We start from the raw sequence: 120,686 nt of genomic DNA, 5'->3' as shown, positions 1-120,686 counted from the left end.
CCTCTGCCACTTCCTCTCCCTCTGCTGTTCCACTAATAGCCTTTGAGACAGCCATAGTAACTACAGTACTTGTAGTTTTACCAAGATAATAGGCTCTCTCAGCTTTCAAGCCTTTATACATGATGTGTCCTTTGCCTCTAATGGCCTTCTCCACTTTGTCTATGCAGTGAGCTCCCTGTCATCCTTTAAGATACAGATGTAAAGTCTTCTTTGAAACCTGCCCTTAAATGCTCTTTGGCAGAATTAGATGCTCTCTCCTCTCTTATTACAAGATACATATCTTGTCACAATATTCCTTGACGGTGCCTGTCACCTCCACTAGCCTGTAAACTCATGCAGCATCAGACTCATGCTTTATCTCTGGGTCCTTACAGCTTGGCGGGGTGCCTGGCACAGAGGGGCTGCTCACTGAAGATCAGCTGACTATTTCAACTTACGACCCATCAGAGTACCCGAGGCCCTCCCTGGAGGCACTCCGTCACTGCCCATCACGCGCACCACTTTTTTTATCCTGCAAACTACCATTACCTTCTTTATGCTCTGAGGTGGAGATCAGCTGCGGGCGCCGTTTCCAGTCAATTAAAATACATTAGTAACACAAATTGTAAAATTTTTCTTTGAAAGGAGCATGAGGGCAGCATCGCAGCCCTAAGGATTGTTAAACGAAGACTTGTGCCTTCATTCCACTTGATATCCGAGGCCTCCCCCTGCCAAAGCTAAGTCATTTTAACCCTTCGCGTACTTCTTGCTTGATGCCCCGGGAACCGCGGACACCTGACCTCGGAGAGGCCGGAAGTGAGGGGCCGGAAGTGAGGAAGCGGAAGTGGGGAAGGGCGTGAGCGCTTGGGCCTGGCTGCAGGAGGCGATCGGCCTCGGAACGAGGGACTTGAATTTGAGCGGGAAAAGGTCCGGACGCCGTGGCTGGACTTTCCCCTCAGGTAGTAGATTCTTGTTTGGGGGTGCAGGCGGGCGTAGAGGGGTTTGCTCCCCGCCTCTTGTCCCAGGCCAGTGACGTCGCTGACTGGGTGCGGGCGAGAGGGGACCGAGGTTACCACGGTCTGCGTGAGGGAAGGTCCCCATTGTGTGCCGCCGTCGTGTCACACTCCCTCCTTCTAGAAGCTTCTGTGTGGCTCAGCCATCCGCTCCAAGTAAACTGCGTGCTTTCCGAGGGGAGTCGGTGGTCGGGCTTATCTGTGTTCCTCCGGGCTTGGCATAGGACCTGCCTTGTACACAGTGGTCGTTCTGAAGAAATGGATGGCAAGGAAAGACCCTGTATACAGGAAGTTGATTCTCTCAGCCTTCACCCTTTCTGTTCAAAATTCTTTGTCAAGCATCTCATTTCTTCCTTTCAGCTGTTTTTTCTATATGGTGATTATTCCTTATGCTGCGAATGAGGGAACTGAGGCACAGTGAAGTTGTTAAACCTTAATTAGGAAATGGCAGAGCAAGACCTCAAGTCCATGCCTTTGGAATACTAATTAAAGTAATGAGATGAGGTAGCTGAATGCCTAGGTGTGAGCACATTGTGAGCATTCAAAAAAGAGTAGTAGCCCTTTATTTCAGAAGATGGGGACTGTGTCTTGTGCACCTGTTTCTCCATTTCCTAGAATGGAGTCTGCCACGTGGTGAACTCTAGAGAACTAATAGTTGAATGCATTAATGAACACACAGGAGTGCTCCAAAAAGTCGATTTCTCAGCCCCTTGCAATAATCTTCCCATCCAAACAGTAACACCTCCTAATGCCATGGTCTTCTCTGTAATCATTCTCCCACAACAATCTTGGCCAGAGCTTATTTTCTCCTGAGTAAACTTAAGTCTATAGGCGGAACCTGTACAAAGAGGAAAGCTGCTCTCTACCCTGAATGCATCTTTCCAGATGCCTCTCACACTCAGCCTCTTAAGATGCCGCTGTTATTATCCTAGTTCTTTGGGTAAAGTCAGTTCAGCTCCTCAATTCCTTATTCTCAGTTCTGATATCCAAAGAATTTTGAAGACCAATATTCCCCCCAACTCTTTTGGCAGCAAGACCTGAATTGAAGCGAGGCATTTGTCTTTACTTACTCCAGATATTTACAAGTTTTTGTTGCAGTCACATTTATGTGTTTGCTTGTTTAGAGCGGCCCCACACCTTACTGTGAGTATCATGTAACATACAGTATAGGCACTGCATTACCCTTCAAAAGTCTGAAAAAAATCTTGAGTTTGAATTCCACAATGTCACTTGATAACTTAAATGATTTCCTGTTATGATTAAGGTAAAGTTGGGGGAAGAAACAGCCTTTGCCAAAGCATTGTGGAAGTGAGTAAGTCTAGAAAGGAAACCAAGAGACCTTTTCTACCTCATCATGTGTTTATTTTGGAATTATTTAAGGGAGAAAGCTCCTTAATCAAACACTGGTTTTTGAATGTCAGAATCATGTTTTATATTTCTTATATCATCCACAAAGCGGTACAAATGGTAGATACTCAAGAAATATTTATTGATTGATTTGAAAATATTTACTCCAAACTCCAGAATTTTACTTGACAGTTACAGGGCTGGTATATAGTTTTAAAATGTCATGTTTATAATCCAAAGCTGTAGAATCATTGCAGGTTTATCCTAGGCAGATTCATTCAGTCATTCGGGCATTGACTCAACACTTGTTTCTTGAGTACGTACTATGTTCTAGGCACTTATTAGGCAATAGGATTATACTGCTTTGTAAATAAGATGGTCATGGTCCCTGCTGTCATGGAGTTTCTGGTCTGGTGGTGAAGAAAGCAAATGACAAATATACAGGTGCAGATCATGGTAAGTGCTGTGAAGGAAATAAATCAGGTGCATAAAGAATATGTTGGGAAGATCTAAGTAGCTAGTGTGCTAGCTAAAGGCCTCTCAGAGGAGGTGACCCAGATTGGTGACATGGAATATCTTAACTTGCCTCCGTTTCTAAATATTCTACAGATTTGGGTAGCCAGAAAACCAAGAGTCAGGTATGAATATTTACACTCTTGGGCACCACTTTTGTCTCAGATGTCACATCACTGTAATTACAATTTCAAGTTTCTGATGATATGAGTAAACTGAACATTTGCATGTAGTCAGGTGTCTAAAACACATAAAACCAACATATAATTTACAACTAACACCAACTGAACTCCTTGTTAATCTGAAAAGAAAACAATAGTAGAATGGTGTTTTACGTATTCTACGGTCATGCCTCAAAGTACTGTGCTTTAGTAAATGGTATTAATTCAATCACCTAGACTCTTTACTTCGTGGTTTTTCTAATGGTTGGGCATGTATTAAATTTCAGTATGATGTTAAACACATCCATTTTAAACTACCCTATTGGATTGAAGCCTATTATTTGATACTTCCCTGGGGCAGAAAATTCATTTAAGAAAACATTTTTAAAATGCAAGATAGAGAATATAGGAAAACCTAGAAATTAGAATTTTGTCTCTCCAAAATAGATAGGTAGCTTGCCAAAAAAGAAAAAAATAGCATTTTGATGACTGTTGTTCAATTCCAGCAGGTTATGATTCTAACAGGTTTTTTTTTTTAATAGACTTGTGAGGAAACAGATCAATATTTGCTGCTCTAAGCCAATGTCACAGTGCATCTCTGCATTGCGTGAGCTTGGTAGAAGGGGAAAGAAGGACAATAGAAAAAGAAAACCCTCATGATTGAAAATTTTAATGGCTTATTGAAACACATTATAAATCTGGTTTTCGCTGCAGGAATGAGTCAGATAAAAATGCCTGTGTTTGAAGTGCAAACAAGAGAGAAAATCAGAAAATTGTAAAGACACACAACTTCACTTTTTCTTCCTAAGGTTGATGATAGTCTCTTTCTGAGAAATGTTAATTAAACTGATACATTTTCCATCTTGCTTATTTGAGGATGTGTTGTACTTCTACAAAAAAAAAAAAAGGTTAATTACCCCTTCTCTTATTTTTTTGAAAAAGAAAGAATAGCTCATTTAGTTTGCTTCTGAAAATTTATGTCATCCTTAAATACACGCACAGAAATTAATCAGACCTGAGCTAGGAGTTGCGAAGGTCAAGGAAGAGAAACAAAACTGAAAACAAGACAAATTTGTTATGGATTTTAATGTCTTTTTTGTGCGTGCAGTTTCTCTAGTAAAATCTGATTATAGATCGTTGAGGCTTCACTGGGTCTGGATGCTTGTCAAGGCTTGAAATCAATTAGTATACTATCTTGGTGGCCATCAGGGTGAATCACCAGGGAAATTGCAAACTAACTGACCCACCTTAATTCAAAGCAATGAAAAAGAAGGAAAGGAACGGTTTCATATGAACTGTGAATTGATCATTCATTCATAAGCATCATTATAGGTTTGGGGGCTGCAGACCTCCTTTAGGTTTTAATGTATTTTGTATCAACCTAAATGGGCCTCTCTTTGTGTGCACTTGTTTTGGGATATGACAGATACATGCTGATCACTCCAGGTTTTAGGGAAATTGTTACCGGGTTTGAATCATACTATTGACATTGTTTACTCCTAAATGCATACTTCCTTCTCTAAGGCCCAGTAAAGAAAGTAATTTCACCTTTTCCTTGAACTTACTAAACTTACCAGGACTAAAATATTGATCGAGGGTACCATGAGTTAGATGTGGGGTCCCCTGTGGTGCAACTACTTGTGTTAATAGTTGACAACCCTCTCTACTTTCAGATTAACAAGAAAGCAGAACATATTTAGATTTGATTCTAGTGACTTGTAGTTCTAAGAAGACTACAACATCTCGATGACTCCAAGATTCAGTTGTTACCATCCTAATTACCTTCAGGACATATTATTTTTATACATGACAACAAATCTTACGCACGAGATCTCAGAGTACAAGTCCCGTTTTCTTCTCCTAACTTGCCCACTGTCTTGTAATGCTTTAAAATTATTTTTTTCCTGGCCAAAGAGGTTGAATGCTATTCTCTGCAGATATTCTTAGGACTAGAAAGACCACCTATATTTGTTTAAGTAATATAGGCCAATCCCTTACGAGAGATTTTCCCATACTTCTGCTAGGAGAATTTAGATAATGCCCTTAATTCTGGCTGATGTAAGTGAGGGGCTGATTTCTAAGTAAACCTAGATTTTTCAGACTGACTTGGTCTTCTACGGACATTTCGAAAAGTATTTAACTTACATATATTTTGTGCTTTGCTTTGCAGGAAATTGATGCCTCATCAAAATGGAGATTAATCATTTGTGTTTGGGAGCAGCAGAACTGGGGACCAATTACCTCTCAAGAGTTTTATAAACCAATTATATTAACTCCTATTCCATTTCTCTCATCCCCATCTCACCTTCAAACTTGTCTTACCTATGGCATTCAGGAGGCAAGTGAAAAACTTTGTGAAAAATTACTCAGATGCTGAAATAAAAGTCAGAGAAGCAACTTCTAATGACCCTTGGGGTCCTTCTAGTTCTCTGATGTTAGATATCAGTGACTTGACTTTCAATACAATTTCTCTGTCAGAGATTATGAATATGCTATGGCAGAGACTCAACGATCATGGGAAGAACTGGCGCCATGTGTATAAATCCCTTACACTAATGGATTATCTCATCAAGAATGGATCAAAGAAAGTTATTCAGCATTGCAGAGAGGGGTTCTGTAACCTTCAGACACTGAAAGATTTTCAACACATAGATGAAGCTGGAAAAGACCAAGGTAAATGAAATGCCTACAATGTGCCAATAAAGATTAGAGGTTTGGGAGGGGGTCATTTTAAACCAGGAGCTGGGGAAAAGTTGTTCTGAAATGTATTAGCCACCTTTCTCCTGGGACAGTTATAGTTTCCCTTTGTGTTGACTCTTGAGGGTCTTCAAGAACAATTTTTTTTCCCCAAAAAGATGTGTAAAACTAACACACCTACATTCCTGATAAAATGATACCTCATAGAAAATGAACAAAGTGAATAAAACAGGAGGCATGGCAGCTTGGTATGATAATGTCACTGTAATTCATAATCATAATTATACTGGAATTCAGTCATAAATGTAAGGAAGTGTTTCCAAAGACTACAGAATCTTCAAAGACTATCTAGATGGAAGTACTTATATGAATACAAAAATTTAGGTCATAAAATAATCTTGTCGGGGGTGGAGGAGGAGGTGAAGTAGGGAAGGGTGTGTGGAATACTGAACTGCGATGATTTGGTAGTGTCTGGGATCTACAGTGCTAAAAGAATCAGCACTTCCTCCTCGTCTAATGTAAAATTATAATTTATAATTTGTGCTTAAAGTGAATAGTCTCATGAATCATAAGAAGAGGATAAAATTCAGTGTAGTCTTTGTGTTAAGTATACATTTTTAGAATAGATTTTTTTAAAGAGCAGTTTTAGGTTATAGAAAAATTACACAGAAAGAACAGAGTTTCCACATACCCTTCCCTGTCCACGCATTGTTTCTCCTGTTAACGTCTTGCATTAGTGTGGTGCATTTGTTACAGCTGACAAACCATTATTAGTACATTAACTAAAGTCCTTTGTTTACCTTAAGTTTCACTCTTTGTGTTCTCCAGTTCTGTGGGTTTTGAAAAATGCTTCTCATGTATGTACCATTCTGGAATGTATCATACAGCATGGTTTCACTGCCTTGAGAACGCCCTGTGCTCCACCGGTTGGTTCTTTCTCCCCTGCCTAGAACCCTTGGCAACCATGGATCTTTTTATTATCCTTATCGTTTTGCCTTTTCTAGAATGTTGTATAATTAGAATCATACAATATGTAGCTTTTTCAGACTCATTTCTTTCCTTGACAGTATGCATTTAAGATTCTCCCATGTCCTTTTATAGCCCCAGAGCTCCTTCCTTTTTTTTTCTTCATGTTTTAAAAATCAGCTTTATTGTGATACAATTCAACATACCATACAGTTTATCCATTTAAAGTATACGATCCTGTGGCTTTAGGTATATTATTAGTTTTTAAAAATTGTGATAAAATGTAAGTAACAAAATTTGTCATTTTAAGTGTGCAGTTCAGTGGCATTGATTCCATTCACAGTGTTGCACAACCATTACCACCATCTGTTTCCAAAACTTTTCATCACCCCAGACAGAAACTCCATAAACATTAAGGAATGACTCTCCTGCTAACCTCTAATCTACTTTCTGTCTCTATACATTTGCCTATCCTGGGTACCTCACGTAAGTGGAATCAGACAGTATTTGCCCTATTCTGTCTGGCTTATTTCACATACCATAATGTCCTCCAGTTCATCTGTATTGTAGGATGTATCAAAACTTCATTCCTTTTATAGCTAAAGAATATTCCATTGTATAAACATACTGCATTTTGTTTATCTGTTCACCAGTTGCTGGAGTCTTGGGTTGTTTTCATCTTTTCGTTATTGTGAATATTGCTGCAATGAACGAAAGCAGCCAAGTGTCAGTTTGAGTCTCTGCTTTCAATTCCTTTGGGTGTATCTTTAAGAGTGGAATTGCTGGATCAAATGGCAATTCTATGTTTAGTTTTTTGAGGAACCAGTAACCTGTTTTCCTTAGTGGCCGCCCCATTTTATATTCTTACTAATGATGTAAGAGGGTTCCTGTTTTTCCACATCCTTGTCAACACTTGTTATTGTCCATCTTTTTGATTACAGCCATTCTACTGAATGTGAAAAATAGTATCTCATTGTGATTTCAGTTCACATTTCCCTAAGGACTAATGATGTTGAGTATCTTTATATGCCCTTGTTGGCCATTTATAGATCTTCTTTGGAGAAATGTCTATAGAAATCCATTGTCCATTTTTAACTGTTTTTTTTTTTTAATTGTTGAGTTTTAAGAGTTCTTTATATATTCTGGGGGGCGCCTGGGTGGCGCAGTCATTAAGCATCTGCCTTCGGCTCAGGGCATGGGTCCTGGGATCGAGCCCCACATCAGGCTCCTCCGCTAGGAGCCTGCCTCTTCCTCTCCCACTCGCCCTGCTTGTGTTCCCTCTCTCGCTGGCTGTCTCTCTCTGCCAAATAAATAGATAAAATCTTAAAAAAAAAAAGAGTTCTTTATATATTCTGGATACAAGACCCCTACCAGATGTGTGATTTGTAAATATCTTCTCCCATTCAGTAAGTTGTCTTTTTACTTTCTTATTAAATTTTGATGAAGTCCAATTTATCAATTTTTCCTTTGGTTCTTATGCTTTAAGTACCATATGTAAGAAATCATTGCCTAATCTAAGGTCATGAAGATCATACCTATTTTTTTTTTCTAAGAGTTATATAGCTTTAGCTCTTCCGTTCAGACCTTGGATCCATTTTGAGTTAATTTTGTGTATGGTGTGAGGTAGAAATCCAGCCTCATTTTTTTGCTTGTGGATATCCAGTTGTCTCACTACTACTTGTTGAAAAGACTATACTTTCCCTCATTGAATTATATTGGCAGCCTTGTGAAAATCAGTCAACCATAGATTGTAAGAGTTTATTTCTGTACTCTCATTTCTGTGCTACTGATCTGTGTCTTTCCTTACACCAGTGCCACACAATTTTGATTACTGTAGCTTTGTAGCAAATTTTGAAATAAAGTTGAGTGCTCCAGCTTTGTTCTTTTTCAATATTGTTGTGGCCTTTCTGGGTCTCATGCATTTCCATATCAGGTTTAGCATTAGGTTGTCAATTTCTGTAAAAAAGGCAACTAGAATTTTGATCAAGATTGCGTTGAATCTGTAGATCAACTTTGAGAATACTGCCATCTTAACATCAGTTCCTCCAGTCCAAGAACACAAGATGTCTTCCCTTTTATTTAGGGTCTCCTGTCTTCTTTTTTCATACATGTTTTGTAGTTTTCAGTGCACAGGTTCATTTCTTTTAGTAAATTTATTTGTAAGTATTTTATTCTCTTCAATGCTGTTGTAAGTGGAATTGTTTTCTTAATTCCATTTTCAGATTATTCATTGCTAATGTATAGAAATACAACTGACCAAGTTATTTTTGTATATTGGTCTTGTGTCCTGCTACTTGCTGAACTAATTTATTAGCTGTAATAGTTTTTTTTTTTTTCAATTCCTTAGGATTTCTTAAACGCAAGGTCATGTCATCTGCATATAGAGATAGTTTTACTTTTCCTTTCCAACCTGGATGCCTTTTAGTTCTATTTTTGCTTAATTTCCCTAGCTAAAACCTCCTGTACAATGTTGAATAGAAGTAGTGAGAGCAGACATCCTTGTCTTGTTCCTGATCTTAAGAAGAAAACTTTCAGTCTTTCACCATTAGGTATGATGTTAGGTGTAGGTTTTCATAGATGATTGTTATCATAAGGTGGTTGTTCTATGCCTAGTTTGTTGAGTGTTTTTATGAGGAAAGGCTGTTGACTTTTGTCAGGTGCTTTTTCTGCATCTATTGAGATGATTATGTGTTTTCTCCCTTCATTATATTAATCTGGTATATTACATTGATTGATTTCCTTATGGGCACCAACCTTGCATCCCTAGCATAAATTTCACTTGGTCATGATATATATCCTCTTTATTTTTGAACTGTTTACTTAAGGTCAGGTTTGAGGTTTAAAGATTTTTAGTTATTTTGTTAGAGAGAGAGTGCGAGAGAGCATGAGCAAGGGGGAGGGGCAGAGGGAGAGGCAGAGAATCACAAGCAGACTCTGCACTGTCCGTGGAGCCTGACATGGGGCTCGATATCATGACCCTGAGATCATGACCGGAGCTGAAATCAAGAGTCAGATGCTTGGGGCGCCTGGGTGGCACAGTGGTTAAGTGTCTGCCTTCAGCTCAGGGTGTGATCCCGGCGTTATGGGATCGAGTCCCACATCAGGCTCCTCCGCTATGAGCCTGCTTCTTTCTCTCCCACTCCCCCTGCTTGTGTTCCCTCTCTCGCTGGCTGCCTCTATCTCTGTCAAATAAATAAATAAAGTCTTAAAAAAAAAAAAAGAGAGATGCTTAACCGACTGAGCCACCCAGGCACCCCAGGTTTGAGGTTTAATGATGAAATTGGAGAATCTTCTTGGGTTTCAATCATGCTGTGCTTCTTAATCTAGAAATTGTAAAGGCATCAACTTCCATGAGGATTAAATTTATTATTAAAAATTAAAATAAAATACTAATTAAGGTTTTGCATTCCCAAGAATTCGGTTTTTTAAAAGGCATAATATTTTAGATGATAGTAAATGGGATATAATCAATTTTTTTACTTTACAGAGCAGCTATTTTATCACTGTACTAAGCACTTTGATGATTTTTTTAAGTGTAAAGAGAGGATCAGCCCCTGCTCTAAAGAGTTTATGAGTTATTTTGAGAGATAATTTCATGTAAGCATGAAATTATAAGCAAACAAGCTTATCTATCTATTTATACCTTTTGTATGTACAAAGTATGGTATATTTGGATATGTTTAAATTCACTATCATAAAGGTCTTTCAGTTTCCTAACAGTTGAGCTTAGGATCCAAGAAGTAAGCACAAGTATACTATCCTGGACTTTGAAAATACTCCTGATGATTTGATAGCACCAATACGGCAAAAATAATATTACTTATTTCGTTTTTATCTTTTACGCATTTATCTTTTAGTGTAACATATTAGAATAGTAGCTCTTGGCGTAGTTTAATTTATTCATAAACAAATGTACATATATTGGGGTGGATGCATGCACAAAAATTTGTTCCTGATCGGGTGTGCAGTCAAAATAATTTGGGAACCACTGGCTTTCAGGATAAAGTCAGGCCCCTTAGCATGTTCCCAATTCACCTTTCTTATGTCCTTAGTCTTCAATCTAATACGTTGCATCTAGCATTACTAATATATTATTTGCTTCCACCTCTCTGTGCTGATGCTTAAGATGTTTCTTCTTCCTTGTAATAGTCATTTCTTGCTATATTTTTGTTGGGTTCCTATTTAGTCATCAAATCCTACCTCAGAGGCCTTTTCCTCTCTTTCTCTAACTATCTCTTCTTTTTCTCACTGGGCAGCATTAATTGCTGCAGCACTTCATTACTAATGAGTGTGGTGCTTTTTACAGTATATCCATTTGACATGTATGTGCATGTATATATGTGTGCATGTGTATGTATACATATACATATATACGTACAGATATATCCCGGACTAGATTCTGAGAGTATATGTCATATGATAATCATCTTTTTACCGTCAGACCTTGGTACATACTAGACATCAGTAAATTTTTATTGAATAGAAGTCATAAAAAAACCAAAAAACTTGAGGTAAGAAATGTGATCATTGAAAAACTAGTTGATAAGAGTGATTTTGTTGGATCAGAAAAAAAAAAAAGAGAGTGAAGTTTATACCGAAAAATTAATGAAAGAGAAATTGCAGTGATCCAGGTAATCTTTAGCTGGATCCTACCTGAGATATAGGTTATCAAGAAGAGACAAAGGAAAAGAAAAAAAAAGGAAGAAGAGACAAAGAAAAAAGATAAAAGCAGAAGAAATTGTAGGAAAAAGACCCGTTTTTGTTTGTTTCCTTGATTGGTTTTTACCCTTTGCCTGGAGTGCTCATCCCCAGATACCTGCACTGCTTTCTCCCACACTTCAGATCTCTGCTGAGCCAGAGATCTGAGCCAGCCCTACCCCTCTCTGCACTGATAAACCCTAGTCATCTTCTGTTTTATTTTCCTTCATAGCTTTTCTTTTCTGACATACGGCATATTTTGTTTTATTATTTATTTGTTTTCTCTCTCTTCCTACTAGAACGTAAGTTTCATGAGGGCAGGGTTATTTTATGTCTGCTTTGTCCATGCCCTATCTCCAACATTACGACAGTGCCTATCACACAGTGCCTGCCCGGTAAATTGATAGAAGCATTACAGTAGTCTCCCTTATCTGTGGTTTCGATTTCCACAGTTTCAGTTACCTGTGGTCAACCCTGGTCCAGAAGCAGATGATCTACCTTCTGACATATTGTTCAGAAGATTGGTAGTAGCCTAGTGCTGTATCACAATGCCTATGCCATTCACTTCATGTCATCACATCACATAGACATCGTATTATCCCACATCATTATGTGAAGAAAAGTGAGTGGCGTACAGTAAGATATTTTGAGAGCGAGATCCCATTCATATAATAACTTTTATTACGGTATATTGTTATAATTGTTCTATTTTATTATTGTTAATCTGTTACTGTACTTAATTCAAAATTAAATTTCATTGTAATTTTGCATGTGTAGAAAAAAACACATATAGGGTTTGATACTATCCACAGTTTCAGGCATCCACTGGGGGTCTTGGAAAGTATTCCCCACGACTAAGGGGAGGCAACTGTACTATAGGGGGGAAAGTTGAGAAAACAATTGGGAAAACTTGGGGAACAGGAGAAACTTGTTTTCAAATAGTTCATTAGTTAACATTTCAAATAAGGTTCTCAGTATGCTTTTCTTCAACCTCCAGGCAGCTTTTCAGATGAAGTAAATTTAAAGCAATGAGTCTAATTATTAAACTGAAAAAATTTATAATAAATACATGATTTTCATTATGTTTCCAGATCTTGGGGACACTCTGTATTGTATTATAGTTTTGGAAAATTTTTTAGGTTGACAGTTGAACGCATTGCTTTCAATTTAGAAGTACCTTACCTGAAACAGTTTCTAGAATCTATAGGAAAACATTGAACATATTAATTTAAAATGTAACCAACATACTGTTTAAAAATAAATTTATTTTGTATTCCCTAACTTTTTGGACCCCCTATATTAGCAAACAAGTTTATAGCATTTAACTACGTGACAAAGACTCTTCTAAACACTTTGCATGTATTACCTCTTTTAATCTTCATAATAACCCTTTGAGACAGGTTGCAGTATTGGCTCCATTTTACTGATGAGGAAAGTAAGGTACAAAGAGGTTGAATAGCTAGTTCACACAGTTAGTTAGTGGCAGAACCACGATTATAATCTAGACGTTTTGACTCTAGAATCCATGTTTTGTTTTTTTTTTTTAAAGATTTTATTTATTTATTTGACAGAGATAGAGACAGCCAGAGAGAGAGGGAACACAAGCAGGGGGAGTGGGAGAGGAAGAAGCAGGCTCACAGCAGAGGAGCCTGATGTGGGGCTCGATCCCATAACGCCGGGATCACGCCCTGAGCCGAAGGCAGACGCCTAACCGCTGTGCCACCCAGGCGCCCCATAGAATCCATGTTCTTAACTACTATATTGTTGAACGAATGATTGAATGAATGAATGATGTTATCCCCATCCTGCTCATGCTGTTAGCTCTTGTACTCCATGCTGTCAACACATGTCACGTCTCCAGACTTGACCAAGCATTTAACTAGTTACATATAGCAGGATGGTTGAACACGTAGGAAGGACCCGAGAACTGAACTAGTTGTGTTCATTAATCTGGGACAGGAACTGAGAAGCTTATCCTTTATTTCATCTGTTTCAGAGTTATTTTAGGCCAAAGATGGTACAAGAAATGTATACCTAACACTCTGTACTTGCAGCAGTCATGACTTAAAATGTCCTTCACTCAAATCTAACTAATTTTATGGCCTTGGACAAATAGCTAGACACAGTTGGCACAGCTGGGCCCGTTTCTTTTATCTCAGTTTTAGGGCCCGTTACAGGTTAGGCTCAAACTCATCAGAAAGGGTGCCATGTTCTTGCAGGTGATTCAGGGTCTCCAACTGATAGTCCTGAATCTCCTTGACATTCTCAGGTGGAGTGTAACATTCTCCCTCTTGTGTGCATAACATCTCTATACCTCTGTCATGCCTCTGCCAGAGCACATTTATATACATGCCTGTATCTCTTGCAAAACCGTGAATTTCTAAAGGGCAAGAACATTATCCCTAGCACTTACTACATTGCCTTGGAGTAGGATCACTCAATAGATATTAGATGAATGGATGACTAATACCTTAATACTTTTATACTTTTAGCGGATTTATAACAATTGATTTTCTTGTAGGAATATAAAAAATATAAATGTCAAAGTTGACTCCTTTAACCATAAAATTTCCATCTCTTTACTATAAATTACTTTTTAAAATAGATTTTTAATGCTAACAGTGCTTTATTGAGATATAATTTATATACTATAAAATGCACAGATCTTAAGTGTACAGTTTGATGAATGTTGGTAAGTATAACCAATCGTCCATATCAAGATAAAGAATATTTCCATCATCCCAGAAATTTCTTTTATCCCCCTTTCCAGTCAATTCTCCCTCTTTCCAAGAGGCAACTGCTATTCTGATTTCTTCTACTGCATAAATTAGTTGTGTTTGTTCTTGAAATTCATACAGATGGAAACATACGTATTCTTTTGCCTCTGGCTCCTTTATCTCCACTAATGATTTTGAGCCTCATGCATGTTGTTACATATGATCAGTAGTATCATGCCTGTTTATTGGTAAGTCCTTTTCCATTATATGAACATCTGACAGTTTGTTTGCCCATCTTCTGTTGATGGGCATTTGGTGTGTATATAGTTCTTGGCTATTATGAATAAAGCTATTATGGACATTCTTATGTAAGTCTTTGTGGCCATACATACTCAGTTCTCTTGGGCATATGCTTAGGAGTGGTATTTCTGGGTCATAAAACAGGTGTATAGTCGACTAAAGTCTTCTAAAGTGGTTTTTACTATGTTGTACTCCGATCAGCAGTGTTTGAAAGTTTGTTGCTCCACATCCTTGTGAGTACCTAAATACTGTTATTCTTTTTTTATTTAACCAGTCTGATGGGTATATAGCATTGTTTCAATCTCCATTTCCCTGAAAAGTTGTTGAGCACCTTTTTGTATGATTTGTGGGCATATGAACATCTTTTGCCTATTCAAGTGTTTTGCCTATTTTCAGTTTTTAATTTTTTTGCTCATTTTTTATTTAATTTGTAGGGCTTCTTTATACATTTTGGATATCAGTCCTTTGTCAGATACATGGATTACAAGTATTTTCTCCAAGTTTGTGGCTTGCTTTTTTACTTTCTTAATGTCTTTTGATGAAGTGCAGTGTATTTTTTCCCTTTATGGCTGATGCCTTTTGTGTCTTGTCTGAGGAACTTGCCTACCCTGAGGCCATGAAGAAATTCTCTTATGTTTTCTTCCAGACATCTTACAGTTTTAGCTAGGTCTGTGATTGATCTGGAATTAACTTTTGTGTATATTGTGAGGTAGAAGTAAAGTTCATTCTTTTCCATGACGTATCTAGTTGTTTGAGTTATTAGATTTTAATAATAGAGCATTTTCATGTATGGTATCTCATTTGAGCCTTACAACATCTTAGAGGTATGAAGAATATGTGTTCTCTCTCTTACAGAGATGAGGAGCTAACACTCAGACAGATTGTTATTTAGGTAAGGTTGCACAGCTAATTAATGACGAACATGATTAAAGCTCATATATCCTAATACTATTTAGTCCTATTCTATTATTATGCTATGCAGCCTCTCCTAATTGAGTTTTTAAAAATATCCTAACGACATTTCACTGAACTACTAGAGTGAACTTAATTAAAATTGTCTGAAAAACACCCAATTGAATGTTTCATACCATCAGATTATTTATTTATACAAACTATGGTATTCTTTTTATAAAACCAATTCAGGTTCTCGGAAATGTGTGTATTATAAATTTATGTACTACTTTATTTTCAATTAGGTAAGTCATGAGATTGCAGTTAATTTTATTTAAATGGGCCATTTTATATGCACATACACTCATTTAAATTAAAGATAGATTTCTTTTAAAAGGTACGTTTTAAAAAGACAAATTTTCAGTGGTGTTAAAAAGTTATGTTGGGGCGCCTGAGTGGCTCAGTTGGTTAAGCATCTGCCTTTGGCTCAGGACATGATCTCAGGGTCCTGGGTTCAAGCCCCACATTGGGCTCCCTGTTCAGTGGGGAGTCTGCTTCTCCCTCCCCCACTCCCCCCTGCTCCTGCTTTCTCTCACTCATACACACTCTCTCTCTCAAGCAAAATAAATAAAATTTGGGGCACCTGGGTGGCTCAGTCGGTTAAGCGTCTGCCTTTGGCTCAGGTCATGATCCCAGGGTTCTGGGATCCAGTCCCGCATCAGGCTCCCTGCTCAGTGGGGAGTCTGCTTCTCTCTCTCCCTCTGCCCCTCCCCTGTGCTCTTCTCTGTCTTAAATAAATAAATACAATTAAAAATAATAATAAATAAAATCTATTTTCAAAAAAAGGTATGTTAAGTAGTTTAAGTAGAAGTAACTTAGTGCGCAGTGGTGACATTACTGCCATTTTAGTTTTCCACCATCATTATCAGTCATGTAATTTGGGTAATTAGGCGCTTCACACTTATACCCATGGCTGATTTTGTGCAGGCTGCCTCTCTGCCTCCAGGATTGGCCCTTACCAATCACCTACCCATTTGCTCACTGACATTTAATGTCTTAGAGTAGGAAGTAAGCCTTGTAAGCCAGAGTTAAGAGATACAAATCAGAATGTAAAAAGCAAGGACGCTGGAAGATGTGGTACATTTATACTTTTACACTAGTTTAGAAGTTATTAAAATCAATTTTTTTTTTTTGAGGAGGAAGAGGTGGTTTTTTGAGTTTAGGTTCTCACAGAAGGGGAGAAAACACCAGGTATTTGGGCCCTGAGAGGGTTTGGAGAAAGAGGGAACGTGGGCAGTAGGAGAAAAAGGAATGGTTGGAATTTCCCTTTCAAGGTGACTAGAATAAATTAAACAGAGCCAAGATATCTGGAAAGAGTGAGTTCAAGAAAAAAGACTTAAAAGTGCAAAAATGTTGCTTTAGATGTTTGTTAGCTGTATTAAGACTCTAAAAGCCGAATAACTGAAATCTGAGGGTATTCCTTCTTTTACAGGAGGGACAGAACATGGAGGGCAGGGTGTGAGGCAGGCAGTTCCCAGACATGTGGGGTAGTGGCTAAGCACTGTGGGAAGAATCTAGCTTCCCAGTGCATTAGGCTTGATTTTCTCTGTATAGCTGTCAGACAGCTGTAGTCGGAATTCTCTAACCATCAAACCCACCTGATGGAAGGTGTTGGGTGGATTCATTAGTGCAAGGTAGACGTGCTCATTTACAGAGAGGTGGATTAATTAACACAAGGCCGCTGAACAAATGTGATTTCCTGTAACAAACATTCTTATAGTTTTGATGAACAAATGAATTTCCTTTAAGCAAACATACAGGCTTTGGGTCATCATAAAGCCTGTTCTGTTACTGTTAACAGTTTTCTGTTATTTTAAGAGTTACTTAAAAGTTATATTACTGTGAGTTCAAACAAAACCTTTGTACCTAAAACAGTTGAGTATTTTTGTTGTTCCTTTGAACAAATATAGTCATTGGTCATCATGACAGCAAGAAACAAACCATGAATCTGTTTAGACTTCAGTGTGCTAGTCCAGGTAGTCTTCCCACGTTGCTCTTTACATATTGTGGCCCGTGGACAGGAGAGCACAGTAAACAAACGGCGAGAATAACCAGTTTAGCACTTCGGTACTGTGTCAACACAATTGTTCTCTTCTCAAGGTTCTCATCAAATAAAAAAGCTTACATTTGTATGCTAAATGCAGTCAAAGAAATTAAAGTCTATATTGTGGTCTTTCTATAGAGCCAGTCTCTACCTTCTAGCTTATTATTAACTTTATGATTTTGGGAAACTTTTTTTACTCCCCCTAAACTTACTTTTCTCATCTGTAAAATGGACTTCATGAGGATTGGAGATAATGTTTGAAAGTCAGGCACCTAATAAGTCATCAGTCAATATTAGTTAATCCTATTAATCCTTGACATATTTTTACTTTTATTACTTCTATTTCCTGCAATGTATGTTCATGTCTAAATAACGTCCGGTGCAACCATTTACTAGGAAGGGCTTTGCCACTGCTCTGTTTCCACAGTTTCTGCCCATCCAATGAACTTTGCCCACACATCTGTTGAAGCATGCTGCTGTTATGACCCAAGTACGTGTCAGTCTCCTTCACTGGACTGTGGGGTTTGGAGGGTATCTCTGTTTTTTCACCCAGTTTGGTGGAGATGCCGAATAAATGTTTGCTAACTGTACAGCTGACTACTGGACTACTGTAGGTCCAAAGAAGGGATTGGTAGCCTTTTTTTTTTTTTTATTTGATTGGTAGCTTTAAAGAGCTTCTCATTATCCTAAATGCTCTTCTGTTTTTTCTACAGTGTTTCTGCATACAGGTTTATTTTTATTTCTCCTTCATTTTTGGAGATCGTTTTTGATGTGAGGATTCATGTCTTTTCTGTAAAATTCCAGCCCCTTTTGCTCTGAATATTGCTTTTTTGTGATTACCATAATTTTCTTCTCTTGAAACTTCTTCTAAGTGAATACCGGGACTTGCAATCTGTCCTTTATGACTTTTAATTACTCTTTTTAATCTTGTTGCCTCTCTGCATTGTATTTTGGAAGAATTCCTTAATACTATTCCTCAGTTACCAACTATTCTTTAATTTTCTATTCAACTGTTAAATTCTGGAGTTTATCTTGGATGAGAGTTTTTTTCTTTTTAATCTCACTGACTATAGTTTTCATTTCTAGGATTTTTAATTGGCTGTTTTCAATCCATTTGTTTTTATTTCATGTCTGCCTATTTTTGTTTTGTTTCATAATCTCATATTTCTTGTTGTGGATATGATTCCTGTATTAATCTCTCTTAATTGCATTTACTTAAAAAATCTTCGTTTAGGGGGCACCTGGGTGGCTCAGACGGTTAAGTGTCTGACTCTTGATTTCAGCTCAGGTCATGATTTCAGGGTCCTGAGATCAAACCCCACATCGGGCTCCCACTGGGCATGGCACCCGCTTGGGTTTTTGTCTTCTCCTTCTCCCTCTGCCCCTCCTCCCCCCGCCCCTGCCCGACGCACGTGTGCTCTTTCTCTCTCTCAAATAAATAATAAATAAATACATAAAAATAAAAATCTTCGTTTATGATTTTGTGTCTTTAACAATATAGAATATTGATTTATAGAAGATCTTACAGAATCCTATAGAACATTGACTTTATTTGGAATGAAGTTGTGTTTTGGTTGCTGCTTTTATCAGCCATCTTTCTTAAGCATTAGATTTTTTAATAAAACTATTTTGAAATTTTAGTTTTATGTCTTATTTTGACTGGAGGATCCTTCCTCCACCATCTGTGTTCACCCCTTTATGTTGGTTTTCAGTTCTTGCCACCCAGGTCCTTAGATCCTCCAATACAGCCCTTATAAAGTCACCTCAGGGCTCCTGCCCTGTGATAGAACCAGAGTGTCTTAGATGCAGTCACTGAGGCGGTGGGTGGCTCGGTGTAGTTCCCAGCCTTTAAGCTGCACGTGTGTCTTCTAGCTTCTAGACCCACAGCTACAAATATGTGACAGCCCAGGAAGCAATTAGCAGGTGGGTTTTTTTCCTTCTTTTTCTTTTCTTCTCAGCCTTTTCTTACAAACTCAGATACCCCCTAACATCACAGAGTGAGACCAGCTGTCATTCCGTAGCAGCTGTGGAGTCGAACTCCTGGCTGCCGGATCAAGAGCCCAGCAGCCGTGGGGCATCAGCCCTGCTCATTGCCTTTTCATTTCTCATATATTTCTGGCTTGTGAAGGTTTTTATCTTGTTTTCGAGACTGGCGATGTCTGTCACTGCTATGTATTTGGAGCAGAGCAGAGGGGTACTTTGAAGCATGAACTTACCGTGCCAGCTTGACTGAAGCTTTTTTTAACATGAACATACTGCTCCCCTCCCTCCCCACCCCACCCTCACTCTCACCTCCGGAGACATTGTAGAGGATAGAGGATAAGGGAGACTGGAGATAAATAAATAATTCAGAACACCACAGACAAAAAATGAGCAGGGTCTCAACTAAGGGAGATGGAGAGGAGAGGATGGATTTAGAAGATACTTAGTTTGTACCATCTAAGTGTGGGGCCGTGAATGTTCATATTTCAGGCTTAGAAAGGAGATAACTGGGGAGCCTGAGTGGCTCAGTCGTTAAGCGTCTGCCTTCGGCTCAGGGCGTGATCCCGGCATTCTGGGTTCGAGCCCCACATCAGGCTCCTCTGTTGGAAGCCTGTTTCTTCCTCTCCCACTCCCCCTGCTTGTGTTCCCTCTCTCTCTGGCTGTCTCTATCTCTGTCAAATAAATAAATAAAATCTTTAAAAAAAAAAAAAAGAAAGGAGATAACATTCATTGAGAAAGAAATATAGGAAGAAGAGTAAATTTTGGTTGGTTAGTGGGTCAGGTACGGAGGGAGGGGTGTTAGGATATTTTATGACCTTAGTTTCAAGCTGAATACATATTTTTCTAGAAGTCTGGTGTGTGTCTTTGCTGCTGGCACATCTCATTGCCCAACATCTTTGAATTTACCATATTTCCAGATCCCTTCACATGATGCTCATTTGTGCATTTACAGAGACTCCTCCCCTGCATTTGGGACATTTTTTTCTCAGCATGTTCCTTCATTTATTTAACAGATATTTCTGAAGTATCTCTTAAGTGAACAAGTATAATTCTGGCCTCCATGGATGTTATACTGTAATGGAGGAAAAAGACACTTATCAAATCAATAAGCAATTACAGCCTGTGGAAGTGCTGTAAGAGACGAGTGCAGGTGCCCACAAGCATGGCAACCAGGCCTGACCATGTGTGTGCAGGGGGAGCTGGGAGGGGCTTGCTATCTCTCAGCGGGAGGCTTCATGAAGATGTGAAGTCCGAGCTCTTCCCTCTGCCTGACCGCTGGCTTTTTCTTGCTGTTCAAGATGTGTAGCGCCTCACTGTTCTTTGTTTCCTTCAGAGCATTTATTTTTTATCTGAGACTATCTTGGTTAGAGGTCTTTTTTTTCCTCACTTGTGGTTCTAGAACAATTCCTAAAACTTAATTGTTCAAGAAATGATCAAATGACTGCCTAAGTGAATAAGTGAGTGTCCTTGGGTATTGGTCTGGCACATAGTTGCTGTAGTGATTTGTAGGTCCTTGTCCTTTGTCTGAGTTTGGAAAGCCTCCTCAAGTTGGCTTTCTGTTCATTCATTTTTCTGTCCTGTTGACTTTCCCCTCACTCTACTGGGCCTTTCTGATGGGGTTGCCAGTGGGAGCATCCCACCCTCTGGCCAAGGGGGTGGGCATGTGACTTTCAAGCTGGGCCAAGCTGAATCATTCTCCTGGATTTTTCCAATTTGCTTGAAGGAAGAGAGAGGCTTCTCAGGTCACAGAGTGTGAGGCGTGAACCTGGAGCTGTCTGTGGCCAGCCCACATTCAGATGGAGGAAGCCAATCTGCAGGAGGAGAAAATGAAGGCATTACACAGGGGGAAGAAGGGCTGGGAGAGGGAAAAGGAGTCCCAGTAGTTCTCTAGTCTCTGCCTCTTTTGTACTTGAGGCCCAGTTGCAACCTCTGGTTTTCCCATGGCCAGTTCAATAGAAGTTTCTGTCACTTATAACCCAAAGATTCCTAATTAAAACAGAAGATAGGTTAATTTTTACTTTACCCTTCACCTCAGTAACAGGCTTTGGGTCTTGATGTATCTTTGGGTATCAATCTGTTTCATAGTTTGATTTCTCATTTCAAAGAATCCATGTTGTTCTCCCTCCCTTTGTGTGTGTGTGTCTCTCTCTCTCCTTCCCACCGTCTTCCCCCCTTTTTCTTTCTGTCTTTCAGATACAAAGCAGTTACTTCCTAACATGTGTTCTATTCCAGTACAATTCCGTTTTAGTGCTATGTCCCTCCTTTCCTTTCAGAAACATGTTCCTTAGCAGTGAGGAGACGCCATCTTGTTAGTACTATTGTTATTATCTAACTCATCCTTGAAGCACGTTTATTGGGTTCTTGGATTTTTTTCACTTTCAGTGGAGCGAGAAGTAAACCACTGTGGCTTGACCTTCCCGATGCTGTCAGCTGCTCCCTCAGGGAGGAGCCCTGATATTTCAGGGAGAAGTGCTTCCTCCTTGTGGTTGGCTTTCTCCTTGATGTACCTGCTGGGACCTTTGAACTTTTGTAGCTGCTTTCAAGTCCCACCAATTCATGCAGACTCCAAGTGAAATAATCCACATCTGTCCCATAATTTCTAGTACTGACCTCTTGTAATTAAGGGTGTTGCAAGAAACTCTTCAGGCCAGGCAACTTTCTCAGGCAGCTACATTATAAATTGGCACTCAGTATCTTTCATCCATCTGGTTCCATTTGTATTGTGTCAAGGAGAAAATGGAGACTTTTTGTAATTTGCTCCTTTATCAATTCATTTACTCAGTAAAGATTATTTCCTATGTGCCAATCATTCTTCCAGACACTGGTGATACTGGGGGAATGAGGCTCTCTGCCTTCATGGAGCTTGTATTGTAGGTAAGGAAACAAACAGTAAACAAGTAAACAAATGTATACATGTACATATTATTATATATTATTATATATACATTATGTATATATATGATTATATAGTCACAAAAATATATATTTATACATATATATACACACACACGTATATATACATAACAATAGCAGGTAGTGATAAAATAGGTAAGGGAATAGAGAGTGATGGGAATGGGGCAATTTTAGAGAGGGTGGGCAGAAGGAAGTCTTCTCTGAGGGGGTGACATTTGAGTAGAGACTTGAATGAATTAGGGACCTAGCCATGCAGAGTCCCTGGCAGAAGCAACAGCTAGCACACAGCTTGCAGGAGACAGAGAGCCTGGTGTTGATTACAGAATAAGGCAGTCGGGATGGCTAGAGTAGAGGGAGAGAGAGGAAGCAGAAGGAGATGAGTTTTTGTAAAGTTAGAAATGGAAAACAAGGGGCGCCTGGGTGGCACAGTGGTTGAGCGTCTGCCTTCAGCTCAGGGCGTGATCCCGGCGTTATGGGATCGAGCCCCACATCAGGCTCTTCTGCTATGAGCCTGCTTCTTCCTCTCCCACTCCCCCTGCTTGTGTTCCCTCTCTCCCTGGCTGTCTCTATCTCTGTCGAATAAATAAAAAAATCTTTAAAAAAAAAAAAAAAAAAGAAATGGAAAACAAGTTTTTCACCCCTTCCCCCAAACCAAGCTATAGCAGTTTTCCAGGGAAAAGTAGTGTCTGGCACTTTGTCCCCAAGGACTGACAGTCACAGCAGGCTTCTATCAGGCAACACCGAGTGGTAACCTAAAACACTGCGGGATTTTTTGTTTATGGACTACAAATTACTCATAGGAAATTAAGGGTGTTGAGAATGATACGGTTCACCGCAGTTATAAAAGAAGTTTGAAAGGAGAAGGTGATTAAGAAATGAAATTAAGAGTAGATAAAATAATCTTGGGAAAGATGGCAACTTGAGCAAAGGTTTCTGTCACTGTCCATAGCAGTCCTTTGTGAAACGACTGGCAGAGAACATGTTGGCCTCTTTTGTCTAAAGGCGCCCTGCATTTGACCATTTCTCATTACACTTCCACTACTAGTAAGTTATAGTTGGATATATTCATGCTTTAATTCTTCATGCTTAAGCCCAAAATGAACATAGTAGTGGATCTTTAGAGACTTTTCATTTTACTTATGGAAAAAGGCTTGGGAAAACATGAGATGTTATAATATGAGTTGGTCCCGAGATGTGGAGAGGGAAGTGGTTTTCCTTTATCATTTTTCGTGGGAGGGGATTGAGAATAGTAATAATAATACTATATATTTGAATGAGTACACTTTTATATCTGTGAATTACACTGAACAGTTTTGCTTCTACTGGTTTTCACATAAAAAACTCAAGCCCAGACAGACCACCTAACATATCAGAATGAGACAGATGGTTAAGGACAGCATCGTCATTAGGATTCTGGTCTTCGATTGTGCTCTGGCTCTCTATTAATGGCATCAAGTTGTTTTGATAAGATTTAGGTCAAAGAAAATCTAATTGTCCTCCCTACTCTTGTCCCACCCCAACTGTACTCCTTTAAGGTAGCCAATATTAATTTTATGGGGACACAGCTGGCCATCTGTCTGCCCATCCATCATCCATCCATCCATCTACCCATGTATTTCTCTATCTACTTCTCTGTCCTGTATACATATATAATGATTGATTTTTCCCTGTGCGTTACTGATTTGAATGATACTATATTATGGTCATATATCTAGATCTAATTTATTCCTCTTCTTTTATGCCTTTATTGTTTGATTTATTGCAGAATATGTATTGCCTTTAAAAGGAAATAGCATATTTAAAGTGAAAAATGTCATGTCAATATGTGATATGATTTCATCATACATTTAGTTACTTCTTAAAGTATAAGAAAAGGTGTACTTATTGACAACTCCAGTGAAACTTAGGTTTCCCTTTAATTTACTACAGATTTTTTCACTTTGTTACATTGCTTACATTTTTTTCCTAATTTTCTTTAGAATAAAAATTGTACCCTCAATGAATATTTTCTTCCTATGCGAATTCAATGTCTTTTTCAGGTTATTATATCCGGGAAAAGTCTAAGCAAGTCATAACATTGCTGATGGATGAACAGTTGCTGCACAGAGAGAGGGAAGTAGCATGTCGGACAAGACGGCGTACCTCCTACTCTATGACATTTCCTAAAAGATTACCTGGTACAGCTAACTCACCGACAGCATGCGCTTCTGCCCACACACCAGAAACTCCTGCTTCAGAGAAGAAACGTAAGCTTCTTAAGGTTGCAAGGCTACGTTATAAAAGTACGTATAATGAACATTGGCCTACAATGTAGTAGGTATCATTTAAGAACAATTAAAAAATAGAAAACATTAGGTTTTGGTACTGAAATATTAATACGATACTAGTCCTCCTGTTACTTTGTTAGGCATTGTATTGTACGAAACAAAGATGAAGAATAATAGCAGAACACTTTGACAGTTTTTGGAATGCAGTTTATCTGGGTTTCAAATAAAATGGGATTTTTGAGCTTAAATGGGATTAAAGTAGTGACTACTTATTTGTCATCATGATTCATTTTAAGATTTTAATCATAAGTGGAATGTGAGACTCAGGGTCTGGGTATCTGTGCGTTTTGTGCTGTTTGATCCTGCCAATCAGGAAATCAACATTTTCATAAATGTGCCTCAGAATTCTGAAAGTCTCTAAAACTCCTACAGGATGACAGTGCCTTGTATTATATAACTCTTTCCTTTGCCTGAAATTTTAAGTATGAATTGAATTTTTTCAAGAAGGGATTTGTTTGTAATGTTATAGAAATCATTAGGAAGATGCAATTATCTTTTCTATTAAATTTGCTAAAATATAAAGGGATGTCATTGTGCTCTGTATTCTCTGGCACAAACCCTGTTGATAAGTTTTGTATAAAGAATGGACAGTTTGAGGAAGCAAAAAACATTAAACAAATGTGACTTGAATCACTGTCTCTTGAAAGGAGCTAAACTTTGTGCTGTAAGTGAGGGACACAGTAGGAGGAACATAGAGTTAAAAGTATTTTCAGAGGTCTGCCTCCTAGCTTTATCATGTAACGCTATTAAGCAAGATCCTGAAAGAGCTGCAGGTATTCAGTGTGAACAGATGTTCCAAATGTCAGTTAAATATGGAAATTAAGAATGTTAATAGTAATACCAACATGGAACAATCCTGCTAAAAATCACGAAAGTACTTCTTTGACTCAGTCAAGAGTTCTCAGATGTTCACTCGGTTTGTGCTTCTGTGGACTAGAGAGATGGAAAGACTGTAAAAGACAGTAAATGCCATCTATATGCTTCTAAACATAGTGGAACCTCTTTCTTTAGGGTTGCCATTTTATTTTGAAATAAATCTCTAGGAGTGATAAGAGACTCATTCCAAAATTTTCTCATGGAAGCCTTCAGTTCAAAGTAATACAGAAAAAGAGTTACAGAGCAAAATCACCAACTATAACTCACCCCAGAGTTTCTTCACTCCTTTTGCTACTTCTCTGTTGGCTTTCTTGTTCTCCCTCCATTGCTTTTCTCTCTTCCTTTCTCTTTCATTATAGACTTATATTTATGAAATTTATTTGAAATTTGGATATTGAGCAGAAATTTGGAGCTATAGCAGTGAGTAAAACATAGTCCCTTGCATCATGGAGCAAATATTCTAGTGACAGAGACAGATACTAACCACACATAAACAAAATAGATATAAAATATTATGTTAACTACAATTCCTGTAAAGAAAAGGAAAGCAGTATTGGGGACAGAGAGTGACAAGGATGGCTTTACTTTAGGTCAGGGAGTGAGGGAAGGCCTTTTGGAGGACATGGAAATTTAAACAGAGACCCAAATGAAGTGAGGGACAATCCATGTATATCTGGGTTGTTCCAGGCAAAGGGAACTCCCAGTGCAACCTGGAGCGAGCTTGGCGTACTTACCTGTAAGCTTAAGAAATGAACCTTGAAATTGCCAAAGAAGTAGCTCAGCTCGGAGCCATCTTTATGATTGATACAAGGAAGTCAGGTTTATTGCTTTATAGTCACTGTTTTTTTAACTCCAAATGATATTCTCTAGCTTTATGACACATCTTATTCACCAAACTGATCTTGGAATGACTTTTGACTGTTTTTAAAGTCAGTCTACCTTCAAATGAAGTTTTGCTACAATTAATTTTTTTTCCTATCACAAACATATATCGAGTACTTACTATATGCCAGACACTGTTCCAGGACTGGTAACCAAATTGGGTGTATTTTTGCTCTCTTGGAAGTTATATCTAGTGACGGCTTTCAGCATGTTTTAAAAAAAATGTTAAAAAAGGAGTTTTGGTGAATGATGGCATCATCAAAATGAATTTATAGTAAAAGTACTATTTAAAAGTGAATAGTGAATGTTTAGATGTAAAAACTTGGTAAATTTGTTAAATTATTTAAAAACTTCATTTGTCCATCGCTGTATATATACATATATACATACTAGATACATAGATGTGTGTGTTTGGGTTCAAAAAAGAGTAATTGTATCAAGCTTAGCAATACTAACCATTTCCACATAGGCATTTGAATCTGAAGTTGTATTTTATTTATTTATTTTGAAAGATTTATGTATTTATTTTAGAGAGAGAGAGTGAGTATGCACACAGGGGGAGGGGCAGAGGAGAGAATCTTCAAGCAGACTCCCTGCTGAGTGTGGAGCCCAATGTGGGTCTGGATCTCACCACCCATGAGATCACGACCTAAGCCGAAACCAAGAGTTGGGTGCTTAGCCAACTAAGCCACCCAGGCACCCCAGAAGCTGTATTTTAAAGGAAGAAGGAAAATTGACAATTTGGTGTGGGGGCGGGGGCTGCTGAGGGAGACAAGAAAATAAATTGGGGGAACATTTTTTGTGGGACAGAAGTAGCAAATGAAAACTCAGAGATAGGTGGATCAATTAGAATTAGGCGTTCCCAGAAGTGATAGAAGAGGCCACAAAAATGTTAACAGCTTAAACATAATATGATTTTTTTCTCTCTTCTAAAAATAATCCAGAACTAGATATTCTAGGACTGATATGGCTCTTCATGATATCAGGGACCCAGGGATCTGTCTGTCTTGTTGCTCCACCAGACTCATCACGTAACTTCCACTTCATGATCCATCACATCTCCCTTCTAGCCAGTAGGAAGGAGGAATGCTTGAAAATGTGAATATTATGGGGACACCTGTGTGGCTCAGTTAACTGTCTGCCTTCAGCTCAGGTCATGATCCTGGGGTCCTGGGATCGAGCCCTGCGTCGGGCTCCCTGCTCAGCGGGGAGTCCGCTTCTCCCTCTGCCTGCTGTTCTCCCTGCTTGTGCTCTCTCTCTCTCTCAAATAAATACATAAAATTGAAAAAAAAAGAAAAGAGAGAGAATAGGAATACTCCTTCCCCTTATTGAAGTTGCTTATAACATTTTGGCTTTCATATTATTGTTTAGCACTTAGTTATGACACTCCTCACCGCAAGAGAGGCTGAAAAATGTAGTCTTTATCGTGGATAGCCATGTGTCCCGATTAAAGTTAGAGGATCCATTGTTAAGGAAGGAGAGAATAAATGTACAGGAGAATAAATAGTCCCTACTGTAGTGGTAAAGAAAAGAAGAAACGAATTAATCATGTTAATACATGGTTGTCAGACTAAATGGAATAAAAAAAAACCATAAATTTGAATATGTCAAAAATGTGGACAGGTCATTGAGAGTTCATAAAGGACATAATGAGCAGTTCTTGGAGATTTCACTTCAGTACCACTAGCAACTAGGAACCACTGTAGGCCTTGGAGAACAGAAGGGATGCTTAGCTTAGTCACAGAACTTAGCTTTCTTATTACTGAAAACAGCTGTTGGTGGAAGATAATTCTTACTGCTCTGTGTAGAAATGAAGGCGATACGAATTGGAGGGAAGCTCTGTAAGAGATGGTTGTTTCAATGCAGCATCCTGCTCTAGGGTTATTGAAATGAGGGAAAGGTAATATGTAGAGATAGAATATAGAGAGGAAATGGGGTAAGTAGATGATGAATTGAAGAAGAAAGAGAAATTGAAAACAACTAACATTTCAGAGAGGCAAGTGATGGTATTACACAGGTGCATTTCCATCAGGAGGTATTTAAAGACATCTCTAAATTACTTAGTTACATTGAAATGTAAAGTTGAATGCATTGCTAGAAATCTGATTCCCAGGCTTTAGGATCTAGAGCTGAAACAGCTGTGCCCAGCTTCTTTGTGGTAAATTAGCAAGGGGAAAAAGTACTTTGGAGAAGGTGTTATACACACATTACTACCTCCAATCCTCTTTTTCTATTCCTAGATGTTTTCCCCAAGTTTTAATTGTGGTAGATGGCTTGGAAAGTTTTTCTTTAGGTGATTTTATTGTTTGAAGTAAGAGATGTACCGAATGATAGTTGTTTGATGTACATGTGCTCTCACTACAAATTCATTTCCATGATGCCATCATTCACCAAAACTCTTTTTGAACATCTTTTTTTTAAAACAGAGTGGAAGCTATCACTAGATATAACCTCTAAGAGAGCAGAAACACACAAAAACTATATGTGCATGGTTACAACTCTGCTTCTCTGAGCTGTAAGTATCAGCATCACATCCTTTCCTTAGAGGTGATAATTACAAAAACTACACCAGAGACATCGCTTACAACCCGACCAGCAAAGCATTACCTCTGTTGTCATCTGATCTTCCATAAAGAGCTCTTTAGCGGTATTATTCTTTGCAATGGCACTTTACTTGTATTAGAGAAGGATTATTCTGGTCTATGTTAAATGTTGTAGCACTCTATGTCATGGAAATATTTCCCTAAAAATCATGTATGTTTCCTGTTGGACCAAAAGTAAAACTTCAGAGTAGTTGTCATGCTTTTATAAGCACAAACACCAGTGTTAATGTTACTTCCTATGGTGAACCTTGTACTAACAGAGTTGATGTGGAGTCATACTTGGTTGCTGTGTCACATACAGTCTAGATGGCAGGGCTTATGGTACAAGTGGTGGTTCCTACTAAAACATCTGCACTGATGAATGTCAAGCAGTGATTTTTTTCAACTTAAACAAATGTACAATAAAGAAGAGAACTGTAGCTTCAATCTCTATCACCCTAAACCAAGTGCCATTAACATCTTAGAATATTCACTTCCAGTCTGGTTCTTTTCCTTCTTTTTTTTTTTTTTTCTTGGATTTTATTTTTAAGTGATCTCTACACCAAATAGGGGGCCCAAACTCACAACCCCAAGATCAAGAGATCAAGAGTTGCATGCTTTATCAACTGAGCCAGCTGAGTGCCCTTAATTTCGTTCTTTTTTTTGTTTCAGAAAAATTGCTCTATTCTTATAAAAACAATACAGGCTCCAAAACAGTAAAGAATCAATCACTTCCAATCTCATCACTCAGAAATAGCCATAATTTATGTCAGATGAGCATAAATTCTAGGCATCTTTCTGTGCATATATACATACAGAAAACGGATAACTAGAGAGAACTTATTTTTATAAAAATGGCATTGCACTAGATGCATTTTTTCCTAAAAGATATTTTCGGTCTACTTCTAGTGATGAGACTTACTAGGGGCTCCAAGAAACTCATTTATTGCATAGTAACCAAAGACTGTAAATGACGAACCATCATGACATTTCTGGCCTTGCTAGGGGTATGGGAAGTCTCCAAAGATCTTGCCTTCCAAAAATTTGAATTAATTAATTAACTTAATTAAATAAACAAAATAAGGGCAGGACATATAAACTAGGGTCAGAGGAACGTGGAGCTGGTGCCTGTAGGACACCGCAGGTGCCTGTTGGGGTTGAATTGTTTAAGGGCACTTGTCAATAGTTAAGAAAGTGGTTTGGGGCCTGACTTGAGCATTGGGAAGGAAAGCCTGGGTTTGCTGTGTTGAACCCAGACACTCAAGGTGGGGCTGAAGTGACTCAAAGTAGTTTTCTCTGCAAGAATAAAGGTCAGTTCACAAGTTAGGCCCATAGGGTTCCCACCAATTAAAATCAGGCAGTGCGCTCACAATCCATATCACCAACCCCGGAAAAAATGAGTAGCCCCCCAAAGACTGTAGGTAGTAGAAAGGTCAGATACGTGATATAGAATAGTCAGGCATTTAAATATCTAAATAAATAAAGGATTAATCATGGTGTTGATGGGGGGAGCTGATGCATGTGCCAGGGAGGGGTATATGGAAAATCTCTGTACTTCCCTCTCAATTTTGTTGTAAACCTAAAATTGCTCTGAAAAATAAAGTCTTAAAAAGACTAACACACAAGCTAAAGCGTCAAAACTGGATTTATCCTTCTCTAAATTAATCCAGTTATTCAAATGTCAGTTATATCTGTCATCGCCTGGCTCCTTGGGCCAAACCAAACTCTACAAGTTAAAACTGTTTTACTTAAAAAGAAAAGAAAAGAAAAGATTATGGGGTGCCTGGGTGGCTCAGTTGGTAAAGTGGCTGCCTTTGACTCAGGTCATGATCCTGGAGTCCTGGGATCAAGCCCCACATTGGGCTACCTGCTAAACGGGGAGTCTGCTTCTCCCTCTGCCTGCTGCTCCCCCTGCTTGTGCTCTCTCTCTCAAATAAAATCTTTTGAAAAAAAGATTATTAGGCATGCATATATGAATTTGAAAAATGGACACTTACAGAAATGAGAAAAACCACAGAAATCAAAAACTTAATTTAGTGAACTAGGGGATCTGTCCAAAGAAAAAGGAAAACACAAAAGTAGTGTTAAGACATAGAGGACACATCTGCAGGGGAATGACAGTTACCCTGCCGGTGACCTCTCTCTTCAGCTACAGCAGAGGCCAGATGACAGTGATACAGCATTTTCAAAGTGCTGAGAGAAAATAACAGCCTGTGATTATGTACCCAGCAAAACTGTCATTCAGAGATAAGGTTGAAATAGTCACTTACAGATAAATAAAAAACCCGAGAGCTTACCACCAAGAGACCTTCGTTAAAGAATATACTTCAAAAAGAAGGAAAACTATTCTGGAAGAATGGTTGGAAATGCAAGAAGCAGTGACTAACGACTAATAAACTTGTATATAAAATAAACACTTTCTGTGTAAAATAGTAATGTCTAACTTTTGAGTGTGAAAAACAGACAACTAAAATCGTGGGTAGCCATGGTATGTACATTGGAAGTGAGTTTACAGAATTCAGTGTTCTAAGATCCTTATATTTTTTGAGAGAAGGGTAAGGATATTATCTGACCCTCAACTTTAATTTTAATTTCTTTAAAGATTTTATTTATTTGTCAGAGAGAGCATGCACACACAGGCAGGGGGAGTGGCAGACAGAGGGAAAGGGAGAAGCAGGCTCACCACTGAGCTGGGAGCCTGGGATCATGACCTGAGCCCAAGGCAGATGCTTAACCGACTAAGCCACCCAGGTGTCCCAACCCTCAACTTTTAAAAGTAAATGTGCATGATAAACTTGAAAGGATTAACACCAAAAGAAGAGAAGTAGAGTGCATAAATTCCAAAGTAGTGAAAAATAGGATGAGAAAATAAAAGTTTATAAAGAGCAAGAAGCATAGGGGCGCCTGGAGAGCTTAGTCTGTTAAGTGTCTGCCTACAGCTCAGGTCATGATCTCAGGGTCCTGGAATCGAGACCCACATTGGGCTCCCCGCACTACAGCGAGGTTGCTTCTCCCTCTCCCTCTGCCTGCCACTCCCCCTGCTTGTGTGCACTCTCTCTCTTTCTTTCAGTCAAATAAATAAATAAAATCTTAAAAAAAAAAAAGCAAGAAGCATAGATAAAGTGGGATAGATGGAAATTAAAAAGGTAAAATGTTAGAAATAAGTCCAAATATATTAATAATCATGATAAATGACAGTGGATTAAGCTCATCTTAAGGCAGGGAATTTCAAATTGGGGAAAAACAGATATATGTGGCACACATAAGTCCACATAAAGGTTAAAAGCAAATGGGTGGAAAAAAACCAGACATATACTAAAGAAAACTGGTGTAGCTATATTAATATCAGATAAAGTAGAATTTAAAGCCAAAAGCATTATTAAGGATAATGATAACAGGCTTAAATCCCCAGGAAGACATAACATCTCTAAATGTGAGTATACTGAATAAAATAACTTCAAAGTATATAGAGCAGAAAATGGTAGAACTATAGGAAGAAATTGAAACATATCCCATTATAGTAATGATTTTAAAATCTCTCTCTTAATTATTGATAGGTCAAGTAAATAAAACATCTTTTTAAAATATGGATTTTATAATTGATTATATTATAAAGTCTTAACATTTCAAAACCTCTATATTACAAAGACTACTTTTTCTAGCAAAAATGTAATTAAGTTTGAATTTTAAAAATGTAAATTTAAATTTTTCAGACACTTAAATGTGGAAGTATTCCTTTTAGAATCAGGTAGAAAAATATGTTCCCATTCTCCTTGCTTCTGTTCAGCTTTATACTGTCCCTAACCAATCACAGTAAAATAAGAGAAATTGAAAGGAAAAGTATAGAAATGGAAGAAAAATGTATTTGCAGATGATAGCATCTACACATAGAATACTTGAAAGGATCTGCAGGCATATTAGAAATAAAGAGAGTTTTAGCAAGATGGCTGGCTATTATATCAAAATATGTAAATGAAATTATATTTTTATGTATCAGCACCAAACAGTAAACATAATTTTTTAAAATACCACTTATAATAGCAAAAAATCATTATCTACTTAAGGATAAATCTTAAAAAAAGATGTACAAGACCTGTACACTGAAAATTATAACACTTAAATACATTAAAGATGACCTATATCAATAGAATGATATTCGTGTTTGTTTATAGAAATACTCAAAAATGTAAATATCAGTTCTCTCCAAATTGCACAAATTTAGTGGAGGTTTTCCTCAAGCTTGGTACTATGGCCATTTTAAGCCAGATAATTCTTTGTTGTGGGGACTGTCCTGTGCAGTGTGGGACATTTAGCATTATCCCTGGCCTCTACCCACCAGATGCTATTAGTACACATCCCTTCCTATTGTGAGAACCCAAACTGTCTGCAGACATTATCGGATGTTCCCTGAGGGCCAAAATTGCCCCCAGTTGAGAACCACTGATTCAGAGCAATTATAATCAAAATCCAAAAAGGATTTTAAAAATTGAATTTGATGGGCTCATTCCCAAATTTATCTGGAAGAATCAAAAGGTCAAGAATATCCAAAACATTCCTGAAGAAGAAAAAGGTGGAGGGCTTGCCTTTCTGGATGACATGACTAAAGCAGGAGTCACCACGACAGTGTGGTATGGATGGAGGAGGGATAGGTGCGTGGGCCAATGGAACAAACTGTAGATCCCAGCAGACAGACCTGCGCAGCGGGGTTATCGTATATGACAGGGGTGGTGTTCCACATTGGTGGGGACAAGATGAGCTACTTCATAAATAATGCTGGGGCAATTATTTATTCATTTTGAAAAAAGTGAAATTGGGTCTCTACCTCATATGCACAAAATCAATTTCTAGAGGAATTCAAGACTTAAAGGAGGAAAAAAAAATCAAAATGTTTAGGAGAAAATAAAGGAGAATATCTTTTTTACATTGGGATAGGGAAGGATTTCTTAAACATAACTGAAAAAGTGCCAAGTATTAAAAAAGCATTTGTAAGTTTAACTCTTGTGGTAGGGAGTATTCTGAGAATAAGCCCCAATGACTTTGTCTTTATGTAATCCCTTCCCCTTTGAGAGGTGGGCATTACAGGTTGTGAATGGGAAGCGTTCTCACTCCCATGATTATGTTACATTATATGTCAAAACAGCCATCAAAAAGAATGAAATCTTGCCATTTGCAACGATGTGGATGGAACTAGAGGGTATTTTGCTAAACGAAATAAGTCAATCAGAGAAGGACAAATATATGATTTCACTCACGTGGAATTTAAGAAACAAAACAGATGAACATAGGGGAAGGGAAGGAAAAATAAAATTAGATAAAATCAGAGAGGAAGACAAACTATAAGAGACAAGTCTTAACTATAACAAACTGAGGGTTGTTGGAGGGAAGATGGGTGGGGGATGGGGTAACTGGGTGATGGGCATTAAGGAGGGCACTTGATGTAACGAGCACTGGTGTTATATGCAACTGATGAATCACTAAATTCTACCTCTGAAACTAATACTACACTATATGTTAATTAATTTTAAATAAATAATAAATATAAAAATAATGGATATTCTTTGTTTACTGGTGTAAAACGCTTAGCATTTTATAGTCATTTTCAATTAAACTTTCTAATAAAGTCACTTAAACATTCAAAAAAAAAAAAGGGGGAATATCCAGATGGACTTAATCCAATCACACATGCCCTTTAAAAGCAGAGTTTTCCCCAGCTGGCGGCAGAAGACGAAGTCACAGATTTCAAGTCTGAGAAGGATTTGATGCACCCTTACTGGCTTGAAAATGGAGTAATAAGGAATGCAAGTGGCTTCTAGAAGCTGAGAGTGAGCCCCGGTTGCCAGCCAGCAAGGAAATGGAGACCTCAGTCCTACAACCACAAGGAAACCAAATTCTGCCAACAGCTTGAATGATCTTGGAAGTGGATTGATCCTCAGAGTCTTCAGAGAAGAGTCCAGCTTGACTGACACCTTGATTTTGGCCTTGTGAGACCCAAAGCAGAGGACCCGGTCAAACCTCCCTGGACTGCCGAGCTATACAACTGTGGCATAATAAATGAGCGTTGTTTTAAGACACTAAGTTTGTTGTAATTTTTGGCAGCAATAGAAAACTTCTAAAACTATATTAAATTGAAGAATTGTCTCTTTGTCAAAAAACACCCTATAAGAAGTGAAGAAGATAGTCCCAAACTAGGAGAAAAATTTCTAACATATGTAAGTGACAAAGGATTATCCAGAATATATAAAGAATTTCTGCAAATCAGTGAGAAAAGGACAGCCCAACGGAAAAAATAGGAAGGAGATATGGAAAGCATTTCCTAAAAAAAGAGGAGGAAACATGTAAGGCCAAGAAACATTTTTTTTTAAAATGCTCAACCTTGTATTGTTATATAGTAGCAACAATTCTAAAATGAAATATATGAAAATACACAATTTACAATACCATCCAGAACCATCTAATGCCATATTGTGAGGAACGTCCTTCTGTTCCTTAAAGTACATCCTCTTGTACATTTGGAGTCTATTGTTTGCATATTCCTCTCTCTCTCTCGCTCTCGCTCTCGCTCTCGCTCTCTCGCTTCCCCCTCCCTTCCTCCTCCTCTTTTCCTCTTTTCCCCCTGGACTGTGATCATGTAGTTGCCCATTCTCTTCCCCTCTTGCTGACGCTTAGGCAGCTCTCTCTCTGAAGGCAGTAAAGAGTAAGGGTTAATCTCTTAGGTCCTCCCACCTTATTGACTGGACTTGAATCCTGACTCAGGCTGTGTGGACTGTGTGCCCTTGGACATGCATGCCTTTGTGCCACAATTTCATCTTCTGTAAAATGGGGAGATATGGTTTCTATCACAGGGTTGTCATAAGAAGTTAAGGAGGTGATGTAGGACGGCACCATCATATTCGGGAGCTACTGGCTCAGATACACTTAGTGATTTCACCATGTCTGAGACCAGTTTGTTTTCTTCAAGTTGCAGTTTGTGTGCTGTTTCTTATTTTATCCATTTTTCGGTAGCCATGAGGAATGGGAGCCTTCGTGAGGCCATATGCGATCTTGTTTGGAATACCTGGACTCTGCTGCGTCCTCTGAGCCTTTTGTATGGGGTCCTGCCCATCCTGTCCAGCTAGGAAATGTGTCGTACTGCCCTGGGGCGGGGAGATGCTCTTGAACTTCAGATCATCCACCCCATTCAGTGTGAAACTGTAGCTTTCCCTTCCATTAAAGCGTCAGCATCTGTATTTACGCACTCTGGTACACCTCTTTTCTCCCCTTTACCAATTTCCACCTTTTCTCAGTCATAAGGAGTAGAAAAGGATTGTCTGCTCAGTTCCCCTTGTTCCAGACATGTGGACAGTGATGAGAAATCTCAGAATCTTATCAACCTCATCGCTATCACATTTGGGGGATAGGGGATGCCTTCCTTGGCCCCCACTCATTTTCCTTTTAAAATTTTTTAGATTTTTAAACTTAGATTTAAAATGTTAGATTGCTGTTGTAAACTTTTTTGGATTAGTTTTGACTTCTTTAAAAATTTCTTTTACATTTTTAAATTTCTTAGATTTTCAGTGATGGAAATGTGTGTTTTGCAGGTAGTAAAAATGTGTTGCAGTTTCAATGTACTGTCTTAACCTAGGAGCCAGCCCCTGAATACTTACTTAATCCTGCCTGCGTAGTGACTGTATGCGCCTCGTCTCCGGCTGAGCACTTAACACAGTCTGTGCGTTTTCCTGTTCCCTGTTATTCTTAAGTCAGAACTACTGGCAGTGTCTCAAATTTCATATGCTATTGTTAGCAAAACACAGAAATAAAATTGCCTCAACTCCCTTTTTAAGATCTACAACAGAAGTCTGTCCTTTCTCACCTTTTCTTATCTATTTAAAATTTAATTTTTAAAGTTGCTTAAACATCTCTGCTTTCTTATTCTTTTTGTTTGTTTGTTTTCGTTGGGGGGGAAAGGCTTTTCTCCACTAATCTCAAAATTCATCTTTCAAAAAAGGTTTACAGGGCTCACACTCTATCTCTAGGCTCTCCACAGCATTTCTCAGAAATAAATAGGAGCGTAAAGATGGTGTCTGTAGTGAACGTTGTGGTGCCCCCCGGACCCCCCCTTCAGGATCAAGGCACTCGTTCCCTTGGCTGCTGGGAGGGTAGGCCAGTGAGGGATCTCAGCTCAGTCCTTGTCTGGGAATTCCGAACAGTTGAAGAGAACCTCTTGGCCCAATGTCACAGCCCCTTCCTGAGGGAAACAACATCCAGTGACCTGTGGTTGTGGATGGGCTGCTCCCTTGCTTCACGGCAGGGCAACTGTGAAGAGCCAGACCAGCTCCACAGCTCCTGGTAGCATCGGTCACAGCCTCTGCTGCAGCCATATTACAGATCAGTTTCTCCCTTGGCCCAGTCCTGCCTTCCACACTCCTCACCAGTCTTGTTCCAGAGAGTACTGCCTAATGGATCTCCCTCATACAAAGATGAACCTTGGGATCGGTTTCCTGGGGAACTCAACCTATGACAGTGGCTTTTCCTCGAGGTTTAAAATATAGAAGTATCATAATATGTGTATGTCCGTGAAGAAAGAGAATTATAAAGCAAATGGAACAAAATATTAACAATTGGTAAACCTGGATAAAGAGTATGGGAGTTCTGTGTACTATTCTTGCAGCAATATTTCCATAAGTTTGAAATTATTACAAAATGGAAGTTTAAAAAATTAGGACAAATTTCAATTACTTGAAGATGCTTAAGTGCATTTATGCTCTAAGACAGTGAAGTTGTTAAGGTTCCAAACTCATGATTCTGCACTAGTTAGATATAAAGATAATCACTATGAGACTTCCATATCTTATCAGTTCATTAGCCCACAGAGTATATTCTTTGGTGGATGCATTTCTTTTTAAAGCAGATTTGGTTAAGTAAATGATTTAATTTATTTACACTACACCTGAAAGGACCCTGTCAATACATAGCAACAGTATCTATTAGATACTGAATAATAAGTGGAGCAATTTGGGAATTTACTCAATTCATGCTGCATTTCATTCCAAAGTGTGCCTTTGCCTTGTTAATGTCTGATGGTTTGAATGTCAGTTTGATATCTCCTCTAAGAAATATCACAGGGTCTGCCAGTTCTGCTCTGCAGTGTTATCTGAGTTGTACAGGCTCAGTGAAATCTACAGCCTCTCTCGATGGTTTCCTCCCGGCACCTCCAGCCTTGGTATCTAACCTCTCATCTTCAAATGACCCGATAGCATCACTGCCTCAGCGCCTTCACTTTTCCCTTTGGGGTTTCACATTTGCACACGAGTCCTTCTGGCTTGGGACTTCACCGTCTCAACTGATAAATAGCTTATGATACCAAAGGGACTTCATTTCCACCAAGAAACTAAACGTGTGCTCTCTCCTTCCATTTGCTTGTGAAAATCCAGAAATAAATCTTGTGTAATCGCCTAATTTAATTAAGGACACCTCACTTCCAGTGTTGTGCTAGTGCTAAAAAAAAAGTCTCAGATGAATTTCCATAGACTCACTTTGTGTTAACTGCCTCCTTCTTGCCCCTAGAAGATTAAATACAGGTTTAGAATATTTAGCTATTCTAGCCTAAAATGTGTCTCTAAATACTCAAGATATTTTTTTCTTTCACAGTTCTTGCTATCCTTCAGTTTTCCTCACACTTTACTTCAAAGTTGACTTCCTGCAATTGTTATTAATCTATCTCTGTGATGTCTAAACCTAAGTCCATATCACTCCAAGGATAATTTTGTTGCTGAATACTCAAAGAGTGATCATAAAGGTAGTTCCTGATGAATCACATGAAAGTACATAGATGATCTAAGCCTCAAACCACTACTGTTTGCCAGTATTCATTATAAAATCTCCAGGCCCCAAAATAAGCTCATTTTAATTATTCATTTTCATGTGACATTAGGAGAAGTTGAAAAGTTAGAGCCATAATTGCGAAGTTCTTATTCTTTCTTCCGTGTCTTTGGCATATATCAGACTCGCTCCTCTTGCCCACGTAGTTCCTTCTACTTGGGATAATTTCTCATTCTACATTTATCAGGATCCTAGCCCTCCTTCAAAGCCTTGTTCGAATTTGACTTCCTATTTGAGGCACTTTCTGATTACTCTGGTGCGCACCGTTTGTTCCCCCCTTAGAATGTTTATTCCTAAAGTAACATAATTTAAGAAAGTTTGGCATGGTCTTGTTTTCCTCTGATTGTTTCCCTTAAGTCTGTATGTCAGTGTTATCTCCCGAGTCAGGCTATAAACTTTCTGAAGGCGAGGACTACCACGTCTTACACCATAGGTTTTCAAGCTATTTTCCTTGCATAGCCCCTAAAATGATTTGAAAAATTACATCCCTCCTGATGCATTTTTAGGTTGACATGTGAAATTGTATCCTAAGTCCCTGCAAAGGACATAATTCAAAATATTGACATTAAGGATAAAAGAAAACAAAATGAAACAGTTCCATGAGACTTTTAAGCACTAAGCACTGTGTCACTGCTACCTGCAGCCATTCATTTGAAAAAACACAGTCTTAACCGTTGGAAGCTTTACATCATGTAATTCCCTTTTCTCCTTGAAGTCATATTTCCACTCCACATCCCTCACAGGATTTCATCGGAATAGAAAGTATTTTGATACCTGTAAGTGTTCTCTACATCAAACATGTATATAAATTGAAATTATTTTTCTACGTTTTCTAGGACCAGAGGCTTTTTTTAAAGTGGTAAAATATTCTTTCTAGATTGATTTATCATTGCAATTACTTTTAGCACACAATTGATCAAAACCAAAACTACATAAGTGTATTATAAATTTTTATAAACACATTAAACATAAAGAATACCATTTTATTGGAAATACATGTTTCTATGAGATACATGGACCTGCTTGTTTACCCACCTATGAATATTACTTATTGCTGGAAATAAGCAGGGTTCAGCATAAATTTTGTTTCTCTTTTACATTTTTATGGATGGAAATGCTGAGAAGACTTGTTCACGTAAAATTGTAGGTGGGAATAGAAGGTGTTTTATTATAGCAGTGTCAGTCAGTTCTATGAATTCCTTTTAAGTAATATTCCAGACTTATATAGTAATTTATTATAAAAATGGTTTCATGTCTTGTCAGCTTTTGACTTGATTAGGTCTGTCTTCAGTGTTGTTGAAAGCGAAGAATTGGAAACAACCCACTTAGAAAAAGATTTGTTGAACAGTCATTAGGAGTAATGGACTTTCTCAGTTTCTGGGAATAATATCAAAAAAACCTTTACTAAAATTTATCAGATGATTATTAATTATTGCCAGTTACATTTTAACCCAATATACTCAAAGTGGGAAAAAGAAAAACATTAATTGCTTTATACCTGTCAGTATAATAATTCTCGAGATAATCATTTCATTGTTTCATATGCTTTAACTATGAACTATGTTGCAGCAACTCTTCAGAACTACAGATTTGGTTCATCCCATTTCTGGAAAATATTGACCATATTTACCTAGTTGGCAAAGCCAGCCCTTGTTGTCAAAACGGTCTGCCAAATCAGATTTCAACTTTCTTTCAGGAAACATCTTTATTCAAATAAGCATCACTGTGGTTGTGCTCACATTCCTAAGGGAGATGGCTAAGGCATGGAGCCTGGTCCTAAGTCTGTTGCATTGAAGAAATAAGGTGCCCTGTCTCCTGTGTGGAGCTTTCCTTCTGTCCTCTCGAGGGACCCCTCCTCAGAAACGATGCGTTCTTAGACTACAGCTGGGAGATGAAAAGCACAGGACATTAAATGAAACTTGTCAACTGTTCTGCTCCTCCATACTGTAGTATATCTGAGTACCAAACATCCCAGTATGGACCAAAATACCCTGTTATTTATGCCATGCTTTGCCATTAAGAGAAATATGTGTAAAACAAGACAAATTTTGGAGCTTCCCTTGGATTTTTCCTGCATTGATTGAAGGAGGCTTCCCTATACCAGTGTTTTCTACTATTGTTTGGCATTTAGAGGTTCTTATGCTCACAGCATAAAGGAAGATGACCGTAATAAGATGGGTAGAGGATGGGTCTTTGCCAAGTGGAGGAAATCGGTTAGGAGAGGGGAAGAGGAAAGAATAAGCCTGATGCTTCCACACAGTCACATTCTCAGGCAGATCAGTTTTTGGAAAGAGTATATATAAAAGCGGCAGATGTCGGCATTGATTCCTTTAAAACTATCTCTGCCCACCTAGCCTTTGGGAAGTCTACCCCAGTGGTGTGCAAACACCAGTTTGAAGATAGCTTTCTTACACTTTTTATTGTACCCAATAATATGCTGAGAGATAGTTAGTGCTAATACTTTGTTTACACAGTAACTCAGGTAGAAAGAAAGGAGGGGTGCCTGGGTGGCTCAGTCGGGTAAGCATCTAACTCTTGATTTCGGCTCAGGTCATGATCTCAGCGTCCTGAGATCAAGCCTCACGATGGGCTCCACACTGGGTGTAGAGCCTGCTCGGGATTCTCTCTCTCCCTCTCCCTTTGCCCCTTCCCGCCCCCCCCGGGAAAGAAAAGGATAGGAAAATGGCAACTACAAAACCATTGAATTCAGTAAAAACATACAAGCAGAAATCTCTGTTTTCACTAGCATATTCTCTTATGTTTAAATTTTTTTAAATTTTGTTTAAAAGTGCTTTCTCATCATACAACCTATACCTCATATATGTGAATACATGAAATCCACACTGCAGTTATAGAGTTCTTTTAAATATTAATTAGAATAATTCTAGTTGTCATTCCTCCTTTGCTAAGGGTAATTTTCAGATGATAATTTTCTACACTGTATTGTGCCTTATTTTTAAAAAGATATTTCAAATAATAAAGCATACAATAAAATTGTTGATGGGAGAAAAGGCTAGAATCAAAGGTGTATTTTTAAATTGGCCTGAATTTGTCAATTATTGTAAAGGGATATATTAAAGTGACCATCAGTGGATGATGTGTATGTTGCAGATAGAATGGATCTTCAGAAGTAATTAACTCAAAAATTGTGATCTAATGTAAACACATTACTATTTTTTGCCTAAGTGAAATCTTAGCTTTATGTTGTTGACAGGAAACGCTTCCAAGGCAGGATCGAAACAAGAGCAGTGCCAAGATACTCAGTTGCTTTGTGGAAATGTGTTGTCCCAGGAAACACCACCAGTCAAGACTAATGCTTGGAAATCCACAGAGGTAAGTCACTTGTGGCAGTTTTCCTGTTGCTGCTGTAACAAGTTACCACCAAGCCAGTGTCTTAAATCTGCACCAATGCGCTATTTTACAGTTCTGTGGGTTACAAGTCCGACACGGGTCTCCTGGGCTAACATCAAGGTGTCTGTCTGCAGCTGCATTCCTTTCCGGAGGCCCTGAGGGGAGAATTTGTTTCCTTGTCCTTCCCAGCTTCAGCTTCGTGTGTTCTAAGGGAAATGGTGCTTGTCTTTGAAATTTGTTTTTGTTGTCTTTTGTTACACAGTTTTAAATAAGCATAAGGTTAGATTATCAAAGTTTTCCTTTATAGCTGATGCTTTTAAAAACATCTTATTTAAGAAATTCTTTTTATCCTAATATAATAAAGATCCCTTATTTTTTCTTCTAAATGAAATTTTTGTGCCCTCTAGAATTTTACTGTATAGTATGAGATAGGGGTTTTATTGGGGTGCCTGGGTGGCTCAGTCATTGGGTGGCTCGGTCATTAGGCGTCTGCCTTTGGCTCAGGTCATGGTCATGGGAAGAAGCCCTGCATCTGTTCCCCGCCACCCCTCGGCTGGAAGCCTGCTTCTCCCTCTCCCCTGCCTGCTGCTTCCCCTACTTGTGCTCTCTCTCTGTGTCAAGTAAATAAATAAAATCTTAAAAAAAAAAAAAGATAGGGGTTTTATTGTCTTTGTACCCCTGTGGATAAACAATATTTAATTTATTGAACAGTCCATCTTTCTCTCCTCCTCTAAAAAAACCTTTTTATTGTGAAATAAAATTATAGACTTGGAGGAAGCTGCAGAAATAGTACGGAGTCCCACGTACCGAGTATCCAGCATCCCCCCTGCTGGCATCTTCTGTGACCGTTAGTACAATATCGAGACAAGGAGATGGCTGTTCGTATGTCACTGCTGACTGACTACAGACCTTGTTCAGTTTCCAAATTTTCAATTCAGTATTCAATTTTTTAACTCCCCTTTGTGTGAGGGGGGGCACTTTCCTATGCAATTTTATTCCAAGTATAGATTCAGGTAACCAGCACCAAAATCAAGATACAGAAATGTTATGTCCACACAAAAGAGGTCTCTCATGCTATCCACCCCGTCTCTTCTCCACCCCCAAACCACCTCATCCCCTGACAACCAGTAATCTTTTCTCCATCTCTATAGTTTTATTATTTCTAGAATGTTATGTAAATGGAGTCAGACAATATGTAGCCTTTTGAGATAGGTTTTTTTTTTTTTCTTCCCACTCAGCATAATACTCTTGAGATCCATTCAGGTTGTGAAGTTTTCGTATCTCTGGGATAAATGTCTAGGGGTGTGATTGCTGGGGAGTGTGGTAAGTACATACTAAATTTGGTAAAAAAAATTGTCAAACTGTGTTCTAGAGTGGCTATAACATTTTGCATTCCCACCAGCAGTGTGGGAGATCCAGTTTCTCTGCACCCTCACCAGCTTTTGCCATTACCGTTTTTATTTTAGCTGTTTGAATAGGTGTGTGGTGATATCTCATTGTGGTTTTAATTTGTGTTTCCCAAGTGGCTAATGATGTCGAGACTTTTTTCATGTGCTCATTTGTACCATCATAACTTCTCTTTGGTAAAATATATGTTCAGATCTTTTGTCCATTTTCTAGATGGACTGCTTATTACCATTGAGTTTTGAGAGTTCTTTGTATGTTCTGGATACCATTATGTTTCTATTCATGCTCTCATCCATGAAGATATTCATCTTGTTTCTGAGCATGACCTGTGTCTTTAACTTTCACATTTGTATTTGGTCTGAAGTTGCTGTGTGTTTGGGGAAGGATGGTATCCCCAAAGTATGGAAATCTGTTCCACTCAAGACTATTTGCAATTATCTCATTCACTCATTTGTTTTTCTGTTTTATGTGTGCTTCTTGTTCTAAGGAAAGCTGCTTGAGCGTAGAGACCATTTTAGTCTTATTCATTACTCAATCTTCATTTGCCAAATATTTGTTAATGAAGAAATGACTGAATACTAGACACTCCATATGAACTTCTTTCTCTCCCTTTCTTGTGAAAGAGGCTCGTTTGGTCTCCTGCTTGGAGAGCTTTTTTAGTGTTCCCTGCCACCGTTCCTATGAGAGTGGCTGGAATTATTTATCGACCTTCTGTTCCCAACCCTTTCCCTGAACCCAGTTAGGTATTGGATTTACCCGATTTTCTAGCAGCTCGGTAAAGTATATAAAATTAAAATTTCATTGTTCCTTAATTGCATAGTAGCCCACAGACTGAAAATATGTAGGTTACGACGTGGGAAAGAAAGGCAGAAGAAAAATTATTTAATTCTTTATTAGTTATAGCCGGTTGACAAGACCTTGAAACAGGCAGTGACATTCCTCTGCCTAGATGTTAATAATTGCCAAGGGCCAAAGGTAATCTTAGCCCAACCTCCAGGACCCTGTCATCTACTTTAACATATAAAAATTCCTTTGGAAACTTCCTTTACCTCTATCCTCCCCCCATACATGTTGGCAATCACCCTCCAAGCATAGGACCCACCGATATACATCTGAAGGGTCTCATGACTGAGGGTTTACTAAACAATAATAAATGACCTTTCCCAACAATAGTTAATCCCCTCCGGATCCTGGAAACCTTGCTTCCAAAATACCTGGGAGGCTTATACTATCCCTAACCCCCTCCCAACTTGAAAGTATATAATCGGGCCACTCCTCACTACCTCAGTGCAGCTCTTTCCGCCCACTGGCGACGTTCCCCATGCTTTAATAAAACCACCTTTTTGCACCAAATACATCTCAAGGTTTCTTTCTTGGCTGTTGGCTTCAAACCCTAACGTCTTTCCTATATCAGATTATTTTAAAAGATATGACATTAAGTCAAAACAATTTTTAAATTTGAGATCAGTTTTATTTGCTGCTGCTGGCTTTTAGGGGAGAAAATAGAGTTGAATAATTTTATATGCTTTGGACCCTAACAAAGGCATAAAATGCCACCCAGCTTTTTGTATCAGTCTTCAAATTCTCATTATTATTATTTTTTCTTACTTGAGAGGAACCCACTGTAATTGATTGACATCATTCAGCATCTTATATCAGTTAGCAAAAAATGGTGCCCTTCTCTCAAAAGAAGTTCAAAGCTGGATTTTCCTTTTTTGGTGCCTTACTACTATATCGTGGCATGATTCCATCATTCTATTGACAAGCATCTCCTCTTATTACTGTCAGGAACATTTGATGCAACCCAGTATGTCCTCTTCAGAAATCTGCTTTTGTGGCAGAAGACAGCACCTACCAAGCTGAACAGTAAAATCTAATTGTTGTTGCCAAATGTGCTACATCGACATTAAAATTCTCATTTTCTTAATAAGAATGAAATAGAAATGATACTGTCGATTGCTTAGGCAGATGAGGGGTGCTTAAAAATATCTTTTCAAAACTTTAAATAGAAACCTCTTTATTCTCTTTCTACAAATGAAAGAATGATCTAAAAGCAGTAAACAAAATTCTTAACAGAATAGGGCTTTCAGAAGCAGAACAGTGCTTGCCTGTGGTACTTCCCAAACTAAGAAAAGCCTGCAAATGTATGACACTTAGACACGGATATGTTTTCTCTGCCTACTGTCCAGAGTCTTTATTATTAAATTTGCTAATTAATAAGGTTATATGTAGCTTTTCACCACCTTGAAAGACCTTCCTCTTTTCCTGTTTGAGGAGATTCAACAATAAGGGTTATGATTTTTTTTTTGTCACAGTTGTTTCTATAGCAACAGATAGGGATGCTACGAATTGGTTCACACAAAATTAAAGCTGACCAAAGCCTTCAGTCTAGTTGTGAGTTGCTAAATTGCTAGTGATGGAAGATAAATGTTTATTTCCTACTGCCTCTGTTTATTATTTTGCTAAATGAAGAGTAAACAGTTTTTATCCTCGGGCTTATTAGCATATCGTTTATTATATTTGCAAAAATCTGAACTCATCAAAGCTGTTAGGGAAATGGAAATTATACCTATTCTAATCACGCTAATCCATCATCCCTTTACTTCTTTTCTGCGTCATTACTTCATGCTTAAAAGTCCTTTTTATTTTCATGTTTGTATTTTTATTCTTTTTAAGTTGGAAGATAATTATGGAGAAAAGTTTAAACAATAAGAAAGGGTAAAGAGTGAAAAACAAAGTTTGTTCTTACTTCTCTATACATCTTCTGTTCCTTTCCTCAGAGGCATCCATTCCTAACTAGGTTCTTAGAGATTTGGGAGGGAAATTTTCTGTGTCCATACATTTCTTTTACCTGAAGGGTAAAAAGTTCAGTATGTACTGCTCTGCAGCGTGGTTTGAACTAAGCAATACATATTGGACATTTTTTTTATGTAATCAGTGCAGTCATTTAATGTATATTGCCCCAAATCTTTTTTCACTAAACTGTAGATTATGGATACCTTTCTCCATCAGTATGTATAACTGCTGTATTCTTGATGCATGAATGAATCTTCATTTATTTCGCCACCCCCTGTTGGTAATCATTTAGGCATATTTTTAGGTTTTTGTCTATTGAAAGCCATATTGTAATAACCGCTCTGATACATATTTTATATGATGCTGTCCCGGAAGTGGAATCACCCAAAGGTTATATTTATTTTTCTTTTGGAAAAGTCCTCCTAAATTGTCCTCCCCAAAGTTGCATCAGTTTACATCCACCAAAAATGTATCCCCTCATCTTCGCAAATCCTGAGGATTATCATCTTGTACATTTTTGTCAGTCTGAAAGGTGGGAGAAGCTTATTTTACTTTCTTCCATGATAATTATAGGTAAGATTAGAACAACTTTTCATGCATTTATTGGGAGTTTGTGTTTCTTTTTTCTTATTAACTCTATTCATGTCCTTTTCTCATTTTTTCTCTTTGGTTTCTCATCTTTTTCTTACCAGGTTCCAAGAGCTATTTGGCTATTAAATGATTAGCCCATTGTCTGCTGCTTTATCTGTCTATTCATTTTCAGTTTTTCATTTGATTTTTTACTTTATTTATGGCTTCTTTTTTTTCTTTTCTTTTTCTTTTTTGGCCTTTGTGAAGGGAAAACACACTGCTCTTCCTTTGTTTCTTTTTTCCTCTCACACTGTGGTCACACTTCACTTCTGACAGCAGAGATGTGGGCTTTCCACACACCAAGCTATTCTCTGCTACACCAGCTGGGTGTCCTGCCATTCAACTCAATTCTGACACTCTCTACCTGAAGATAGCATCAGATTTCACGGGCTGAGTGCTCAGTCCCCCACCTCCCATTTCAGATGCCAATTGCAAGTCCCGGGTTGTCACCTGTACTTCTGACCTACCACTAGAAGTTGGGGTTCCCAGTCATCAGAACTCATGGAAATATTTACTTATAGTTACTGGTTTATTATATAATAAAGGATATGAGAAAAGATGCAGGTGAATTACCAAATGAAGAAATGCACAGGACTAAGCCAAAAAGTTTCCCAAGTGCAAGAGTTTCTGTCCCCATGGATTTGGGCTATGTCACCCTCCTGGCATGTATGTGTATTCACCAACCCAAAAGCTCAGTAAACCCCAAACATTTGAGATTTTTATGGTGGCTTCATCACAGAGGCATGATTGATCATTTACTCCATCTCTAGTATCTCTCCCCTTCCAGGAGGATGGGATGTGGGGCTGAAAGGCCCAGGCTTCTAATCATGGCTTGGTCTTTCTGGTGACCGGTTCCCATCCTGAAGCTATCTAGGAGCCCACCAAGAGTCACCTCATAGAACAAAAGACACTCTCTTCTCCCTGAAAATTCCAACGGATTTAGGAACTTTGTGTCAGGAAAGGGAGTCAAAGACCAAATATTAGAACAAAAGATGCTCCTAGTGCTTTTATCACTTAGGAAATTATAAGAGTTTAGGAGCTCTGTGCCAGGAACCATGGACAAAAACCAAATATATATTTCTTATAAATCGCAATATCACAGCCTTAAAGAAGTCTTCAATTTTTATTAAAAAGTAATTAAATTTGCCTTTCCATTATGGCTTCTAGATTTTAAATCATTCTTAGAAAGACCTTCGGTAATCTAAGATTTTATTAAATATCACCCTGGCTTTTTTTTTTTTTTAAAGATTTATATAAATACATAAAGTGGGGGGGGACACAGAGAAAGAGTGAGAGAGTTCCGAGCAGGCTCTGTGCGTGGCTTGATCTCATGACCCCAAGGTCAGAACCTGAGCCAAAACCAACAGTTGGACACTTAATACCAAGAGTCAGACGCTTAACTGACTGTACCACCCAGGCACCCCACCCTGGTTTTTTATCTTAAAAAGCTATTTTTTAGATCAGTTTTAGACTCACAGCAGAAGAGAGTGGAAAGCAAGAAGCTTTCCCATATACACCATGCGTACCCCCACCTGTTCTGCTCCATATGGCCTCCCCCCCTCCTCCATATGGCCTCCCCCTACCAGCCACACCAGAGTGGTCATTTGTTATAATCAGTGAACCTAAATCAATGCTCATTACCATCCAAAGGCCTCCCCCTACCAGCCACACCAGAGTGGTCATTTGTTATAATCAGTGAACCTAAATCAATGCTCATTACCATCCAAAGACCATAGTTTACATTAGGGTTCACTCTTTGTGTTGTGTATTCTCTGGGTTTTGACAAATGTATAATGTTACATATCTACCATTATAGTACCACAGAGAATAGTTTCATTGTACTAAAAATCCTCTGTGCTCCATCTATTCATTCCTCTTCCTGCTAACCCCTGGCAACCACTGATCCTTTTACTGTCTCCTTAGTTTTGCCTTTTCCAAAGTCATATGGTTGGAACAGTACATAGCCTTTACAGATTGGCTTCTTTCCTTTAGTAATACACAGTTAAGATTCCTGTAGGTCTCGGGGCGCCTGGGTGGCACGGCGGTTAAGCGTCTGCCTTCGGCTCAGGGCGTGATCCCGGCGTTCTGGGATCGAGCCCCACATCAGGCTTCTCCACTGTGAGCCTGCTTCTTCCTCTCCCACTCCCCCTGCTTGTGTTCCCTCTCTCGCTGGCTGTCTCTATCTCTGTTCAAATAAATAAATAAAATCTTAAAAAAAAAAAAAAAAAAGATTCCTGTAGGTCTCTGTATGGCTTGATAGCTCATTTCTTTTTAACACTGAATAATAAGCCAGTGTCTGGATATAAAGATTATTAACCTAATCACCTCCTGAAAGACATCTTGATTGCTCCCAACGTTTGGCAATTATGAATAAAGCTACTGTGAACAATTGTATGTAGGTTTTTGTGTGGACGTAAGTTTTCAACTCCTTTGTGTAAATACCAAGGGGTGCCATTGCTAGGTTGTGTGATAAGCATATGTTTAGTTTTGTAAAAAACTACCCTACTTCTTTCATGCTTTGATTTAAAAAATATATTTAAGTGTTATCCATCAAGAATTTATTTGATGAATGGAGAGTGGTCAAGATCCACCTTTTAAATTGTATTTTTACAAATGATAATCTGTTGTCTCAATGTCATTTGTTGAACAATCCATCTTTTCCCCGTTGACTTGAATTGTGGTTTCTATTACATAATAAATTTCCATTTATGCTTAGGTCCATTCTTGGATTTTCCATTTGTTTATATTAAAGATGTACCATTTTAAAGATCAGCTGTAACATTAAAAATAAAAAGAAGAGGGGGCGCCTGGGTGGCTCAGTCATTAAGCATCTGCCTTCGGCTCAGGGCATGATCCCGGCGTTATGGGATTGAGCCCCACATCAGGCTCCTCCGCTATGAGCCTGCTTCTTCCTCTCCCACTCCCCCTGCTTGTGTTCCCTCTCTCGCTGGCTGTCTCTATCACTGTCAAGTAAATAAATAAAATCTTTTAAAAAAATAAATTAATTTAAAAAAATAAAAAGAAGAGGAGGTTACTCATAAAGGGAAAGAGGGGAACAAGGTGGAGAAGCTAGATTTCTTTGATTATACCATGTTTTTAGATTTGTCATTGGAATCCTGGAAATATTTTTGCATAATTATAAAACAAGATTATACTAAAGAAGGTAATCCTTTAAAATGTAAAATGAAATTAAACAAATATTCCTTGCGTTCAGTTGGTGTTTATATTCTAAGATGTTGTCATTTTTGACCCGAGATTATTGTGAGTATAATGTGAAATGAATCAAATGTGGTACTCTTAATTGTATCATCTTTGGTGTCCTTGAGAACGGGGATTCTCAGCTGGGGGAAAGGAGATATGAACGTAAGATAGAAGAGATTGTCATGACCTAATAGACCTGAATTGGATTAAAAGTGTATCAGTATAGGGGCGCCTGGGTGGCACAGCGGTTAAGCGTCTGCCTTCGGCTCAGGCCGTGATCCCGGCGTTATGGGATCGAGCCCCACATCAGGCTCCTCTGCTATGAGCCTGCTTCTTCCTCTCCCACTCCCCTTGCTTGTGTTCCCTCTCTCGTTGGCTGTCTCTATCTCTGTTTAATAAATAAATAAAATCTTTAAAAAAAAAAGTGTATCAGTATAAACTCATGAAGAATCTACCTGAAATTTTTTGGAAAATAAACAAACTTCTAAATTATTCATAGGTCAAAGGGGAAGTCTCATAGAAAATGTTAAAATGCATGGAACTGAATGAGAAGGGAGCTCCACATATCAAAATATATGAGACACAGGTAAAATAGTGGTGAGAGGGAAATTTATAGCACTAAATGTTTATATTAGAAAAGAGAAAAAGTGTAAAATAATCTAATTTTCTTTAAAAAAACTAAGAAAAGCAAAATAAACCTACATGAAACAGAAGAAAGAAAATAATAAAGAACAGAAATTAGTAAAATTGAAAACAAGAAAACTGTTAACAGAGAAAATGAATGACACAAAAAGCTAGTTCTTTGAAAAATATAAAATTGATAAGCCTCTAGCAAGACTGACAAAGAGAGAAGACCCAAATTACCAATATCAGGATGAAATCAGACAGTCCTGCAGTTCCTGTAGGTATAAAAGGATAATAAAGAATTACTGCCAACAACTTTATGCTCATAAATTTGACAATTTAGAAGAACTAGAACAACTTCTCAGCACAAACTACCAAAAGTCAAAGAAGATGAAAAAGAACCTGCAGAGTTCTATAACCATTTTTTACGTGAATTTGTAATATCAGTCTCCTGAAAAAGAAATCTCCAGGCCCAGATGGTTTTACTAGAGAATTCTATCAAACATTTAAATAAGAATTAGCGCTATTTTTACACAAATGTCTTTCAAAAATAGGAGGGAATACTTCCCAGTTCATTTTATGAGCCAAGTATTATTCTGCTACCAATCCCAGAAAAAGACAGTACAAAAAATCTATATATATAATATAGACTATTATCTCTCATGAAATAAGATGCAAAAATCCTCAAAAAAATTATCCAATTGAATCCAACAATGTATTAAAAAAATTATACACCAGGTCCAAGTGGGATTTAATCCAGGTGTGGTTCAACATTTGAAAGTCAATCAATGCAATTCATCATATCAACAAATTAAAGAAGAAAAATAATAAGATTTTGTTAATTGATGCAGAAAAGTATTAATTAACAAAATTCAACACCCATTTATGATAAAAACTCAGCAACTAGAAATAGGGAATTTCCTTAATTTGTTAAAGATTACCTACACAAAACCTACAAAGCATCATTTTTTTTTTAAAGATTTATTTATTTATTTATTTGACAGAGATAGAGACAGCCAGCGAGAGAGGGAACACAAGCAGGGGGAGTGGGAGAGGAAGAAGCAGGCTCATAGCAGAAGAGCCTGATGTGGGGCTCGATCCCATAACGCCGGGATCACGCCCTGAGCCGAAGGCAGATGCTTAACCGCTGTGCCACCCAGGCACCCCACAAAGCATCATTCTCAACAGTGAATGCTTTCCTTTCAAGATCAGGAATAAGGCCAGGACTTATTCAACATAGCACTGGAAGTTCCAGTCACTGCAATAAGAAAAAAGGTATGTAAAATGTAGAGGAAAAAATAAAATTGTCCTTATTTACAGATTGTCTGCATAGAAAATCTCAAAGAGATGACAAAAACAAACCTCAGGTACCTGGGTGGCTGAGTCGATTTAGCATCTGAATAGTGGTTTCACCTCAGGTCATGATCTTATGGTCATGGGATTGAGCCCAATGTAGGGCTCGGCACTCAGAGCAGGGTCTGCCTCAGATTCTCTCTCCCTCTCCCTCCACCCCTCCCCCCACACGCGTATGCTTTCTCTAAAATATATAAATTTTAAACAACAACAACAACAAAACCCTCATAGAACCAGCAAGTGAATTCAGCAGGGTGGTAGGATACAAGATCAAAATACATAAATGAGTTGCATTTTTATATACTAATAGTGAACATGTGGAAAATGAAATTAAGACACATGCAATTTGCAATTAATGTTCCAAGGTGAAATCCTTAGGTATAATTGTAACAAGACATGCATAGAATCAGTATGCTGAAAATTATAAAATACATAAAATTAATTATAAAGTACTGATGAAGGAACTTAAAGATTGGTCAAACATACTATGTTCATGAACTGAAAGACTTGTCATAGTAAAGATACCCCGAATTACTCTATAAGTTTAATGCAATTCCTATCAAAATTCCAGAGGGTTTTTTTTTTATACAGAGACAATAGGTTATTATAAAATTTATATGGAAAGGCACAGGCCCTAGAATAGCTAAAACCATCTTGAAAAAGAAGAATAAAGTGGAACTAATCACTCTGCCTGATATTAAATCCTACTGCATAGCTACTGTAATCAAGATAGTGTGGTATTAGTGGAGAGATAGATACCTAGGTCAGTGCAACAAGATAGAGAACCGAGAAATAGACTCACACAAATATAGCCAATCAGTTTTTAACAGGGGAACAAAAGTAATTCAATGGAGGAAAGATAACCTTTCAACAAATGATATTGGAACAATTGGACTTTCATAGGCAAAACCATGAACCTCAATTTAAACCTCACAGAAATTCAGTCCAAGTGGATGATGGACTAAAATGTAAAATGTAAAACTATAAAGCTTTTTAAAAATACTGGAGAAAAATCTTTGGGATCTAGGGCTGGCCAAAACATGATCCCTAAAAGAAAAAAAAAAGTTAGACTTCATCACACAAGGGTATAAACACAAGTTACAGCCTGGGAGAAAATATTTACAACCCACGCATCCAAGGACTAATATCTGGAGCATAAAAAAAATATACTTCGGGGTTCCTGACTGGGTCAGTCAGTAAAGCATGTGACTTTTAATCTCAGGGTTGTGAGTTTAAGCCCCACATTGGACGTGGAGCCTACTTTTTAAAAAAAATTAAAAATTGAAAAACCCTCAAACAACAGTTAAAAACCAAACAACCCAATTAGAAAATGGGCAAATGACAAGAACAGTCACTTCAGCAAATACAGATGGCAAATAAGCACATGAAAAGATGTTCAACATCATTACCTATTTGGAATATGTAACTTAAACACATAATGAAATATCAAAATGGCTAAAATAAAAAATGATGACAACACCAAATGCTGGTGGACATGTGGAGAAATTGGATCACTCATATATTACTAGTGGAAATGTAAAATTGTATGGCTACTTTGAAAACAGTTTGGCAATGTCTTATAAAACTAAACATGCATCTACCATACAACCCAGCAATTGCATTCTTAGGCATCTGTCCCAGCGATATGAAAATTTATTTTCATACAAAAACCTGTACACAGTGTTCACAGCAACTTTATTTATAATAGCCAAAATCTGGAAACAATCCAGATTTCCTTTAACAGATTAAACAAACTGTGATACATCTATACCATGGATACTACAGCGTAATAAAAAGGAATGAGTTATTAATACATGAAACAACTTGGATGAATTTCTGGGAATTATGCCAGGTGAAAAAAGCCAATTCCAAAAGGTACATCCTGTATGATTCCATTTATATAACATTCTTTAAATGTCAGAATTATAGAAATAGAGAACAGATTAGTAGTTGTGGGGGGCAGGCTATGGTAATAAAAAAGTATCAGGAAGGATCTTTATGGTGATGGGAATGTTCTCTATTTTGACTGTATCAACGTCAATATCCTGGATAATACTGTACTACAATTTTTAAGATGTTACCTTTAGGGAAAACTGGGTAAAGGATACACAAGATCACTCTGTACTATTTCTTACAACTGAACATGAATCTACAATGACTTTAAAATAAAAGTTGAAAATATAAAAAGTGGCTAATCATTTGGAAAATGGTTTGGTAGTTTCAATGAAGTTAAAAAATTAACTTAGCCTACGACCTACCCATTCTACTCCTGTGTAAATATTCAGGAGTAATGAGTACATTTGTCCATAAAAGGATTTGCATAAGAATGTTCATAGTAGCTTTATTCATAGTAGCTGAAATTTGGAAACAATCCAGATGTCCATATGGAGAAGAATGGATAAACAAATTGTGGTATATTCATACAATGGAATACTTCTTACAAAAAAAAAAGGAACTGATACACACAAAATATGGATGAATTTCACAAACATGTTAAGCAATGGGAATCAGACACAGAAGAGCACATGGTATATGGTTACATTCATAGGAAGCTCAAGAACAGACAAACTCACTGATTATGGTCGAAGGTAGAATACTGTGTACTGGTGGCGGTGGGGTGGATAGAATCAACTGGAAAGGAGCTTGAGGGAACTTTCTGGAATGACAAAAATGTGGCTCCATAGGTATACACATGATGTTAAAACTTACTGAGGTCTTCACTTAAGGTTTATGCATTCTGTGTTAATTATACTTTAAAGTACTGTAGGATAAATCTCTGCTCATGGGGGAAAAAAACATGTCAACTGATCCCACTGTGTAGACTTTATTTGAATCCTCTCTTAGACAAGCTATAGAAAAACCTATTTATGGCACTTAGGAGAAATTGGGAAGATGAGTTTATAATTGATGACGTTAAGGAGTTGTGAAGTTTCTAGGTGTAAAATAATAATTATTATATTAAAGAGTTTTTGTCACTTAGATATACCAAAATAAGTGATGTATCTAGGATTTGCTTCACAATAAAATGGATGAGGAGTGGGAGGTTATAAATGAGACAAGACTGGTCATGCATTGGTTTGTTTAACCTACATGACTGGATTGATTATCATCTATTTTTTTTACTCCATGCTAAAAAGTTAAAGTTTTAAAATATGAATAAAAGATATACACAGGTAGCTTTATTATTACCAGAAAAACAGAAAAATTGGCTTCTGAGCTAGTGTGCTCTAAGGGTGCTCAAGGACTGATAGGGACAGTTAATGCCTCAAACAGAATCATTGCTTGCCAACACCAGCTGGCTTCATCAAGGAGTGAGGACCTCCAAGGGTAGAAGACCACCCTGTACTCAGTGGACACCGACTGTATAGCTAACTTATATTTGAATTCTTTCAATTAAATTGTGTTTATGTTAGCACGTATAGACACATTGTATCTCCATAAATTGTCCATCTGCTTTAACAAATTGAAGCACTGGGATCAATTATTTTTTTTCAACCTTCATGTGCTCTCCTGTTTTCTCTAAGGACCTGATGTTATTTTATGAGGATGATCCAAAGCCACCTTTGCTGACAATTCCTCCTTCCATTATCTCGTCAACTAGATGGTTATCAGAAGGGCCAGCAGACGTTTGTAACCTCTGGGATGCAGGTAAATTGGTTAAAGAATAGAAAGGTTACTCAGAAACATGAATAAGAAACATTGGGCAGGAATTGCTTTTCATCAGATTTTATTTTGTGAAATATGACAGCAGGGTTTTAACTTCAGTAATGAGGGATGGGACCAGCATGGATGAATTCAACCCACACACGATCTTGTAATCTTATTTACCGTTTGTTTCAGTGGGGCTTTTTTGTCTCTATTTTGCTTTTTTTTTTCTTTTTAGTTGTTTCAAAAATTATTAACTGCAAACCTCAAATCTCTTATGAATGGTTTAAAATGCAGAAAAATTAGAGTTCCTTTTTTCATTTGTATTAACTTCTCTTTGATAAAGAGTTTAAATTATGACATTTTCATAAGCAAGCATTAAACCAAAATGTGAAAAGCAAGATGTACGGCATCCCACAAAATGGCTAATCACCTCTTGAATAATTAGCATTAGAGAAGGTACAATATAAAATGATACAAACTGGCCTCTAATAAATTACACTATCCAATTCCAACTGGGCTCTGCTGCTACTCAGGATCTGATTGATTCACGGAGGAGCCACTCCATACTGTCCCTATTCTTCAGAAACTCTCAATTTTTAATACATTCTTCCTCTTGCTTTTCTCAAAAAATAGGACTCAGGACCCTCTGCCAAGATGAGAATGAAACATTCTCATTAGTAGCTTTCATCCCTTCATTTATCTTTGCTTTTATATCCGTCCAGGCATCCTTTCCGTCACTGCAGAGGTGGCTCCTTATGTTCTGAGTTTCATCTTCTCCCTCATCTTTGGGCCTCGCTCTGCGATTTTCTCCTTATATAGATCCCCAATATCCAAAATATAAAAACTGTAGTTGATCAGAATAGATTTATTTTACAGGTTCGCATTTATGTAATTTTCTTACAAAACTGGTCGTGAGAATGATGATGAGGATATTTCAATAAACGTGGAACAAATATCCCACAAGGTTGTGGGTTATGGTGATATTTGTAGTACAAGGATGGCATTACTCACATGGATAATTAGTTATAAGTGGTTACCATTTTTAAGACAGCTTGCTCTGTATTCTTAGAATACACTTTCTGTAAACTGATCCAGATCCAGAAGCTTGAAAGAAGAATGGTAAGGAAAACGTTTTTGTGATCTGATGTCCCCTCATATTCCCCCCCCAACATTTTTTAAATAGACTTCATTTTTAAAGCAGTTTTAGGTTCACAGTAAAATTGAGTGGAAGGTACAGAGATTTCCCCGTATACCCCTGCCCCCAAACAAGCACAACTTTCCCCACTACCAACACCTCACATTTGATGCAGTCAGCGAACCTACATGAATGCTTTATCATCACCCAGAGACCGGTTTACATTAGGGGTCATTCTTGGTGTTGTGTGTTCTGTGGGTTTGGACGTGTTTATAAAAACACTATAGTATCATACAGAGTATTTCACTGCCCTGCAAAACTTCTGTGTTCTGCCTGCCATTCCTCCCTTCCTCCTAACCCCTGGCAACCACTGATATTTTCACTGTCTCCATAGTTTTACCTTTTCCAGAAAGTCATATAGTTGGAATCATACAGGATCTAGCCTTTTCAGACTGACTTCTTTTATTCAGTAGCATGCATTTAAGGTTCCTCCACATCCTTTCATGGCTTGATAGCCCATTTCTTTTTAGTGCTGAATAGGATATTCTAGGATATTTATCCACTCACCTGCTGAAGAACATCTTGGTTGTGTCTAAGTTTGGGCAATTATAAACAAAGCTGCTGTAAATATCCATGCGCATGTTTTTGTGTGGAAATAAGTTTCCTCTGCCAACATTGTAATATAAGTGAAATCGAACGTAAATGAGCTTAAGAGGCAGCCCTTAAGAGGAAAAAAGTCACAGAACATGTCGAGTGAGGGATGATTCCACCATGTTACTTGGTTGGAACTCATCTTAATTGGAGGAGCTTTTCCTATTTTTGAGCCCATTTTTCCTTCACACCAATCTCAGAGATACCTTGCTAAAGTGCAGGTCTAAGCATTTCACTTCCCAGCTTAAAAACTTTCCACAGTTTTCCACTGCCAATGGCATGTCTAATTTTTTTATGCTGTCATACGAGACTTTTCATGGCCCGGTCCCAGCCAAGATTTGTGACCTCATCACCCAATACTGCCAATATTCACAATGCTCTGTGATGTTCTATTACTTGTTCTATTACTTGTAGTTTCTTCTCCTTAGAAAGTCTTCGTTCCAGTTACTTCAGCTGTGTAACACATTGCTCTAAAACTTTGTGGCATAAAATAACCATTTATTCTGCTCATGGATTCTCTGGGTCAGGAATTAGGACAGGGCACAGTGGGGATGACTTATCTCTGCCCCCATGACGTATGTTTGGGCTTCGGCCCGGGAACACAAAGGCTGGGAACAGGAATCATCTGAAGGCTCGTTCACTCATGTGTCTGGTAGTTGGTGCCCACTATCGGCTGGAGGCCTCAGTTTCTCTCCACATGAGCCTCTTCATGTGGTCTCTCCACATTGGCTAGTTTGGGCTTTCTCACAGCATGGTGGCTGCGTTCCAAGGGTGAGCATCCTGTAAAAGAAAAGACAAGGCAGAAGCTGAATAATCTCAAAAATCGTGCTGTGGTACTTCCTTCCCATTCAGTTCATCAAAGCAATCACAAACTCCTGCCCAAGTTCAAGGGGGAGGAAATGTAGATCCCCCACCCCTCTGTGGACAAGTGTCAATGTCATATTGAAAGAAAAGCATACAGGATGGTGTGTGTTAGTACAGTCATCTTTGGAAAATACAAGCTGCCACAGTCCTCCACCAAATTATGGATGCTTGACAAAATTGTATTCAAACAGTGAGGCCCAGCTCAAAAGACACTACTGCTATAAAATCTTATCTACATAACAATATTTCCTTTCACTGTGTTCCCATGGGACTTTGCCTATAACCTTAAATATGAATTTATAGTTGCATATCATTTTGCAAGTTTTATCTATTTTTAATTAGATAAATAATAAGTGAATATACTCTTATTTTTTAGAATTCAAGCAATATAGAGTCAAAATCCTCCTTGACTGTCCCTTTCCTTCCCCAGAGTTAACTGTTACTATCAATTTGTTGGTTACTCTCCAGGTCATTCTCTGTGCATTTGTAGATGTACCTGTACCTTTAAAAGTATGGAGAACTGACTTTATTTTGATTTAGAATGTTCTGCATTTTTCTGGAACTTTTTAAAGCAATATCACTTGGCAGTCCTTCAATGTATGTCAATATTTAGAGATTTACCATATATTTTTTAATTCCTACATTGCCTGGATATTATAGTTTATTTCCCTCCTGATAGATAGTTGGTGTTTTATATTTTTCAGTATTACAAATGATGCTTCAGTGAATAGCTCTGTGCACATAATGTGGGTGTTTCTTTAGGGTGGATTCCTAGAAATGGAATCCCTGGGTCATAATTTATGCCTATTTTCATTTTAGTTAATACTGCCAAATAGCCCCTCAAAATATCAACACCAATTTTTACACTGGCTTGCAGTTTATAAGAGTACTTATTCACTCATACCCTCACCATCACTTGATATTTTTCAAGTCTTATATTTTTATCACTTGGAAAAGGTTGCATTGCGTGGTAGGTGTAATTTGCATATTTCCATGTATTTCCTCTTCTGTGCATTGCCTGCTTATATCCTTAATCTGTTTTTCTTTTAGATTGTGTGTTGTGTTCATTTAAATTAAATGACTTTGTTACATTTTTATATATGTTATTAACCTTAAGAATAAAAACTGCCAGTTATTTTACCAGCAAAAGATGGGGTTATTTGGGAATAAAACAATTTCAATCCAGGACAAACAAGTGGTGGCAAAATATAGGCAAGTCCAAGGAACAAAGGAGAGGTACACTTTCTCAAGTAGAAAAGGGGTAGTTGGGAAAGTTGTTACAAGCTACATGTCCATTGGAGTAAACTGAGAGTTCCAAGTGTAGTGGCTTCTCATTGGCTGAGCTGTTGTTGGGGGCGGGTAGGAAAGCATCTGCGCGGGCAAGGTCAACTCCAACTTTTCCTGTTGCACCTGCAATTGGCTAGAGTGGGAGGGTGTGAGAGCTCCCCTGGGGAAACCTCCAGACTTCGTTTTAGTGAGGGTTCCAGGTTACTAATTTCCACAGTTATTAATCCTTTCTGTTATTTATGTTGCAAATATCATCTTTCAGGCTATGAATTGTCTTTCAGATTTCTTTATAGAAGATTTTTGTTTTGTTGTTTTTGTAGAAGTTTTATGTTTTATGTAGTCATATGTATTATTATTTCCCTCCAGAGCTTTTGTTCTTTGTGTTTTTGTAAATTTATTTTATATTGAAGTGTAATTCACAGTGTTATATAAGTTTCAGATGTACAACATAATGATCCAGCAATTGTGTACACTACTCAGTAGTGCTCACCACCATAAGTATAGTCACCATCTGTCACCAGACAACATTATTACAGTCTTATTGACTATATTTCCTGAGCGGTACTTTTCATCTCCGTGACTTACTTATTTTATAACCTAGAGGTTTGTACCTCTTAATCCCCTTTATCTATTCCATCCCCACACCCACCTCCCCTCTGGCAGCCACCAGTTTGTTCTCTGTGTTTAAGAGTCTGTTTTTTTGTTTGTTTGTTTGTCTCTGTTTCTTTGTTTGTTCCTTCATTTCATTTCTGAGATTCCATATATGAGTTAAATCATATGGTATTTGTCTTTTTTGGTCTAACTTTTCAAAGAAGGCACACAGATGGCCAGCAGACACATGAAAAGATGCTCAACATCAGTAATCATCAGGGAAATGCAAATCAAAACCACAATGAGATATCACTTCACACCTGTCAGATGGCTAGAATAAAAAAGACAAGAAATAACAAGTGTTGGCAAGGATGTGGAGAAAAAGGAATCCGTGTGTACTGCTGGTGGGAATGTAAATTGGTGCAGCCACTGTGGAAAACAATATAGAGGTTCCTCAAAAAATTAAAAATAGAAATACCGTATGATCCAGTAATTCCACTGCTTGTATTTACCCAAAGAAGACAAAAACAGTAATTCAAAAAGACGCTTGAACCCCTATGTTTACTGCAGTATTATTTACAATGTTCAAGATATGGAAGCAACCCAAGGGTGCATTGATAAATGAACAGATAAAGAAGATGTGGTGTGTGTGTGTGTGTGTATGAATAATATTCCTGTGTGTGGCATATTATTCAGCCATAAGAAAGAGATCTTGCCATTTGCAGCAACATGGATGGACCTACAGGGTGTAATGCTAAGTGAAATAAGTAGAGAAAGACAAAGCCCATACTTTGTGTGTGTGTGTGTGTGTGTGTGTTTTGTTTTGTTTTGGCTTTTTTAGAATGAGAGAGAATGCACACGTGCCTGCATGGGGCAGGGAGGGGCAAAGGATGGGAGAGAGACTCCTCGAGCAGACTTCCCGTTGAGCGCGGAGCCCAACATGGGACTGAGTCCCGGGACCCTGAGATCGTGACCCAAGCTGAAATCAAGAGTCGGACTCCCAACCAACCGGGCCACCCAGGTGGCCCCCTTGTGTGTTTTAAAGAAGGCTTCCCCTACACCAAATTCATAGTACATATTCACCCATTTTTTATTTTGTTTTAGTGCTTTAATCTATCTGGATTTAAAGTATTTGTGATTGGTTCTAGATACAATCAGTGGGCAGCCAGTTGTCTCAAGAACATTTATTAACTAATTCATTTTTCTCTACTGTTTTAAAACGACTCTTGAACCTGTATTAAATAGTATCTATTTAACAACTCTATTCTGTTCTGTTGATCCATTCTTCCAGTTCCGGTCCGTTTAATTTTTTCTAACTACTATAATAATATGCCATGGTATGAATGATTCTATTTTACTTAACCAGTATTATGTTAATGGAACTTAGTTATTTCCATATTTTTACTATTATAGTGATGAAATGACATGTTTCTCCCCTCTCAAATAAAGTAGGCTTTTTATTTATTTCATCATTATTTATATTATTATTTTATTTTTTCACAATTTGATACAGAAACTTAAATACATTATTCTGAACCTCTGTTGATAAATTCTGTCCAGTTCACAACTTACGCTGTCGTCAAATGGTTTTACTTTTATGTTATGATTTTGGCGACTTCAGCCCAAAGCAAAAATAAAGGAGGAAAGTCATTCTGTACAACAGCCTCTTCTCCCGTGCCTTCTCCCTGCTTGGGCACATAGTGCTCTGCTGTTCACACGGCCTGCAGCGTGTGGGGTACTGACACCCACACTAGCCCTCCATCTAATAGGGCTCCACTGATCCCGTCCCTTTTTCTCACTCCCTGAGTGGCCACTCTTTTGAATTTTGTGCTCATCATTCTTTGCTTTCTTTATAGTTTTATGATTTAACGTTTATTCTCTAAACCATACTTAGTTTTACAGGCTTTTAAACTTTACCTAGATGGAGTCATTTTGAATTTATTTTTGGTGACTTCCTTTTATCAGTTAATAATATGTTCTTAAGATTCATGTATGCGTGTATATGGTTGTCATTTGTTTTCACAAATGCTGTTCAGTCCTTACTGTATATGCATATATTTGGGTGGATTTATTCTGCTCCACTATCATCGGTACCATTATTAAGAACAGTGCTGTTCGTGAACATACTTTCATGAGACTCCTTCTCATGAACAAGAGTTGCTCTGGGGCACCATTTGGAAGTGAAATTGCTGTGGTTCTTCATAGAGACCTTCAGATTGACTAGATAATGCCCAGGTGTTTTCAAGAGTTCTAGCTGTCCCGTAGCCTCACCCAGCCTTCATATTGTCATTTTTGGAAAAAGAAAAATTGCCAGTCTACTGAGTGAAAATTGGTATAGCATTTGTTCTAAAGCGTGGGTTTTTTTTTTTTTTAATAACGAAATGGAGCATATTTTCATATGTATGTGGTTCATTCATGTTTCCTCAACTGTGAAATGTCTGTTCGTGTCTTGTGGCCATTTTTATATTTGGTTTTTTGTCCTTTTCTTAATTGATTTGTAGGAATTCTGTATCTATTCTGGAAGCCAAACATTTCATTTTGTAAAGTTTTTTCAGTTTGTGACTTGTCTTTTCACCTTGTAAGGAGTCCTTTGAATAATAGAAATTCTCAATTTTATTCTTTATGGATTGTAATTTTTGTATCTTGTTATTTTTTTAAATTCGGTCTTGTTTCAAGAGCATATAGCCTACTTCTTTCGTGGCTAAAATTTTCCTAGTTTTGCTTTCCACAATTAAAATTTAATGCCACTAGAATTGGTTTTTATGGTGGTTGAAGCAGGAGTCCAGTTTTACCGCTAAATGGATAACCAGCTGTCCCAGCATCATTAATTGAAAAGCCTGCTTTTTCTCCACTGATCTGTGATGCTATTTATATCCTAAAGCAAGTTTACCCATATGTATGGATTTGTTTCTGGACTCTATTTTGTTCCAAAGTTATGTGACTATCCCTACACCAACAAATAGTTTTAATAACCCTACCTTTGTAATAATTCTTGATGACTTTTCCCTCATCCGGAGTGTTTTTTGTCTCTTTTTGGTCACTTTGCTTTCCCACATAAAAGCTTGTCAAGTTCTTCGGAAAAAAAACTATTAGTTTTGATTGCCACTGTGAGTCTGTTACCAGACTGGGTTCTGGGACCCAGCAACGGTAGAAATGAGGCTGAACCCCAAATTTAAAGGCACAGGCCAGGCTTAATTGGGGCAACAGCTGCAGCTGAAGGGAAACACAGCCACGACAAAGCAGCCAGACCTGAACAATAGCCAGGGAAAGTTTAAAGGACCTAAGACGGACGAGGAGTGACATCTAATCTTGTAGGGGTGGGACAGTACAGGGAATTGGCCGCGCAGTGACAGAGTAAGCTTCTTCATACATTGTATGTTTCATTTGCATGTTAAGTCTCCATCTCTGGGCGTGATTTTTAGCATTATAATGAGGGGAAAGCCGGTGAAAAGTCAGATTTGGTGGCCACCGTCTTGGACTAGTTTCAACCCGTCTAGGCTCGCTCCCTGGCTGGTGCTTTGCTAAGCAAGATAAGTGACAACATCCAGCAGGGAGTGTCCCAGGTACAGAGGGATTTGTCCCTAAGGTCATCCCTGCTGGCTAGCTCTGATCTTTAAATCAATTTCCAGAAGTAGCATCTTTACAACATCATTCTATTCATTTAAGTCTTCTTTAATATATTTTATAGTTTTTTCCCATACAGGTCTTCTATATCTTTTGTGAGATTTAGTCCTAGGTATTTATGTATTTTTGTTGCTACCATAAATGATATTTTATAAATTACATTTTCTAACTGTTGATGGTGAAAAGGAGTGGAATTAATTTTTGTATATTGATTTTGTAGCCAGCAACCTTGCTTAATTAACTCTCACCAATTTTCCTGATTTACCTGTAGATTCTTCTGGTTTTTTTATGTTGAAAATTATATCATCCGTGAATGATGGCAAAATTGTTTCTTCGTTTATAAACTGCATCCTTCGTATTATTTTCTTACCTCCCCTTGCGAAGTAGAACCATGCAGTGTTGAATCAAAGTGTGATCGTGGGCTTCCTGTACTTGGTCTGTATCTTCAGAGAATTCTTTCAACATTTTGCCATTAAGACGGATTTGCTGTATGTATTTTGCAGATCTCCATTCTTAATTCATTAACAGTTTTCTCATGAGTATATGTTGAATTTTCTCCATTTTTAGCATTTGTATTATTGGTTATAGGTTTTTCTCCTTTGAGCTATCAATTTGTAAAGTAGTTGATTTCCAAATATTAAAACCACCTTGAATTCCTGGAATATACTCAGTTTGGCTGTGCTGTATTATCTTATGGATATGTTGCTGGCTTTGATTTGCTGATGTTTTGTTTGGTTTTGATTCTACATCTAGGAGTGAAGTTAACTGGGATTATCTTTTCTGATATTCTCTTTGTCACGTTTCGGTATTGAGATTTTGCTAGACTCATAAAAAGAGTTGGAAACATTTCCTCTTTTTTGCACACTCCAGCGTGTGTAGAATTGTTTGTGAGATGATGCCAAAATAGATGAGGTCTTGTGTAAGTTCCCTCATGGTGCCACCTGAAGGGCTGCAGGCAGGAAAGGCAAGTCTGCCCCGAGAATATGTGCGTGCCTATGACGGCAAAGCGCTGCTCGCTTTCTAGCGGAGAGGGCCAGTATAACCCAGCCGACACCAGGTGACTGACTGTTTTCCCTGGAAAATGGTACCATGCTAGGGATTTAGCAGTCAGCTCTATCTACTCTTGACAGCTTAGGTATTCAGCAGTTGGGTAGCCAGGTCACCTTGCTCAGGAGGAGTTCATGTCAGGGAGCCCATGCATCGCCTCCATCCCCACCACGTGGTCAAAGCCTATTGGACAGCCACTAGAGTGACAGGGAAAGAGGATGACTGACAGCCAGCAAACAGAGTGTCTTGCCCACCTGCTTTTTGAGAACCTCTTCCACAGGGAATGCCCCATGCCAGGCATTTCTGTGGGACGTGAATGTCTTCACATATTCATCCCAAGAGGTCCATCCACATATTTCTTTGTCACCAGTCTTGTCACCTCTGCATCATCCCTGGGGTCATGTTGAGCCTACAGAAGACAAGCACGACAAAGCTCTTCAGTGACGCAGGTGCCCTGTCACAGTACATTCTGAAGCCTTGGGGAAGCAAGAATCCTCCAGGACAATTAGAAGGTGGCTGAGCATGTCGTACCTAATAGATCCCTCCCAGGAGTCCTGCCTTGTGGAGCCTTCAGGCTTCCTTTCCAGGTGCCAGGGAAGGACCTTTTGTTCTGAAGGCCATTTCTGAGTCCTGTACATGGTGTGTGCTCACTCTCTGGCACGCTCTCTCTCTCTCCCTTTTTTTCCCCATTCTGCTGAAATGTTAGAGTCTTAGAAGGCTTTCCTGAACATTTTATTAAAAACTGACACACCACCACCGGCCCTCCCTGTGCCTTATCCCCACTCTGTCTTCTCAGTAACACTAATCGTCATCTGAAGCATGCATCTATTTGATTTAGGCAGAGATTAGTCTGATCCGGGAGTTCCCCAGACCACCCACAGGTATCATAGTGAATCTGCCGTTAGCAGAGCATTGACTCTGGGCTCTGCTCTTTGCCACTTTTAGGTATATACCATGCTTTTCAAGCAGTTGCATACTGTTTTTGTATGTTGCTCATGAATTGGGTGCATTGTACTGGTGTCTTCCATTTGAGGGCAGTTGCTGTATGCTTTCACATTTTTCGGAAAGAGTCTTTATATCAATCACCAGAGCATTACAAAGCATGCTTTGAATTACAGGGCTATAGAGATTTGAGAAGTTATCAACATAGCAACTGTGTATTATGTGGTTGGTATTAAGAAATCCAATTAAAACCTTTTTTAACTTAATTGTTCCCTCTTTTTTACTTCAAAAATATAAGAAAACATGATTCACATGTGAAGAACAGACATAAATGAAACTATTAAATGCTTCCATTGAAATGAATGAATAGAGCAAAATCACAATCATTTGTAGAAGTCAATTAAATAAAAGGCTGGCAGGATATAACTGCATTTAAAGATGACACCTTTTATTTGTCACACAGTGGCCAAATTTTTTCATCATTTTGATGATTAAAAGAAATATCAAGAGATACTGACTTCTGAATTATTTATGAATTTTAGGTCAAGAAACCATCCAACCTAAATCCTTTTCTCCATTACCAACGAGTGTGTGTATTATAAAAATGTCACATAACCACTCCAACATTCCAAATTAGGAGAACCAAAATTAATCTAAAGTAAGGTGACAGATTCTTCATCAAAATGACCCCTCAGATATGTAAGTCCCAAGTGGACTTTATTTGAATGAAACAAATGACTGTATATCTTTTTCCAAAAATGAGTAAATTATTTGTGCTATAAAAATTTCCCAAACACCTACTATGTGCCAGTCATGGTGCTAACTGCTTTTATTCAGTGATTTACAAGATCCCTGCCTTTCTGTAGCTCCCGGCCCAGGGATCAAGTCTAGTCGGACAAGAGAGGTAAGTGTTAGCATAGGGAGAGGACAGGGAAGCACCCAGGAGGGCACCTATCCCTGACTTCAGGTATTAGGAAAGGCTTTCTGGAGAAAGTGATGTCGAGACTGGAACCTGAAGGATGGGTAAAATGGCCAACACTTATATTGTGTGTGCTGAGTATACTTTCAAGCATTTTAATTCATTTCATCTTCATGCCAATCTTATGAGATAGATGAGAAAAACCCTTACAGAGTTTAAATAACTTGCCCAAGGTCACAGAGCTAGAAGGGGTAGAGTCAGGATTTAGACCAAAATAATCTGACCCCAGAGACTACGCCAATGTGTTTCAAACCTTCTGACTGTGATCAAGTCAAAAATTCCTTTTATGCCATGACCCAGTACACGTGGACTCACACACACCTGCAACAGTAGCTTCACAAAACAATAGTTTTGGCAATGTACTTTAATCGATTCTGTTTTATTCTAGACAGTTTTGGGGTTTTTTTAAAGTAGGTTCCACATCCAGTGTGGAGTCCAATGCAGGGCTGAAACACATGACCCTGAGCTGAGATCCAGAGTCAGATGCTTAACTGACTGAGCCCCACAGTTTTTTGGTTTTTTTGTTTTTTTTTTTTATAAAGATTTTATTTATTTATTTGACAGAGATAGAGACAGCCAGCGAGAGAGGGAACACAAGCAGGGGGAGGGAGAGGAAGAAGCAGGCTCATAGCGGAGGAGCCTGATGTGGGGCTCGATCCCATAATGCCGGGATCACGCCCTGAGCCGAAGGCAGACGCTTAACCACTGTGCCACTCAGGCGCCCCGCCCCCACAGTTTTACTTTTTAAAAAAATGTTGGATGTGACCCACAATTTGATTTCACAATGAACTAATGTTTGAAAAACAGTGTACTACACTATTTTGCCCACTACGCAGAAGGAACCAGACCAAGTGAGGAGAAAAGTAAAGAATATCTTAGGCAGAACGAGCACTGTGTGAGAGCCCAGGGGTGTGGGGTAAGAGGAAGCTCCGCAGGTTTGAACAACAAACAGAAATGTAGCAGGGCCATAGGATTAAGTGGATGACAGGAGAGGCACCAGATGGAGCGAGAAAGGTAAGCAAAGTTGTCGTCGTATTAATAAAAGTGACCATGTAATTTACGGTCCAGACCAGGACACTTTTTTTTTTTAAGATTTTATTTATTTATTAGAGAGAGAGAATGCATGAGTTGGGGGGAGGGGCGAGGGAGACCAAGAAGCAGACTCCCCACTGAGTGGGGAGCCTGACTTGGGGCTCCATCCAAGGACCCTGGGATCATGACCCGAGCAGAAGGCAGACCCTTAACCGACTGAGCTACTCTCCCCAGACCAAGACACTTTTGATGTGGAAGGCAGCACGATGAATAATTATGCCAGGATCATAGATGTAAAGCTGAAGCCCCTAGGCAAAGTGGCATTGCTGGGATCTGGATGTTTGTGCCCCGCTCCCAAAATTCATATGCTAAAAACTTCATGCCGTAGGTGATCGTATTAAGAGATGGGGCCTTTGGGAGGTGATTAGGTCATGAGGATGGAGCCCTTGTGAATGGAATTAGTGATTTATAAGAGACCCCACAGAGCTGCCTAGCCCCTTCCACCATGTCAGTACACAGTGACGGCAGTCTGCTACTGAGAAGACAGGCTTCACCAGAACCTGACTGTGCTGGCACCCTGATCTTGGACTTCAACCTCCAGAACTGTGAGAAATAAATTTTTGTTGTTTATAAGCTGCCCAGTCTGTGGTATTGTGTTATCACAGCCATCACAGACTAAGACCGGCGTGTGTGCCCTGTCTCCTGATGACCGATGTTGAGCGCTATCAGTTGTGTCTGAATAACAATGGGGAGCCTCTGAAGTGTTTCAAGCAAGGACGTGATATAACCTTGCTTTAAGAAGGTGGCCGTGGAGGTAGTCTAAAGAAAGGATTGGAGGAGGCAGGTTAGAAAGAGCAGTCAGGGGGCGCCTGGGTGGCACAGCGGTTAAGCGTCTGCCTTCGGCTCAGGGCGTGATCCCGGCGTTGTGGGATCGAGCCCCACATCAGGCTCTTCTGCTATGAGCCTGCTTCTTCCTCTCCCACTCCCCCTGCTTGTGTTCCCTCTCTCGCTGGCTATCTCTATCTCTGTCGAATAAATAAATAAAATCTTTAAAAAAAAAAAAAAGAGCAGTCAGGTCAAAACAGAGTTAAAAGACTTCAGACATTTCTAAAATGCAACTCTAATCAGGTCACAACTCTGAGAAGCTCCCTTCGGATGAAGTTGTAACACCTTAGCGTGGCAGACAAGCTCCTGGTTTTCTCTCCAGCTTTCCCCATCGCCTCCCTTCTCCCTGCCACATGGGATGATGGTCTAGCTATGGATGCTGAACTACTTGTCTTACACGCCAAGTTGTCTCCAGTGCTCTGCATGTGCCACTTCCTCGGCTGCGAAGCCCCGCCCCTCAGGTGCGAATTCATTGTGTGAATCCTTAAGATTGAGCTAAGATACTGTTTCTCCCTGGAAGCCTTTCCTGACACACCGAAGGCATGGGTTATTGCTCTTCCTCTGGGCTCTCGTGGCACTCTGTGCATACTCCAGATCCAGCGCCGATGCTGCGTTGTAATTGCCTGTTATTTCTCCCCGCTGTCAAACCAACTAGACTGTGATTTTTTAATTTAGATATAATTGATGTATAACATTATATTACTTTCAGGTGTACAGCATAATGATTCAATATTTGTGTAAATTGCGAAATGATCACTACAGTAAGCCTGGTCAACAGCCATCACCGGTACATCGTCACAAACTTCCTTCTTGTGCAGAGAATACAAGATGATCCTCAGGATTTACTCTGTTAGCAACTTCCAAATATACAACACAGGGTTATTGACTAAGCCCCCATGCCATACATTACATCCCTTTGACTGACTTATTTTATAGCCGAGAGTTTGTACTTCTTAACCCCCTTCATCCATCTTGCCCACCCCTTACCCCTACCTCTGGCAACCACAATCTGTCCTCCATATCCATGAGCTTGTTTTGTTTGTTTGTTTGGTTGGCTTTGGTTTGTTTTTTAAATTCTACATAGAAGTGAGATCATATGGAATTTGTCCTTCCCTGTCTGACTTATTTCACTTAGTGTAATGCGCCCAAGTTCTATCCATGTTGCAAATGGCAAGATTTCCTTCTTTTTTATGGCTAAATAATCCTGTGTGCTTGTGTGTGTGTGTGTGTGTGTGTGTGTCCTATTTTCTGTATCCATTCATCCATCAATGGACATTTAGACTAGACTGCTTCCATATCTTAGCTATTGTAAATAATGCTGCAATGAACATGGAGGTGCAGATATCTTTTCGAGTTAGTGTTTTCATTTTCTTCAGATAAATACTTAGACGTGGAATTGCTGGATCATACAGTATTTCTGTTTTTAATTTTTTGAGAAGCCTCCACACTGTTTTCTACAGTGCGATCACCAATTTATATTCCCACCCACAGTGTACAAGATTCCTTTTTCTCCACATCTCCTCCAAAGCTTGTTATTTCCTGTCTTTTGCTTTTGTTGTCTTTGCTTTTAGTGTCAAATTAAAAAAATCCTCACCAAGACTGATGTCACAGAGCTTACCACCTATGTTTCCTTTAGGAGTGTCATGGCTTCAGGTCTTACCTTGAAATCTTTGAGCCATTTTGAGTTGATTTATGTGTATGGTAGAAGATAGCAGTTCAGTTTCATTCTTTTGTATGTGACTGTCCAGTCTTCCCAGCACCATTTACTGAAGAGACTGTCCTTTCCCCATTGTACATTCTTGGTTGCTTTGTAGTAAATTAGTTGACTGTTGTAGGAGTGGGTTTATTTCTGGGCTCTCTATTCTTTTCTGTTGATTTGACTATGTTTTTTTTGAGAGAAGGTCTGTGTCTTGTTCATCACTTTATTCCCTACCTCTAAGCCAGGGCTTAGCACATAGTTAAGTATCCACTAAATACTTGTTGGCTAAATAAGTGTCATTTGAAGTGCCCCTGAATTGAAGACAGTCATCCTCACGGCGCTCTTTCTGTTATTTTTTGCATGTCCTTTAAAAGTGTCTTCAGAGAAGAGTTATCATAGTTTTGTAAAAGGAGAGCAGCACAAGCAGCACATGGGGTACTCCAAGTTCACTGAGGAGTTTCACTACCAGCAGAGTCATCTTTTGAAATTTTGTAGAATTTTCCTCATCCCTGGTTGACACTTGATTGTTATATTAGTCAAAGGAGAATCTGTTTAAAAGGAAGAAGTGCTCAGAACACATACAATTTGAAATCATGTTCAAGGATATAAAGAGGGAATACACATGAACACTGATGTTGGCCCAGCTATTATTTATTTAGCTTTTCCTTTCATAGTGCTTCAAGTCTGGTCTGAAACCGGGATCTGTCTCTGTTGTGGCAGGAGCCCAGAGACACAGCATGGATGATTTCTTATCGGTTTCTCGATGGTGTTACTCAAGGTAGTGGGTTGTAGAGGGAGGAAAGTTGGAGGGCAGAGAGAGAGCTCAGCAGCTCTTTGTGGGGAAGAGGTGGGGAGGCAAGACCAAGGGCTTTCTGGGAGATGGGGGAGCCCCCTCAGAGGCAGAGGTGGGTCTTATTCGTCCTTGAGTCATCGGCATGATATTTTCAAGCTATGATCTCCAGTGCGCCAAAAGGGGTAGCTATATTTTTCTCCAATTCAGGATAGCCTTCGATTTCCTGATGATAGAAAATATAAGCTTATTTTGTTTCCTCAGTCATTTCCGGTTTAAACCCCATTAATTCAGGATTTCCTTTTCTCTTTCCTCCTTTTGAGGACGGCATCCAAGCTCCAGGGACCAGCTTAGCATCATGACTTTGGGGATGGGCATCTCTTCACACTGACTTCTGCTGAGAGGAAATAGCCCACTGTTCTCTAATTGTCTACATCTCTTTCTGCCGGAGTCCACTGGTATCTTAATAGCACTGCTGGTATGAGGTGCTGAGGCTGTACCTTCAGCATCCTCTCTGTCCCACAAGTGAGGCCCTCTCACTTCTGCCACTGACTCTCTCAGCTCTCAGCTGATTCTGCAGCCTTCAGGCCTGCTGGATGCTCTCCCACACCTCTCGCATGTCGTAGGGGCCCCTGAATGACTGCCCGAGATGCCCTCTTCCCAGACCCACCGACCTACATTTCTGTTCGGCTGCTTCCATCCTGTGCCACTAGCTTGAGGGAAAGACAGGTGAAGGGATTCTCAGTGTCACTTTTCCAGGCTCCACCTGGGGGAACAAGCAGAAATCCTCTTCATCCTCAGAATAAAAGCAGCATGAGGGAAAGAATGTTTTTCTGTTCTCTTCCCTGCTGAATGTGCAGGGCCTAGAAGGGCGGCCAGCCAACAGTCAGCGCTAAGAAATACTTGGTGGGTAGAGGGATGACTGGGCTCTCCGTGGTCTCCTCAGCTCCCACGACTGGGCTCTGGAGAGACTCAGGGCACAAGACCTCCTGGCCAGGGTCTAACTCTTGCCGCTTCTGTTTGTCTCCTCCCTCAGAGGCTCTGTAGTCTGAGGTGGATGCTTAGAGGGGTGGGGCAGCGAGACAGGCTGGAGCGATAGTCTCCCCAAACTCCCTCTGTGACAAGTTACTCTGGCTTTTGTTTCTAATCTAAGTCTTTGTCTCTGACTCATCAAGATAGTTCTTCCTGAGCACAGGAGCTTCGTATTTAGGTATCTGCTTGGTGAAGGGCCTTGGGGATTCAGTTTGTGGAGAGGGAGATGCTGCCTGTTGGTACTTCATCCATCATCTTTTTACCTTTGTGGCGCCAGTTCCTAGCATGGTGCCTGGCCCAGAGTGGTTCTCAGTTCATCTCTACTGATGAATTGAATACTTGATGAGTCAGAAATTATTCAGATATTGAAGGGAGAAGAGTGGAAGCTTGGCGGGGGGGGGGTCTTCAGGGTAAAGATGGAATGAGATCTAGAAGAATGCTCAATATCATCAATTCTTTGTTGAAACAGAATTCTGTTCAACAAAGCCACATGATTTGTTCATTTTAATACTAATGAGGAGTGTTGCTATAATTCTTACTGATTGTAATGCCAGGTGTTCCCTAGACCCCAACTTAGTAAACTAACTCTCTAAATTTGAGCCAAACCTAGAGACTGTCCAGCTTTTTATAGGCATGAACTGAAATGACTATCAACAACTAAGTATTGGTTGCTAAACAGGAGTAAAATTCTAGAAGGGAAGATTGAGAAATTTGGTTTTAATACAACAGGTACTTATCGAGTTTCTATCATGTGTCAGGCACTGGTGGTAGGCATGGAGATACGGCCATGAGCAGGGCAGGCCCTATCTGCCTCAAGGAACTTCTGTTCTGGTGAAGGTAACCAGTCATAAACCAATAACATATTACAGAGTGTAACACGTACTATTAAGGAAATGCACAGGAGCTTCAGTGAGGTGATGCAAGCTTGTATGCTTTTGTTAGGGAAGTAAGAGAAAGCCCCTACACAGAGATGGTGTCCTGTAAGATAAGGATGAAGAGGCCTGGAAGGAACATTCCAAGCAGGGGGAACAGCAAGTTCAAAAGCCCAGGGGCAAGAAGAAGACGTTAGCTTGCTCCTAGAATTGCAGGGAAATGAGGGGACGGTGTTATGAGCAGAGATCAGAGAACAGTAGGCAGGAGCCATGTCACACAGGACTGTGCAGTTACAGGGAGGGGTTTCAGAGTGAATTCTGAGCACACTGGGAACACTCAAAGCACAGGAATGCTATCATCTGATTTGTGTTTACCTAAATACAAACTTGGGGAGAAGGCATTATGGGGAGAGACAGAAGCAGAAAGATGAATGAAGAACATGGATAGACCGTCCAAGTGACCATGACTGAGGACGGAGGCAGTGGCTATGGAGAAAGGTGTACAGATTGGAGTTTCGTTTTGGATTTCAGCCGTCAGGACTCCTGATGATTGGTGCTTGGAGTGAGGACGAGAGTGGAAATGAGGATGAGCCCTAGTTTTCTGCCATTGGGAAGTGTGTGTGTGTGATGGCGTTACTGAGAAGGGGAAGGTGGTGGGGAGGGAGCGAGTTTGGGGATTATGTTAAGGGCTGTGGCTTTGATATGTTACGTTTGAGGTGCCTGTGAGACATCCATCTAAATTCCTGTATTCTGGAAATATTGAATGTCAGTACATTAAAGTAACTAAATTGGAACTTAGATGATTGTTTTCCTACTTATTGAATCAGTTTCTCTTTCCGTGAGACACCTAATTTTTAAAAAAAAAAATCCTAACTGTGCTTTCAGGATGCTGGTTGTATGTCTGCTCTGCATTTCAGAGATCTGAGCATTCCATTACTATAAAAAAAAAAAAAAAGGCACCACAAACCTCAAATGTAGGTCATCACTGGACATGCCCAATCCCTTAATACAATTCTGAGAGCAATCTAGCTGTTCGTCTCTTTGCCCTTGTTACTGATTTCAGCCCAGCGTGCTCTACGTGTTCAAACCACGGCTTCATCTTCCCTGAAGTTAGCAGTTTTCACCAAATATAAATAGTGGTTACTTGATTTTTCCTCTTCCTGTTGCTGTCCTCCATACACCAGAGTATGGGTGCTTTAGAGGACTGGGCGAAGTAGACGATGAATGACCTACTTTCTGATGGGTTGATTAGACTCCTGCAAATGTCCTTTTTCCCTTTTGAAAGATTTTATAGTGTGTGTGTGCACGCACGTGTGTGTGCATGCACGTGTGTGCATGTGTGTGTGTGAGAGAGAGAGAGATGGTATACCGCACTACTGCACTACACAGGTATTCTGGAAGTGCTCAGAGTTTGGCTGCAGGTGTTTCCTTTATACTTCGGATCAGCGCACAGTATGGCCTTGCCACAAGATCAGCCAAGGGCTACAGCAGTTCCAAATCTTGATAGCTTCGTGTGGCTCATGCCAAGGTCAAAGACTTGGAATAAATATAGATTAAAAGGGCATTTTGCTTCCTTGAAGGTATTTGATTCATTTAACTTAGAAAAGAAAAACCCAGAAAGGAGTACTTAATGCTTTGCTAATGATAGTTACCAGTCCTTTGCTGCCTACAAACTTGGGAGAAGCTTAATTATTCAGAAATATTCAGTCACTAAATTGTGAGTTCTTTGACAATCATATCTTAACTGTCATCTCTATCCCTACTTTGGGGACTCTTGTCTTCTGTCACCTGCACTATTAAGATGCCTTTGTCAGTGATCTCTGTGCCTGAACCTCGCTCCTATCAGCCACATAATCTCCACAGAGATCTAACACACAAATCTTCAAAACAGCCTCTAATGGCTTTTCATTATCTACAGGATAAAAACTATACTCCTGACATTTTTCAGTAGTGTGGTGGACTAGAGTCTCTGAAGAGCCTCCTGCTATGGGAGGAAAAAAAAAAAAAACCAACAACCTAGATTCTGGATGAAAGATACCTTTTAATACATTGTTGGGTTCATGGGAACTAAAGGAAATCTCGAAGGGCAAAACAGAACAAAGCCGTGCAATGTAAACCTGAGACCTGGAACCTCTTTGGAGCAGGGAGCTGTGAGTGTGAAGGAGTCTGAAGGCAGGTTTCCCTGAAGGCACATGCTGACATCAGCATCATGGAGACGCCTCCCTGAGCCGGTGGGGAGGACGTGGAGCCTTAGACCTGGCCTTCAGGGGAACACCGGAGGGGGCTGCCCTGGCTTCAGGGGTGTCGTCCCAGCTCCTGACAAAAATACAGACCCTTTCTGGAGACCCCACGATTAACAGATTAACCTCAACCAAACATGGTGTCACAATCCATGATTGCCAAAAGCACAGGGACACACACAGCAGATCTAGCCTCCAAGGATTTCAGATATGAACTGTTAGCTACACAATATTAGCTGACTATGAAATGTTTAAAGGAAAAAAAAGGATGGAATCAGTAGGGGACAGATGACTAGACAAATTTGGAAAATAGCCAAATAAAACTTTTGGAAAGAGAAAAGAAAACTGAAAGTAAAAACTCAGTGGATGTGGATGGATTCAACACTAGATTTGATAAAACTGAAGTGAGAATTACTGAATTGGAATGTGAATTGGAATGTGTATCGGAAGAAATTCCCCAGAATGCAGTAAAGAGGCCAAGAAGGTAGAAAATATTTTTTAAAAGCCGAGACAGAAATGATAAATGAGTTTAGTATGGCTGATTGGAAGCAATATTTGATGATATAATAGGAGATCATTTTTCCAGAACTGATGAAAGGCATGCATTCAAAGATACAGGGAGCATAATATATACCAAATAGGATAAATAACTACAAAAATTTGCAAACTCACATGTTATAATGAACATCTAGAACACCCGAGATAGAAAGGCAGATTATCCATTAAAGAATAACAGAGCAGACTTCTCAACAGCAACATTAGAAGCCAAGAAGACAGGGAATATCATCTGCTTTCGCAGGGAAAATATCTGCCAACCTAAAGTGGGTAGTCATTTAAGAACAAGAGTGAAATGAAGATATTTTCCAAGAAAGAGGCTTCTAGTAAACAAAAACTGAGTTTATCACCACAGATTCCCGGTAAAGGAACTCGTAGACCTTTATTTCAGGAAGAAGGAAATATTTGGGAAGGAAGGTCTGAGGTGTGAGAAGGAATAGTGAACAAAGAAATTGGTAGGGGCGCCCGGGTGGCGCAGTCCGTTGAGCATCCAACTCTTGATTTTGCTGCGGGCCATGATCTCAAGGTTGGGAGATCAAGCCCTGCGTTGGGCTCAGCTTTGGGCATGGAGCCCGCTTGGGAGTCTCTCTTTCCCTCTTTCTCTGCCCCTCCCATCCCCCAAAAGAAATTGGTAAATATGTACATAAATCTAAACAAATGTAGTATTTTACAATTAATTATAACATCTAATTTTGGTGTTAGAACTAAAATACTAGGTAACAATGGCGTGCAACTGAGGGAGGGTAGGTTAGAGTTACAGGTTCTAAAAGTCTCCAAATAATAACTCAGGAGTTAGGTTACTGTATTAACTTTGGACTCTGCCAGGCTACATAGAACGTTCAGTGGGACTCTTCTGACTCTCTTTTGCTTCAGGTGATAATAATAAAATAGATGCCAGATATCCAACCATTTTTGGAGATTTTTTAAAAAATGGATGAAGGGGCGCCTGGGTGGCACAGCGGTTGAGCGTCTGCCTTCGGCTCAGGGCGTGATCCCGGCGTTGTGGGNCCACACACACACACAGAAAGATAGAGTTTGGAAGATTTTAAGGGGACAGTGTGGCGGGACAGGAAGAATCTAGTGAGGAGATTTCTGGGGAGGAGGGCTGTTGCCAGGCTTTGAGGCTGCACCCAGACCTTCTTTGGGGATGCAGGGACACTGCTGCTTACACCCAGCCCCAGTGAGAGAGGCTTTGACATACGCTCCCTGGAATTGGAGGACCAGTGCCCGACTCATGCCTGAGATTGTAGTCGGGATCTGACTCTGGCCTGGGAGAGAGACAAGATGACCTGCAGCTTTGGAGGTGAGGTCACAAGGGCCTGGCCTGTGCCCCACAGTTGATCAGGGTTATTGCTGCACTGATGTATGCCATATGGGAAGAAAGCCACGGTGGTCATCTTGGGTCTTGTCCAGTAGGGCTGCCTGGAGGACAGCAAGAGCTCAGCAGGAAGAAGCTGGAGGTCGGTGAGGACGGTGTCATGAACAGGCCGCTGGACAGGGGTGCTCATCCCTGCAAACCTTGGAGTCACCCCCCCAGCTTTCTCTCATAGCAGCTCTGCCTTCAGAACACACCCAGACACGGGGCACCTCCACCTCTGGTCCTGGTCCTGCCTACAGTCATTGCTCACACGGAGCCTTCGGTGGTCTCCTTGCTTGGGACCTCCCCTCTCCCCTGATTCCCCCTTGGCCTTTCTTCAGAAAGAAGACAAAGTGATTTTTTTTTTTTTTTAAAGAAGTCCTACCATTGCTTTGCTTCAAAACCCGCCAGGGACTTTCACCTCGCACAAGAGTAGCTCCGATCTGACTCCCAGCTTCCTTCCTCACTTACTCTCCTGTCCCTTCTCCTTGTTCATTCTGCCACGTCCATCTTAGGCCCCTGGCTGTTCCGGGGACGCCCAGGCGCCCTCGTGCCTCTGGGTCCTGCAGTGACTCTTCCCTCTGACTGGAATGCTGCCCTCCTCTAGTCCACATGCCTTTCTCTCCCATCTTCTTCAGCTTTCTGCTCAGGCACCTTCACAGTGAGACCTCCCGCCCATCCCCCGCTGGCCTGCTCATCCCCTGGCCCTCCCCATGCCCCCGACCACTTCATTGTCCTCCACAGAATTCATCACCGTCTGACATACTGTGTGTGAATCTTTGGTTGTTAACAACGATTCCCCCCTGTAATGCATGTTGTAACTGTGCTCCGGGCAAAGACTTGGTGATTTTGTTCACGGTTTTATTTTTAGTTCCTAGGATGGTGTGTGCCACACTGGCTAATAAATATCTTCTGAATGAGAGTGTATAAAATGAAGGGGTGCAGAGGGAGGAGAGGCTAATGGAGCGTAAATGACACAGAGATGTCCTATGACATAGAACTGAAAAGTGTTCATTGGAATTAGCAATGAAAAGGTCAGTGGTCCTCAGAGAGGACAGCTTCAGTCGAGAAGTAGAAATGGAAGCCAGATTGTAGTGGTCTGAGGAGGCAAACAGGAAAGAAGGAAATGAATTCAGTGGGGGGGGGACATTTGTTTTTCAGTGTGTTTGGGTGAGGGGAGCAAGAGAAACACTAACAGAGAGGCCCAGAGAAGTATTTAAAATAAAAGAGACCAGGCACCTCTGTGAGGTGAGAGGAGAAAGCTAACAAACAAACAAAAAAAAAGGAGCTGAAGATTAAGACTGCAGGTGACTTAGGTGGTGTTTCAGTGACACAGATGGCAGGACAGGTCTGAACAGTCATAGGAAGGGTTTCTGACCCTCAAGACTGAAGGGAAGGGAGGGAGGAGTAGTTGTGGATTGTAGTTCAGTTGGCTAGCAGGAGGATGAGAAGCTGAAACAGATCCGTTGAAAAGCCTCTCTTTTCCTGAGGAATAGGCAAGATCATCTCCTAAAAAACAAGAAAGAAAAGGTGCAGTTGACAAGGGTGCTTGAGGAAGGCAGTGAAGGCTTGGAATTGTCTTTGAGAGAAATGGGAGAGCAAAGGACAAACAAAAGGATTCATGGACAGTCCTGAGTACGCATGGGGCTTGGAGACCTTGAACTTAACAGTTGTGAATTTTCCCCAGGAGCAGTCAGTCGCCTGGTGTTACAGGATTTTTTGTCCCCTTAGTGTCCATGGTTCTTGGTCACGCCGCTTCAAAGAACGAAGAGGTAGACCAGATGAAGAGTGGTGGGCAGCAAGGCGAAGTTTATTGAGCAATAGTATAAATCTCCCAGAGAGGGAGGGGGGCTGGGGAGGGTTGCCCTCAGAGTTCCTAAGTTTAGGGGGTTTTGTGAGCTCTCTTGCAGAACTATCTTAAGCTTTCAGGGTGTGCTGAGTCCTGCCAATCAGGGCTTTGGTCATGTATTTGTCTACCAGTTAGGTTAATGTCTACGCACTGATGGTCTTTTTTGGCTGACGTCTGGGGGCTTATGTCTTAACTCCCCCTTGCCTGTGACGGTGACAAATGCTTTGTGGTCAATTATTTTATTATAGGACGTTTTGTAGAAGTCATTTCTGCAAAGGTTGCAAAGCAGAATGTTAACGCTGTCCTGTCTAAGCTGCAGACAGGACGTCAGTGTTGTTTAGCTGTCCTGACTCCACCTTTTCTTGTTGGGGACCCTGGCCCTGACTCCCTAACTGTCCAACTAGCTCCTAACACTGGGAGAGGAGAGGAAGAAGGGAGTCAAATATGTGCCAGGCCCAAGGTGCTAGATACAAACATTGAAAGTCACTGTGGGGAGGGTACAGTATGGAAATGGTTGGACCAGACCTGGATGCCCCACATTAGGGAATGGTGTTGTGGTTAGGGGCTCCCCAGGGTGCACTGAAGAACTCTCATATTCATTCCACAGGAGAGCCAGCATTTGGGTGCCTGCTGTGGAGAGCCTGTGGATGGCCATATTAGCCAAAGCAGTAGCAGCAACCAAGAGATATTTGACCGGACAGTGGCCAGATGAGGAAGAGATAGACACTTGTCTCTCACTCCTCTGTCTCTGCTCTGACACGGAATAGAGCTGAGCTCAGAGGAGGGAGCTTTGTCCCCTAAGTAGGTCAAAGTCAACCTCCAGATGAGAGAAGGGAAAGAGAAGTAAAAGCAGGCCAGGGAGGGAGAGCAGCCAGCACAAAAGCCCAGAGGTGTGATGGCACCAGGTGTGTGGGGACTCTTTCTAGTGATTTGGAATGGCTGACAAGTGTTGGGTGGGTCTCTAGAGACCGGAAGGAATGTTGCACTCTGACTAGACGTGGTGTTAGTGTGAAAACACTCCATCCGCCATATTGTCTCAACTCAACGCCTGGATTTTCTTTCACTGTGCTATATTTTTAAATATTTCTTTGTACCTATCTTCCAGTTCCCAGTTTTCTTTTTAACTGGAGTTAATCTGCCGTGTAAGTCACCAATTATATTTTTAATTTCAGTTATTTATTTTTCATTTTGAGAAGTTCTACTTGGATTTTCTACTTGGTTTTGTTTTTATAATCTCTTATTCCTCACTCATATTTTCAAGCTTGTATTTCTTTAAACATATTAAGTATACTGATGGCTGTTTTATCCTCTGTGTTTTGTAACTGAAATGAATTACCATGTCGGAAGACCTTGCTGGTATAATTCTGGTGGCTTTTGCACTTTCAGGCACAGTGCATAGTACATGGTCCATCCTTGATATATTTGTTGCATAGATGAGTGAATGAAAATATGTGGAAGGTGCTGGAATAAAGAGAGCAAATGAAACATTATTAGGTAAATTACAGTATAGTGCTGTAAGCCATATTATAAAAATATAAGCAAAGGGCTCTAAGAACGAGGACCATACATGGACTGTGCTTGGGAAGGAGAAATGGTATGTGTCCTCTTAGGTATGCAGGAAGGTATTTTCCACAGGGACATATATTGTACAACGTAGGGAGTTGTAATAGGTGAAGTTTTTTCCTTGGCTTATTGCTGTAAATAGAGCATTCATAGTTCATGAGAAGTAATACTTCATCTGAGTTCACCATTTAAATGATATCTCAGGTTTGTTGCAGTGTTGCAGACTCAGACATGACTTTTATGCCATATTGAAGTCCAGGTTAATCACTGGTCTGTACATCTAATAAGGAAAATGTTTGACAATGATAGGTCTTCATCTCAGCATTATCTTTCCGTAGGACATCAGTTCTCTTGGTCTCAAATACTGCCTACTTAAAGAACAGTAGGCACAGCGGATCACTCATCATGCTTGCCATCTGTGTATCCAGGAGTTTCCAGGGGGAAGGGAGAATACCTGGTGCGGGCCAGTGTCTGCCTGCTTCCAGTCATGGCCATGGCGGGAACTCCTTGGGAGTTCCATCCCCTCCTTTAGACTGCTCTATAAGGACAATACCCAGGACCTATGTCGCGTTTACCATGTGCCAGGTACCACTTCAAGCATTTCCTGTGTTTAATTCATGTCAGAATTGAACCTCTGACCAATTTGTCTTAATTTCTTATTCTCCTGGGGTGCCAGGTAGGCTTTTATTGGTATGCTAAGGTTTGGTCTGATGGTCACAGACGTTCGTGCCATCAGCCACCTGCTCGTCTCCTTCAGCCTGGAGGACGCTCTGTAAAGCAGGAGACCTTCATGTGCCAGAGATCAGTTTCCGTTTCAACCCCAGCCTACACAACAGGAAACATGGTGATAGGTAATGGTCACTACCTTCCCAAAGACATGCTCAGCTTCAGTTTTTATAGTGATAGTCTCTTAAGGGAAATTACAATTTTTATTGTTGATGGAGCCGTAACTATGATATAAAATTTAATAATGAGTATCCGTTATCTATTTTATAATCCATTCACTGTGATCCATTTTCATGGCCTGAAAGTCTTCAACTGCCCTACTTGAAGAGGTTTTTAAAGCACCTTTAAATGTGTCCATATCTCTATTTTCTTATGAGAAGTTAAACGATCGCCTCAAATTTATATTGAAAGAAGTAATAAATATCCTTGCCATATTTCATAACCACATTTTCCAAAATATTTTCTTTTTTTAAAACTTGGATGCAATATATTCTACAGTTAAATGTAATGATATATGATGAAGTGAAATTTTCAAAACCTACAGCTAGGTACACACACATACTTAACACAGATCAGAGGGCGATTATAGCTGTTCTAACTTATTATGATTATTTGGGGTTTTATGCATATACTGTAAGAAAATATATTGAGAATGTCACGTCAAGCATGTTATTCAAGTTTCACATTCAGTATCCATTTTAAATTAGTGGCTTTCTGTCTACTTTAAACCAATATATTAATGAGCAATTCAAATCATCCCTCAATATTAATAATTTATAACTGTGACATCTTAGCAAAATGGACTTCTTATCGTCAGATCCTATTTCCTTTGATTAACATAATTGCAAAATAGAAGCTACTTGGGTTACACATTTTTAAACTACAGAAAGACATATTTTGGCACCCACCTTTTGTCAGGCTTGCCAGCTCTGTGCTTTGTAGCTGTAATTGGATACAATGTATCAGACCAACAGGAGAATTGATCACAGCAATAGCTCTGCTGGAATTAACACCCATTATTAGATTCACCATGTAATGGAATATAAAATAATATGCTATGATTATGGTACCTGAAATAAGGCAGTGGAATTATTGAAAAATGAAAAAGAGTTACCAGTGTAGAATGTTCCTATCTGTAGGCAAAGTCTCTTAACTCAGAATTAAATCTGATGTTCCCTTTCAAAAATTATTTCATCATCGTCTCCAAAGGAGCAAAAACATTTTCAGTACCTTCAACAGCATAGCTCTTCTCTTTTGTCCTTAGGCTCAAAGCATGGAGAGCTGTTGTTTGGGGTTTTTTTGTCCCCCTTACTTCAGGCATTTTAGTCTGTGTTTAAATTTACAGTCTGATGTCTTACACAGGGAATAAGCTTCTTCCTAAAGATAGCTATCAAGAGTAATCAAACCAGCTTTACAATGACCGATGTTTCAAGGTCCTATTTTGCATTAATCAAGTATATTGGCAGGTGTAAAGCACTGTACAATAAAGAAGACTGGGTACAGTCTCATAATTTAATACTGAGCTTCTCATCCAGGAGTCTGCCAGATAGATACTTGAGAACAAAGCTCTTTGACATTCAGGTTTAAATTGAAAGAAAATGAGAAACCAGATAAAGCAAGCCAACCAAATTAATTCACTCTGTAGTCCTCTCTGCTTTTTAGTGGAATTCAGAGAAATTCTCTCCCAGAGAAAGTTGGGAAGCCCTCATGAAGCAATTGCTTTAGTGTTTACCCAGTATACATTTATGTGCTTTGCGTTCAACCATATAGAAATAATATTAGTTGCTGTTTTCCAGCAAATCCTCAGGAGTTCCCATGGGCTTCAGAAAATGGTCCATAAATACTATGCATTCTTTATACGGATCCAAGAAAACATCTACCCCAAAGCCCTTCTGGGAGGAGGCCAATAGGCACAGATACATGGGCCAATTGTGTACTTAACTCAGTCCTCCTCCACATGGTCCTGTATCTCTAAAAGTGGCACCAGGGACAACAGGAGTGACCCCAAGGTGAACTTTAGTCACTTCACAGTTAGGAACCATTAGAAGAATTGTCAGTGAAGAAGTACTCAGTGCGGCTGGTTCTACCACATTTTTCATCTCATCTTCTATGCCCCTAATGAAAAGAGCATTGATTTAGAATTCAAGAATCTGAGCTTCTACCCTGCCCCCCAATCCTGGAAGTCTCAAGTTCTCATGTACATCGCAAAGGGACTGAATTAGGATGTCCCCCATGACTTTTTCCTCGACAGTTGAGTTTATTTTAACGACTAGACCATCCATATAATGATTTGTTGAACAAACATTTATCAAACGACTGTCACATATTCTGCTAGTCACTTATGGGTTGAGCAAGTTGGATAAGATGTGTGCCCTGAAGGAGTTTGCAGTCTACTGGAGGTAACACATCTGTAAACAAGAGATTATAATGAATCATAGACAACAAATTTGTTTACTGCTCTTACAGAGCTTAGAATAGTGCCTGTCACGTCCCTGTACTTAATAAATATTTGTTAAATGAGTGACTAATATTTGAAATAATGATGTAAGTGAAAAATATGAGTATCCACATCGTATTATGCAAAAACAAAGAAAAGATTCATTTTAGCTTGGAGGATAAAGTTTTCACAAAATAGGTAGTATTTCAGTTGAGTTTAGACAAATGAAACCATTTTTGATAGAGGAGAAGGGTAGGGATGAAGGATATTCTAGGCTGAGGGAGCAGTGTGAGCAAAAACAGAGATATGCAAATGTGTGACTATCCAATGGACATCAGCGTGGAAATTGGAAATCAGACATAAAGAGGGAGAAGGGCATTTCAGGCACTTAAACAGCAAGGGTGAAAGTTTGGTACAAAGAGGAAACATGGTAAATTTGAAGAACTGAAAGAAATTAAGCGTAGTAGGATCAGACAGTTTTAGGAAGAATGTGTTACAAAATGAGGCAGCAAAGCAGAGGTGTGGTCTGTGGTGTCCTGTCCCCGGTGTCACAAAGCCAGGAGACAATAGCTTCGTAACCGGCCCAGCTCATCCACTGGCTACTCAGCATCCGGGCAACAAACACATCTCTCGCTGTTTGTCTGAATGCAGATCCTCTCCCCAAAATAACAAGGCAGAAATCCCCAGCCTTCCAAGGTGCCTCACCCTCCCCTTCCTGAAACCTTCTGGAGTTCTGTGGTAGGAATTGATTTTTTTCACATTGGCTTCCCCTCACCAGGTGTCTAGGGGTGTGCTTCCTTACTCCATCAGCTGTTCTTTTTCTAACAGTTTGCTGACATCTCTCATCTTCTGTTGTCCTCGCTTCTCTCCCGTTCTATTTGCCTTTCTAGATTTATACCTCTTTGTTCCATTCCTGTCACTTCAGAGGGTTTTGGGAAAGGAAAGCTGATAAAAGAATATGTCTTGCAGCAACGCTGTGAATGCCCCACCCCATATTCTCTGCCTGCCTCTGCGGACCCCTGCAGTCCCAGCGACTGGTTCCCATACAACCCGAGAGTGCCTTTGTCTCCCTAGTTCTCTACCAGAGTTTCCTCTGGAGCCTGGAGACTTGTTCAGCATAAGCGCAGGACAGCCTAGAAGTGCCACAGATGATTACTCATGGGGCAACACTGAACCAGTGAAGGCAAGAGACTCCTTCCCGTTCCTGAAAGGACAGCTCTGCAGCGCCCAGCAGGATCGGACCTCATTTGCCCACAATGGTCATCTGGCCATTAACACACTCTACTGACTTTATCCCTTTTTTGTTTTACTTTTCCCACTCCTTCACACATGCTCTTGGGATGGCTGGCCAGATCAGCTCTCTGCAGCCAAGTCTATTCCTCAGAGTCTGCTTCCCGAGGAACCCAATCTGAAACATGTTCGATTTACTGTATTATACTGTATTCTTTATGCTCACTCATGGATTGAGAAGCTACAATCTCTTAGACATTATGAAATTGAACTGGTAACTTGTATTATTAGTTATTTCTATCTGTTTATCATACATATACTTGTATGTATATACATATGTATATGCAAGTATGTATATATATTCTACCTATCGACCTATATAAAATCCACACTTGATCTTATGTTCAACAACAGTAGAAACTATGACTTGCACTTATGTATGGCTCCAGAGTTTAATACAGTCCAATGCAAACAGTAGGTGCTAAGCAAGTGTTCCTTGATTAATCATTCTTCCTTTTAGCCTTCACATATAGTGTATATTATTATACACAAAATCAACATATAACATATGTTATATTAGATAATTTACAAATTATTAAATTAAATAAATATTTGCATACCTCCTACATGCAAAAGCATGGTGGAGGCTCTAAAGTCAGAGTGAGGAACTTAGTATGATGTGTTACAGGCTCTACAGAGTACATAATTAGTGAAAAAAAAATGAATTTACCAAAAAATGGATTTACAGAAACTAATATTTACTGTGCAGAGAAGGGAAGGATTAGGTAGACATGATTGGAAATAGTTTCCAGAAATGGTTGAGATGGGCCCTGAGAAGTTGGTAGGGTTGAAATAGACAGAGAAGGGGAGGGTATTCCAGTGTTGGAGTGCAGGGTGAGAATCAGTGGTAGTAAAGATAAAGAACCATGGAGAATGAAGCTAACGGGACCCTAATGAACATGGGATATGTGAGTGAGGAAGAGATGACCTGACCAGAAGTTAGTTTCCTGTTGCGTAGCAATAGAAAATAAGCAATAGTGTAATAATAATGGGAAAAGAAGAAATGGGTGAAGGTGATCAAAAGGTACAAACTTCCAGTTATAAAATAAGTCCTGGGGATGTAATGTACAACATGGTGACTTAGGTTAACGATGCTGTCTGGTGTATTTGAAAGCGTCTAAGAGAGTAGATCTTAAAAGTTTTCATCAAAAGAAAAAAATATGTAACTGTGGTGGATGTCAGTAAGACTTACTGTGGTGATCGTCTTACAGTATACACACATATACCATCCATATGGGTACCCCTGAAACTAATACAGTGTTATCTGTCAATTGTAGCTCGATTTAAAAAAAAGAAGAAACAATAAAAAAGTGAAGTTATTAAAAGTTGGAAGGCAGTAGAGGTTTCTAGATAATGTGTAAATAAGTGGAAATCAAGTTGAAAGGTGTTCAGGATCCTTTGATGAAGAATTAAAGCTGTTACTCAGGGTCGTGCTCTCCAGAAACTGGAAGGATTTGCTGGGAGAACATTTGCAAGATCTTAACTCTCCCACCTCCCACTTTGCATTTAGCGCTAGCCTGACTCTGCGGTATGGCTGACACCCCACACTTGATACCTCCAGACCATGGAGGGCCAGATGCAAGTGGCTCAGAGTTTCTTAACTCAGTAAAGACCTTAGCAGGTATATTAGTTTTCTAGAGTGACAATAATCAAAAAGAAAAGAAAAGGAAAAATGAATTTAAAAAAAAGAATCAACAATGGAGGGCCTTTAAAACCCAAGGAATTTAGACTTTGTCACTGAAACAAGAGGGAGTTTTTGAAGTATTTGTGAATATTAACTACAAATAAAGTAGTGGTTGGACTGCAGAGGGTTCGTTTGGTGTGTCACACAGGAGGGGTGGAGCAGGGAGGTGGCAGGGGCACCCAGCACAGCTCACTCTCTAGACTCTTCAGGCCTCTTCCACCTTCTAGTTTAGTAAACATTTCCCTCTGTCATCTACTCTGCATTTAAAATCATTATTTTGGGGTTGTTGTCATGCTTTCTTCTTTCAGATCATAGTGTTTTATTCATTAAAAAGATTACAGTTTAGGGGCGCCTGGGTGGCTCAGTCGGTTAAGCATCTGCCTTCAGCTCAGGTCGTGATCTCAGGGTCCTGGGATCAAGCCCCACATCAGGCTTCTTGCTCATCAAAGAGTCCACTTCTCCCTCTTCCTCGGCCTCTCTCCCCAGCTCGTTTTCTCTCTCTGTGTGTCTCAAATAAATAAAATCTTTAAAAAAAAATAAAAGTTTCCAGTCTAAAAAATGAAGTCTAGGGACACCTGAGGGGCTCAGTTGGTTAAGCATCTGCCTTTGGCTCAGGTCATGATCCCAGAGTCCTGGGATTGAGCCCCACATCGGGCTCCCTGTTCAGCAGGGAGCTTGCTTCTGCCTCTGCCTGCTCTGCCTGCTGCTCCCCTGCTTTTGCTTTCTCCCTCTCTGACAAATAAATAAAATCTTTAAAACAAACAAACAGAAAGCCTAAGCAATCAGAAGACTGTGTTCTGTTCCTCCTGGACAATTGGGAAAGAGGGTAGATAGACGTCAGTCTGGTTTGTTTCATTGAATTTTTTTTTTTTTTGAGAGAGAGAGAGAGAGAGAGAGAACGGAGCATGAGCAGCCGGTGGGGGGTTGGGGGGAGGGAAAGAGAATCCCAAGCAAGCTCCATGCCCAGCCCAACTCAGGGCTCCATCTCACAACCCTGAGATCATGAGCTTAACCTACTGAGCCACCCAGGCGCCCCTGTCTCATTGAATTTTAAGATAACGTCTTTTTTTGTAGTTTTAAGCTTTTGTACTAACATTAACATGATGACCAGGGGCACCTGATTGGCTCAGTTGATAGAGCGTGCAACCCTTGACCTCAGGGTCATGAGTTGGAGCCTCACGTTGGGTGTAGAGATTACTTAAAAAAATAAAAAATAATAAAGTAAAATGATGGCTATACAGATGAGTTTATACATCCCAGTTTTGAGATTTAGATTGAGTGTTATTATGAATATTTCCAACAGAAAGTCATTGTCATTCTGAATTATTTTCCTTTATATATTGCTAAATTTTAAGATGATTCTGTTACTAAAGAAAAATGCTTTTCCCCCATTTTTCTCAGATGTAAAATGGAAATCAATGGAGAAATCTTTGACTACAATTCACTTTTAAGGAATGCTTTTATGTAAATATGGTGATGTACACATGTACTTGGGAATACCGTAAATCTAGCTTATTCTACCAGGAGTAAATTAGTGTTTTTAACAGAACCTTTTACCAACTAGATATAACTCAGTCATATGCAAATTAGAAATATTTTAGAAGTTATTTTCATCTACTGATTTGCTGTTTCTCTTAATTATTATTTAGTAAACTATATTTGATTTTTAAAAAACGAAGGCATTACTTCTTCTTTATCCTTGTGCTTCAAGTTGTCCTTTTCCTCAACAAACATTTACTGAACACGTCCTAGGGGCCTAGGGAAGGAAAGAGAATTATTTTAAGAGACAGAGTTGATGAAATGAGGGCATAACGAGGTAAGAGTGGGCAAAAGGAAGATTATTTTTTATTTTTATTTTTTCTTTATCCTTGTGCTTTGATTTGTCCTTTTCCTCAACAAGCATTTACTGAACACATCCTAGGGGCCGCGCTGTTAAGGGGCACAAACAGGACTCCCACTAAGGTCTCTTCAGGGGTGTTCTCAGGTAGGGGCCAGACTGGTGAGAAACGAGGTGAAGTGTAATGATGACCCACAGGGCTCCAAACAGGGTGTGGTTAAGAAAAACAAGAACAGGATAGGGCAAGGAAAGAAAAGGAAAGGATCTGGGCAGGAGAACGTGAAACTTGAACTGAGTCTGAAAAGATGAGAAAGCTCGCAGCTGAGAGGGTTGGAAAGAAATGGGATTCCTGACAGAGACAGTGAGGTCCAATGCTGTGGCTTCCCAGCAGCCCTTTTGCCCAGGATGGCCTCCAAGGGTGGATGAAAAGGGGAAGGAAGGTTTTTAGAGTCAAAGGAAATTTGTTTTTCTTTACTAACTCCAAGCCTGACAGTGATGGTGACAGCATATAAACATGCGTTGTAAGGTAGGTTATGATGTACATTGTGATGTATCAGCCCTTGATAGCAGATTGCACAGTTCCTGTATCCTCTTCTCTTCTAGGAGCTCAAATGATTTCATCTTCCTTTTGCCCACTCTCATCTCGTTATGCCTCTCATTTCATCAACTCTATCTCTTAAAATAATTCTCTTTCCTTCCATATCCAACTTCAGGTAAAACAACTTGAGGGCAAGCCCTAGCACTGAGTGTTGATAGCAATTCACATCTAGAAATTTGGACCAGGCTCATAATTTAGAGATTCAATATATCTTCATATATCAGACCCACCTTAAATATCTGTTCCTTTCCAGTCCTTTAGATATTACTTGTCTGTTACATTCCAGGTACTTTGTTATAGTCTGGGTACACTGTGGTGGTAGTGATGAATGAAATGGACAAAGATTCCGACCTGATGGAACTTACATTTTGGCAATCATCACAGCGGCTCTGAAAGATTGCTCTCCTACACAGACAAAGGGTTTATTAAAATTGGGCTGCTACCTAAAGTAGGGTTTTCTTTCATGGGCTTTGCATAGACACTGGGACAAGAAGGCTTCTTTTTTATATAGGGGGAAAGACTTCTTTTGTAGCTGGGGTTCTATAGGGATAGACCAATATGATGTGGCATATTTTCTCTAGTTTATCTTTAAAAGATGAATGTTTGAAGGTACTAAAAATACAGTGGTTTCAGAGACAGATAAGTGGGTGAAGAGAGAAATATTTAAAGACAAGTTATTTGAAGCTTTCCTTGCCTTGTGCTTCAGTGCGGAGAGAGAGAGAAACAGCCACCAAATGACTAATGCATCAGTAATAGCCGGGGCATACTTTATATAGGCAGAAGAGAAACATAGTAACAAAGGAGAAACAACTAAATAGAGAATCCTGTTATGGCATTAAAAAATCTGATTTATTAAAATTGTAACGGATTTGGGGGCACCTGGCTGTCTCAGTCAGTGGAGCATGCAGCTCTTGGTCTCAGGGTCATGAGTTCGAGCCCCACGCGGGGTGTAGAGTTTACTTTAAAAAAATAAAAATAATAAATAAAATTGCAATGGACTTGGAATAGAATATTTTCAGTTGTATTTTTTTATCATAGTTTATATTTGTTATCTTACAGATGCCATCCCTGCTCCCTCAGTAAAGAGCCCATCTCTGCAGACAAATGTGAGTTTGGACAAGAAATCGGACAGTACCATTACAAACACTGTAACCGAACATGCTTTGCAAATGCCTCTGGAAAAGCAGTCAGCTGCAAAAAGTTTTGAAACGTTGACAGCTTTACCATCATTTTGGTCATCGGATAAAGAAGAGTTTATCAGCCCTAATTTAAGGATGTCAAAGTCAGAGTCTACTTTCTATAACCAGGCCTCTGTAGAGACACTCTATGTCTCTCCCTCATTTAAAACATTTAACCCAGTGAAGGAGATTGTGAGCAATAAGAACTTTCAGAAGCCAGCACCATCCAGCGTTGTTCAGATGGATGAGGAAAACCTCAAGCCTGTGACCACATGGGGTGAGTCTATACACACACACACACACACACACACACACACACACACACACCCCTCTTCTGAAGCATTCTTCTGTTACTTTTCTGTGCTTTCTGCCTCTGTTTTTGGTTCCCTACTTTCACTTTCCATCCAGTAGTATTAAAAGGTACACACCAGAGAGAGAGACTTCTCAGGTGGGAAGGGACCCCTTTTATTGAAGACCTGAGAGGCAGTTCGTCACTGGAGGCTCCAACTGCTTGGTTGAAGCACAAGTTCTGAGCAATTGGAATGCTGAACAAATTAGAAAGAACTAGCATTAAATAAGAGCTTCCTGTTAGGCATTTAGGTTACTTATTAAGAGACTATATAAAAAAGAATTCGTTATTATGTGTATCGTTGTGTATACACACAATATGTGTGTGTGTGTGTACACGCGCACGCTCGTGCGGCCTTTTTTTAAAGGGTTGTGTACTGACTGCAAAACAGTGGTGGAGAATCTCTGCCTTTTTCTGTCCTGTAAAACATTCAATGGGCTGCAATATTCTTGAGCCTCGATGGTAAAGGATAAAGCCAATTGGGAATCCAAGTTGTTGGCTGTCAGTTACCAAATCCATTGTATAATTATGCTTTCTTCTTTAAAGTCAATTAGTAAAAGAATAATTTGTTTGCTCATACATTTTTCAAAGACTATGTAGTTATTGGTTTTTATGTATAATAATGCCGACTAACTCATATAAACATAAAGTGTTTAATATAAATATTTTAAACTGCCTCAAACTTAGGTCCAAAGTGCCGTATATGTACAAACAATGAAAGCCAACGTGCTGAGGCTAAAGAAATTTACCTTGGTGTTAGTAAGGTCAGTGAATGATAGCAGATTCTCCTTGCTGCCCTTCCCAGAACTTGGGGGGACAAAATAGCCTAAAAATAAACCGATTCTTAGATTTGTCACCAAATTAACTGTTCTGCAGAGACTGCCACTGCAGAAACCACACAGGACTGGTCACGGTGACTGTGACGGTTTCGGTGAATGGCTGTCCCCTGGGAAGTTGTTACTTTGACTTCATTTCTTTCACAAATACCCCCCAAAAGATCATTGAGAAGAGTTTTTGGCCGCTGTCTGTATACCAAGTACACTTAGATATAAAAATTAGCTGGAAGCCCCTCTAAAGCCCGTTAGCAAAGGAGACTTGCTTCTCTTCATAATGAAGTAGGTAGTATTGCTCTAAGCCTCCCACGAAAAATACTAGTGAAAGCTGGAAGTCTTGTAAAACAACCAAGGTAGAAAACACAGAATGGGTCAAGATCCTTCGGAAAAGGACTGGAATGTTGTGATACAACGAGAAATATATATTTGGTCCTCATCCCTGGCTCTTGGCACAGAGCTCCGGAAACCCTTGGAATCTCCTGCATGGTATTAGGGGTGAGAAGAGTTCTACTCTTGTTATTTGTAATAAGCCCCTTTGTTCCATACCTGTGTTTTTCCGAGGTGACCCTTGGAGGTTGGGGCTGGTTGCCAGAGTAACCAACGGGTGATTAGAGGTTTGGAACTTTCAGTCCCACCCCTTGACCTCTCAGGATATTGAGTTAATCGCCCATGGTCAATGATTTGATCAGTCATGTGTCTGTGATGGAACCTTCATGAAAAGCCCTAGACAGAGGGGTTTAGAGAGCTTCCAGGTTGGTGAACACATGAAGTTTCTGGGAGGGTGGCATACCCAGTGAAGGCTTAGAAGCTCTGGGTCCCTTCCCCATACCTTGCCCTGTGCATCCTTTCCATTTGGCTGTTCTGAGTTGTATTCTTTATGATAAACCAGTAATAGTAAGTAAAGCACTTTCCTAAGTTCCATGAGCCATTGTAGTGAATCATCAAAACCACAGAGGGGATCATAGGATCCCTCAATTTATAGCCGGCAAGTCAGAAATACGGGAGGCCTAGACTTTTGATTGGCATCTAAAGTGGATGGCAATCTTGAAACTTGAGTCTTGAGATTAAGGGATTGAGCCCTTAATCTCTGATGTCTGTACTAACTCTGGGTAGTGTCAGAATGGAGTTATATTATAGGATACCCAGTTGGTGTCACATACAGAGAATGAGAGAAATCCTTGTGTGTAAAACCCACACATTTGGTTTCAGAAGTGATATGAATAAAGTAGGAAACTAGTTTACTTTTAGTTGGTCCCAACTAAACGTGGATCGTTTGCCTCTTAGCAGAGCAGGATGATAGAAACTGAGGGAAAGTCAGAGGCTTGGACTCTCCACGATCTCACTGAGCCTGGGAGATAGGACTGGAGTTTGGGGCTTCCCAGGCGGCAGGCACTCCAGGGGTCAATATTCCAGAGGAGAAGAAGTCACAGAGGAGAAGGCCCAAAAGTCTTTGTGTAATTTCCTACTGGAACATCTGCCTCCTGCTAAAGCTGCCCACATTCTGGGTGCGGTACCAAGACACTAAGTGCGAAGCAGCCTCTAAGGGGCCAACACGCTAAGCAGAGATTCCGATCATGGGGCTAGGAGACGGAGATTCGAGGTCGGGATCTGCCAGGTTGTAGCAGCTCTGGTGAGTGCTCCGGGCTCTCAGCGGGCACCTCCCACAGGCCCCACCCAGAGCACCAGAACTACCCGTCTAGGGGGAAGGGTAAGCCAGAACCAGAACAGCCTCCACAAATGCTGAAACCCAGCTCCAGCGAGAGCAAAGTCATTGCTTCGTATCCCGTCTGTCTTCTGGAAGACAATGTAATCCTTTCTTAAGAGCTCCTATTGTTTTTCATGCAAAATTTTTGGCATTTAAAATCCAGGAGAAAAACAGACAGCAGAAACAGACCCACAGATAAGCTAGATACTGACGTTATAAGATAGGTACTTTAAAATAACTGTGATTAATAGGATCAAGAGCCCAGAGGGAAAGATGGAGAATTTCATCAGAATACTAGCATGAAATGAAAGTTCCAGAGCCGAAAAGTACAGTAGCCCACATGAAGACCTGGAGGGCACACTTTAGTCATGCGAGGTATCAAAAGAGAGCCTCGGTCCTGGCAGAGGAGCTGGGCAGTTCTGCCGGAAATCCCAACAGGGAGGGAAACTTGGGAGGGGTGAACCTCACCCCACATTCCGTATATAAACTCTGCCTGAATCCTTGACTGACGAACTATACATAGAGGGGAAGACCCCAGTGCTTTTGGTGGTAGGGGGGGAAGTGAGCACTGGAAATTATAAATATGTGGGTAAATATAAACTTTATTTTTATTCTGATTTTTTTAAATGCATGTGATTGTTTAAGGCAAAATTTTCGTACTGTGTTTGGGTTCTAAAAGATGGAGATGGAGTATAGGTTCCAACAAAGCACAGAGAATGGCTGAATTGCAGAGCTGTTAGGGGCTCAGTCTCTGGGGCCGCACCGCCAGGGCTCATGGTCTCAGCCCAGCCACTGGCCGTGCGACCCGTATGCGTCAGTGTCTTCATCTACAGAATGGGGACAGGGCTGGCACTGCCACACACAGCTGCTGGAGGGGGTCCATGAATTCACAAACATGAAATGGATCCGAGCAGGATCTGGTAGCAGGCAAATGCCATAGAAAAGTTTGCTGTTACTCCAGTGTCCGTATTTTTAGTTCCACTTTTCAAGCTCTAAGCCCTCAGCCCCCTCCTAACCCTCCAGATCCATTCTGGTCATTTCCCATTAGTACCCAGGAGTTCCCTGCTTATTCTCAGGAACGAGGAAACTCCTCTGCTTCCAGAAAGGGCATTCCAGCCTGAGGAATAATGCACAGTTGTGACTGAACAAAGAGATTCTAGGGAGCTCCAGTTCATTCTCCACAGGGCAGCCAGATGACATGAGGACTCATATTCCCCGCTGAAACCCCAGACTTCTCTCTGTGTTCCTAGAGATCAAATAGCGTTCCGCACCCTGTGCGGTCTAGCTCCTGCCTCGCCCAGCAGCCTGGTGTTCTTTCTGTTTGTCAAGTAAACCAAATTGCTTCACCACCTTTGTACTGTTGTTCCCTTGGACCAGAACACTTCTGATCCCCCCGCCCCCAGTTCACTCCTACTCCTCCTTCAGGGGTCAGCTCAAACAGCACTTCTGCAATATTTCATGAGCCCCTTGATTATTTCGGATCCCCCTCCCACTATATGTTGTCTTAGTACCTATAATTATCCTTCTAGCACATATTCTAATTCAATAGAATTATGTATGTATTGAATTGTTTAATGCCTCCCCCACTCCCCAAGTGGAATGGCACCTTCCTAAGGGAAGGGACCATGTCTGCCTGTTTTATTATTCTATCCCCAGCACCAAACACAGTGTCTTGTACATAATAGGTTCCCAATATTTAATAAGTGAATTAAAAGCAACCTAGTAAAGCAGGGATGGAAAGTGTGCATGAAGAAGTAACACTGGAAAAATTATGCCAGGACAGATAATGAGGAGCTGTGTGTGCCAGGTTAAGAAGCTTGGACTTTCTTTATTTTGAAGAGAATGCAAGTCACTAAAGGTGTTAGGCCGGGTGAGTGGCTTTTTAAATGTGTTTTAGAAAAATTACTGTGTCAGGGAATGTGGAGGATTGTCACGGAGGGTGGGAAACTGGGGCAGGGAGCCCGGCAGAGGCTGTTGCTGGGAAGGATACCGGGTGGAAGATGGAAGACTCGAGCAGGCAAAGGGGAGGGTGGCTAGCCTGAGATGGGGCATGGCCCGGGGCAAGTGGGCTAGAATCCAGAACAGAAAAATGCTCACCTCATCCCGAGGGCCTCTATGGAAGGAGGGGAAAGGATTAACAGATGTAAGGGAAGGGTTTTGTGGTTTTTGATAATTAAGATGTATTGAGTTTTCAGGCACCACACGTTATGTCATGGCCTCCATATCTTACTGTCTGAGGTCGCCTGCCCAGACTGAGGGGTTTGGAGTGGTGGAAGTGCAGTGAAAGGACTAGTAAGATTTAGAACAGCCACTCCAGAGAATGGAAGAAGGAGCCTTAAGACACCGATTCGATGAAGGAGCCAGGAGTGGTAATTTGTAGGAATCCTAATTTGCAGGATCCTTTTCTCCAACAGTGCTGAGCAGCCTGGGGGTAGGAATGAAAAAGGTAGATATTTGAATTGAAATAGAATTAGGACAGGAACTTGCAAATCATAGCTTTGGGGCCAAACGAGGCGCTTCCCTGGTTTTCTAAATGAAGTTTTATTGAACAACCGCGGTAATTGGTTTACATGTAACCTTTGTCTGCTTTTGCGCTACGACAGACAGCAGAGCTGAGTAGTTGCAATAGAGACTGTATGTCCCATAAAGCCTAAAATATTTACAAGCTGGTCCTTGACAGGAAAGGTCTGCTGACTCCTGGATTAGGAATTCGCAGCAGATAAAGCAGAGAACATGGCAGGGAGTGATGGGGGCAGTGGAGCAAGAAAGTGGTTCAAGTGATGGATAATGGGATTCTAGACTAGACAAGAAAGCAGAGTCAGGTGGGCATTGATGGAGTGAGAGAAAATAAAAGGATCATTGGATCTACTGTCTCGATGAGGCCAAAGTGTAGATGCATTAAAAGGAATGAGAGGGCTGGATGCAATCAAGAAAAAGTGATCTTGGAAGCAAGATTTCAGAGTAGGGCAGTTCTGAGTGATGACATGTTCTAGGAAGTACTCAGAGGAATGGCTGAAGGTGACTCTGGTTGAGGAATTCAGGAAATGATGAGGTAGGATTGATGTACCGCTAGTCTCCATGGACACTGGATGATCGAAGCTAGAAAAGATAGCATCTATTTTCTGCTTTTTCTATTTTATTGTTTTAAGAAGTATTTGTGTCTATGAAGGGTCCAGGCCTGGAGGTATAAACACTTTGGAGATAATGAGCTGAGTACATTTAATAAGATTTATACACTCACAGTATAGCAGATTCCAGCCGTCGGGGGGCTGTCCAAGGCAGCCACCAAATACACGTTAATATTCTCATTCTGATACTTTCACTGAATGACAGATTTGCTGCAGCAACCTCCTTTGACCTTTTGATGCTAAATAATTCTGTTCCTAGAACAGTCCATTCCTTCTCCTCCTCCGTTTAAATTTAAAGTTATTTATCTGGAGGTCAGACTATTCCTTTAAGTCATTAGATCGTTTGTCACGCACACTGAAAAGAAGAAAGGAGCCAGTAGATGCACAGGAGTCCAGACCATAATATTCATGAGCCACAGTTCGGGCGAGTGTGTTAGACTGTGCTGGACTTCACTTTCTAATTTGAGGGAGGGAAAAAAAAATCTATACATTCTTATGCTGGGATAGTGGTGAGCATTCTCCCTGGCTCCATCCTTTGTTTATATCTCATTGATTCCATTTTTGTGCTCTGCATTTCAGTAGTGGTTGTCGGTAGAGCTGCTTTTCAGCTCATCTTCGCTAAGGAAAGAAACCAAACATCTCTCACACACACACACACACACACACACACACACACACACACACACACGTGCATGCACGTTCTTTAACTTTTGTCCATAAAGGCTTCAGAGCCAGAATGATGAACATTTCCCAAAAAGAAATGGGGGAAATGGTAGAAAACAGCTCTGCAAACCGTCTCAGCTAACCCTGAGTTTCCGGTCAGGCCGGTTCAGAAGCAGCAGCAGAGTGGAGGGTGGAAGGGGGGTCTAATCATACCCGGCAGGGAGGTCAGGGCAGCACCCGGCTACGCGGCCCCCAGACACGGCCCCAGCAACCCCTCCAGCTGTGCAGCTCCTGCCTGCCTTCTTGCAGACAAAACGACACACTGGTTTGATTTTTTTTAATTCAGTGAACCACATTTATAGTTCATAGGTAAGTGAGAAAAGTCATCACTAATCCAATATTCCAATCGTCCCGATAACAATTTAGTCCTAGTGATGAGGAGCAGACTCGGTAGCATTTCTCTCTAATCCTGTGTTCTTCTTAAATCTGTTGCGTTCATGTAGCTTATTTATAATAATAACATTAAAGTAAATTTTCAAATATTATATTTTAAAAACTAAGATCTAATTCATGTACCAAAAAATGTACCCTATTAAAGTGTACAATTTAGTGGGTTTTAGTATATTCTCAGAGACGTGCAATCATCACCATTAATTCCAGAACATTTCATCACCCCAGAGAAGTCCTGCATCCGTTAGTGGTCACTCCCATTCCTCCCTCCCCCTGGCGCTCCCCCTAACCAGTAATCTACTTTCTCCCTTTGCCTGCTCTGGACATTTCATGTTATGGAATCATACAACATATGCCTTTTGTGTCTGGCTTCTTTCACTTCACACAGTGTTTTCAAAGTTCATCCATGCTGTTGCATGAATCAGTACTTCACTCTTTCTTCTGGCTGCATAATATTCCACCGTAGAGATGAACACATTTTATTTATCCTAAATTCATCAGTTGATGGTTATTTGAGTTGTTTCCCCTTTTTAGCTATTGTGAATAATTTTGCTATGGACATTTATGTAAAATGTTACTTTTTACATCACAGAACAAAAATCAGAATATTTTAATTCATGTGTATAGTTAACTTGACAGTCATTATATATCAGGAAAACTGAGAGGAATTGGACAAAGAATAAAAACTTCCATGGTTTTACAGTGAGCAGTTAGAAGTGTTTAGTTGACCAAGGACCTGCTGCTAACAGAAAAATTTACATTTACAACTACAGCTGCGTTTTGCTGCATTTCAGCTCTGGTGGGTACACTGTAGGAAGAGGATGAACGTTAATGAGATAGTCACATACGTTCTGGAGCGAGCGGGAGCCAGAGCAGGGTAACAAAATGGGCAGGAAAGGCCCCTGAAGTGCAGCTTGGAGTGTCTGCTACAGCTGTGGTGTGTTTGGAAACAAAAGTAAATTGGTGTGCGGCAATTAGAGATGGAATGGCTTTTTATGAGCAAAAGCCTGTGAATCGAAGCTACACGACTGTAAACAGTGATAAGCCAGTTAGTCAGCACTTGTAGCTACAACGCGAAGGAAAGGTGGACGGAGAGGAGGACACGGTGATTCTCAGACTTTGGCGGGCAGCAGAAGCACCCAGAGCCTTGCTGAACCTCGGTTTCCTGGGCACCACCCCAGTTTCTGACTTCGTTTAAGGGGATGGGGCCCAAGAACCTCATTTCTAACAAATTCCCGAGTGGTGCTGCCACGTGTTCGACAATCACACCCTGAGAACCACTGGCATCCAGGGAAACCAGGTTCAAGTTAACCAGGTTATCTTCATCACATCACGCCCATGCGACGACCACAACTGTGTTATCCTTTTCCAGTGAACTGCCGGAGAATGTGCTACCCCAGAACGGGCGTACGCCAAGAAAGTGGGAGATGTGGGATATAGAGAACAGGACAACCAACACGGGGGATGGTGCAGGACGTGTCAGGTGACAGCTGTGACCCAAACAGAGCACAGCCAGACCGAGCGGCGCTGTGACTCAGGATGCACACGCGTTGAGGCTCTCATCATTAGCACTTCCGTCACCATCATGCCCTCTTTCAGTCCAAGGACAGGCGTCAGGATGAGGCTGACCTAGATTCTTCTGTGCGCTCCTCTTGCCTCGACCATGTGCCGATGAAGTTCCTGTTTTCCTTTTCGTGTCCTGCTACTGCGGCGGCTGAGAATACTCATTTCACCCCCAAAATGTCTTGTGATTGGAATTTTTCCTAAAAGCTGGAGACGGGCCTCAGAGAGCTTTGAAGCAGAAAATAGAAGCCGCCTGCCCCAGCCGTGTTTTTTTAACAGGAGATTCAATTTAGTTTAAAGGGACATGCAGATGGAAAGCAAATAATATATAAGTCACGTGTGCTAAGGGGTCAGCATTAATTTCCCTGTTCTATGACTTCAGCTTTTTCTTCTTCTTATTATTATTATAAAATAGCAAGTCTAGTTAGCTGCGACGACGTTGGAACCTGAGTTTGCCAGTTCATACCACCTCATACACACATAAGTGTAAAAAGCCATCCCAAGACAAGAAACAGTTCTGTGTCAAAGAAAGTTTGGAAACCACTTGAATAAATTACTGTAGATTTCTCAGAACTTTCAGTGTGCTAATGTTCATTGTTAAGAGAGGCACAATATGCAATTGCCCAGTCTTATCTGACTTTACAATCCTGTTTTCACGAAACATCTTTACACCTTAAGGAACACAGCATTCCTCAGAACACGGATTGGGAAATAATGATTTAGAATGAAGTGCAGAAGAGAGTTAGTATGATTTTGCCTGAAATGAAGTTAAAATGTTATCAAATTTTTAATTTTACAGAAAACAAGTTTAGAATGCTTTTTATTTTACTTGTTTCTTGGTGAAAAAAAAATTATATATGTGTACTCAAATGTTCCAGATCTCAGGTGGGCTGGAGTTCAGTCTCAGCTGTATTTGAGCAGTTAGAGAAAGAGATTTGTTTCACAGCTTTTGGGTACTTGTAGTTGGTTGTTCATTTTGCCATAATATTCTCTGTAGAAGAAAAAAAAAGATGAAGGAATCTAAGTTACAGCTTTCTCACACCGTCTACTTTAAATGCTAACTTAAAATGCCACCAGCCAGTAGAATAGGGTGTAATACTTTACTTTTCTGTTCTCTCTGGTAAGTGTAGTGTAAAAATATGTTGGACACAGCTCAGAGTCAAGGCGAATATTGATACTTGAAATGTTAGTTTCATTTCCATGGCGGTATTGGTGTATGATATGCCTTTAGATTTTCTCCACTTCCTGCTTTGGGTTTATTTAGGCTTATTATGAATATTTAACATATAAATTATAAGTCATATATTTATGTTGAGACCGTGCCCACAGCCTTTTACATTGTAAAATTATTTTAGCTATTATTCTCGTTTGTATGTTGCATAATCTTTCTCTCCCGTTTATTCCTTTTAGTCTCAACCACCTCTGAAGGAACATCCTCCTTTTCCACTTTATCCATGTCACCTCCTGATTCAGCCTCTTCAGAGAAGTCTGTTCGTCTCTTACACCCGATTTTGGCTGGACCTTCCTTCTGGACTCTGTCTCATCAACAGTCTTCTGTCTCCTGTAAGGATGAAGATAAGACAGCCAGGGCTCATGACCCCTTAGCTCCTAGGAGCCTAGTGCCTTCTGATGACGAGGAAAATGACAACCTCAATCTACTGAAACGTGTTCCGGATAACTCTGAGTCGGCCAGGAAGCACACACGTCCTGCTTCTGGCAGTAACTGGGCAGAGTTTTCCATCGCAGAGGTAGACCACTTCACCTCTATGTCCTGTCCGAGTTTTCAGACAACTGAAGGCCTGCCAGGAGAGCCTGAAGGAAACAATTCCATTAAAATTCTCCTCGGGGAGGTGAAAAATGCCATAGTCAAACTACACGAAGACCTGAGCATGGTGATACGGGAACTTCATGTCATCAATAGCCGTCTGGTGAGCATGAGCGGAAATAGTCTGCAACTAAGCCAGTCTTCACAGCTTCCCCAGTCTTCTGAGGGGACCTCAGATCACATCTAATAAGCTCCATAGTCTTTTTTGGTAGAACTCATGTGGTTCCACTTCCCAAAGACTAAGTTAACCTCCTATAGATTCTCATTATTATGGCAAAAATAAGGTGGTGGTTTGATTTTTCCTTGTCAGGCTTATTAACAGATCTCTTTCAAACCAATAAACTCATTTGGTTTATTTGTTAAAGAGAAAAGGTATCACCTTTGATAATATTATCAGTTTAGATATGACCTAATGTTCCTTTAAAACTGAAGAGAATTTCATTCTTCCACGCTCTGGACTTTACCTCAAAATATGTTAAACATTAGTGGAAGTTGTGGGAAGAGCTTAAACTGCAAATGGTTGTTCTAGAGCCTTGGGATAAGCAGCAGTAAGAAGCCCTTCATAGCTTGGGGTAGAGTTTTCCTATGGTCTCATGCCAAGTTTCAGAATCCTCAGACCAAGGGCCAGCAATCTTTCCCTTCTAGTGGCTGCCACTGTTGGTTGGGGGTTACACTGAGACAAGTAGGACACGGAACAGGAAGGAGTTTTTATTGTTAATGTATATTGCAAAGTGAATTCAAATGCATACTTTTTTTCTTGTATTTGGAAAAATAAATTTGATATTTTTCATCTAATATGTATCTTTTTAATTCATTAAGACAGGCTTTCAAGTAGAAATGTCTCAATTTTTACATTTATGGGAAAATGATCTAGTTTGGGGGTCATAGACCAGTGCTTCTCAACCCTACTGCACATTAGAATCACCAGAGATGCTTTTATTCTGTTTTGCATTAATTTGAAAGGACAGTGCAAGGGCTCCATGTACCCATCACTCAGTTTCGACAATTACCAACTAAAAGCTAAAATAATTCCTGAGTATTTTGAAGAAATATGGGACATTTCAAAAATATTCTAATGTTGGGTGCCCTCCCAAGCCAAAACTGATTTTCACCATGTGAACTGGTTTAAGAACTAGAGGGAACTGCTGTGGAGCAGGTAGAGGGAAGACTGTGACGTGGGAGGAGGTTTGACATATTTGGGAGGGACAAGGAAGCCACTGTGGCTGGTGTGAAGTGAGGAAAGGGGAAAATAGTAGGGGATTTGAGGTCATAGAGGAAAGAGCAAGGAGTAGTGCCAGATGACATAGGTTCTAGAAGACCATTGTTAGAGATTTTGGCCTTTACTCTATGAAATAAAAATTGTGACAAGGTTTTAGGGTAAAAAGATGATCTTAGGGCTCTAAATGATCATGTTGGCTTTGGGGGAGAGATGGAGGCAAGACCATGGGGTGAGGCAGGTGAGACAATTTGAAGGCTATCGTAATTATCCAGAGAAGAGCTGATAGTGAACCAAACCAGGGTAGGCATAGTGAAGGTACATGAGAAGTGATTCATTTAGGGATTTGCTGATGGTTTGGATAAAATATATGAGAGAGAAGAGTGACAGCTAAACCCAAGGTATTGGATTGAGTAATTGAAACTCAAGATGAACTTGCCATCAACTGGAATGAGGAATGTTGCAGATAGGGAGAATTTTGAGGCATTCGGTTTTAGATAGGTTAAATCTCAGATGTCTATTAGATAACCCAAGTGGAGATATCAAGTAAACAATTGGATGTGGGAGCTGAGTCTGAGAGAGAGATCTAGACTGGAATGGAGGCTGGGGTTTAATAATTGGCGGTTATTTAAAGCTATGAGACTGGATAAAATTGCCCAAGGAGTGAGTGTGATAGTGGAGAGAAGTTGAAGGCCTGAGCCCTGGGTCATTCTAACAGAAGAAGATCAAGAAGCTGAGGAATCAATGAATGAGGCTGAGAAGGCGCTACACTGAGGTCGGAACGAAACAGTACAGTGTGTAGTGTTTGGGAGCCCAGGGTGCTTTTCTCTTTTTGGCCCTTTTCTCTTCCATATGCATTTCAAAAGCACCTTTCCAAGTTCTTTCCAAATCCTATTAGATTTTTTAAATTTTTTTTTTAAAGATTTTATTTATTTATTCGACAGAGATAGAGACAGCCAGCGAGAGAGGGAACACAAGCAGGGGGAGTGGGAGAGGAAGAAGCAGGCTCATAGCAGAGGAGCCTGATGTGGGGCTCGATCCCATAACGCCGGGATCACGCCCTGAGCCGAAGGCAGACGCTTAACCGCTGTGCCACCCAGGCGCCCCTTAAATGTTTTTATTTAAATTCCAGTTAGTTAACATGCAGTGTCATATTAGTTTCAGGTGCACAATATAGTAATTCAGGGAATTTTTTTTACAAATTTAATCTTCTAATCCAGGAGCATGTATATCTGTATGTTTCTATGGGTCTCCTCTTATAAAAGGCTTTATGTTTAGTCTGCCAATCCATTTGCATGGTATATCTTTATGTTCATTTATGTCTTCTCTTAGTTTTCTTCAGTAAACTCATTATCTCCCCCACAGACGGTTTCTGTTTCTTTTTTAAAGACTTAATCCTTTCATGCCTGATTCTTTTGTGCTATTGTAAATGCTACCTTTTTGCCAGTTTTTAAATTTTGGAACGTAACAGTTGATAGAAATCTAAATCTCCATCAAGATTCACTAATAGTTAACATGTTACCATGTCTGCTGTATCTCCCTCCCTTGCTAAACATGTTTATATCTGCATACGCATTATGTACACAGGTAAATAGATAGACAAACACACGTGTTGCTGAACCATTTGAAAGGAAGGTCCAGATATCCTGACACTTCACCACAGAATACTGCAACTTACTTACTACATAAATCAGGGTGATTATTTTCCAACCTATCTTCCAGTTAGTTCTCTCTTCAGCTGTGTCTAATCCGCTGTTAAATCTTCCCATTTGGTTTTTAATTCAGTTATTACTCATTTCATTTCTAGAATTCTCCTTGGTTCTTTAAGAATCTTTTAAAAGATTCTTTTTAAAAACTTTTCATAGGTCCTGTTTCTTGCAGATATTTTCAAGCATAATTCTACTAGTAAGAGTATTAAGCAAACTAGTATAGAATTCTTACTAGTAAGAATAATAGGTAAACTAGAGAGTATTCTTACCAGCAAACTATCAAGAATATATACATTTAAGGCTATAAATTTCCCTTTACTGCAACCCACAAAAATTTAAAATTGATATATAATTCACATACCATTAACTTTACGCTTTTAAGGTATGTAGTTCACTGGTTTTAGTATATTCACAGGGCTGCACAACCATCACTGCTATCTAATTCTGGAACAGTTTCATCACCACAAAAAGATACCCCATACTCATTAGCAGCCACTCCCCATTTTCCCCTCCTTCAAGCCCCTGGCAACCTCTAATCTACTTTCTGTTTCCATGAATTTGCCTATTCTGGATATTTCATATAAATGGAATCATGTGGCTTTTTCTGTCAGGTTTCTTTTGCTTAGCATAATTTGAGGGGGGGGGGTTCAATCATATTGTAGCATGTATGAGTTCTTCATTTCTTTTTATGTCTGAATAATATTGCATTGTATGGATATACTAATTTCGTTTATTTGTTCATCAGTCGAGGGACATTTGGGTTGTTTGCACTTTTTGGCTACTATGAACAATGCTGCTATGAGGATTTGTGTGAACACATGTTTTCCATTCTCTTGGATACACACCTAGGAGTAGACTTTCTGGGTCATATGGTAACTCTTATGTTTAACTTTCTGAGGAGTTGCCAAGATATTTTCTGAAGTAGCTTCACCATTTTACCACAAGTATTGGTACATATTGTTCTCATTGTCCTTTGGCTCAAAAAATATTCCAATTCCTGTCACGAGCAACTGTAGAAGTATATTTCTTAACTTCCCAGCAATTTTCCTGTAATAATTCCAACATCTCGAGTTTTTATTTGTCTGTTTTTGTTATCTATTGCCCTGCTGATTTGTGCTCGTGATGTCATGTTTCCTTGTATACCTAATTATCTTTGACTATGTGCTGGTCATGACACTTGAAAATTAATTTGTATGGTTAATACAAGAATTTGTTTTTGCTTCTGCCAAGTGTCTGGTGCTGTTGCACCCCCATACCGGTTAGGTAAATGAAGGTCATGGCTTGAAGTTTTCTCAAATAGCCAGGTAGGTTAATCCCAGACTGAAATTCCTCATAAAGGATGGCTCATTTCTAATTCACTCTCATTGCATAGCCATTGGGTTCCACTTTGTTCTAAGGAGCATGTCTTTTTAGACTTCCCACCTGTGTGGGCTCATTTCTGTTCCTATCGCCATCGAAAGGAAAGTTGGAATTTGTTGAACTCAATGAATGCCCTTAGGGGAAAGTGGTGTCTGTGATCATTTACTTATCAGGTCTCTGGGGTTCTTTTGAGTATCTATTGCACACAAGACTCTGTTCCGAGCCCTGGGGATTCAGTGGTGAACAAAACCAGATATTCCTGTCCTCACGGAGAACTGAGTTCTAGAGTTCTGGAGAAATTTGATAGATTAATCAAATTGTTTTTTAAAAAACTGTAAAAATCTAATGGTTCTGGGAGAGGAAATGTAGGTTTTGACCTACCTGGCAAGGGGTTCGGGGAAAGCTTATCTAAGGAAGTCACTTGGGCTAAAGTATGAATTCTAGGATTATTGAAGTAAACGCCACTAATGACATGTGGGGCAAGTCAACCTCTTTATGAAATAACAGAGCATAAAATAAGGATGAAATCTTAAGACATCTTCTGTTGGCTTTCTTCGTACATCTGGGAGACCCACAAATGGATTCTTAAGGGACAGTAGGATACAGCATCTCTTTTTTACTGGCCTTAAATTTCATAGTTGTACACCGCTAAGAGTTGAGAAGAAACAAAGCCCCAGAGACACGGCACTCCTCCCCCACTTCCCCCATTACCAAGCGGTGTTGCCTCAGATATCTTGAAATTCACTCAGAGAAACCCCACAAATAACCAAGGCAACAAAAGCTATCCCTTTGAGAAACTACCTTACATGCACATAGTAACTTCAGATTTTAACTAGGTTTTACGCAGCTCATATATTTTAATTCAACCATTTTTTTAATTAGTATAATTAACAAGCACTTATTTGCGTTTCTATTTAGCCAACTCCATTAAATGAATAGAACAAACTTGGCTTAAATTAAGAACGGGTACATTCTGATTGACTTTGTAATTATCTCAGATTAAAAATACGTCATTAAATGCTATTAAGTATTTTATTTGAAACTTGAGGATCTTATTATAAGGCAGTTATGAAAATATTTTACAGTTTACCTATTGTCAAATTACTGATGTGTTCATCCTTCAGATATTTACTAAACACTAGTTATGAGTAGGCAATTTGCTAGACACTGGGGACACAATGGTGAACAAGATGGGGGCAGTCCTATCCTCAGAGTTGCCGTTTCATAGGCAGAGTATGATATGTGAGTTCTATGAGTTTAGGAAGCAGGGGATAGTGTGGGAGGGCCTAGTGAAGAGGGGCAACCAGCTCTGATTTAGGGGAGGGTCAGGGAATGCTTCCTGGAGAAAATGAAGTCCAAAGTGAATCCTGAAGGATAAGCAGGTGCTCGTCAAACAAAGAGAGGGTAGAGAGAGAATTTTCTAGGCAGAGAGAACGGCGTGTACAAAAGCTGGAAGCAGGAGGGAACTAGGTAAGACTGAGAATGGGACAAAGCAGGTAGGTCAGAGATTTGAGTGCCTTGGTTTCCCTTCATGCAGAGACACCATGATGGTTACGTAGTATTGTGTAGTATTAACCGACTGAGTAGCAGAGAAAGACTGAATGACGAGTAAATGGATCTTCTTGGAAATGAAGTCTCCTAGAAATCTGGGAGTTTCTAAAATCCATTCACAAACTGATAAAAATAGACTTTACAGGGGTTTTTGGAAACCTTGGTGACTCATGTTCCGCACAAATGGGATGGTTGTGACAGTGGTTTGCTGTGGATGTACAAGGAGCGTCGTCCTCGTGTGCGTTCCTTCTGGAGAGAAGGTGAGTCCTGAGTGCAGTCTGGGGAGCCAGTTACATGCTCATGTACTGGGGGCTGTTTTTCTAGGTCTCACTGTATTTTTAAGAGTGGATTCTGAGATGTGATAAAAGGATTTAGATATGTGGAATTGAGAGATTTTTCTTTCTTGCAGAACAAGTAATTTGAGGAGGCCAAGCATATTATTGTTACGCCAGAATATATGTGCCACTTCTTATCAGCAGGCAGGCTCAGAAAAGAGTAAATTGGCTCAGAAGAAACTAGGTTTTCAAGATGATTTTGTTTGGTAATTTCAAATTCTGTTTTCTCACTGATGGTGCAGAAAGTTCTCAAAGATATGGTAATTATTGCAGAATTATGGCTTCAGGCGTTCGCAGCCATTCAGTGAAATTCCATTATAAAACATCATGATCTGTGTGTTCACTTGTGCTGCAGCTGAAAACTTGTCCCCTATACTGTGTACCTCATCATTCTTATAACACAGTAGCAAACGCAGAAAGTAGACATTCTAGGACTTGCGGATTAATTAAGCATAGGGCCCGAGACAGCAATGCATCAAGGATGAGCTCCAGCATTCTAGTTTGTTATTATTATTAATAATACTATAATAACAACACTAATAATGGTTGACATTTATTGAACGCTAACAATGGTCTAAGCACTTAACAACCCTACCAGGAAGGTTCTAGTATTGTCATGTTGAATATGAGGAAACAGAGGCTAAGGAAAGCTAAGGAACTTGCCCAGGGTCACACAGAAAGAAGTAAGGGTCCACACCACACCTTGAGCCCTGGTCTGCCTTGGTGTCGAGTGTGTGTGTCACCAGGTGGCCGCACGGCCTCGCAGTCCAAGGGAAGGGTAGCCAGGTGGGCTGTGTCAGCACTGGTTGGGACAGGAAAGTGGAAAGATGGCAGGTCCAGCCTGTCTGTCTGCAGCTTTGGGGGCAGCTGGAGCCCCTCTCTTCCGCACTTGCCCTCCCCGTTCACATCCCGTTCTCCGGCTGGTCACCCCCCAACTCCGAGGACCGCGTGGCCGAAGCTGCCATCCCAGACCCTCCGGAGATTCTTTCGTTGCTTTGCCTGTTTCTGAAAAGCTATCTGCCTCCACCCCCGTTCCCAGCCGGCCCTTGACTCCTCTCACGTCTGGAGGCTGGGGCAGAGCTAGAACATGTTAAGAGCTGGTTTGGAGGTGAAAAGACTGTCCCGATTTCTCTTTTTCTTACTTGATTAAAGCTGGGAAACATCATGGAGCCACACACACTGATTTACACGGGGACTGTTCCCCGGCAGCAGTGAACTTCCACTTACTACCAGGGGTCTCTGCCTCTGGACTACGTAACACACACTTGAAAACCATGCAGAGCTACCCAGAAACAGCCAACAACAACTAGAGGAAAATTCGGTTTTGAATTTGGTTACATGTAGCAGTAATATGTTCACACTTCTTTAAAAAAAAACATGTGGTGGGGGCACTTAGTCGTGTATCTTCGCGATTAGTTTCATTAATCCCGGCACTAACGATGGCGGGAGGAGGGATGAGAGGTCTGCAAGGAGGGCGGAGAGGCCTGGCTGGCTGCCTCGGTGGGACCCGCGGGGCTGCAGGAGGCTACCGGCGGGCACACTGTGCCATCCTGGCAGCCGTGGCAGAGGGCATGGCTCCAGAAGAGGGACTCTCACTGTCCCCCCCGAAGCCTGAAAGCCAAGTGGCCTGCAGTCACGAGGCAAGGGGCCCTTAGAGAAGGCGCACGAGCCTGGCCTGCCCCCCTCAAGATCCGCGGGTGTGACCGCACAGAAGCAGGAGACTGCAGAGGCCAAGGGACCCCGTGGGGAGGATGGGACAGGGCTGCAGGTGGCCCTCCAGAGCTCCGCTCCTTTCCTGAGCACAGCTTCCCAGACCTGCACCTGCTTGCTTGTCTGCCGAGAAGCACCGCTGAGTGCGGCGGCCCTGCTAACGTGGCTTCTCGGTTGTCCCCGTTCTTGAAGGGGAGGGCCGCGTGACTGGCCCTGACCAGCGTGGGCCCCATCGGGGACGGTAATGGCAGGCAGCTTAGGGACACAAGGTCCGAAGCTTCTCTCACCTGCCATGTGGCCAGGGGTTGGCTGGCGAGCCTCACTCTGAGGCCCGTAGGTTACCTCTTTTAAAGTGTTTCAGGAAGCTGTGCTTCCCTGTTACCTCGAGGTTTCCACGGCTCGGTCTGTTCAAACCCCCTTGGCCTCGTGTCTCCTAACGTTTGTGGAGCGCTTTACAGTCGGCCAGCCCTTGAGCATGTCTCTGTTCACGGCGCTTCAGAGAGCGAGGCAGAGGAGAAATGGGGGGGGGGGGGGGGGGGCGCTCAGAGACGCTGAGTCAGTGCTCAAGGTCACACAGCAGGGCTGGGACACCTCCCTCAGGTTTCTGATGCCAGATCCATCCTCTCCTGCCAGCTACACCGCCTTTGGCCTCTTTCCTAAAACACAGGGAAGGTTCAGGATTCTAATCAGCTGCCGAAAACTCGGTATGGAGTCTCTGCCCTTAAAATTGTCTTCTGTATTCTTAATCTTATAGTTTAGCTTCATTTAAGCCATTAACGTATTTCACGTCCCTAATATATGGAAACTGGTGTTTTCATGTAGCTCATTAATCCCCACTTCTTCCCCTAAAATAGCCAAAGTTGTTGGAAACAATATTACACCAAGACCAGAACACCTCACATTTCTGAGATGAGCTGAAGGAGGAGAGGGTGGCTCTCGCTCTGATTTTGTCTAGACACCTAAATGACAATCGTGGAAAGGGTGAATTTCAAGGACTAACGTGCTGAGGTCCAGTGCGGTCCTCTTCTGCTGTTTGACATTAGAACATAAGCAGGACCCACCAGCCGCTCAGCCCATCGTCTTCACCACATGGAAAAAGTAAGCAAACGGAGATGCTTGAATGTTAATAAGCAATTGATTCATAATTAAAATTCCTAATTTTGAGATTTTAATAGTAATCCAGGGGACGGGAAAGAGGAGTGAGCATGCGCCTTTCTGTGGCCTCTCTCTTCTGTCCCTAAGCTAGCGGGTGCAGAGCCTGGGGCCGAGCATCAGCCCACCCCTCCCTGGGGCAGCAAAGCTGCGGGGGGGGGGGGGGGGGGGGGGAGAAGGGCAATTCCAGGGGGAATAGCAGTGTCACTGGTTGTCACCAAAGCCCTGTGACAAAGGTCAAGCTGTTCAAGCAGCAGGGCTCTGGTTTTGCTGAGGAAGTGGGCTAAGTGGAATGCCCCAACAAGATAGGGGAAGCTGAAGCCACTCCTGGGTCCCTATATTAGTGCCCTAGGGCCGCCAGAACAAAGTACCATGAACTTGGGGGCTTAAAATAACAGAAATGCATACTCTCACAGTTCGGGAAGCCAGAAGTCTGAGCTCAGGGTGTCGGCAGGGCTGCTCCCTTCTGAGGCTCTTCCCCCAGGCCTCTCTCCCAGCTTCTAGTGGTTTCCGACAGTCCTTGGCATTCCTTAGCTTACAGAGCCTCCCTTCAGTCCTTCCCCTCCGCCTCCCTGTGTCTCTTCACATCTCTCCCCTCTTGCGTGTCTGTGTCCAGATTTCCCCTTTGCACAAGGACACGCATCATATGGGGTTAGGGCCTGCCGTAATGACCTCACTTTCATATGCTTATCTCTGCAGAGGCCCTATTTCCAAATAAGATCACATTGGGAGGTCCTGGGGGCAAACTCTCCAACATATACTTTTAGGGGATATAATTCAGCCCGTAACAACTTCTCATCTATCCACATGTGAACAAACATCTCAATAAAAGCAGCCCCCCTCCCCAGGCACCCACCTGGCTCAATCCAGTCCCGTCCTAAGAGAATGACCCAGCGGAACCTGCAGCCAAGCCCCTGGTATTACCACCGTTTTACCATCGGGCGGCCGGGGGGCAGCAGCGTGGGAAAGGCAGCCCCGGGGATCAGACAATGCTAACCCGAGTCCAGGCTCTGCCCCTTCTGGGCTCTGCTGCCCTTGGCCTGATACTCAGACTCCCACGCCTCTGTCCCTTTCCTGTGTCGCTGCAGCATGTATTATAAATGGAGATATGCCTACAAGATCCTTGCACATAGTAGATACTCAGTAAATATTAGCCCATCTCCACCTTTCCCGTTCGTCACACAGAGTCCTGGGATTGTCGGTTGAACTGACATTGTTAAACAGGCAATTCTGCAGCAGATATGTACTCCTTGAGCTGAATCTGTGGTTCAATTAATTGAAAAGAAGAAGCATTTCTCAGTGCCCGGGTTTTCAGAATTCACCAAGGGGTACCAAGCCGACTGGTGGGCTGCCTTCTTTGAAAAGGAAGCAGGTCAAGCACCATGCCCGGCATTGATGGACTGTCGCAGCGTCTCTCCGGCTCTAATGTCGCGTGGGCCTTTGTGTCTGCCATACAGCGATCAATTGCCCTGTTCCCGGGAGCCTGCATCCCGAGCAGCATTCAGAAAAGAACAGGGGCCCTGGAGCCTGCCTCTCTGTTTTCGGGGGCTCCGGCTGCCACCCGCTCCTGCTTCCCTGCCTCGGGTGGGAGAGGCCGGAGCCCGCTGCAGAATGATGCTGGTGGGAGGGCTGCCCCTTGCCGGGGTCACCGCCACCGCAATCTCACGGGTTCAGAGACGCTCACTTTATCAGCTTTCGCAGAGGCGCTCAACCCTGAGGAGACTGCTTTGTAATAACCCAAATCAAAAGAGACTCTTTTATAAGCCAGATCTTCCTTGGGCACCAGACTGCAAGTGTTTATTTATTCATTTGTGCATTCATTCCCTCAGCCAGCAAACCTACACGGAGGGCTGGGCACTCTCCCACATCAGCTCATTTGAGCCTTAAAATAATCCCAGCGGTCCCCTTATCCTCCCTCTTGCAGACAGGGAAATCGAGGCTTGGGCAGATGAAGTGACTTTCCCAGATGCCTGCTTTCATGGTGGGCACAGGAAAACAAGACACCAGCGTCTTGGTCTTTATAAACTCCTCCCATCTCTCCCTCAGGCCATCTTTAGCTAACCAGAGATGTGCCCTACCCCAGAAAGCTCTCTCTTCTCAAAACTTTCAAAGCCGGTGCATCAATCCGCGCTCGTGAAGTTATGCAGTGGTGACAGACAACTCTGGTCCCCAGTGGCTTACAATCACCACGGATTACTTGTCACCCAGGTTAGACATCAGCTGCCAACCAGCCAAGGCTGATTCAAGCCATCCTCTTTCTGAGATCCAGGCTGAAGGAGCGGGACAGGCTCGCTCGGTAGAGGGAAAGAACAATGGTGGAAACTCGATGACTGTTGAACCTTCTGGCAAGGGCTCCTTCCCTTGTGAGCCACCTGGACAAGCCTGCTGTGACTGGGGCAGGGAAGGAGGAACGCTTTCAAGTGAAGGCAGCAAATAACAGGCAACAATGATACCATCTGCTACGGCAGCCTCTCGCGTTTATGGGCTTCATCCTCTAGTTTACAATATGGAAATGGTATCAGGTCCCTCTTAATGGGGCACTTGTACAGATGACGTGAAGTCCAGCACGCCTGGCAGCACAGCAAATTGTCCATTTCCTTTTAGTGCTGAGTGCCTTGCACGGTGTGGGGCACAGAACAGGTGCTCCAGCGACTGTGGTGGCACTGTATTCATCAGTGAATAGTTCCTGATCGCCTGCCGTGTGCAGGAGCTCTGATGCTGGGATCGCTTTTAGGATCTAGTGGCGAACAAGACAAGCCACATTCCTATTCTCGTGGACCTTACGTTCCAATTCATGAGACACAGACAATAAACAACTAAATAAGAATTTCAGAGAGTGGTCAAGAGCTGTAAAGAAAATAAAGCAGAATAGATAAGAACAGGGTACAGAGTGAGTGAGAGTCATCAAGAAAGAGGTAACTTGAGTGGAATCGGCATCCTGGACAGGGTGGTGTGTACAAAGGCCCTGAGGCAGGGATGAGTTGGACTGTTGAAGGGACAGAAAGGCCAGTTGGGCCAGGGTGTCCTGAGCACTGTGGGCACCCACACGGAAGGAAGCTGGAGGAGAGGCAGGGGCCCTGGAACCTAGCACAGCTCCTGGGGCACGGGAGGGGTCAGGAAACATCAAGCAAGAAAGAGTAGTCATCAGAATGGGACAGTAGCCACACCACAGATAGAGCTCCCCTGCCCCTGGAGGGACTGCAGAAGCTCTGCCCGTTCCTTCTTCCTGATTCTCCTTGATTCCTCATTGGCCCCTAGAAACTTCTCGCAGTGCAGTATCTCTCTGGGACTTGTTACCATTTCCAAAATTACTGCTGATTTTATATTACATTTCACCGCGGCTCCTTTCTGATGACCTAGAGACATACTTTATTCTTATAAATAAACCCTCCCCAAATCACGGCGTGGGATGGGCTAAAGCTAATCCCACCCACTGTGCTCTGATGACCGTCAGCTCGGCCTCCAAACCATGGCAGCCGCTGACCTTGGCTTGGGTTCCAGGGGGACGTTCACTTTGGGGACCTGGATCTCCCTGCCCACAAACAGTGGGGTCACGTGGTACACACACATCTAACGTCAGCCACAAGCATACTTCACCCACGCTTGCTTGTGAGGAGAGGAAGAGAGGACTGTAAGTAACACAGTGAACTCGGGCGTCAGGATGAGCTGGAATAGGAGACAAGACTCGGCAGTTTCCTCAGGGTCCTGGTGCCTCTCGTGGCTCTAGCACGTTCCCTTCTAGCATTCTGCGAGATCCTATGGTTTAAGATCTGGGGGGCCCAAAGACCCCTGGCCTCTGCAGTGAAATAGCACTTGGTAGGAGCAAGGAGGACGCCTGGGCTGGCCTCCTGCTGCAAGCCAGGACATGAGTCTCAGTGAGGCCTTCCTGGGGGTCCCGGGTGGGGAGCAGTGTGGGGGCGGAGCACGGCCACTCCTGCCCAAGGTCTCCAGGCAACGGGGTATTGGGACCAGGCTGGGGAAGACGGGGGAGAGCAGGCCCACACCCCCAAGTCCAGATTCCCCAGTGGTTCAGAGAAGGCTGGGAGGGGGTCAGGCCCAGGAGGGAGACGTCCGAGAAAGCTGGAAGGCCCTGGAGTAAAGGTGAGCCCGCTGCTCTTCTGAGCGATGGCCGTGTGGTGGTGTGTCCAAGCCGTAAATGCAACAGAGAATCCAGCAGAGGGGGCACTGGGGAGAGTTCCCTCCATTCCCACAGGCGGGACCCACGGAGGACCCAGGGTTGGAGACGGGGCTGTACACAGTGGACTAAACATTAACTTGAGGATCATTCGTGGGCCCACCTGGTCAGGTGTCTGACTAGAGTCACAGGCGAGAAGCCCAATACAAAGAGCCAAAGAAATAAAAAGGAATTCTCATTTACCTTTATATTCTTAAAGCTGATACAATGTGTATCCTGAGCTGGACCCGTTGGATCTCCTTGGTCCCTCGTCCTGCGTGTACTGCTCCTGGGCTGCTCCTTTGCCGAGGTCCCAGCATCAACCCCCCCCACGACTCCCTATGCTCCACCCCAATGCCAGGTTCTAGCTCATTCCTTCTCCCTCCTTCTTGAGGCTGGATGGCAATCCCCCACTGCCAGGGGATGCTTAAGAGGGAGACTCTGGGAAGCGAGGCCCTCCCGGTGCTGGACTGAGCAGCGCCCCGCAAGGTGAGCTACCAGGAGAGAGGACAGGGGTGTGGGCCTCAAGCCAGGGCAGCCAGCGAGAGAGGCAGAGGGAGAGGGAAGGCTGAAAGTCACACCAAGTTCTGTGCGCTAAGCGTTGCCTTCCCGACGCCGGAGTGAGGAAATCAGGCTCAGAGAGGTTAAGGAATGGCCCAAAGGCAGAAGGAAGGCCAGTAAGAGTCCGAGGCAGGAATCACGCGTGGGTCGGCCTGAAGCCAAGGGAGCGTGCTCGTAACTACGTTACACTACACATCCTTTCAGAGCAGGGGTGCAAAGAGGAAGAACCTTGGGGGTGGGGTGGGTAGGGGAGCTCAATGACAAAGATAAGAAGACGTCAGCTGGAAAGGTGGAGGAAGAGCTGCACAGGAAGGGGATTGTGTGGAGGGAGAGAAAAACCACCTTTGCAAACGCAAGCCTCTGGACAGACGTTTGGAAACTGTTAGAGGTTGTCAAATCTTTCTCAGTGGTTTTTTCTAAAGCTCTGGTATCCAACCTATGGCGTAACTTTGGGACAAGACCAGGGACAGCAAAACAGAGCCAATTAAACGGGCACCCCACCACCGGATGTTTTCCCAGAAACTTCTCAATCGCCCTGTGGGGCCCTGAGGTCCCAGGGAATGGTGTAAACGCCACAGTGTCCATGTGACAATGTACAGACCCAGCACTTTCCATCGGTAGCCGTGCATCACAGCGTTTTGCTCTCAGGCTCTGGGGCCCAAGTCTATTAAAATTCTGATGCTTCTGAGGCTGTGGGATTGGATAATGATAGAAACTTCAGCAGAGGAAGAAAAAAACCTAATGACAGACAGTCAGCACAGCAGAAGTCGAATGCAGCGAGCCTGGTCCCAGCCCCCAGGGCTTCTCAGTGCCTCCTATCCTGATGGGGAGAGAATGGCCCCCACGACTTGGGGCTGGCGATCAAGGCTGATTCTTGGATGGCATGAAAGACAAAGGATTTTAAGATCGGTAAAACAACAATTATCATACATTTGTAATTTACATTTGTATTTTAAGCGTGTAATTGGCGTCTGTAGAGAACTTGACGTTTTACAAAATGCATCATATACAATTCCTTCTCTGTCCCAACAGCGACCTAGCAAAGCAAGGTTGTGATACGCACAGTAAGTCTGCTTCCCCACCTCCCCAGCAGGAAGCAAAACTGCATTTCCTAACCCCCATCTCCAGAGGTTAGGTGTGACCAAGTCACTTAAAACATGGCCGAAGCCTTTCCGTTACAAGTGCCATATTCCCTGCCATGGACTGGCCCTGGTCCCAGAAGAAGGAGACGTGGAGCAGAGTCCCAGGCTGGCCGGCAAGACGCGTCGAACCTGGGTGTGTGTTGGTTGGCATGCGTTGAGGATGTCCCCGCAGCAGAGCCTAGCTGAACTGAAATAGAAATTATCCCCGTTTTCAGAATGAGTTAATGAAGACACACACCTACCCAAGGCTCTGTAGATAGAAGCTTGAAGTGAAACCTAGATCTTCCTGCCGCTTCCCATTAGGCCCCACGAGGATGGAATCCAGCGGGGCTTGTGGGTTACAGCTGATGACCTTAGGCAGATTCTGTGAGCCCCTGAACTCACGGTGCTGCTTGTCTGGAAAACAGAGATGGTAACAACCCACCGTGCTTGGGAGAACTTAAGTTGGTGACCTTGGAAACGTCCTTGGTGCCCCATGGTGCATTTTCCCCAGCCCTGGGCTCTACCTGCTTCCCCAATGCTGTGTTTCAAAGGTGCCTGGGTAGCCTGGGGAAGTTTGAAGATGATTCAGATTTCCCCAGACGCCCTCCCTGAATTGCTCTGCCTTCTGCCCTCAGCTAAGCAGAGTTTTTATTCCCGTTTGGCCTCGGAATCTGGAAGGTGTCTTCTTTGTGTCCAATTAGAACATTTTTCATTTCAAACTGTATTGTTGTCTGGGGACAATGTCATGAGGCAGAGCTGAGCTGCTCCTGAGAATAGAAGCAGACAGTGAAAGGCTTCCCGAGCGCTGTGGCACCTGTGAGCGGCCCCTCTCGGCTTGGTACCGACTGAGCCAGTGCCAGGTGTCAGCAGGAGAGACCCTGTAATTAATTTTTAAATTTGCTATTATCATGCATTTAAGCAGTGGGCTGATGTTCTGCTTGGTTTTGACCTTTAAAAATGTTACAAGCAATATCAGCTTTTCTCCGAAGTGAAGGACACTGACCCAGAGGCTATAAAAACCACAACCTCGTAAGCTGGCAATCTTCCTTCTAAAGTTTTCTCATTTCCCTTTATTTTACTTGTCATCTGTTTAAAAGAAACCCACAGACACACACCTCTTTTCTCCCCCCTAGAAATAAAGTGTATGTTTCCTCCCTTCCATTTTTGCTCCCAAAGCAGCTGTCACACTTTATTTTTTTTTTGTGGTGAAATATACATAAAACTGACCATTTTAGCCATTTGTAAGTGTACAGTTCAGTGGCACTAAGTACATGCATAGTGACGCAGGCTGGCTGGGTCCGAGGACCCGGAGGGGTTCCCGCAGGGACAGCTGAGACGGTCTTTGGCTTCGCACAGGATAGAAATCAAATGCGTGCCGAGAGGAAGTGAGAGCAGAGTTTACTGAAGACAGAGAGAGAGAGAGTAGATACAGAGTATCTGGGAGCCTCAGGAAGGAAAGAAGAGGGAGTCTCGTCTTTGCACGGGGTCTGGGGGTGGTATTGAGGACGATGGTCAAGTGCCCTGTCTTCTCAGGCATCCAGGAACGATGTTGAGGTGTCCCCACAAGTCACTGACGCCTTAGCCAGGGGTCTTGGTGAGTCAGCGGTCTTGGAAAACGTTCGTGCTGACCCTGCCTGGTCACTGCTTGGATGTTATCTGTTGTGCTGGAAGACCCCAAGGAAATCATTAAATCCCTGACCTTTATGAGGAGGACGGACACTCCGTGCTCTGGAAGGTGTGCGTGAGCTGGGGGTGCAGGTCCCAGCAAGGAGAGGCAGCAAAAAACGCAGTCTTTCATGGGGTCCCCTCCGTTTCCCTGTCTCAATATCGTGGTGTGACCACCGCCCACCTACAGAGATTTTCCACCTTCCCAAACTGAAGGTCGGTGCTCATTAAACGAGAACTCTCCACCCCCTCCCCCAGTGCCTGGCCACCACCGTTCTACTTTCTGTCTCTGTGAAGTTGATTATTCTGGGGACCTCCTGTAAGTGAAATCACGCAGTGTTCGTCTTTTTCCGATGGAAAAGTGTTTTTTCCACACGTTATTTCATTCGAGCCTCCAACAACGTTTGGAAATCAGCACAAACACCTGGTGTGGCGGATGGAACTGCCCTGGGCCAGGCTCCTGGGGGGACGAACAGGACCTAAGCCCCCCCAGAGCGCCGGCCTCCTCCTGCCACCGCCCCGAGACATCCTGGTCGCCAATGCCAAACTCAGGACTTCCTCCACTGTTCAGGGTGATGTTCACTTTTCCATTGTATTTCGTTCCCCGCCTGTATGCATCCATCAGCTTCCAGCAGCGGCTCAGACAAGATCAGGGTAGTGGTATAGTCTCATTTACCCACTTTGAGACAGAGGAAGGAAAAAAAAGCCCCATCTCCCCACTGTGAACCACCAAGTCTGACTCCTTCTGGTCTTTCTGTAGGAGGAGATCAGAATGTGACAGAAGGAAATTTCTTACTTACATGTGAAGCACTCAGGTGAGACAGTGTCAAAGCCAGGCAGGAGCACATCAGGCCCGGACCAGAGAGGGCCAGCGAAGTGACAGACGCCCTTGTTGGCCCAGCACCTAGGGTGGGCCAGGCCCTCTGATCCAGTGTCTCCCCGGGAGGGGAAAGTCTGCCCCATCCTAAACGCAATCACACAGGCAGGAAGCCACACGGATGAGTGTGGCTGTGAAGTCTCCTCAGCACACGGCCCCGCTGCCATCCAGTGGGACGAGGTGGGACAGAGAAAGGAAATGAGATCGTTCTAGAAGTTCAGCTTCTGCATGGGGGTCAAGTGCAGCTGGAACCCGTGACTAAGTTCCTTTTACTGCTGCCTCCGTGGGAGAGCCTGGGGACCCCTCCTCGGAGACAAGATGCTGACTGGCATCCCATCCCGTGCCCTCTGCTGGACGGCTTTCAGGCAGGAACGTCCTGACGGTGGTCCCGAGCACAGGGATATGTTGTCACTGAATTGAAATAAACCAGGGACGTGTCCTGAGTGCTTCTAAGTGCCAGGCTCAAGGCTCTGCCCCAAGGACACCAAGACGAAGGTGACCTGTCTGTGACCTTGAGCGCAGACTAAAGACAGTTCCTTCCTGTTAGCACCCTGTGGACTGTTCTAGAGTCAGCCATGCCCCACTGGGGTGGGGTGACTAATTCTGCCAGGGACAGGGAGACAGCTGGCATGTCCCAGAAGACTTCACAGCAGAGCTGTTGTCTGAGCTGCGTCCTCCAAGCTGGGCTCCAGCAGGTGAGACGTGGGGCCAGCACAGGCTGGTGGGGCCCCCACAAGACAAAGGGCATGGGGCGGGGGGCGGGGGGTGCATTGATGCAGAGTGTCTGGGGGAAGGGGCCAGCTGGTGAGTGACAGGAGATGTGCTGGAAAGCAGGCATATGCACCATCTGCAAGACCCTTTAAGACAACACGCGCAGAAGTTTGCAGGCACTGGGAAGCCAGGACAGTTCTGGAAGTTGGGGGGGAGTCAAGGGGCATGTCAGCAGCTGAGGGGCACAAGGCCGCATGCCGGGCTGGGACAAGGATAGGTAGGGGCAGGGCACAGGAACGAGCCAATACCAGCACCGGTGCCAACGGGGCTCTTAGCCATAAGCACAGAAGCCGACTCTGCGTTAGTAAGCGGAAACAGTCGTGTTGAAAGAGCACTGTTAGGAGGGGGGGAGCTTCCAGAAGCACGCCCACACTGCCCCACACCGTGCCTTTGGGCTGGTCCAATGTGGAGCTTGCCCTCCGTGATCCGGAGACCCTGCAGTCACACCGCGGCCACTTTCTGCAGCAAACACGACTGACACCAGGGAGAGAGGGGCCCCAGCTGCACGGGAGGCAGGAAAAGTGAATCTCCGGTTCTTTCAGCTCCTTTAGAGGAGATGGTCTTCTCACCCCTACCCCATTGAGACTCAAGAGCGCAGAGCGTGGGGCACCTGCCTGGCTCAGTTGGTTAAGCGCCTGCCTTCAGCTCAGGTCATGATCTCAGGGTCCTGGTCTCGAGACCCATGTTGGGCTCCCTGCTTAGTGGGGAGTCTGCTTCTCTCTCTGCCTCTGCCATTCCCCCCACCCTTGCACTCACTCTCTCACTCACTCGCTTTCTCTCAAATAAACAAATAAAAATCTTAAAAAAAAAAAAAAAAGAAGAGAGAGAGAGAGTGCAGCATCCTGTAGCCACAGGCCTGGGTTTGGGTGGCCCAAGTCAACGACAGTGTCCACCACACCAGGCCTGCCTTCCTCGGCCTTCAGGCCTGCAGGGGCGCCAAGACCTGCACCATAGCCCCCGGGGCCAGACTGTGTTCCTGCTCACTGCTCCCCTCTCCCCACCTTCGAGCACAGGATCTGGTGTGCAGAGAATACGAGCTGACTGCTGAGCAAGGGTGTTCAATCAAGCTGCCAGACTGATTCTGGATCCTCAGACCCCAGAGGGGGCACCTGCCCCACGGAGAGCCAGGCCAGCCTGCACCAGTCCCCCTCACTCATTGGTCCAAAATCCCGGGGGCAGGGCCCTGGAGCCGGGGGTGGGGGTGGGGGGATAGGCACTGCTTCTGGAAGTCACAGCAATCAGATGGGGCCCAGAAGGAAGGTGGAATGTGGGGGAGGCAAGCAGACTGAGTGGTTGAGGGGGAACAAAAGGGGAGGACTGGGTGGTAGCTAATAAGAAATATTAGTTGAATGTGGTAAATCCAACCAAGTCCACCCAACAAAAATAAATAAATATTACCTATTCC

The 120,686-nt window shown here is 41.3% G+C and overlaps 1 protein-coding gene across 1 annotated transcript; it reads left to right on the top strand.

Annotated features, from left to right (window-relative positions):
- Window positions 1-866: 866 nt before the first annotated feature.
- Window positions 867-101,765, top strand: ENTHD1 (ENTH domain containing 1). Its single transcript, XM_002914587.4, has 7 exons — window positions 867-938; window positions 5,184-5,686; window positions 24,322-24,564; window positions 42,022-42,140; window positions 55,694-55,817; window positions 90,443-90,838; window positions 100,663-101,765. Exons 2-7 carry the CDS (start codon window positions 5,338-5,340, stop codon window positions 101,262-101,264), a joined length of 1,833 nt encoding a protein of 610 aa, XP_002914633.1. The 5' UTR covers window positions 867-938; window positions 5,184-5,337; the 3' UTR covers window positions 101,265-101,765.
- The last annotated feature ends 18,921 nt before the right edge of the window (window positions 101,766-120,686 follow it).

Source organism: Ailuropoda melanoleuca, chromosome 15 (genome assembly GCF_002007445.2).
Source record: "Ailuropoda melanoleuca isolate Jingjing chromosome 15, ASM200744v2, whole genome shotgun sequence".
NCBI lineage: Eukaryota > Metazoa > Chordata > Mammalia > Carnivora > Ursidae > Ailuropoda > Ailuropoda melanoleuca.
Note: the sequence above shows the minus strand (reverse complement) of the source record. Positions and strands in the feature narration are given on the sequence as shown.

Excerpts from the sequence above, each read along its gene's own strand:
- ENTHD1 (XM_002914587.4), top strand. The coding sequence starts at position 5,338 with ATGGCATTCAGGAGGCAAGTGAAAAACTTTGTGAAAAATTACTCAGAT. Across the intron at positions 5,687-24,321 it reads TGAAGCTGGAAAAGACCAAG|GTTATTATATCCGGGAAAAG; the intron begins GTAAATGAAATG and ends TGTCTTTTTCAG. Across the intron at positions 55,818-90,442 it reads TTGTAACCTCTGGGATGCAG|ATGCCATCCCTGCTCCCTCA; the intron begins GTAAATTGGTTA and ends GTTATCTTACAG.